Below are 144,179 nucleotides of genomic sequence, written 5' to 3'. Positions count from 1 at the left end.
TTTTTATTATGCAGGATATTAAAGGAAAGATATTTTTCTGTCACTGATTTTTTTTAAACAATGCATTTCCTTGAACAATGCAACTTCAACCTGTCACAGGCAATATTTATATCTGGTTAATATATTACTTAAGTAGATAAATAGTCTGTTAAGTGTTGTTTGAAAACCACCATAGTTTTAGTCTTCTAAATTGCATTGGGAAGGGATGACTGATATGCAACTGTCCCATTTTATTATTTCTTTATTTTTGGTTCACAGCAACTGACGCCACTGTAAAGTCATATAAACCTGGTAGTGAAACTGATACTAAAATAGTGATGGTTATATCTGAGGGAGCCTTTTGACTGGGAAACAAAGAAGGTGTATATTATAACAGTAAATACTATATTTACAATGTGAAGTTAAATGGATAATCCATAGTATATACTAAGGGCAAGTGCTCCAGGAGCATCCAGGAGTTAAACGAGGCAGTCTTCCCAGCGACAGCGAGTGGGAGAAGTACAGGCGTGGAAAAGTACAGAGCAGTTTCGAAGCAGAAAGGAGAAATTGCATCTTGAATTGCTTTAATCAGAAAACAGAGGACATTGGGGAAACACAGCAGCAGCTCAAAGTCAAACAGTCGCGTGTGTTTTTCTGATAACAAACAAGCTGAAACTCGGAGCAGCTGATTCAAATTCAGCGCCGTTTTGAGACACGGGCGAGGGGAGGAGCCAACAGCACAGCAGAAGAACGCAGTTAAACGAGGCAGTCTTCCCAGCGACAGCGAGTGGGAGAAGTACAGGCGTGGAAAAGTACAGAGCAGTTTCAAAACAGTTTGAAAGCAGGTTGACAGCTGCAGAAGAAACTAAACTAAAAAAAAAAAAAAAAACCTCAACATGGTCTTCAAGCCAGTAATCTGTGACACCTGCTTGATGTGGGAAATCCGAGAAAACCCAGCGGAGCTAAACCAAGTGTGCGTAAAGTGCAGCACGATCCAGGATTTGCATAAACTAGTAAGTATGCTAGAAATGGAGCTGGAAGAAGTGAGACAGCAACAGGATCTTGAGGAACTGGCACACCCACAATTCATGGAAGTCTGCATCACCCCTAACAGACTGAAAGCCACCAGGGAGATAGAAGGTCAGAACAGCTGGGTTCAGGTAGGCAGAAGCAGGGAAAAAAAGAAACTTCGTCAAACACAACCACCAGAAATCAAAACAACCAACAGATTTGAGTCACTTCAGAATTTTGATGAGCAGAACCAACAACAAGAGAATGAAAGGAACAACATCCAGGACCCTATTGACAGTGGTGACCAGACAGCAAAAAGAAGGGAGGTCATGATTGTTGGGGACTCCATATTGAGAAACACAGCAAGTTCAATTCGCAGTTTGGACCCCCTTACTACAACAGTGTGCTGCCTTCCGGGAGCCTCGGTCAAGCACATCACTGAGAACGTGGACAGGCTCCTAGAACGAACAGGAGACGACCCGGTAGTAGTCGTCCACATCGGTACAAACAACATTGGAAGAGACAGACCAAAATCCCTGCAAAACAAATTCAGAGAGCTAGGAAGGAAATTAAAAGAGAAAACCAAAACTGTGGTATTTTCTGGTATACTACCCGCACCTTGCAAAGGACCATATGGACAGCTGGAAATAATTAATCAAAACGAATGGCTGAAGACGTGGTGCACACGGGAAGGCTTCACCTATCTTGATCATTGGACCACATTCTACAACAAGGACTATCTGTATAGACGGGATGGACTGCATTTAAATAACAAGGGAACTAGTCTACTCGGAGAAAAGATCCTCGAGCAGGTTCGGAAGCATTTAAACTAGAAAGGAAGGGGGGAGAAATCAACAAAAAAACAGAAGGGAGACCGCATCAAAACAAGAACAACAACTCAGGTAAGACAACCATTAAATGTATTTATCTAAATGCTAGAAGTATCAGAAACAAAATTCTAGAACTTGAAGCTACTGCACTAACAGGTAACTATGATGTGATAGGTGTTACAGAAACGTGGTTATCTGAGAGTGATGGGGACGAATATAATATTTGTGGGTATACACTGTATAGGAAAGACAGGCAGGACAGAAGAGGAGGAGGGGTAGCGCTATACATAAGAAACAGTCTTGAAGCCCAGGTGTTAAACCTGGACAAAGAAAATAAAACCGAATCAATATGGGTCAGAATAACAGACAAAAATTCAAAAGGCATAATAATAGGAGCATGCTATAGACCGCCAGATTCAGACGGTGAGCAAAATAATCTGTTATACAATGACATTAGAAATGTGTGTAGCAAAGGAGAAGCCATACTAATGGGGGATTTCAACTTCCCCCAAATAAAATGGGAAAACCCGGTGGGTAGCGCGAAGGATGAAATAGAAATGGTGGAAATGACAAATGACTGCTTCCTAACACAATTTGTGAAGGCACCCACTAGAGGGGAGGCATGCCTTGATTTAGTCTTTTCAAATAACGAAGATAGAATAACTAAAACAGAGGTCAGAGAACCACTGGCAAACTCAGACCACAACATGGTCTCATTTGAAGTGTTTTTTAAATCCCCAAAAGTAAAGACTAAAGCTAAGGTTTACAATTTTAGAAAAGCAAACTATGAAGGTATGAAACAGAGACTAACAGAAGTAGATTGGAGTAAAATAGAGAAAACACCCACAGAAGAAGGATGGTTGTTCTTCAAAAATGTAGTACTAGAGGCGCAAAACAATTATATCCCTAAAGTAGACAAATCTAAATGTAAAACTAAATTGCCAAAATGGTTTAATAGATCAATTAAAAAAAAATATTCAGCGAAAAAAGGCACTTTACAGAGCATTAAAAAAGGACCAAAAAGAAAGTACGCAGAAAGAGTACACAGAACTGCAAACGCAAGTCAAAAAGGAAGTTAGAAAGGCCAAGAGAGAAATAGAAATGAACATTGCTAAGGGAGCTAAAACCAATTCCAAAATGTTTTTCCAATATTACAACAGCAAGAGAACATTCAAAGAGGAGATTAAATGTTTAAGAGATACAAATGGCAAAATCGTAGAGGAAGAAAAAAAAATAGCAAATATGTTAAATGATTACTTTTCACAAGTGTTTACAAAGGAAGATACTGACAACATGCCCCACATGTCATCCAGTTCCTATCCAGTTTTAAATAACTTTAGCATAACAGAGGCAGAAGTGTTAAAGGGACTAGGAGCTCTTAAAATAAACAAATCCCCTGGGCCGGATGAGATCCTCCCAGTAGTACTCAAAGAAATGAAAGAAGTAATTTACAAACCGCTAACCAAGATCATGCAGCAGTCTCTTGACACAGGGGTGGTACCGACAGACTGGAAAATTGCAAACGTAATACCGATCCACAAAAAGGGAAACAAAACTGAACCAGGTAACTACAGACCAGTAAGCCTGACTTCTATTATATGCAAACTTATGGAAACTATAATAAGATCCAAAATGGAAAATTACCTATATGGTAACAGGGTACTGGGAGATAGTCAACATGGTTTTAGGAAAGGGAGATCGTGCCTAACTAACTTGCTTGATTTTTTTGAGGATGCAACATCGATAATGGATAATTGCAAAGCATATGACATGGTTTATTTAGATTTCCAGAAAGCTTTTGACAAAGTCCCGCACAAAAGATTAATTCTCAAACTGAACGCAGTTGGGATTCAAGGAAACACATGTACATGGATTAGGGAGTGGTTAACATGTAGAAAACAGAAAGTACTGATTAGAGGAAAAACCTCAGAATGGAGTGTGGTAACCAGCGGTGTACCACAGGGATCAGTATTAGGTCCTCTGCTATTCCTAATCTACATTAATGATTTAGATTCTGGTATAGTAAGCAAACTTGTTAAATTTGCAGACGACACAAAAGTAGGAGGAGTGGCAAACACTGTTGCAGCAGCAAAGGTCATTCAAAATGATCTAGACAAGATTCAGAACTGGGCAGACACATGGCAAATGACATTTAATAGAGAAAAGTGTAAGGTACTGCACGCAGGAAATAAAAATGTACATTATAAATATCATATGGGAGATATTGAAATTGGAGAAGGAATCTATGAAAAAGACCTAGGAGTTTTTGTTGACTCAGAAATGTCTTCATCTAGACAATGTGGGGAAGCTATAAAAAAGGCTAACAAGATGCTCGGATACATTGTGAAAAGTGTTGAATTTAAATCAAGGGAAGTAATGTTAAAACTGTACAATGCACTAGTAAGACCTCATCTTGAATATTGTGTTCAGTTCTGGTCACCTCGCTATAAAAAAGATATTGCTGCTCTAGAAAGAGTGCAAAGAAGAGCGACCAGAATTATTCCGGGCTTAAAAGGCATGTCATATGCAGACAGGCTAAAAAAATTGAATCTGTTCAGTCTTGAACAAAGAAGACTACGTGGCGACCTAATTCAAGCATTCAAAATTCTAAAAGGTATTGACAGTGTCGACCCAAGGGACTTTTTCAGCCTGAAAAAAGAAACAAGGACCAGGGGTCACAAATGGAGTTTAGAAAAAGGGGCATTCAGAACAGAAAATAGGAGACACTTTTTTACACAGAGAATTGTGAGGGTCTGGAATCAACTGCCCAGTAATGTTGTTGAAGCTGACACCCTGGGATCCTTCAAGAAGCTGCTTGATGAGATTTTGGGATCAATAAGCTACTAACAACCAAACGAGCAAGATGGGCCGAATGGCCTCCTCTCGTTTGTAAACTTTCTTATGTTCTTATGTTCTTATCTACTCATAATCATAACCATAAATCGCAATTTTAACCAAAACCTTTAACTTATTCCTAACCCTTAAATCTCTGTCAGATTGCAACGCTGCTATTCAGTTTAACAATTTAAATATTATTTTCCATAAAACAGATAATGTTTGGAGTTTAGATATGATTCTGTGAAAACCAGTTATTTAAGAAAGCAATAAATGATATTGTCTGTCATTCATATCCTTTACTGTGCTCCAAGTAGCATAAAGTTGAGAAGGTCAGAAGTGATTATATCAACTGACCCACTGTCTAGTTATTCTGCTCAACACACTGGCAATGATACTGACTGGTATAAGAGCTTGAAAAAAAAGCCTTCTGAAAAGTAAATGCCACCAAGTTTAAAACAGTAACAACCAGATAATATTTTTTGGTTCACTGGATGCAGACCTTAAGACAGAGGAAGGGCCAGTCTCTATCACAATTATTGTAAAAGATATAAATGACAATCAGCCAGGCTTCAGTCAAACCCTGTATGATGGAGCTGTGAGACAGCACTCAAGACCTGGTATGTATTCTTTAATGTTTCATTTATTTATTCAAGGTTTGTTATATTCCTGTTTATTTTCAGAGTTGACAGGGCCTATACATGTTTGTTTTGTAATGTTTATTAATAAGTAAGCTTTGAATTGTCATTTTAATAGTTTTTTTTGTTCCAGTTCCTTTTCATTTATGGCGTTTGTAGAGTAGGTTGGTCTGATAGATCACATTGGCACTTGGAGTTCTCTACAAGCTCAAAGTAAGCTGAAAGCTAAGTTTACAGAATACTTGCAATCATCCAAAAGAAATTACAGTGTAAAAAAGCAACAGAAGAAAATGAAATCTGAAGCTGCTTAACATCTTTAACGTTTTAATTAAACATTAGAAGACAGATATTCAGTTGCAAACAGTTAATACACTGAACAGGATTTTAAAACAGTCCTGTACAATAGTTTTTGCTTCAGTGCAAGTTATTAGGATTTGTAATACGCTTAAGAATAATGGTTTATGCAAAGTAAATGTTTTGATCTCCATATAGCCTATATGCCATATTCTTCTTCAACATGTGACCTTGTGAATTTAAAGAGCTTCTTTTTTGACTGCAGGCAGACCTTTTATGAGAGTTTACACCACAGACAAGGATAACCCAAGCACTCTGATCGCAAAGCTGAACTACAGCATTTCAAACCAAATCCCTGACATATATAAGGTTCCACTTTTTCAAATTGATAGCAAAACTGGAGAAATCTCTACCACCCCCACTGGTATGTTACAGCCAAAATCTCTTCTTCGAAAAAACCTCTCAAAGTTTTTGCCAACCCTGGCAAATAATGATTATAGCAGGATAATAGTAGTCATGATTGATTTTATAATAATTGTGTGTCCCATTTGACATGAGCATGGGTACAACGCTTGAATCCTTGTATGTGTGTGTGAGATTATAACCTGTGTTTTAACCTACATAATTTCAGTATACAGCATGTGTGGAGTCTAACATCAAAGTTTTCTGTCATTCAGTTGATGTCCAGTCACGTCTTTCATATCCAGTATTTATGATTCTGAAAAAAAGGCATGAAACAATCGACCATTATATAGGCCTGTCACAAAGACGGCCGGAGTGGGTGGCATCAGACCAGAGCCAGGAAATAAACAAGAGAGAGGTGGGGTTTGGTGGAACTGAGCGAATGGTCTCGCTCAGCATTTAATGAATGAACAGACAGACAGAAAATAAACGGTTGTAACAACAAAAACAGGACACGGCACATTTGCCAAAATAAACAGACAAACAAAACGGACTAAACAAAACACTGTGAGCAGATATTTAACTACGACTACTACTAATATTATTATTATTATTATTATTATTATTATTATTATTATTATTATTATTACCTCTGTCTCCAATCCCATTCTCCACTCACCGAACACACAACCCCGAGTATGTGAAAACAGCTGTACCGAGACTCGACTGCTAATCAATCATTCAATTGGAGTCGCGGTACAACTGCACGTGAATTAATAAAATGCAATTCCCCATGCTCACATATTACATTTTACTTTCACATGCAGTGCTGTGCAATCCTCGTGCCTCAATACAAATATACATTTTAAACACTTGTGATACACAGACCTGTTTATATCCCATGTACTAATGACTATACACCAACATTAACACACAACATACAACACAAAATACACACAGGGGCGGGCACTTTGCCACATCAGGCCATGTGTGTGTATATATATATATATATATATATATATATATATATATATATATATATATATATATATATATATATATATATATATATATATACATACAGTGGCTTGCGAAAGTATTGACCCCCCTTGGCATTTTTCCTATTTTGTTGCCTGGTACTACCTGGAATTAAAATGGATTTTTATTTGGATTTCATGTAATGGACATAAACAAAATAGTCCAAATTGGTGAAGTGAAATGAAAAAAATAACTTGTTTCAAAAAATTCTAAAAAATAAATAATGGAAAAGTGGTGCGTGCATATGTATTCACCCCTTTTGCTATTAAGCCTCTAAATAAGATCTGGTGCAACCAATTACCTTCAGAAGTCACATAATTAGTTAAATAAAGTCCACCTGTGTGCAATCTAAGTCTCACATGATCTGTCACATGATCTCAGTATATATACACCTGTTCTGAAAGGCCCCAGAGTCTGCAACACCACTAAGCAAGCGGCACCATGAAGACCAAGGAGCTCTCCAAACAGGTCAGGGACAAAGTTGTGGAGAAGTACAGAACAGGGTTGGGTTATAAAAAAATATCTGAAACTTTGAACATCCCACGGAGCACCATTAAAGCCATTATTAAAAAATGGAAAGAATATGGCACCACAACAAACCTGGCAAGAGAGGGCCGCCCACCAAAACTCATGGACCAGGCAAGGAGGGCATTAATCAGAGAGGCAACAAAGAGACCAAAGATCCACAGTGGAGATTGGAGTATCTGTCCATAAGTCCATTTTAAGCCGTACACTCCACAGAGCTGGGCTTTATGGAAGAGTGGCCAGAAAAAAGCCATTGCTTAAAGAAAAAAATAAGCAAACACGTTTGGTGTTTGCCAAAAGGCATGTGGGTGACTCCCCAAACATATGGAAGAAGGTACTCTGTTCAGATGAGACTAAAATTGAGCTTTTTGGCCATCAAGGAAAACGCTATGTCTGGCGCAAAGCCAACACCTCTGATCACCCCGAGAACACCATCCCCACAGTGAAGCATGGTGGTGGCAGCATCATGCTGTGGGGATGTTTTTCATCGGCAGGGACTGGGAAACTGGTCAGAATTGAAGGAATGATGGATGGCGCTAAATACAGGGAAATTCTTGAGGGAAACCTGTTTCAGTCTTCCAGAGATTTGAGACTGGGACGGATGTTCACCTTCCAGCAGGACAATGACCCTAAGCATACTGCTAAAGCAACACTCGAGTGGTTTAAGGGGAAACATTTAAATGTCTTGGAATGGCCTAGTCAAAGCCCAGACCTCAATCCAATTGAGAATCTGTGATATGACTTAAAGATTGCTGTACACCAGCGGAACCCATCCAACTTGAAGGAGCTGGAGCAGTTTTGCCCTGAAGAATGGGCAAAAATCCCAGTGGCTAGATGTGCCAAGCTTATAGCTACATACCCCAAGAGACTTGCAGCTGTAATTGCTGCAAAAGGTGGCTCTACAAAGTATTGACTTTGGGGGGATGAATACTTATGCACGCTCAAGTTTTCTGTTTTTTTGTCTTATTTCTTGTTTGTTTCACAAAAAAAAATATTTTGCATCTTCAGACTAGTAGGCATGTTGTGTAAATCAAATGATACAACCCCCCAAAATAGCCATTTTAACTCCAGGTTGTAAGGCAACAAAATAGGAAAAATGCCAAGGGGGGTCAATACTTTCGCAAGCCACTGTGTGTATATATATCCATATGTACTGTACATGTGATTTAAGAGTAGTTGTGGATGAAAAAGTATTCAGCTTTCATTTAAGTGATTAGTGATTCCATTCTTATTGGGTAATTTTGTTTTTGTTTGCTGTGTACAGGAGCTGAAAATTTGGACTTCAGTAGGAACACACAGGGAAAAATGACTGTGAAAGAGAATCTGTGGAAACCTCCTAATACAATGATAACAATATGTAACACAAATTTTGTTCCTGGGTAGTAAGTGTTATTTCCTAATTGCTTATGCCTCAAAAGTATAGAAAATGGCTATTATTCCCCACAAACTTTGCTTTTGTGACCAGGACAGGTACATTTTAAAATATCACTATTTCCAGTGAGAAAACGGGCAAATGTGTGTCTTTTCGTTCACATAAAGTCAGAAAAAAACAACATATGAATCCACATTAACATGTATTTATACTAAAGTAATACAAAAATGACTACAAAAGATTTAGAAGTGAGTAGTTTTTCGAGATTTACGATTATACTGTAAATTTACAGTATAATCGTAAATCTCGAAAAACTACTCCTAAATCTTTTGAAATCATTCAAATCACACAGGTAAATATTAACAGAAGATAATTCAAAAGGTTGCACTGCTGAAATCCTTTGCCACCGCCACCTTTGCACGAGAGAATCCCGATTAAACTGAAACTGGCTGAAAATGTAATATTATTAAAACCATTCTATCTTCATTAACAAAAGACACTGCTTTCTGCTGTCAGCTTTTTTTGGCTACATCTTGAGTCAGAAGTTGTAATTGTAGGCTTTATTATACTGTAAGATTTAAATGGCAATAGTATTTGGTAGGTAGATTGCTGAAACCCACTACTTTTTTGTTTCTAAATAAGTCCAATGGAATGAACCTGGAGCTGTGCACGTACTTGAACAGAAGGAGAGGTATCCAAAGTTTCCCTTTTCAATTGATGAAGATGGGAAGAGATTTATGTGACTGAACCTCTGGACAGGGAAGAGAGGGAAACGGTAATTATTACATTTAAAGGATACATAATGACCTTTTTATTTTATTGTGTGTTACATGCTCCCATACGTTGCTACAACTGTTTACGTAAGGTGTGGGTATTGTTTTCATTTATTTTATTTTTTCTACATTTTGACCACTTTTTTAAAACTTTTAAATTGCATTCCCTGCCTCAAGTTGGCTTCACATGTACCTGCATGGACCTGTCAGAAATACATTTCCCATCATTCTCCTGCTCACTGGTAAATCCATCTCAGTATGAACTCAATCCCATAGCAGAAGACACACCAGTGGGAACCACATTATTAACAATTGGGGCTATCGATGAGGATGAGCCAAAAACTGGCAGCTCCAACATCTTGTACCATGTTGTAGGAGGAGATCCAGAAGGAACATTTGTTATCAATACAGACGAAGAAACAAACCAAGGACGTGATGATTAAAAAGGTAAGAAATTCTTATTCAGATCCATCTGCTTGTGACGCCTGTCACACAAAAGTAAATATTAATTAAGTGGTCCTTTTAAGAGCATTGGATTGGCCTGGGGGTCAAAGGTGGATTGTTACAGAATTGGTGGCCTGTACGGGGAACAATTCAAATATATTTCAATGCATTCATTTGATGTCTTCTCCTGCACACAAGTGTTATTTTCTGATTTAAAATGGATGATTGTGAATCTGTAGATAATTGGGATCAGGCGGCTGAGTTTGATGATCGCCATGTGACCCACAGAGCAGTGGGAGAGCTGACTTTCAGACTCAGTAGACTTTATGTTAGTGGTTCAGGGTTCACTACAAGAACTCCTTCACAGGAAGATATTGCGCCCCAGAAACCAGATATGGAAGATAAATTAATTCAGTTGACTGACAGGTTAGAGGAGCTTGAGTCTGACTGTTATGCTGCCCAACAAAGTACTGTAAATAGGGAAGAGGCTGTCAGACAGTATATTAATCAGCAGGTTGAGAGGCTTCAAAATTTGATTCAGACCTCTGTAGAAACATTGGAAAAGAGGTTGTAAACTGTATTGAGAGGCGCGATTTAGCTTGGAAGGAGGAATTAAAAAAACTCACTCTGCAAACGAGCACACCTCTAGTCAGAGCTGCTCCCAGTCATCGCACCTGGGATCTGTCCATACCTGATTTTACTTTGGAAGGACCAGTTGCTGCTACTACAGCAATGGGGGCCACTAACACCCCTGTACCTACACCAAGAATGAGGACATTGTCTGCAAATCTGCCTGTCCGTATTTCTTCCCTGAGTTCGGAGAGGGAAAGGCAATGGGATTGCAGTTAGTTATGTTGAGCTGTGTGATGAGTTTCTGGCCCTGCGGCCTATGACTAACTCTGATATTATAGCTACTTTATCTTCAGTGTTGAAGGGACCTGCAAAGAGCTGGTGGATAGCAGAACGAAGAAATATTTGTACATGGCCTCATTTTGAAACGTCTTTTCTCAAGGCTTTCCTTTCCACAGACTTCATCACGGTAATAGAAGACAGAGTGCGGGACAGAGTGGAGACCACAGGAGAGAGCATCCGTGACTTTGCGTATGACTTTCGTGTACTGTGTATGAAGTGGAGATCTGACATGACTGCAGGATTCTGAACAGCAGTAATCCGAAGCTCGCTGCCTGTCTGTGTCAGTGAAGACCGTGGAGGAGCTGGTGCGTGTGGGGTCAATGGTGGAAAAGGACTGGGCTAGTCAGAAGCAATACTGGGCAAAGAAAATGCCCAATCTCCAAACCCTAATGGCAAGAGTGAGCGGCGAGCAACCAGAGGAGGAGTCCGGAAAGGTAAATGTGCACCACCATGCTTTGAGACCCAGACGGCAACATAACTTCTCAGATATCACCTTACCTGTTGTTCCAGTTTCAGTGAGGGATGTATAGATGACAGCATTGCTTGACACTGGCTGTACATACACGCTGTTGAAAAACAAGTTTTGGCAGAAAATTAAAAGACCTGGAGAAAGTCTGACCCTATGTGAAGAACAAACCTTTGTAATGGCATATGGTCAGTCTCAACGTGCACTGGGAAAAAAAACACCTCATATTTTAATTTGTATGGTGAATTCTGGAGTTTTTGCACATATTTTATGGATGATCCACATTTGGTGTTTCCATTGGTCGTAGGATTAGATTTCTTAGCCAAAACCCAAACCCAGATTGACATGGTTGGCATGAGATATGGTGTCAAACGCTACCAGTTTTATCCCTTCCTGCCTAGAGAAGAGTGGGAAACGTCCTGGCAGACGGTTGAAGAAACTGAAGTTGGGGGTAGTAATGTGTATATGGCTATCCAGCGCCCTTCCAGTACTGTGTTTTCCACCACCATGGATAAAAAATATAAGCCAACTGTTTCAGCTGTTCCATTTTACCTGTTCAGGTTGATGTTCCCAATTATCTGGACAGTCTTATGAAGAGCTGGCCTGCAGTGTGTACATCTCAGTTGGGAGTAATCATGGTAACTTGACACGTGGTCCACACCACAGATGAGGTCCCAGTGTGCACATTAATGACATGCTGGAAGACAATGTGATTGAACCATCTACATCTCCTTGGTCTGCTCCAGTGGTGTTCATTGATAAGCGGGACGGTTCTTACCGTTTCTGTGTTGATTACACTATGTAACACAATTTTTGTTCCTGGGTAGTAAGTGTTATTTCCTAATTGCTTAGGCCTCAGAAGTATAGAAAATGGCTATTATTCCCCACAAACTTTTGTGACCAAGACAGTGATATTTTGAAATTTACCTATTTACAATGAGAAAACGGGCGAATTTGTGTCTTTTCGTTCACAAAAAGTCAGAAAAAACAACATATGAATCCAAATTAACATGTATTTATATTAAAGTAATACAAAAATGACTACAAAAGATTTAGAAGTGAGTAGTTTTTCGAGATTTACGATTATACTCTAAATCACTTTCACGAATCAGCCCCCAGATGTAGTCTCCCATCATGTTCTCGTTATACTGTCCTTGGTAGCTGTGTTCAAAGTCCAGTATATCCTGGTGGAAGCGCTCACCTTGCTCCTCCAAGTACGCTCCCATGTTCTCCTTGAATTTATCAAGATGAGCATCAAGGATATGGACTTTGAGGGACATCCTACAGCCCATTGTGCCATAGTTCTTCACCAGAGTCTCAACCAGCTCCACATAGTTTTCGGCCTTGTGATTACCCAGGAGGCCCCGAACCACTACGACAAAGCTGTTCCAAGCCGCTTTCTCCTTACTAGTGAGCTTCTTGGGGAATTCATTGCACTCCAGGATCTTCTTTATCTGTGGTCCGACGAAGACACCGGCTTTGACCTTTGCCTCAGACAGCTTAGGGAAGAAGTCTTAAAGGTACTTGAAGGCTGCCGACTCCTTATCTAGAGCTCTGACAAATTGTTTCAATTGTTAGGGTTAGGGTTAGGGTTAGGGTTAGGGTTAGGGTCTGATGTTCAGTGGTGGCATCAGCACTTTCCGGGGGTCCACCAGTGGCTCCCACTTGACGTTGTTTTTCCCCCACAGAGAACTTGGTCCGCTATGGCTAGTCCCACCTGTGGTAGTGCGCCTTGGTGCCCCTGCTGTCCCAAAGGCAAAGATAGCAGGGAAACTTGGTAAAACCGCATTGGAGACCCATCAGGAATGACACCATTTTGAAGTCTCCTATGACCTCCCAGCCGTACTCATCATACTTCAAGGCGTCCAGCAAGGTCTTGATGCTGTTGTAATCCTCTTCGAGGTGCACCGAGTGAGCCAGGGGAAGAGACGGGTACTTGTTACCATTATGGAGCAGCACGGCTTTGAGGCTCCTGGATGAGCTGTCAATGAAGAGGCGCCACTCATTCTGGTTACAGGTGATTCCGATTGCCTCGAACAGACTGATCACATTATGGCAGAAGCAGAGCCCATCTTGACGGGTGAAGAAGCTGGAAAAAGGCTTCCTCTGATCTGCAACTTGCACACTTTCATCCAGCAAGTTCCACTGCTTGAGCCTAGATGTCAAAAGCTCGGCATTGAACTTGGTGAGACCAAGATCTCTAATCAAGTCGTTGAGGTCTTTTTGGTTGGGGTAGTATGGGTTTCTCTCGTCAGCTCCACCTCTGAAATTGTCATCTGGATCTACAACGTCTTCCTCGCTCTCTGACTTGCTGCTGTCTTTTAAAGATGGCTGCTCTCTCTCTGGAGGAGTGGGTACGGGGAGCTCATGGCAGTGTGGCACCGGGGCGATGGATGAAGGAAGGTCCGGATACGTGATAGCAGGTGCATTCTTGCCAGTCCGATGTTTGGAAGGGTCCACCATGCAGAAGTAGCAGTTGCTTGAGTGGTCAGTGGGTTCCCGCCAAATTCTTGGGATAGCGAACTTCATGGCTCTCTTTTCCCCTCTGTACCATCCTACAAAAATACATTTATTTCACCCATGACTAATGTGTAAGAGATTCTCGCAACATTTTTCATATATGATATATTTTTTCAATAACATTGAAAATTGTAAAACATTTTAAACTTAAAACTTTTTGCAGTGCTCGCAGGTGAAATGTGCCTTGTAGGCCTCACACATCTTAGCAGATGCTTCCACGGAGTACTTTTTCGCTCTTGTCTTGATAAATTGGCCGCAGACATAGCAAAATGCGTCTGCCGGATGCTTGCAGCCTCTTGATGCCATCTCAGAAAAATGCAGATATGTATCCACTTAGAGCTGGAACTAAACTGAACTGGTGGGCTTAAGGCCCTTGTATTTATACTACTATTTATATTACTGGAAAGTTCTAGAAAGTTCTAGAAGTTACTCCAAGTTTACTCAGCACTGAATCTATCTGGAATGTTCTGGAAAATAGGTAAATTTCAAAATATCACTGTCCTGGTCACAAAAGCAAAGTTTGTGGAGAATAATAGCTATTTTCTATACTTTTGAGGCATAAGCAATTAGGAAATAACACTTACTACCCAGGAACCAAAAAAAAAAAAAAAATTGTGTTACCGGCGAATCAGTGCCAAGACACACTTTGCTGCATATCCCATCCCCAACGTCCACAATATCTTGGAGTCTCTATGTGGTGCCAAAGCGTTCAGTTCCCTGGATTTGCGGCCCAGTTACTGGCAGGTGACTATGGATGAGACAAGCCAACAAAAAAACTGCCTTTACCACCTCTTATGGACAGTATCAATTTAAGGTTATGCCTTTTGGATTAAAAAATGCAGCTGCAACTTTCCAGAGACTTATGGAGCGGGTGTTGGGAGGCTTGAGAGGAACTTGCTGCGTTGTTTACATTGATGACATCATTGTTTATTCCACCGACCAAAGCATAGCATTTAAAACATCTAAACCGGACTCCATCAGGCTAACCTCACCCTCAATCTTGATAAATGTCACTTTTTCAAGAACTCGAACTTTTTTGGGACATGTGGTGTCTGAAGCGGGTGTGTCTGCCAATCCAGAGAAGCTGTCTGCCATACAGCAGTATCCACAGCCAAACAACCTCAAGGAGGTACAACGGTTTCTGGGGCTCGCTGGGTGGTACCACAAGTTGATTCCCAGGTTTGCTGACATCGCTGCTCTACTCAACAATCTGAAGAAGAAAGATGTGAAGTGGGAGTGGACCCCGGAATGCCAGACCAGTTTTGAACACCTGAAAACTGCTCTTCAGTCTCCTCCAGTCCTGGCTCATCCAGATGTCAACCAACCTTTCTGTGTCTACACTGATGCCAGCAAGATGGGGTTTGGGCTGTCCTAGCCCAGAGAGATGGTGAAGGGGAGCATGTGATAGCCTTTGCCTCCCGGATCCTCAATAAGGCTGAGAAGAACTACTTTACATCGGAGAAGGAGTGCTTGGCGGTTGTCTTCTCTGTGGAGAAGTGGTGCCATTACCTGGAGGGAGTGCCATTTGAAGTGGTCACTGACCACACATGCGCTGTCCTGGGCCTTTAACAATCTCAAAATGTCCTCTTGGATATCCAACAGTTTAACTTCAAGGTGCTCTTTTGCAAGGGAAGTTTGAACGTGGTTCCTGATGCTCTCTTGCGCGCCATCTCAGAGTGATGGCTCTGTTGCTGTGTATGCTGGCAAGACTCCAGTTTATAGCTTCGATCTCCCAACATCACTCAACAAAATAGCTGTCGCTCAGTCCAGAGATCCTGCTTTAGCTGAGATTGTTGCTAAATTGGATAACCCACGTCAAACAAAATCTGATCGCATCACCTTTGAGATGAGACAGGATCTTGTCTATCGAAAAGATCCTGTCGCAAAAGGAGGCTACCGGTTCCAGTTAGTAGTCCAAGCATCACTCTAGTCATCTTTTCGAATACTTCCATGATAATCCTCTAGGAGGTCATCTCGGACGTCTAAAGACACTCCTTCACATTTTGGAAGTGGCTTGGTGGTCTTCTGTCCGTATGGATACCTGGAAGCATGTTAAAGAGTGTATTACCTGTCAGCAATACAAACCCACCAATGTAAAACCTACAGTCTGCTCCAGTCTACCAGAGCTGAAGCTCCTGGTGAGATGCTTGGGGTGGATTTGATGGACCCATTCCCAAGAAGTAAACAAGGGAACCAGTACTTACTTGTTATAGTAGACTACTATTCCAAGTGGATAGAGATGTTTCACATGTGTGACAGTAAGACACCGAAGATTGTTCGTTTTCTCACTCGTGATCTTCACAAGGTTGGGAACGCCTAGGTTCTTGGGCTTTGATTGTGGTCCACAGTTCACCAGCCATCTCATAACTGAGGTCTGTAAATCCTGCGGTGTTGTAAGAAAACTTACCACAAGTTACCATCCTCACACAAATCTGACTGAGAGGATTAATCGCGCGGTAAAGACAATGGTGGCATCCTTTGTAGAAGAAAAACATCAACACTGGGACCAGTGGATACCAGAGTTCTGTTTCGCCATTAACAGCGCTCGCCAGGAGACTACTGGTTTCTCTCCCGCTGAGTTAGCCCTAGGTCGCTCACGCAAAGGTTCTCTTGACCGGTTGATTGGTCTTGCCCTTTTGCCTTCCACCTCTCAGTACAGTTTACTAGAAAGCCAGCAAGGTATTGCTGAGAAAGTAAGTAAGAGTCAGGAAGGCCCAGAATAGGCAAGCCAAGTATTACAATCGTAATAGGAGAGATGTACAGTATTTCAAAGGGGATTTAGTGTGGACCCAGACGCATTTTATATCAGATACTTCTGAAATTTTTTTGACAAAACTGGCTCCCAAATCATCAGATCCAGCTGTAATTGTGAGAAAATTGGGGCCTGTTAATTATGAAGTACAATGGGCTGACCAATCACAAAAAAAGATGTGACTAATGTGGTCAACTTAAAAAAAAAATACTGTGGTTTGAAACCCAGTACCTCCGTTTACCTGTTGAGAATATTTCCTGTTTTGTGGATTTTTGCTGCTGCACGTTACCTGGTTTTCCTTTCTTTCGTGTTTTACCGGATCGCCTACAGACAAGCACGTAAGCCGGTGAGATCAAGCTGATTTATTATTATTTTGTGGATTACAAATATGTTTGCTTATTTTTTGTACCTTACCAAATCGTTTATTTTCTGCTGTTGGACTATTTTTTGATGAGCAGGGTACGAGACTGTTATATTCGGGACATTGTTTGAAACGCTTCAGCCTTATTGATTTCATATGTGAGTTGCTGTATGTAGCTTGGCTAAAGTATTTTAGCAAATATTGTTTTTTTCTTTTTTTTTGTTCTTACCTGTGCCACAAACTTAGTGGTCTGTTTCCAACCCTCTCCTATTGCTCACTGGTCTATTAGCTTCCTGGGTTACTGGTGCTTCTTAGGTGCTTATTGAGTATTCCATTTGTAGCTAATGCTTGTGTGTGGAACAGAAATTAAATTGTTTGCAACCAACGAACCTAGCAATGCTGTTATTGCTGTCAAACTGCCTTTCTGCCATCTACTTTTTACAATATTATTTAAAGGCTCCTTGGTAGTAACCTTTTCTTATTCTGGGAATACCGGGTTGGCCTGCTGTTCAAAGGTTGATTGTTACATGCTGAATCTTGTGATTGGGAGGGAACTACAGTAGACCATGGGACAGGGAAACGTATGCATGCTCCTTGAGTCACTGATGTGGCCACATGTTTAGAGAGGCTAACATGTGTTTTAAAAGTAAAGGCTGCCACACACCAGACGTGCTGCGTCAAGGTAATATGTGAAACGATGCAACAGAATTAATAGAACCTACACTTTTGAGAGGAACCTTTCACATCCCAAGTGACACCAGAAAGACACTGGAATGATAGGATTGAATCCTAATTTTTGCAAATATGTTGAACCACAGATAGAGTCCATCCAAGCACGTATGCTACCAGGATATAATAAAATCCATAAAAACTTTATTTTAAAATTACCTCGAACTATAATTTAAAGGCCAATAAAATTACAAGTTTTTTTTTTTTTTTTTTTTTAATCTCTGCGTCTATACACAACAAACCTGAGTGGTCGGTTTAACACAATTAATGTAATAAATAAAATACATTTGTTAAATATAACACAACCAAAACTAAAGTACAGTATTTATGATTTCCTAATTTACAAGTTAAGCACAACAAAAATAGACAAATAATAAATCATTCATACAGTTTTATAATAATACCAACATCAACCACAATAATACCAACCGTCATTTATCTACACATCCTACCCCACAACTTCCAAGTGAAAAAATATTCTAGAAATTTGTAGAAAATTAATTAAAAAATAAAAACTGAAATAACTTGGTTGGATAAGTGTCTACTCCCCTTGTAATAGCAATCCTAAATTTGCCTTCAAAATCACACGCCAAGTTAAGTGGCCTCCACCTGTGTTAAATTGTAGTGATTCACATGATTTCAGGATAAATTCAGCAGTTCCTGTAGATTCCTCTGCTGGGCAGTGCATTTCAAAGCAAAGACTCAACCGTGAGCACCAAGATGCTTTCAAAAGAACTCCGGGACAAAGTTGTTGAAAGGCACAGATCAGGACTTCAATATCCCTTGGAGCACAGTCAAGATAATTAAGAAGTGGAAGGTGTATGGCACCGCCAAGACCCTGCCTAGATCACACCATGCCTCCAAACTGGATGGAGACTGATCAGAAGAGGCTACCAAGAGGCCAATTGCAACTTTGCAAGAGTTACAGGCTTTTATGGCCAAGACTGGTCACAGTGTGCATGTGAGAATTAGTTGTGGAGAATTTAACAATAAATGCTTTTATTTATTTTATTTTATTTTTATTTTTTTAAAGAAACATCAAATAGTGCAAAACTAGAACTGCCAAAAGCCCAGGTTGATTTTGCTATATTGGTTTTACTATTTTATACAAAATGCTTCATGTATGCAATGTTTGGAGGGTTTATTTTCAAACACTACACACACAATGAATACCATCAATTACTGGAGTCACCTAATTTAACATTATACATAAACAGCTAGTTTGGAGGTCACTGGCACTGGCCTGAGTTAGTCCTATTTCATCCTAATCCTATGCACATTTCTATTCAAGAAACCATGTACAGTATACATTGGTAGATTTGCATCACCAGTCGACTTCAAATAATACAAATCTGTTGCTCTTGTAAGTGTCACGTACACACCGATACTGTACTTTGTTATAATGCCAGGACGGCTTTTATATTCTAAGACAGGGTTCTCCTCCCCCCCCCCCCCCCCCCCCCCCCCCAGCAATTTTTTTTACTTGGAGCCACCCTAAGTAACTTTGTCTTTTCTCTTGCGCCACAATCCGATTTTATTGTATGTACTGAACAAGGGTGCAATGTGGAGGGAACAGAACTGTCACTGATTCTTACGCACATAATCACCAGTGATTGGGCCTCTACTTTGTTATGCACAGTTTTCCAGACTAAATAAGTACCTGTACCAAGAACAGCTGTTGTATACTATTCTGAATAAGAGTCTGTGCTTCTTCGCTGGGTTCATTCTAGGGAATCTGGTTCTGGTAATGGACGTATTTTTCCATATACAGTATGCTGTAACTAAAATATGAGGAGGGGAAAGAATCAAGTTAGAGCAGTTGCAAAATGCTTGTGTAGTCTCAACACACAGCTGATGAAGTGATGCTAGCTAAGCTATTGCGTCTGTTACCCACAACCTTTGAAACAATTCTTTTTTTTTTTTAATGATTTTTATTTAAGTGAAAAATAGTTAATACAATAAGTGTAATACATTTTTGTTTTTCCATTTTACCCCCCTCCAAACCTTCCTCATATTACCTTCTATATGCACAGTCTTAGTATTTCATAAAAACAAAACCAGGCGAGCATTTGCCTGTCAAAAATGAAATTAAGAGTGTGTCACCCAGTCATCCCAGGGACAGCCCACACTTCCTAATCAGAGGGCAGTACTAGTAGTACAGAAGGTTGTCACCTAAGATTAAAATATATCACATGATCCCCTCATTTTAAAACAATATGCCCAAACAAAAACTAGAGGGGGGTTAGGAGTACCTCCAGCCACGCAAGATCCTCCAGCAAACCAGAAGCGTAGCAAATGCCACCATATCTGCCTGTCCACCTTGTAAAGGTTAGTTCTCAGATGGAACAACAAAAATTGCCAGTAGTGGACATGGGTCCAAATGGGGTCTGCAGTACCTGAGAGAGAGCTTTGAACATGAAACCAGAAAACAGCAAGCTTAGGGCAAGACCACAACACAAGTCAGTAAGTTTTTATAATTATCTTTATAATCCTTTGTCCACAAGTTGTTTTGGATTCGAACTGACTACCCGGACCTACCCAATGAGTGTACAGGAACCACACAAACGGGTAAGTAAAATAATGATTTCTTTATTACAGGAACTTTAGACAATCGAATACAACTTATTTTATAAGAATTTGCAAACTTCCCCCTTTCAACCACCTTGAACATTATCTCCATACAAAACCTATTCTAAATGCACCTAAAACGGTGCACAAAGTAAAACCACTAAAATCTTCCATAAAATATTTTAACAGGCTACTTGTAATACCAATAGCCCCTTGAAGTCACAAGTATTCCACTCCACACAATATATTATCACAACACAGTCCTGAACAGCAGTTTGGTGAAATGATAGTTCCAGTATATTCACCAGGGTCTCAAAAGACGTAGAAAACTTTTGTAGGTCATGTACTTAATCCAAGTCACCAAACACTGTCCTGGGAGAAAAAAAACAACAAGGAAAGGTAAAGGTGGACAGTGACCAATCCAAGAACCTCCTAATCCGTTGGTTTGTCCTGGTGTAAAAGCTGCTACACAGCAGACGCGATGCGTGAAAATGGATAGAACCTAAACTTTTGATAAGTATCTTTCACATCCCACGCAACATTTTGACGAATATGTACCAGTCTTGATCATAGTTTTGTCAATAGCAATTTTGAACAGTTGTATAGATCTAGCATTGCCTCTGTGCTGCTTCTGGGGTGTATGGTCATGTTGCGGAAAATGTCTTGTCGGCAATTTTAAAAAATCGCATTGTATCTGTTTGGAGATTTTAAGGCTTGTATTGAGCTCTCTACAGGCTCGATGCCCCCCCTCTCCTGTACCATAACGCAATGAAAGAACAAATAGCACTTGATCTCCACAATCCTTGGTCCCTGGTCATTCACCACGTACACCCTGATCTCGACCCTCAGTACTCTGGTTGGGTCTTCCGACCCGGACACTGGTACTTAAGTAGGGTGGGACTTTGCACCTCAGGTGTGTACAGGGAGCTGGCCGTCCTTCCCTTGGCTGAGGCCTGTTTGATCTTAGGATTGGTCAAGGAGGGGGACACCTTGAAATAAAGCAGTATAACACCTTGTCATAAACCATTAAAACATTTCTGCCAAGTCTATTTCTGAAGCATTTGTCAAATGCCACATGGTCCTCCGTGTAATAATGTTAACAGTCCTCTTTTAATCCAAAAAGTCCTCTGTTGGTTTCACAGGAAGATATGGAGTGTACACAAGACTGAGCTCTCCCGCCAATCGCCTGTAGCTACTACTCCCAGTTCACTGTTCCACCTAGACTTTATCTGTGACAGGGTTTGGCTATTCGGAGACAAAAGTTGGTTATAAATCTGTGAAACATCCTCTTTTCTCAGGTAGGAGTTCATGTTTGGTGTCCAATGCAGGATTGAGTGGGATGGTTGGGAATGAGGGGAACTGGGCATCCATGTAATTGTGAATTTGTAGGTATCAAAAGAAATGGGAATATGGCAAAGCGAATTTAGCAGACACAGTCAAAACTAGCATAAGTGTCATTGTCATATAAATCTTTAAAACATTTTAACACCTTCCTGTACCAAAATAAAAAGGCTGAATCAAGCACAGATGAACGAAATAAATGGTTAGCAGAAATGGGTCTGTGGCGGAGAGTCCCACCCCTTTGTGTTTATTAGTGTTTTATGTTGTCTGTGGTGTGTTAATGTTGGTGTTTATGTAGATATACACAGGATATAAATGTGGGTTATGAGCACGAGTGTTATAAATTGTAATTTGTATTTAGGCATGAGGATTGCACAGCATTCACGTGCATGTAGATAACATGGGGAGAGAGAGAGAGAGAGAGACGTCAGAGATGGAGAGAGAGAGAGAGAGAGAGAGAGAGAGAGAGAGAGAGAGAGAGAGAGAGAGAGAGAGAGAGAGAGAGGAGAGAGAGAGAGAGAGAGAGAGAGAGAGAGAGAGAGAGAGAGAGAGAGAGAGAGAGAGAGAGAGAGAGAGAGAGAGAGAGAGAGAGAGAGAGAGAGAGAGAGAGAGAGAGAGAGGCTGCCTCTCTCGTTATTTAAAACCCAACAATTGCTACAGTGTGCTGGAACCTCCCACGGAGCGAGTGAGAGCACGCGAGAGAGGGGGGAGAGAGGAGAGGAGAGTCTGTTTGCACTGTACGCCTCTGTCCCTGTCTTGTCACGCACTCTTGCAACTCTCTTTGGTGTACCTTCACCTATTATTCCCTTTGCTAAACACTGCCAGCTTCCCTTTTTGCCTCAGTTGCCTCATTAAATCTTTGACACGGGGAATCCTCACTTCATTCTAGCCTCGTGGGTGTACCTAGCTTATCCAAAAAAACAGCATCTTTTCACTCACAAAGGGTGTCGGAGACCAAACAATGGGAGAGAGAGAGAGAGAGAGAGAGAGAGAGAGAGAGTTTATTTAAAAACAATTGCTACAGTGTGCTGGAAGTGCCAGCACGGTACTTGTTTAGTGTTCGGCCACGACTGTTTTGTCTGTCTTTGTTTGCCCAACGCGCCTCTTTGTTTGTTTTTTTGTTTGGTTTTAAATCTTTTATTTTCTATTATTATTATTTAATAAAACACTGAGCGTCCCTGTGCCTCAGTTTCACCCGCTACTTCCTGAGTCTGTGTTTCTGGTCTGACATCACCACTGCAAGCCATCCTGTTCACAGGGTCCCAATACAGAAGGGGCTTTGAGTTTAAAGTGAGTGTGGAACTGAGACCAAACCAGTGAGATTTTAATACTACAGTATGTGAGAAGACTATATACAGTTCTGACCCTCCTAAACTCAAGTAGTCAAACATTTTCTGCCAATGCCTGATAAAGGAAATGTTGAGCAATTACTACTCTCCAAAGCAGTCCTGTCTTAGGTTTTTTTTTTTAAAAATGTATTCAAATGAGTTGAAACCATGAGGGGTTGTCTTTACCTCAGCCACAAACCCTTTGTTATATTTGTATAGAGTTATTTGTAATAAAAGAAGGACAACAGAATGTGTGGAACATTTTTTCTGAACAACCACTAATACTGTTGATTTAATGACACACGTTCTTTTTATATGTGGAACTTTATTGTATTTGCGTATGTGTTCCTGCGTTAATAACCAATACTTAAAAATTAGATTTCACGATTGATAGATACAAAGATACCTATTACATAAAGAATACAACATAACCAAATTCTTAAGATTCGTTGAGCTATTTTAGCATACTATAGCATTTGTGCGGAATCTTGGGGAATCACGATTCTAACAAAGCCTTGTAATTTACGTCCTTGTGGAAAAATGTTGTAACCTGACCTTTCAGTTGTTTTCTTTAAGTACATTTCTACTATAAGCACTATTTAAAAAGCAATAAACATGCTTGTAGTTTATGGATGAGGTTAACTACAGAGGTAATGACTCTTGAAAGAGTAAAGCATAAGGGTTGATTATAATAACTAATCATTATCTCCTACAACATAGTAAATCAGACATTTTTGGAAAGATATTTACATACATGAAATACAGTGTCACAGCCAGGTGGGAGGTAGTGCACCGAATAATAAATGGTCATCTAATCAGTGTCACAAAATAAAATGTGTTTTTTCAAAAAGGTTGTTAGGGGAATGTTTTCCACGTTATAGATATAGCTAGAAAACTAGCACAAACATTGTTGGATGAATGAAGGTTGTATCATTGGATCTCTCTCTCTCGTTCCTAATTATTAAGGACTCATTAAATTCATTAAAGTATTCATTAAAGTATATAAATCATTTGATGTCATCCTCTGAAAATATTAAATTGATTTGCTGTAATAAACAGTAGATTTTACTTTTAAACAAAGGACTGTAATCTCCCCATAGAAGGAAATCTTTTGATTTATGAATCTTAATTAGCATGGAACAACCATCTTGAATTGAAGTAGAAACACACATGCGACACAAATGACAGGCTTGTTGTTTAATTAAGTCATCGGGCATGCACTGCAGTTCAGGGGCGCTGCGTGCGCCTACTGGTCCAAAGCAGGCTCAGATCTGTGTGTCAATGGGTGGCTAGGATGATCGGCACTGAGCCAGTTCATGTTGAAGTTGTAAGTGTAAACGCACTAAGAGTGTCTCTGAATTTGTAGTCTTAAAGTAATTTGATTACTTATCTGTCTGTATTGTTAAAATAAAACTGTATGACCTGCATACATTTGTTCCAAAAGATTAATCCACATATTGCAAACATAGTATAAAAGGAGGGCAATTAATAATAACACTAACTCAAATGCATTTCCATATGTTAAACATTTTAATATTTGATCTTTTTTCTCTGTAGAATCGCCTGAGGGTACTTGAGGGTACAGTGCCTGTGTCTATTAACTTGGTTGCTGTTAATCACAATCCACCCCAATGCTGACCTACCCAGAAACACACTCCCACTTCCCAGTGTGGGAGTCCAAGGCCGTGCTAATGAAGGCTATGGATAAAGATTTAGATCCACATGGACCACCATTTCAATTCTCACTAAAAGGAGATGATAAAATGGTAATGGTAATATATATTCCCTTACCTACCCATGTAAAAGTTTAGCAGAGTGCATGCATGGTAATGTAGCAGTTTCCATGCATATACCAGATTTGACCCTAGTACCATATTTTGCTTGCCTTTGTTCTTTTCCATGCTTGAACTACTGTATGCTGTTATAATGGTATAGACTGAATTTAACCAAAGGTGGTGTATTTGATTGCTCTGTGTAAAGGGCATAATATTTAACATATTGATAAACTGCTATTTTTATGTCCGTTTATTGTAGTGAACAATTGTTTAATAAAACCACCTTATATAATACAGTGAATTAAAGCCATGAAAAAAAAAAGTTTTTTACAAAATACTTTATATTGATAATGCAGTAATACTAACAAGATCAATTAACAACAGCATGTGTATTATTTATTCTATTGAAAATGAGGCACATCAGTTTTAAGAAGATATGGTATGATATCAAAATAAATGTAAGGGATAAGGGAAATTTGGAAAACGCACATTTCACTATTTCGGGTAAATATGTTAAAATTATATGTTTAAATTATTATTTAAGCACCTGCACCCTTCAGATAGTTTTTTCAAAAGCAGCCTTGCAAATTGGCCCAGTGACATTATGTGACAGGGTGCAGCCTGTCTTTGTGTGTTTTTGTGGTGTTTAGAGTGGATGTGAGTCTGCTGTGTGGATCTGAGTGAATGAGTTTGTGTGAGGAATGTGTGAAAGGTGCCCAATTAGCTGCAGCACCTGTATAAAAGGGAGTGTTTGGGAGAGTGTGAAGACCTGTGTGAGTGAGTAAGTGGTTTATTGGTGTGTATTTTGTGTTTAGAACTTTTTTTAATAGTGTTTTGTGGTGTTCTTTTTATTTGGCCATCGTGTATTTTGTTGAAATTAAAGTTCTTTATTTTCCCTGCACTTCCTGACTCTGAGTCTCCTTACACCGCCCAGCCTGTCACACGATACCATTGAGCAGGCAAATTAAGCACATCACACACAAGGAAAGTTTCCAGAAACATAATTAAAGAAACATTTACATCCCAGCAATCATCCCCAAGCAATCACCAGCTATAAAGTGAACAGTGGGGCCTTCTCCAAAAAACAGAAGTGCGGGTATATTCTTTTTATTTCTTTTTTAAATTCCATAGTAATCAGATAATATAGGTATATATTATAAATTATATATATATATGTATATAGATATGTTGTATGTCATACATATTTAAATTTAATATTTATTTCTGTGGTTGATTTATGTATTACCTTTTGTTTCTATTGCAGTTCTTTTTTTGTAAGAGTAAAATTGTTACATTGAATTACAAACCAAACGTGGTAGGCCAACACTGGGGACGACTGTTGGTGTTGTACTTGGAACCCTCTTAATCACTGGCAAGTTTTATATTTTTATTTTTATTTTTTTAAAGAGATCCCTTCACTTTGAATGCTTTTCTGAAGTGTTAACTCATACTGTATTTGTAGTCAAACACGTGAAGAAAATGTTTTATATTACATTATGCACCTTAAAATATTAATTAAAAAAAGAATAAGCACCCAGAAATGTTCTTAGAAAACAAACCATTATTACTGGACAGTTTGAAATGAAAACATTTCAACCCATTTGTTCTTTATACAAATAGTAGCATATTATAGAAAGCTTGGATTTTATAACTAAGGAAATAAGAGGAAATCTGTCATTGAACTAATTTATATTTCTGTTTGTAGGTGTTGTCTCTTATGTTTTACCAGTTGAAAAAGAACGAGGAGTCAAAGGTTGTGGCAAGGACCTTTGCAAACAATGCACCATATGCTAAACCAATGAGCCAAAGATGCTCCATAAGAAGTTGCAAAACCTGATACCATATGATTCATACTTAAGATGTAATTGCACTATTTGTTATGAAAAATTACAAACTCTTTCTGCAAATTTTTGAATCCTTAACTTACTGCTTGTTACTAAAAAAGGTTTTCACATCAACAATTGTATTGTCCTTTGCCACAAGGCTTTAAGATTTTGTTGCCTGTTTTGAGAAAACCCAGCAAAACTAAATGGAAGGGATTCCATAGTACTTGTTGACATAAAGATAGTTTTAAAGTCTCACTTTTTGATCAATTATTAGTGTACCATTTAATGCACTGAGTAAATAGGGTTCTTTTTCCAAATCTCATAGTGGCAGGGGCTCTGAAGCAACACATTTTGTCTGTTTTACATTGCTGTCACTGATTTAGCTGGTGGTCATTCCTGGTTTGGGCTACAGGTCACAGGGATCCATTAGGGATTAAGCAAATTATCAGTTCAATTAAGGGAATAATTATGTAATTGAGAATTCGGTTGACATGAAAACCAGCAGACACAGGGGGTCCCCCAGGATCAAGTTTGAGAAGCCCCGGTCTAGTTAATACAGTCACCTTTTTGTGTTATTGATCTCAGATGACTGCTGTATTAGCACTAACACTATTATCCAGTAAGAAGTCTGAATTGTCTGTGACCGAGGAGTTTAAGTGTGCCAAAGTCCGACAGGAAATGACATTAGTAGATTCACGAGACAAATGCGTAAGGGAGGCAGCACCTGTGTTGATAGCTGGAAGTAAATGGGCAGCAAAGAAAGCTGTGGAAAGGCTGTCCTTCGAATCAGTGATATTATGAGGCAAGTTCTACATGGAAGTGGGGGTTCCTGGTTTCAGTTCAGCTTCTCCTACATGGCACAAGGCAACCCATGCTCAACGGAGGAAGCTGGTAGTCATCGAAGTGCAAAAGCAGGAGGAGAGGATCAGGTGGGTAAAGGCCGTTTCCCAGGCCAAGCAGGGAGAATGGATGGGATGGGAGAGTGTGGAACAACGCAAGATCAGCTGGCAAGACTTATGGACAATGGAAGAGCAGGATCAGTTTCTTCATCAGATCAACATGTGTTCTCCCATCATCACAGAACCTAAACCTCTGGGTGGGTGCGGATCTCTCATGTCCTTTGTATTAATCGCCTGCAACATTAAGGCACATTTTGACAGGATGTAAGGTGGGTCTTAGCCAAGGATGGTTTACTTGGCGCCAAGACCAGGTCATGCAATATTTGGCTTTAGCATTGGAACACAAGGGTAACCTGACCAATAAGTTGTCACCAATCCCATCAAAGCATTACACACAAAAAACAATATTCCTCCATCCAGGAGAGCAACCACCAAGAAAAGGTGTTAAAACCAGCCTCTCCCAGGACAACTGGAAGCTGCTAGAGACTGGAAGGTGCTGGCAGATGTTGGTCAATGGCTTATTTTTCCCCCTGAGATTGCCACCACTAACCTTCAACCAGACATTGTCTTGTGGTCTGGATCAGCACGCCTTGTTCATCTGGTAGAGTTAACAGTGCCATGGGAGGATGCTGTGGATGAGGTGTATGAGAGGAAGAAACTTCGGTATTCTCAACTAGCTGCTGAAGCGGAACAGCGAGGATGGAGAGTCTGGGTTTACCCAGCGGATGTGGGTTGTCGAGGATTTGTGGCGCATTCTACAACCCGGTTTCTCAGATGTTGGGTTCAGTGGCCAAGAGTTGCGTCGCACAGTGAAGAACTTATCTGAAGCAGCAGAAAGGAGCAGTGACTGGCTGTGGTTGAGACGGAAAGATTCTAGATGGGGATCTCAAACACAATAGAAAGAAAGCATCGCTGATGTACAGGTAAGTAAGCTGGGCTGAGCTGAGTGGGGGGTGGAGGCGGATGATACTGGGACGCCAGAATAACTGTTGAGCCCTCGAGGTGCCGTGGGCTAGTCGACAAAACACTGAGGACAGAAGGTGCCCACTTGAAGACCCTAGAGTTGTACCCTACTTAGCTCAATCCAGACGGTTGTCATGTTGATGCGCTGGGGAAACCGCACTGTGGTTGATCCCCGGAGCCAGCATTGCAGCCATTGTGTGTGCTGATGCGCTAGGGAGGCTAAATAAGCTGATCCCTGGAGCCAGCTTTACACTTCAGCCATCAACACCAGGTAGAAGGATATCTACATTATCAGATGGAAAGAAACACAAATGGATGGAGATACAGATGGATCACATTAGTTTACTGTAAAGCTACATCTTAGTTGGTGCTTATCTTGGCGAGAGCTGCGTTCAAATCAGCAAGAAATTTTAACATCTACTTTCATGTAATGGATATCATGTGACATGCCCCTTGTCTCTTTAGATCCGGGGTTTTCATGGAAAAAAAAAAAAAGTCTCACCATTTTCTCATGCTATTTTGGCCGCACCTTTTGAGTATTTTGAGTTCAGTCAGGAAAACTCGTGACAGAAACAATATTTATTAAAGCTCAGACAACAAATACTAAGTTATGTAATAGGCATCTTGGCTGTCCTTTAGTTACTTTTATTTTCACGTAATGTTTTTATATGTATTAAATTAGGATTTACATTATAGTTTTTACTTATATAAACATTTGCTTGATTATTATTGGTTTAAGTTTTTCCTTATTTGATTGCACTTGCTGATGCCCATTTGCAGCGTAAAGGAATATCCGCTAGCACTTCCCACCTTTCACTTCCAGAGCTCTACAACTAACCCTAACCCAACCCCAACCCTAACCTTAACCTTAAGCAACCCCAGCCCTAAAACCTAACCCTAACTGAATACCTAACCATTAAAAATCATCTGATGCCCTCAGGACACCTTCTAGTGGATATTCCTTTGTGCTGTTGCCCCCAGTTTCCTTTCTTTCTTGACATCTTGGTTTTGTGTTTTCTCCCCTCTTCCGAGTGCATTGATTGGCCAGCAAGAATTACTTCGGTCTCCGGCCCTAGTTGTCATGGCGAATCAAAGTAACCTGCCCCTCCAATGGTCTGCCCTTCCTAATTTCGCTACAACATTTACATGTCCTGTGGTTGCTGTAAAGTGCAGTAGAAGGGGGACCCCTTGAGCCTTGGTAAACAGTCAAATCAGGCGAGAGCACAGCACAGCAAAGCACAGCCCAGCAAGCAAGTGATTTAATAATGTGAAACTTTGGTCTTAGAATCATAGTTACTACCGAGTAGAATAAGAGACCCGTTGGAAGGTGCTCAGAACTCTGGTGTTTGGTGCGGTGAGTTTGTCGACTGACACATTTTGGACGTTGTGTAAATTATATTTTGTATTTGCCAATGGCTTTTGGGCTAATCTGCTTGTACTGGGTCGAGAGTTTACCTCCATTATTGTTTTAGTGCATTGTATTTTGTGATTGGGTTGTGTGCGACGGTTGCTGACAGACCGATTAGCCATAAGGGTGTCGACCAATGGTGAAGCAGGTTTTAGTGACGTGGCTCGTCATGTGACTTGTCATATAAGATGGCGTAAATTTGCATACATAGTAAATTACCAGGATCTAGTTGTGGTCAGTCTAATTCAGTCTTAGCAGTGTACGACATCCAGTTGGGAAAATTTCAATTGTGACGTCAAACCAAAACTGAACACAACTGATCGCGGAATCTGTGCAAACTCCGATGAGAGGAGTCGAGGCGGCTTGAGTCAGGCTGTGTGCGGCGGCCTTTACTTGTTGTATTCTGTTAAATTAATTGTTTATCCTCCCCGTATATGCAGGTGCTGTAGTTGAGGGGTAATTAGTATTGATTTCACGTGTGTGTGTGTGTTGTATTTGTATATTTATTTGGTTATTTGCACAGAAGGTATTTTAAGTTTTCACTGCTGTTTTGAAATTGTTTCTATATTTATGTTCTTTCTATTTAATTATTGTGTGTTTGTCTTTTGATTAATTTAGGGCTGCTCTTTTGGGATTTGATATAACTATAAATTGACTGCAATTTAAGATTCAGGCAAGATCTAGCAATAGCCTGGTGATAACCAGTTGTATGAATGTACTCTCATATCTTTTTTATCCCTGTGTGTGTGTGTGTGTGTGTGTGTAAAATAAACTTGCTGAATGTGATACTTCCCTTGTTTCTCTTCATCTCTGCCTACCACTGTCTCACTCCTGAATTAAAGAACCTTGTTTTTAATTGAAGTTAGTTTTTATTGGTGGTGTAGTGCGCCTCTCCTCGATTAGCAAGCAGGGTGTTACAGCTCAGCCCGCTTACCACTTTTTGGCGGGTGAATCTCAATTTTGTTTTAAATAACTATTTCTGGGAGCACAATTCCCTCAGTGGCATAGTCAGCTATAACAATACATATGCTCTTTATGTGGTACTACCCTTATGATTAAGAGGTTTTTGAAAAGGATAGAAGCCCTGCACATGAAAAGGGAGCAGGGCAAATCCATGCCATAAAATGTGGTGTTTTGTTTTTGTATTGTTTATTTATTTTAGAACCGGGTACTCCTCCCTCCGCTAGTGTTTAGAGCGTATTATTTAGTATCTGTTTTGTTTCGTTTTTTGTATTTATATCCACATTAAAAACCTTGTGTAGAAGGTGGCCACCTGGATAAAAGCCTGCAGCTCTCTAAGCTCAGAGTGAGTTGTTCAGAAGAGAGAACGTGAACGAGAGCAAGCAGAATGAGTAAAACATTGGATCAGTAAAAGCAATCTGCCCAGCCCGACCTTTTGTTTCAGTGTGCGGGATTTTCATTTTGTTACAAATTTTTATTTATGTTATTTAAAAATAAAGCAGCGCACGCACCATTGCATTGTACCTGCAGTGTCTGAATTCTTCCTGCTCCTGGCCTGACATCACCAAAAAGCTACCCTGTCACAGGGTGTTATATATATTATAATTACATCTTTGGCCTCGCCCTTTGGGGTACCCCTGCCCATAATTTAGTTGGCTGATAGAGGAGAGGCTGACTGTAGGGAAGTCGTAGGCAGGGGGCAGGAATAAGATAGCTACCCTCCTCCTTCGATAAAGCCAAAAAACAGATGGAGGCTGGGGAGAAGGAGGTGAACTCTTACGTGTAACAGGGACTAATGGATTAAGGGAAGATATAAAGCCCTTTCTAGCTGATCATTGGATGTGTTTACCGAATGACAAATAAGATACTCTACCCATTTGACTGACGAATGTTTGATGTTGTTTAAAAGTCTGTCTGAACTATCGCTTTACTCAATTTTAATTTTTTTTTTTTTGGGGGGGGGGGGGGGGGATTTCTTTTTCCAAATGCAAATTACCTAATTAATATTAAAATACAGGAATATTTCAATGTTTCTGTCAGAGTTCCAATTTGGCTTTGTGTGACTATTAATATTGTGTAGCTTTCTTAAACTGTGTTTGCAATAAATCTTTAAGTTGTGTTGAAGAACCCCAAGTGCACCTTGTCTCTTTTGGCCACCAAAAAAAACAAAAAACAACTTTACGAGTTTGTATGTAGGAGTGTCACAAAGACGGCTGCAGTGGGTGACGTCAGTCCAGAAACAGGAAATAAACGACAGAGAGAGGTGGAGTTTGGTGGAGCTGAGCGAATGGTTTCACTCAGCATTTAATAAATAAACAGAACAGAAAATAAAAAGGTTGTAACAAACAAAAAAACACAGGACACAGCACTGGTAGCCAAAATAAACAGACAAACAAAATGGACTAACACTAAACAAAACAAAGGTGAGCTTCAATTTTAATTATCACTTTTAATATTACCTTTATCTCCAATCCCGCTCTCCACTCACCGAACACACAACCCCGACTGAGTGAAAACATGCAGCTTTTATGCAGTTGTACTGAGACATGATTGCTAATCAATCATTCAATTGGAGTCGTGGTACAACTGCATGTGAATTAATAAAGTGCAATTCCCCGTGCTCACATATTATTACTTTTTACTTGCACTTGAAGCGCTGTTTTTACATTTTGCGTTACAGTTGCACCCATTTTCTGAGAACAAAAGCAGGATCAATTTACTCCTTATCATGAAGACTTTCATGGGGTAAAATAGCTTTCTCTTGTGAGTTAGTCTTCAGGAGCTATGAACTGTTGTAAGACATTGCCTACTGTATTTGAAAAGGGCATATGTGTGCATATTTTTTCTTCATGATTAAATCAAGATAATTAAGTCGCAAATACTGAAACAATGTTCAAATTATTAATTTTGCATTTGCTTTTCTAAATCTGGTGAAATTTTCCAGACAGCAAGAGAATACAATTGGATGTAAGAAACAATATATTTACTTAAGCATCTTTACTGATTTGTTATGAAAATGCTTATATGGCGCCTGACCGCTCTGTTTTCGGTGCCTGGACACTAATGAAGCAATCTTTTACAAGTCAAATTAGTCTTTCTGCACCTTGCAACAAATATGTTTTACAAGTTCAGAGTACAGAGGAGGTTTATCTGTAGTTAAGTTTATTTTAGAGTACAATTAGCAACAAGATGTTTTGTTTTACTGTGGTAATTTATTGCTCTCCGGTAAAGGAAGAGAATCAAGATGGATGTGCCATGGTGCTGGCGTGTGTATCGGTGAGATTGGGATAAATCCTTTACAGTAGATCTGAAGTTAGCAGAGAGGGCTGATATTTTTGGTTTTCAACATTTTTATTGCTAGCTAACTATGTTGGGTCATTGGAACCTGCTAGATAAAGACTTTAACTCTGCACTGCAGTACTTCACACTGTTTAATAAGAAGGCTGGACTGGAATTCAGATGAGTGCTATTTGAACAAAAATAGAATCGTACTTTGAACACGTGCTGGAGTGGCACCACTAAGGGACAAATCTACATTTTTTTCATGGCCATATTTTGTTTTATATCAAAGTCTTTGTATTGAGATTTTTGTTTGAACTTCAAAGGTACATATTTGCATAACACACAACTCACACAAGTCTGAATTTAAATTGTTTAACTTGTTATTTCTGTTTGCATCTTTTGAAACAAACAGAACACCACTACTATATATCTGATATACGGTCTAACTTCACTATAACAAACCAAGCAGCAAAAAACTTTTCTTTCAATGGAACGTAGCCCTATTAGAACGATCACTTTTATAAACTCTACCCAGATAAAACGATCTTGGTAGTGACTGACATTGAACTTTCTACAGTGTGAATGTGTTATTCTCTCAGTGAAAATAAAGACCTTGGTAAGCTAATTCAAAAGATGAGGCTGACTCATTGATAACCTATTGTAGTGCGAATCATGTGTGATGTATGCAACCGTTGCCATCTTCACACAGACTACAACCATGGCAACAGGCATGAGGAGGTAACAAGATTGAAACAGTGTGCATCGAGAAAATCACAAAAATTATGAAACAATCTATGCTGGATATGTTTTTCCAAAAGTAAAGGCACATAATTACTGTAATCGGCATATAAGTGTACTTTTATTGATTTCTTTACTGTTTTCTTTTAAATATACAGTTTAAATTGTTCATCAGTGTTACACTTTCGTTTTTATCTTTCAATTTTTTAAAAATTTTACATATTAAAATAAGGATCAAGTTGGTAATAGTTTTTAATTGAAAAATCAAGGGAAAAAAAATCTCAGTATACACACTTTACATGATGCATAGAAGTTCTGGTTTCTGATTAAGTTTAATGTCCCTGGTATGTATGTTGAAGCAGAATCTGTGCAAGTCGAAGCCACATCCCAAGTTAGCTTGTAATTTGCAAACGTTTGGGCAAGTGCTGTGCTAACGGAAATAGGACCTACAGAAGGTATTGTAGCGATCTCGGTTCCCGCAGGCAGGCGCCTCACACAGGGCGAACCAGGGCCCTCTCGCACTAAAGCATAGCGTCGATACCACTGTAGAAAAGAGCCGGCTCCTTTGCAAGGAGCGTATATCGGGCTTATGTCTTTGTATGTGATTATGTCACCTACCAGCCCTGCTGCTGCCTTCCCCTGTGTATGTTACAGTATGAACATGACACCAGCACAAAACAAGCCATGTTTATTCGCCTTGAAATCATAAAAAGAAAAGAATTGACAGAACTGGCAGTGCAAGCCATCGGGAGATGCGTCAAAAATCATACTGGACATTGCCATCAATGTGTTCCACACGTTTACCAACTAAAGCATCACCATTTTTTGTGAAATATTTACGATAAAGATTGCCGGCGTTAGGCAGTGTTTTAGTTGATGGACAGTACTGTCACACAAAATCACCAACACATACCTCTCTGCAATAAACAGTGGCTGTCCAGCAAAGCACAGTGCTCTGACAAACTCATTACACCGTGTAACAAATATTATTATTTTTTTTGTTCCTGGGTAGTAAGTGTTATTTCCTAATTGCTTATGCCTCAAAAGTATAGAACATGGCTGTTATTCCCCACAAACTTTGCTTTTGTGACTAGGACAGTGATATTTCAAAATATCACTATTTCCAATGGGAAAACGGGCAAATGTGTATCTTTTCGTTCACATAAAGTCAGAAAAAAACAACATCTGAATCCAAATTAACATGTATTTATACTAAAGTAATACAAAAATGACTACAAAAGATTTAGAAGTGAGTAGTTTTTCGAGACTTACGATTATACTGTAAATCACTTTCACGAATCAACCCCCAAATGTAGTCTCCCATCATGTTCTCGTTATACTGTCCTTGGTAGCGACGTTCAAAGTCCAGTATATCCTGGTGGAAGCGCTCGCCTTGCTCCTCCGAGTACGCTCCCATGTTCTCTTTGAATTTATCAAGATGAGCATCAAGGATATGGACTTTGAGGGACATCCTACAGCCCATTGTGCCGTAGTTCTTCACCAGAGTCTCAACCAGCTCCACGTAGTTTTCGGCCTTGTGATTGCCCAGGAAGCCCCGAACCATTGCGACTAAGCTATTCCAAGCCGCTTTCTCTTTACTAGTGAGCTTCTTGGGGAATTCATTGCACTCCAGGATCTTCTTTATCTATGGTCTGACGAAGACACCGGCTTTGAACTTTGCCTCAGACAGCTTAGGGAAGAAGTCTTGAAGGTACTTGAAGGCTGCCGACTCCTTATCTAGAGCTCTGACAAATTGTTTCATAAGGCCCAATTTGATGTGCAGTGGTGGCATCAGCACTTTCCGGGGGTCCACCAGTGGCTCTCACTTGACGTTGTTCCTCCCCACAGAGAACTCGGTCCGCTGTGGCCAGTCCCGCCTGTGGTAGTGCGCCTTGGTGTCCCTGCTGTCCCAAAGGCAAAGATAGCAAGGAAACTTGGTAAAACCGCCTTGGAGACCCATCAGGAATGCTACCATTGCAGCCTCTTGATGCCATCTCAGAAAAATGCAGATATGTATCCACTTAGGCAGCTGGAACTAAACTGAACTGGTGGGCTTAAGGCCCCTGTATTTATACTACTATTTATATTACTGGAAAGTTGTAGAAAGTTCTAGAAGTTACTTCAAGTTTACTCAGCACTGAATCTATCTGAAATGTTCTGGAAAATAGGCAAATTTCAAAATATCACTGTCCTGGTCACAAAAGCAAAGTTTGTGGGGAATAATAGCCATTTTCTATACTTTTGAGGCATAAGCAATTAGGAAATAACACTTACTACCCAGGAACCAAAAAAAAAAAAAAATTATTACACGGTGTTATCTCAAAACTGTTTGGAATACACATTGCTGTTCCTTGTCTGAACGATTTATTTATTTAACCCAGCTGGTTATGCTACATTCCCGCTAGCCACTCACCATGTTGCCACAAGCGAAAAGTTTTCCTTTGTCGTTCAACTATTTTTCCCCGAAGTTCGTCACGGTGGCGAAGGCTTTGAAAAATATACTTGTGTAAGACTGCCAGCACATTCAATGTGTGCTGGTAGATGAGTCAATACAGACTGTTTTGTCAAATGAAAGCTCTTTGCTTAATCATGCAACATATGCATGCCACAAATGGGAGTACAGAGGCTGTAATAGAAACAATCAGCGGATGGCGCTGCTTGTAAAAAAAAATGCAGCAGTCACCCATGCACACAACTAAAATATGACCGTGATACTAGTCACAGGGAGGTGAAGCAGTCATGGTTTCAAACATACCCTCTGGTCCCGAAACTTTTTCACAGACTACAAGCCAGAAACACGCAGCTTCAAGGTCATAGTTTTTTTTTGTTTTGTGTTTTTTTTTTCCCCCGTTGTTTGCTATCTCTTTAAAATGGTTGAAATATTTTGGAAATAGTCAAAGTGGATTCGAAGGAGGAATAATTGAATAAAATAATAAAAACATTTATTATTTTAAAAATAAGGATTCGTCTCACTATGATTTAGAGTTTTAATGTCAAAATCGGTGCAGTATTTTACTGTCAGTAGTCAGGTGAAACAACACAGAAAAAAAAAAAAAAACACAGTAGTATTTAAACACAGTAGTGGCTGTACAATCCTACTAACATTATTAATCACATTAGTACAATCTTGCATAACTAGAGCTGTGGTTGGTCAGGGAGGCATTAATATAGCGTTCCAGGGTAAGAAGGGAGATAGACGACCAGAGCAAGATCTCATTCAGGTTTTATTGAAAAGGTCAGCACACCGCAACACAGCCTACAGCAGCGTGCAAGCTGCCCTTTATACCCCAAAACCCTGCGAAAACATGTAACATTTAGACATAACAAGACACATTATTGGACAACATTCACAACCTGTCACAAATCAGAACCAGGAACCAACACAGAATAAGCAGAGAGGTGGAGTTTGGTGAAGCTGAGCGATTGCTTTCGCTCAGCATTTAATAAACAGAGCAGAAAATAAAAGGTTGCAAGACAAACAAAACACAGGACATGGCACTTTTGCCAAAATAAAGAGACAAACAAAACGACCTGCGCAGACAAACACGGTGAGCTGATATTATTATTTACTATCACTATTATTACCTTTGTCGCCAATCCCGTTCTCCACTCACCGAACACACAACCCACAATGCTTTTATGCAGCTGTACCGAGACTCGATTGCTAATCAATCATTCAATTGGAGTCTCGTTACAGCTGCACGTGAATGAATAAGTGCAATTCCCCGTGCTTAAAAATTAGTACATTTTACCTGCACGTGAAGTGCTGTGCAATCCTCGTGCCTAAATACAAATATACATTTTAAACACTTGTGCGCATACCCCATATTACTTCCCGTGTACCAATGACTATACACCAACATTAACACACAACACGTAACATACAACACCGAAATACACAGGGGTGGGGCAACATTGCCACATATACCCCCCACCTTTGTGCGTAGCACACATGGCCTCAATGGCCACCTCTCCCCTTAAAATCCCAAAAGTCTCGCTCAAAGTCCCAGGCCAAGAACAGGGACTTTAAGGGGTTCATGGGCGGCAATATTGTCAGTAGCCAGGCTGCTACTGGCCATGCTGTCAGCAGACGTGCTGACAGGGGGAATGAATCTCTTCTCCCGCTCTACCACTGGCAGCGGAAATGCAACCAATGGTGCAGCTGTCAGCAGACGTGCTGACAGGTCCCAGACTGACTCCCTAAGCCGGGGCAATTCTAGCAGCTGAAAAACTGAATGGGTTGGTGATCTCCAGTCCTCCCCCAAGATCTCTGGCAGCGAAACTTCTGCGGGGGGGAGGTGGTCTCCTGACCTCTCCTCCTTTCTTCTTAGCCAGCACCTCCCTCTGGGGGGACTCCAGCCCCCAGAACTCCTGCAGCAAAGTTACTTGAAAGTCTTAGAGGGAACAGTTATGGTATAACCATAAAGATCTGCAACAGTGTATCAGGAGTGCACCAGGATCTAGTCTCATCTGTCAACAGGGGGGAATGTGCTAATGAAGTTCAGTGAAGTTCAATCTCGTCTCCGTGTCGTATACATTTGATGCACCAAACTAAAGAACATGCTGTCACAACCAACCAGAGTATTGAGAGCTGAAACAAGTATTTTAAGCAAACCAATTTGTTACAAAGGAATAAATCAACAATATTTCCAGGATTATTTTTATTTTTTGGCCATTATGCAAACTGAAAACACAGCGTAGCGTTCTGATTACAGTGACATTTTTCAAGGTAACAACATAACGGCCCGTTACGCTCAATTGCGCTGGTGAGAACACTGATGGTTGCACTAAACCGAAAGGACCTGTATAGAGAAAAGTACCATGAGTGTTTTGTTTCTTTATTCTGTCTTGTCTTCAGTATAACTGTTGTTTGTTATTAGATAACGGTTTGTTATTAGATGACGGCTAACACGATCCAGAGCTGTCACTTAAGGCCAGCACTAAAACTGGACAACACTGCACTATTGTACATAGATAACTTGTACTTCACCAGTGAGTAGTGCAGCACTCACTTTGGACTTGTGACCGTGTTTGTGTTTTGTGTGTATGTACTGGATTATTGTTATTTACAGGACTGCATCCCATAATTATCGACTGCACATTATGCATCTCTGTGTATTGCCAGCTCTCCTTTTGTTTACTGATTGGTCATCAGACCGTTTGGATTTACTAAATAAAATAGAAACCATTTCACCCGTACTTTGTTGTCTGTCTTTCTTTGGTGGATTACTGCACCTGTGCACTAATTACCAATTTCATGACCCTTGGCACTCCTGTAATATGTGTGCAGTTAGCCACAGAAATCTCTCTTTCTGTCATTGGAGCTATTGCAATTATTACATGACAAAGGCCGAAAGGTGAATGCAAAGAAACCACAATTAATGCATCCGAATGTCACCTTTTTGGATGTAAAATTTGGTGGTGACAGTCAGAGGCTTGATCAACACAAACTGGATATTTGTCTGTGTGAACAGGATGGCTTTGCAGGGGTGACTTCAGACCAGAAACACATTCCACAACAAGGACTGGCAGATGAAAACTGAGACACTATGGCGGTCAGTATATTTTTTAATAAACAAACAAACAAAACACACAACACTGAAAATAAAGGGCACGTTGGCCAAACAAACAGAGAGACAAAACAGAAAACGAACGTGGACGAACCCAATAAACAAGTACCGTGCTGGTTTTCAGCCAGCACGCTGTGGCAATTGCTATATTATTTTAAATTGACTCTTCTCTCTCTCACCCATTCTCCACTTCCAAACACACAACCCTGAGTGAGTAAAAACATGCTACTTTTATGCAGCTGTACCGAGACTCGATTGCTAATCAATCATTCAGTTGGAGTCTCGGTACAACTGCATGTGAATTAATGTACATACAACATAAAACACTAATAAACATAAAGACTTGGGACACTCCACCACATCCACCACCCCCCCCCCCCCCCCCCCCCCCTTGTGCGCAGCACACCTGGCCTCAATGGCCACCTCTCCCCTCAGTCCCAAAGTCCCAGTTTATATTCCTGGCCCAGGAAAAGGGGCAGCAACGGGCCAAAGGTGGCGGCCACTATGGGTGGTCCTCCTCCCACCCCAACAACTGTAGCAGCCAGGCCGACTGTACACAGGCTGGCTCCTCCGGCCAAGGCAATCCTGGCCACCACCTGACTATCTGTGGGGGTGGTCTCCTGACCTTCTCCCCCTTCTCTGTAGCCGGCAGCTCCCCTTGTGGGGCTCTGGCCACCAAATTCCCTGCAGCAAAATTGCTGCGGGGGGAGGTGGTCTCCTGACCAATCCTCCCTTCTTCATAGCTGGCAGCTCCCCTTGCTCACCATTTTAGTTATTGTTGGACTAGGCCCTACATCCTGTTATTTTACACACATCTCCCTCCTCCTAAGTTCTTTATTTAAGACTGTTGATCCTTTCGCAATGTTAGGCTCACTCAATGGACCTTGGCATTGCAGGATGGGAACATCACAGTCAATCACCCTCCATGCTCACCGGCAGCCTTCTATATTAAGGAGAACTACACACATACCCCCTCCCCGACCCTAATCTATCTCCTTTCCCTCCTTGCCAATTCATAACACGTCCAAAAAGTTTAAAAACACAATCTTACCAAATGGCAATTTGCCAACCCGTGCTCTCAGCTTAATCACATAATCATGTAACCCCTGTGTTGTTTGATCTGCACGTCATTTTATACACCTGGACCAATTAAGAATGAGCACTGCAGTTAGTATGGAAACCCAAAGCCATGTCGGGCGATTTAAAGGGGCAGTATAAAAATATCAACACTTTAAAAAACAAACTTAAGCCACATCTTAAAGTCAGTAAAATAAATTGATTATAAAAATCAAAAATTACACACCAAAAAGAAACATTACTTAACAGATTACATTTCACACCCATACACCCTTCCTTTACATACATCCTCCTCTTTATATATTGATGTGAAACCTCCATGGGCTATATTCAGAAATATTCCGGATTTTTCTTTTTCCTGTTCTCCCCATCCCTGGTGAGTTAACTGCAGTAGCCTGGTGCATGGAGAATCCACCCTCTTCGTCTTCGTCTCTTTATTATCCTTAATGGTTCACTGGGGGTCTGCACCACCTTGACGGAGCAGTTCACTGTCTGGATCTGAAACTCATCTTTCAATGGCAAACCTCTTCAATACTCTTCCCTATTACAGCACATTCTTTTTCTTATTGAATCTTTTTTTTTTGTCCTAGCTATATCGTAGCACAGGTTAAAACAAGCATTCACACCCCTCATAACAACACTGCGGTCATACTTCCTAAACAAGATGTCCAAGACGGGGAGCCATGGGCACCCACCATCAATTTTTATGTCTCAGTGGTCTAGAAAAACTTTGAGTCTGTGCTATTACTTCCGACAGACGTAGTAGCATCATTATCTATAAATTAATACAATTAAACTTGTCAGTCCACTAGTATCATGACCAATGTGATATCACTTTATGTTACACTATAACTCTTTATTCAATGTTTTTATTTAAAGATCATGACAACAGCTATGACATAAAGAGCACATTTCTTTTTTGTAGGTGTTAATATAATTGTTTGTGTTTTTTACGAAATGGGCCCATTGAGTTTAGCTAAACCAAATGCTTTGCTGGTCACTGTACGGTGGCCCACCAGATCATTTCTGTTTTCAAATCATTTCTGGTTATGTTTCTTGTTTGTTCTGCATTTGTATGCATTTTTTCCTAATTTGTATGTGTTTCTAATTGGAATAATATATATATATATATATATATATATATATATTAAATAATTGTGATATATATCTATATATAATAAATATATTTTCGAAGTACATCACAAAAAATTCTGTTTTTTACAGTAATTTGTATGTGTTGTTTTTTTTTACAGTAATTTGTATGTTTTCTTTAAAGTAATTTGTATGTGTTTTTTACAGTAATTTGTACGTGGTTTTTTTTACAGTAATTTGTTTGTGGTTTTTCTGGTTTGCATGTGTTTTTTTTCTGGTTTTTATGTGATATACACTTCACAACAGCTACACAACAAAAATCTAACAGCCTTGGTCCAGATTTTTTGACTAACAAACTGCCCTGTCTTACACATCCACACTCAGTTCCATGGTTGTTCTCTTATCCCTCCATGGGCTACCCTATAAAAACAATCATACATAGCAAGAGTTTTTCTATTTTACATTTTAGTAATTGTTCATAGAAAATGCATTGTTTATACAAGGCTTTCTTTTATCTGATAACAGCAGGAAGCAAAGGGAATTGAAGCAATCAGCTTGAGGGTGCAGTTTAGTAGTAAAGTAAACAAAATTCAGCTCATATCTGCGAATGTATTTTATTTTGTTTCATTAAAAGAGGCAGGAGGTTAAAAATAGACAAATTTTGGATTTCTGTTAGATGGGGTTGTTCAGTTTTTCCAGTACAGTGGAAAATGAATAATCATTCAAAGATGAATTATGAGACATGCTTGTTTTTCCATTGCAAAAGATGAAATGGAACATTGTATTTGTTACATGTTTTACTACGTTTTCAAGTTCATTGTACATACTGGACAGAATCAAAAGTAGTAGTACTGAAGCTTTGGATAACACAGTATAATTGTTGTACATTTTAAGTCCTTGGCTTCACATTAATTTAACCCACAATAAAAATTGAGCACCACTGTAGTTATGATCTTTAACAAAAAATGCACATTTTCTTTGCCGTAATATAAACTTTCTATTTTATATGACCTACTTTGTGATGAGCAAAAAGAAAAGTTTGTTAAACTACCCATAACACATAATGTATGTTACACATAGGGTTAAACAATAATGTATCACAAAGTCTGCTAAACAAAATCCAGCTTTGGAATACTGAAGAAAAGTTTTTTTTTCCTTGAGTCAAACAGGGTTTCCATGGAAACTAATTAAAGTGTTGTATGTAAACAGTAACATTCATCCCATAGGCCTCTGTTGGTTTGTTCTTCATTGCAGTCCCTCATTCATAATCTACTGGAGGCAGAACTATGAGGTAAATCAAAGGTTGAACATTTGTATTAAAAAAGATAGGACAGGATGCAACTTTTAAAGAATTTGTCAAAAACCACACAGCAGGCAGCAACCCCGAGGTAAGAATATAAACGGTTACAAACGAGAGGAGGCCATTCGGCCCATCTCGCTCGATGGGTTGTTAGTAGCATAATGATTCCCAGGGTGTCAGCTTCAATTACATTACTGGGGAGTTGGTTCCAGAATTCCACAATTCTTGTTGGAAAAAAGTACCTCCTATTTTCTGTTCTGAATGCCCCTATATCTAATCTCCATTTGTGATCCCTGGTCCTTGTTTCTTTTTTCATGTCAATAAAGTTCCCTGGGTGGACATTGTCAAGAAGTAGCGCATGTTATACTTCAACGTATATTTTTACACCTAATAGAAGTTACAACTGATCTTGTTACCCAAAAGAAAGACTGAGAGCTTGTCGATCAGTGTCTGCAGAAGTCAAAGGGTTACCATTTGGACCAGGTATTATAATCTTAGATATTACATCAGTAAATCTGCACATTTGTCCGACAGTCTGCATGTTTCAGTTATTGTGATGCCACTATTTTATTATTTTATTTATTATATTTAGAATAATACCCTTTCTAGGATCCTCCATTTAAAGATTTATTATGTTTTGCTTAACGTGACAGCTAGGTGGATTGAGTCCAAAATATACTGTAATTTTTTCCATTGTTTTTATAAAATAAGTCTGAGACTAGATCTTTCATGACTAATTTCCAATTCAGAATACTAAATGACCGAATACAACATTTTCAATTGTTTATCATCCCTTACTTTAATTGTCTTCTATCTAAGCCTTTACTTGAAGTGACCTCAGTGCCACGGTGTGGGCCATTAAATGTTATTGGATTCAAATTGTAAAACGAGCCCCTTTACAATGTATAAGTGGCAACATTTTTACTTTCCTATTGTACTGAGTGCTCCACTGATGTTGTGGCGGGAACCCAGTTTTCCTTTGCATATGTTTTATAGTCGGTGTGAATGGGTTGTCAAATTAAAGAATGTGGCAATTAATAAAAATATTCCTTGAGATTTAGAACATAATATTCACATACCTTTGAAAAGTGAATTTGGAAGTACTAAAAACTAGTTGCTGTATAAAAGACTTATCGAAATCCCAAGGGCGATTGTTTACGGCTGAATATATCTTTCCTACAATCTTTCTATACCAGCTGTGTCTGGTGTTTGTAAGCTCTCCAAACACTACTCTAGTGTTCTGCTATTTTATATCCTGAGGGCCAGGTGATTTTGTTTAAAGCTTCAGTATCAGCTCACCAGTATCCAGGCAACAGATTCCAAAACACTGGGTCCACACAAGCTATCCAGATGTAGGAAGAATGATTGCTGTGAAATGTGCTTTCTTTCGTCAGCCTCCCATTGTTTATAATAGCTTTACAGCTGTTGCACTGGGAGAGTGTGGCCATAGTGTGACCATGTTAAGGCTTATTTGTCTGAATAGCAATCCTCTTTGCTGGGGTGAGAATGAATGTGAATTATATCTTAATGCTCCCTCTAGTATGAATACTATATAGTTTAATGCTCTAGATGTTAGTCTTTCTTGAAGTGTATGTGTTGCCTTTTGATGCCTTCCATATTGATAATAAATTATGGCTGCACCTTTGATTGTGATGTCATGAAATATCAGAGGCTGCATGAGGGTGGGCTTGGTCTGGCTGTTCAATAGGCAAAGACCAGATAGTGCAGGAAGTGGTGGCTAAAGGGACTGAGAGCTACCACAATAATCCTAGTAAATGTAATCCCATAATGGATTACCATCGGTTCCTAAATCTCACATTTTCCTATGAACACAGATTGTTTTGAAATGTTTTATTTGGTATTTTTAATGGAAAAAAATTAAAAACCAGCACTTGCAGTCACATGAAGAACTATAATTGCAAAAAATGTCCATCTATCCTGGCAAGCATAGTTGAAATAAAAAATGTTCAAATCAGTCGTGAAAGTATACACAGTACATGGAGATGAAATGATTCCCCGATACCTCCTTCATTAAAATACACATAGAGATCACTAAAAATAATTCACAATCCATTGACTTCTGAGCCATAATAGCATGCTGACTTCTATGAAGATATGCAGCTGAGACTACTCATGCCCACACAGTGATGTGAGCAACAGCAGCACGGAGGACTCCTCAACAATGGCAATAACCTATGTGTCTCTTCACATCTATATCACACCTGTATCTGCATTTCTGAATCCTGACCAGTAGTTGTTGGACTGTAGCTATTAACTCCTACACACTAGTATTACAGACATCAAGCATTGGATGTCACAGAATTTCCCAATGTTGAATTCAGATAAAACAGGGTATGCTAGTGGGCTCACAAAACCAACTAAAAGAAAATGTGGGATTACATGAGCTCGACCCTTGCAGTCTCTAATGAAAACAATAAAGTTTGGGGGTCCTGATCTCTCATTTGAGACTCATATTAGGGAAGTTACTAAAGTATATTTTTACCATTTGAGAAATATAGCCAAACTTAGAACAATTATTTCTGTATGATGGCGAGAGACTAATGAATGCCTTTATTTAATTTAGAATTGTTTATTATAATTTACTTTATCCTGTTGACCCAAAACGTGTAGTATCCTGTTTGCAGCTTGTTCAGAATACCGCTGCTAGAATTCTGACTAAAACCAGGAAAAGTGAACAAATTACCCCTGTTTTGGCCTCTTTACACTGACTCCCTGTGCAGTATAGAATTTAAGATTTTGCTGTTAACTTACAAGGCCCTGAATGTATTAACACCTAGTTATTTGCAGGAGTTACTGACCCTGTATCTTCTAAATCCCACTCTGAGATCATAGGATTCGGGGCTGATCGTTATTTCTAGGGTCAACAAAAGTAACACGGGAGGGAGGGCTTTTTCTTGTAGAGCTCCTAAATTATGCAATGTTCTGCCTTTGTTTGTCAGGGAAGCTGGGACCGTTACAGTTTTCAAGTCAAGACTAAAAATGCACTGTTATAAAATGGCTTTCTTATCTTAACAGGTTTTAATGTAACTTTAAAATTGTTGCTTTTGCATATACTGTTATTTAAATGGTCTGACTGTGGCAGGTGTATGTGTGACATGCTACACGAATGTATGTATATTTGTTGTTTTTTTTCTGCTATGTACTGTACAGTGCTTTGTGATACTATTTATAAAAAGTGCTATATAAATGTAATAAATAAATACATAAAATAAATAAATGTGTTATTGCACTTGCAGGCAGATACAGTGGTGCAAAATGCTGGCTTTAAAATCTAAATTTATTTTCAATAGACAATGATTCATGAGAAAACCACACAGGATTTAAATGCCCAATGGTTTGCCCACCCCATCTGGTGTTTTGGCTCTTATTGACAATGTATGTATTTATTGAACTTTAAACAAGTAGTGCTATAAATCAGAAATAGATGGCACCTGTAATTTCAATTAAAAAAATGTTTGCTCTCCAGAATAAACTGCCTTTCACAATGCTTAAACAGTTAATCCTCACCCACAGACAGAGCTAGGGTTAGTGTTTTAAACTAAGATTAATGGGGCTCCACTGTAAACATTTGCAATTTACCCTGTTGTTGAGACAAGGTAATACAAATTGTCCACTTATGTGTGTCTTGTGACATTTGAATTGCTATCTAGCACCACTAATCAAAGCCTCTGTGTATTTCCAAGTGCTTTCTACATTCACAGAGTAGACTGGAACTGCAAATGGTGATGGAAAGGTGTCACTCTGTTTTATAGAAATTATTAACTTTTACATTACTATAAACAATGCAGTTTATGTTAATTAGGTTTATTGGGTGTCGTGTGCACTGAATAAATTATATACTGTAGGATGGTACCAGGCTGTGGAAATAAATGGCCTCTCGGTTACTATAAAATATTTTTCTGTAAATGTATTGCTAGAAACCTGACACAGTACTGTAGTCCTAAGGTTACAAAAGTACATTGAAAAAACTCTGTCCCACTTCAGGGCTCTGGGGCTATTGCTACAGCTGTTGCTCCTTGATTGAGTGACTATTTGTCAATTGGGCATCATTTAATTTGTCAATTAATCAATCGCCCCCATTTGATAGTAGCAGAATGATTTCTTTCAGATACTCCTGACATAGTCTCAGTACTGGGAACCTTTAAATACTGTAGAACAGCAGGGAGGGGGTTAAAGGCTCCCTGCAAAAACATGTGCAAATGCGCGGTTATTTAATTGTATTATTGGTTTGTTAATTACTGTCAGCTGGCGATATTGTAAATTACAGCCAGCTGCAGTTTAAAAAGGCAGCGGTCACACTGCTCATGACAGCTGAGTAGAAGGAAGCAGGAGGTGTACTCTACTACTAAGCCGTCACGGAAAGATACTGCGTGTTCCTTTTGTTCAGTATAAAGAAAACGGTGTGTCTTGTTTTCAGCCGGTAAACAGCTTAGCTGTCCAACTTATTTAGAGTAGGTTCCTGCTCGTGTTAAGTTAGTGCTCGTAAGAACTAGGTGTTTGTTTTCATTTTAGTTTTGTTTTTGTTATTAAAAATAGCACATCTGCCCAGTAACCATTTAATCTTGTCTGGGTCTGTATTTTAAAGGGCTATATGAACCCGAGCTGCAAGGCTTGTCAACAATTAGTGAATTACAAAGTGAATTAGTGCTAGTGGTGCAAATACAGCTTTTATTTGTGACAAAGGTGCAGTGTTGTCTGGTTTCGAGCTGGCCCCTGGCGACAGCTCCGGAACTGTGTTAACTGTCTGGTAACGTGCAAGACAAGACGAGACAATTACAAACAAACAAAAACACAACATTCACTGTTTTCAATAACAACACACTTTTACTGTCCTTCTGGCTTTAACTCACTACAAACCAGTGCGAAGGAACAGATTACCATTCTCCGTCCCCGTTATATGCTGTCACGCTTGACCCCTTGGTAAACGAATGCAGCTGCCTTTACAATCTGCAGCTGCTCCATTGTTTCCCTTCCAGGTCAATATGCTCTTGCAACAGTCTCGCCTTTTTCCAGGCTGACCAACTTCCTGACCCGGGGAACGAAATGTCAAGCCAGCCCGTCAAAAAAATCTGTCCTCGCTTAGTACCCTCACAGGTCGTGAGGGAGATTTACAACCAAGGTTCATTGTATTTCTGTCACAGGCACGTAGAAAGGGTTTTGCAGTACCCTGATAATGCTTAAACTAGCAAGCACTGTGCCATCGTTGATAGCCCCGCTGAGCTGGAGCCCACTAGTAATGGTTTGCATATAAATAAAAACTTGCAGAAATAAGTTGATATTTGGCTAACTGGCAGTAGTATATCATTCTTTACACAGAGGCATTTATACAATCATGATAAAGCAAGCACTATGCAAAACATTATGCTATTTTATTACATAGATAATAAAATCAGTTGTCACAATTTATGGCGATCCAGTTTACACAATGGATGTTCCATGGAACTGTCAGCAAGGGATGCTCAAGAGTCAAAAATGTTATTACTGTGGGGGACTGGTCACCATGCATCAGAGTGTTGGTGTACACACCTGGTATGTAGGCAGTATGGCAATAAGGGACTGTGATGGAAATATAATGAGTTCTGGTTAGAAATCTCTCTCCCGACCTGTGAGGGCACGAAGTAGTGAAAGGGAAAGTCTTTCGACGGGCTGGCCTGACAATTCATTTCCAGGGTCGGGAAGTCGGTCAGCCTGGAAGGCGGCGAGACTCCGTTGTAGGAACGTATTGACCTGGAAGGCAAACGAGGTAGCAGCTGCAAGTAATAAAGGCAGCTGCAATCCATTGCCAAGGGGTCATGCGTGATAGCATAAAGGGGCTGGAGAATCATTCATCTTTTCCTTCGTTTGGTTTAAAGATACAAGGAACTGGAAGGACCGGGAGATTCCCCTAGTAAAGACAGATAAATAAAAGAAAGAGTTTTGTTTGTTTTGTCTGTTTAGTAACTGTCTGTGTTTTTTGTGATCACTAGATGGCTAAACACGAATCCGGAGCTGCTGCCAAGGGCCAGCACAAAACCGGATCAACACTGCACTACAGTCACGCTTAATATTGTTATCACCATTTGTTCACCACTATAGCAGGTATTATATTGTACTGCACCACAAGCACTGAGAACACTCACTTTGGACTTTGTGATCATGTGTGTGTCTAATTGTGTGTGTTATTACTGTGCTTTATGGGACTGCAACCCTTTTTCACCACTGGCTGGTCATCAGACCATTGGATTATAAAAATAAAACAACCCATTTCACCCGTACTTTGTCTGTTTGTTCTTTGGATTGCTGCAACAGCACCGCACCTGCTACTAATTACCACTTTGCCACAGGGACACATTGAGCATGTTTGTAAAAAGAAGGAAGAAGCAAATAAAACAGGCAAACAAGAAAATAAGAAAACATCAGTTTGGCGCAGCAACAAAATAAATCTACATTCTGTACAGCAGGACCAGGATGAACAGAGTGACACCCAGTCTGAAGAGGAGATACCACTGCGTATCTTGCACATGGCAGGTGCATCAGATGGTTATTAGGTAACCCCATTGCTGGAGGAACAGACAATGCAAATGGAAGTGGATACTGGAGCAGCAGCATGACTGGTGTCAGACACTGTGTACAGGGAGAAACTTAATCATCTTGACCTACAGTCAACGGAAACTGTGCTGAAAACATATAAGGGAGAACCTGTACCAGTGAGGGGCACCACTGATGTTAGGGTAGAGCTTAGTGGACAGACTGCTAAATTGAGACTGCTTGCAGTAAAGGGCAATTATCCTGCTTTACTAGGTCAGTTGTGGCTTGAGAAGATCTGACTAAATTGTCAAGAGGTGCATATGATGAGAAAAGGAAAATTGGAGCTGGCCCCTGTATTGGAGAAACATGTTTCTGCTTTTGAAGGTGAATTGGAAATCATGAAAGGAATTTAAAGTTACTATTAATCCTGTCTTGTGTGCATAACAAAACCCACTTCCCCTTTTAATGACCTTTTTGCTGGTCTCACTGGAGGACAAAAGTTCAGCAAGATCGATCTGTGTTAGGCATGCTTACAGATGTATGTTGATGAGAAGTCACGGGTACTGCTGACTATTGTGACACACAAAGGACTCTATCACTATTGCTGTTTAATAACAGCCATGGACTAGATCTTGAATGGGCTACCAGGAATCCAGTGCTAATTGGATGATATCCTGGTAACCTCAGAAATCTAGATGCCACTTTACAAAGGCTGGATATGTGTGGCTTATGAGTCCGCAAAGCCCTCTGTCAAATACCTTGGGCATGTGATTGACTCCTTTGGTCTCCATAAGACTCCATCAAAGGTTAACCCTTTGTGGTCCATATAATTCTGCACCTGTCAGGCTCGTCAGATCCAATTGATTTTCAAACGTGCTGTTTGTTTTACACGCACTGTTTAAAAGTAATTTTATTCACAGTAAAACAGGTTTAAAATGCACTGCATATTAAGATGACACTCAGTACAGCATCTCCAGTCCTGCCCCACCACATGTTCACTGTATTTATCACATACCTCTCTTCTTAGTATGACTAGGGACTTGTGAATGATGCCTTTTTGATGATGTCAGACAGGTTCTGACATTGCAAAATTCCCATTCTGGTCCAATGTCAGACCTGCTCCGACATAGGACTCTAAAGGGTTAAGCTTATAATAGAGGCTCCGGCTCCTCAGAACGTGAGCCAATTAGAGTCTTTCCTGGGGCTACTTAATTACTATGGGCAATTTATTCCTCAGCTAGCTATAATTCTGAAACCTTTACATGTCCTGTCAGAACAAAACCTGGAAGTGGACACAAGATTGTGATATAGCGTTTAGCAAGGTTAAAGAATCACTACTAAATTCAGAGGTTTTAACAAATTTTGATCCTGTGTTACTTCTGCAATTGGCTTGTGATGCATCTCATTTTGGAGTTAAAGCAGTTATGTCTCTAATTATGTCTTCAAGAGAAGAGAAGCCAATTGCTTTTGAATCCCAGACATTAAGCAAGGCAGAAAGTAACCATGCCCAAATTTAACGTGAAGTACTGGGAATCATCTTTGGTTTTTGCAAATTTCACCAGTACTTGTTTGGAAGAACATTTATACTTCTGACATTTCATTGTCCTCTCATTTAAATTTTTGGACCACACACTAGCATCCCATCATTGGCTGCAAGTAGGATACAACGTTGGGCTTTGCTGTTATCTGCTCACACACATGATATCAAGTATCGGAGATCCACACTACATGGCAACACTGATGGTCTTTCCAGACTACCATTACCAGCCAGCCAGACATTCATCAGAGGAAAATTGACTATTTTGGACAACTAGAGAATGCACCTATAATTTCTACCCAATTAAGGAAGTGTACACAAGCGGATCCAGTCCTGTCCCAAGTTATGGACCTGGTGATACATGTGAAGTCTCCAGGGCTCTCCAGGGTCTCACCAGACTTAATGCCTTATGTCGCAAGGATGGAGCTATCAGTTCAGTCTAGATGTGGGGAATGAGAGTTATCATTCCGCCACCATTGTGACAACAAGTGTTCATATGAAGGACATTGCATGAAGTTTCTTTTGGTGGCCTGGCCTGGTCAATGCTACTGAGGAGAAAGCAAGGGTTTGCACCTCATGTCAGAGGGTGAGGAACATGCCTCAACTGGCTCCCCTGCATCCCTGGGATTGGCCTTAAAATCCTTGGCAGCGCATTTTGCAGGACCCTTTAAAGGAAACATGCTATTGATAGTTGTGGATGCTCATTCCAAATGGCCAGAAATCTCTGTGATGATATCTGCCATGACTGAGAATACTTTTCAGAAGTTATGAGAAATGTTCAGTAGTCTTGTTCTTCCAGAGCAACTAGTGAGTGATAAAATGCCTCAGTTTGTCTTTCATGAGTTTGGAACTTTTCTGCAAGTAAATGGCATACACCATATCAAGTCATCTCCTTACCATCCATCCAGCAACTGATTGGCAGAGAGATTTGTTCTGACAATGAAACAAGCTTTAAGATCAGCACAGGGACATTTGTCCATTCAAAAACACCTGAATAACTTCTTGTTGTCCTACAGGAATACACCTCATGCTACCGCCAAAGTGTCTCTAGCACTACTACCAATGGGACGCAAGCTGCATATGTGTTTTGATCTACTGAAACCACCCAAAGCAAAACAAGTTGTGCAATGTCACAACAAGCACAAGTAAACAGACGAGAACTACGGGGAAAGGTTAGAACTTTTCATACTGGACAGTTCAGTACTAGCTTGAAACTATGCTACTGGAGCTAAATACATCCCAGCTAGAGTAATTGCACAGACAGGACCTATTTCAAAACTGCAAACAATCTCACCTGGCAGAGACATGCTGATCAAGCAGCAGTACCTTAGGACACACCTCTTGTTCAAGGTTCTATGCTGCCTGGTTCTGCCACGGAAATGAGCTGCGCCTAAATCCAGAGAAAATTGTTCTTGTTTGTACAACGAATGGAAAAACCTGGTAATGATTTAAGCAAATTATCAAAACTACTCATAAATCAAAATAAATTGTACTCCTTTCTCGTGGACATTTTCCAGAGTTAGCTAGATATTCATTTGTCATCTTAGCAAACTTGTGTTTATTTTGGAGCCAACTGAGTATACAGGATTGCAGAATTACTGGAATAAGATACTAACTTTGTACACTAAGTTCTGCTGGTTAATTCACATAACTGTATAATCCAAAGTTGTTTTTACTTAGCTGTTGACTACAATGTACATAGCGGGCTACTGCTAGTAAATAACTTTGTAAACACTGGACATAAACTCCTATTACTCCCCACTGTCTTTGTGGATACAACATAAATATTCTATTTATACAACATACAATACAGAAAGAAAATGGGATGTAAGATTCTACTGATAACCAACAAAAAATTTGACTATTGTGCTCAGTGATGTAAGAACCAATTGGGTAAATAAGGAATAAAAAACCGTGCCCCAAACCTAACACTAAAAAAAAACCTTGCCCCAGACCTAATCCTCCATTAAGGTTATCTGATCACACTTTTTTTGAGTTTGTGTGTATATTTGTAGGAATGACATCAGTGACCAATACCATAAGGTTAAAGGTTATCAATTACAGGCAATAGAAACATAGCTGTTTACGGATGTCATATGTAACCTAAACCAAAGATTCCAGTTTCCAAGCTCTGCTGATGCATGATAATGATTTAACTCTTTAAATGACAACTAATATCAGGCCACCCTTCACTCAGGTGCTTGAGCGGATATGGAAAACAGGATCAATAATATAATTGATTCAACCTTTGTAACACCCCTGCTCAAAGTGAATTAAACTTTGTGCACCATTGTAGAGAAAAAAGGAAGTTGTCAAATGTTTTTTGATTCATAAACAATTTATATACAAGAAAGGTACACCTCCAATACAATCATATAAGCACAAGCTATAAACTAACTTTGGACAAGGCCTCAGTACAGCTCAGTGCATATGTTTGTATCAGAAAGCATGGATATCCATGGAGTCATTTCGAAACAGATGAAAAGACTAACAAAACTTTACAATGCTGGGTATTTATACCTTTGTAAATAATTGTTGACTCCACTACCATTTGTCTTACTTCTGTCCAATGACAGGGGTTTCCACTCTCTCACTGCACATTCCCTCTGTGGGGGAAAAGGGGGGGGGGGGGGGGGGGGGGGGGGGGGGGGGGGGATACCACTAGCAGTGCACATCCATCTTGTCTATCAGTTCCCCTCCCCCATCTCTGCTAATATTCTGCCTTTTGGCATTTAGCTCAGACAGCTATTGACAGAGTCATGTTAGGCTGTGCAAAACTGCACGTAGCTGGTTTTGCCAATGGGAAATGAAAGAACTTGAAACTTACACAATACTATATAGAAACTAAAAGCATATTAAAGCAGTTGAATTAGTAAGCACATTAAAACCACTATAAAAACACATTCACACATAATTTAAACACATAATAATGACTAAAACAACTTAAGTATAAAGACACTACACATAATGTAAAACTTATAATTAATAACTTAATACCTCATGCAGAAAGCCATCACTACACTATTTATAACATTACTGTATAAAGACGATTAAATGGGAGAACTAGTGATACAAATGATAAATAGGAAATCCACCCTGAAATTGCTATAAAAATAATAGTTAATCTTTGGTTTAGGTTACATAATGTTACATTTCTAAAATGTTTCAAATAAAAATTACATTTTTTTTTTTTACCCTCCAACTCCACATTAAAATATCCTGTGGTTAAACATACAATACCTTTTTTTAATTACAGTACCTGTACTTGTAACATATTGTCATCTTGTCTCATGGTGATTGAAGTTTGTTCTTTGGTCCTGAAGATTCTGCTGGAGAGATATGGCCTCAAGGACAATCTAGTTTAATCACTGATGAAAATGGGGATTTTGTGTGTAGTAAGTTCTATATAGAGCTGCCAACTGCAACAGAAATGTTTGTTTTGTAAATCATCCACCAAAAAGACCTTACAAAACAGTAGTATAGCTGCTTCTAGAATGTGGAAAAGCAAGCACCCATTGAATATGGGTCTAGCACCCACAACTGTTTAACATAAGGAATCCTGGACTGCTAAAATGCAATAATGTTTCTATCGATATCTGAATGGTCAGTCTCTCACATCCCCAGAGATAAGCTCTAAAATGTTAACTGGGTTAAAACTATCTGGCCAAGCTTACTGACTTAAAATTCTGTGGTTTACTTTGCAATGACCAGGTTAATCTTACTGATCCCTCACTCAGCTCTGTCCTTCAGCTCAGTATAGTAACAAAAGTATATTAAGTGTAATTAAGTGTGTTAATGTCTATCACCTGCTTTCAACTTCTGGTAACGCCCTAAATCCTTTAGAAGTGATGATTAGTTTTGGTTACTTAATTTCATATATAGTAATAGGTTTAGCTTTTACATAGATTTTACAGTTTTTACTCCATGTTATAAAGATATTGTCAGGAGCTAACTGTTTTGTATTTTGTTGTAAACTGCACGATATTTTGTACTACAGTAGGGCATCAGTCACTGTACAAAACACTGTACACTATGAGCCATCCAACTGTGTTAACAGTAAAAAGTGGACTATTGTTGCACTGTCTTCACAGAAAAGCATGTGTGCCACTTCTAAGCATATCAATGTGATAATAATTTACTGTTTTAAAAGTTTCAGAAACACAAAACGAACAAAGTATTTTGAATGATAATATAACAACATTCCTTTACTGTTTATTTGCTCAAAGACAACATATATTGGTTTCCAAAGTGAATAGTCTTTCTGCCAACTAAAACATTTAATGAACAGATAGATTATTTGTATAGAGAAGGCAAAGGCGAAAAAAATGAAAATAAATTACCTTTTAAAATCTTGTACCACACTGAACCAAAACATGGCACTGCTCACAGTGGGAGTCGAATGTATTGCTGATGTGGGGTTATTTTACAAGTTTAAATAACATTTACCACATTTTCTAAGGAGCACTTTGCTAGAAAGTTTCTTTAAGACACTATGAATTTTTAAGGTGTTAGATAAACAAATTTGGTTCTGAGTTTTTTTTTTTTACTAGTTCTGGTAATGTATTTATTGTGCCCTGTATGAAATGTTTTCTCAGTACTGAAAAGTGGATAATCATAAGTAAAAGAAATATTAGGATTACAGTTTACACAAGATTTGTTTTTTTCAGTGGTTCTCCAGTTAGACTAAGATGGTCATGGACTGTGTTTATTAAAGCAGATCTTGACCTCAGTTTACCTCCTTCATCCCATAAACTTAGTTCTCCTCTTTAACCCAAACGCCCCCATGTATGATGACATGGGCTCCTTACATATGAACACTTGATATAATTTCCTCTATCGGGAAAGCCTGGTAAATCACAGAGAAGTATGGTAAAGTATTATACTTATCTGGGTAAAAGAAGAAAGGCTCCTCAGTAACACAATAGCAAGGGGACTATCTGCAGGGTTAACATGAATTTTAACACATTTAATATATTGTAGGATAAATATTGTTTAATAGTGGAATGTGTAAATTATACAGATTTAGAAAAACAAAAAAGAGAGAAAATATGCTAAATGTTTTCAATCCCAGCATTGAAGAGCACACATTTGCTGCAATCAGAAAAATCCTTGGTTTTAAAGTTGCTTGTCTCCATCTGGTGGCTATATGTTTGTTTTAATACAGTTTACAGGGAAATATATTTAATATATGTGACCAGTTAGTCAGGGGCTAAAATTCCAGAAATACATGCACTACCCTGTGGGTGCCCATGGTAGGAGGGGCCAATCATTAGGTTGTTATTTTGGCATTATGTTCCATACTGGCAGTCCTAGTCCTTTGTATCAACTCAAATAAAGCCTGAGGAAAAAAACAAACATTTAGAATGTTCTGCTTTTAACACAGTAGGTTTCCCTGCCTATTTACTGTGGCTTGCGAAAGTATTGACCCCCCCTTGGCATTTTTCCTATTTTGTTGCCTTACAACCTGGAATTAAAATTGATTTTTATTTGGATCTCATGTAATGGACATACACAAAATAGTCCAAATTGGTGAAGTGAAATGAAAAAAATAACTTGTTTCAAAAAATTCAAAAAAATAAATAATGGAAAAGTGGTGCGTGCATATGTATTCACCCCCTTTGCTATTAAGCCTCTAAATAAGATCTGGTGCAACCAATTACCTTCAGAAATCACATAATTAGTTAAATAAAGTCCACCTGTGTGCAATCTAAGTGTCACATGATCTCTGTATATATACACCTGTTCTGAAAGGCCCCAGAGTCTGCAACACCACTAAGCAAGGGGCACCAGCAAGCAAGCGGCACCATGAAGACCAAGGAGCTCTCCAAACAGGTCAGGGACAAAGTTGTGGAGAAGTACAGATCAGGGTTGGGTTATAAAAAAATATCTGAAACTTTGAACATCCTATGGAGCACCATTAAAGCCATTATTAAAAAATGGAAAGAATATCACACCACAACAAACCTGACAAGAGAGAGCCGCCCACCAAAACTCACGGACCAGGCAAGGAGCGCATTAATCAGAGAGGCAACAAAGAGACCAAAGATAACCCTGAAGGAGCTGCAAAGCTCCACAACGGAGATTGGAGTATCTGTCCATAAAACCACTTTAAGCCGTACACTCCACAGAGCTGGGCTTTACGGAAGAGTGGCCAGAAAAAAGCCATTGCTTAAAAAAAAAAATAAGCAAACACGTTTGGTGTTCGCCAAAAGGCATGTGGGAGACTCCCCAAACATATGGAAGAAGGTACTCTGGTCAGATGAGACTAAAATTGAGCTTTTTGGCCATCAAGGAAAACGCTATGTCTGGCGCAAACCCAACACCTCTGATCACCCCGAGAACACCATCCCATGCTGTGGGGATGTTTTTCTTTGGCAGGGACTGTGAAACTGGTCAGAATTGAAGAAATGATGAATGGCACTAAATACAGGGAAATTCTTGAGGGAAACCTGTTTCACTCTTCCAGAGATTTGAGACTGGGACGGAGGTTCACCTTCCAGCAGGACAATGACCCTAACCATACTGCTAAAGCAACACTCGAGTGGTTTAAGGGGAAACATTTAAATGTCTTGGAATGGCCTAGTCAAAGCCCACACCTCAATCCAATTGAGAATATGTGGTATGACTTAAAGATTGCTGTACATCAGCGGAACCCATCCAACTTGAAGGAGCTGCAGCAGTGTTGCCTTGAGGAATGGGCAAAAATCCCAGTGGCTAGATGTGCCAAGCTTATAAATACATATCCCAAGAGACTTGCAGCTGTAATTGCTGCAAAAGGTGGCTCTACAAAGTATTGACTTTGGGGGGGGTGAATACTTATGCACGCTCAAGTTTTCTGTTTTTCTGTCTTATTTCTTGTTTGTTTCACAATAAAAAATATTTTGCATCTTCAACGTGGTAGGCATGTTGTGTAAATCAAATGATACTAACCCCCCAAAAATCCATTTTAATTCCAGGTTGTAAGGCAACAAAATAGGAAAAATGCCAAGGGGGGTCAATACTTTCGCAAGCCACTGTATATAGGGCTACAACTTTGTTTTCTTAAAGATAGTATATTTATGGACAGTAGAAAACTATGAACACAAAATAGCATATGACGAGATAGACAGTGGTTAAAATGAACATCTGGGAATAGTTTGAATAACTGTTGATGTTTTGTTTCGAGAATTATATGGAAAGAGGAGTACAATAAAACTATTTGATTTTCATTACATGCGATTAGATGTTAAAACTTCATGTTGATTTCAACTCGGCTCTCACCAAGATAAGCACCAACTAAGATGTAGCTTTACAGTAAACTAATATGATCCATCTGCATCTCCATCCATTTGAGTTTCCTTCCATCTGATGATTAAGTGTAATGCTGGCTCCAGGAATCAGCTTATTTTGCCTCCCCAGTTTATCAGCACACACAACGGCTGCGATGCTGGCTCCGGGGATCAACCAGTGTGGTCTCCCCAGCGCATCAGCATGACAAATGTCTGGATTGAACTATGTAAGGTTGTGGCAAAGTGCCCCACCCCTGGGCTATTTATTTGTGTTGTATGTTACGTGTAGTGTGTTAATGTTGGTATATAGTCACTGGTTTACATGGGATATAAATGGTCTGTGTAACACGAGTTGTTTAAAATGTATATTTGTATTTAGGCATGAGGATTGCACAGCACTTCACGTTTAGGTAAAATGTAATAATATGCGAGTATGGGGAATTGCAGTTCATGTGCAGTTGTACCGAGACTCCAATTGAATGATTGATTAGAAAATCGAGTCTCGGTACAGCTGCATAAAAGCAGCATGTTTTCAGTTACTCGGGGTTGTATGTTCGGTGAGTGGAGAACAGGTGTGGAGAGAAGAAAGCAAAAGCATGAAGTAAAGTAGATCATAATTTCATTCACCGTGTTTGTCTGTTCGTCTGCCGTTTGCTAGCGTGTTTCATTTACTGTTTTGTCGTTTTGTTTGTCTGTTTTGTTTGGCATCAAGTGCTGTATGCTGTTTTGTTTAAATCTTTTATTTTGTTTATGAAATGCTGAGCACAGCTCAGCTTCACCAAACATCCACGTCTCTGTCTGTCCTGTGTCATTGTTCCGGGTTTGATGTCACCCACTACAGCCGTCTTTGTCAAAAGGGTACATCTCTGGGGTCTTCAAGTGGGCACCTTCCATCCTCAGTGTTTCGTCGACTAGCCCACAACACTTCAAGAGGGCTCGATGGTGATTCTGGAGCCCTGGCATCACCCACCTTAACTCAACCCAGCTTACCTACTGGTACATCAGCGTTTCTTTCTTTCTATTGTGCTTGAGATCCCCAACCAGAATGTTTGCCTCAATTACAGCCAGTTTCTGCTCCTTCAGATAAGTTCTTCACTGTGCGACGCAACTCTTGGCCACTGAGTCTCTAAAAAACCGGGTTGTAGAGCGTGCCATAAATCCTCAACAACCCACCTCCACTGGGTAAACCCTGACTCTCCATCCTCGCTGTTCCATTCAGCGGCTAGTACAGAAGTTTCTTCCTCTCATATGCCTGATCTACAGCAACTGTACCAAGTGAATAAGGCGTGCTGATCCAGACCACAAGACAATATCTGTTCGAAGGTTAGTGGTGGCAATCTCAAGTGGAAAAATAAGCAGACAAACATCTGCCAGCATTTTCCAATCTCTAGTAGCTTCCAGTTGTCCTGGGTGTGGCTTGGTTTTAACACTTTTTCTAGGCATATGCTCTCCTGGGTGGAGGAATGTTGTCTTTTGTGTATAATGTTTTGATGGAACTAGTGGCAGCTTATTGGTTCTGTTGCGCTTGTCTTCCAATGCTAAGGCCAAACATTGCAGCACCTGGCCATGGTGCCAAGTAAACCGTCCTTGGCTAAGACCCACCTTACATCCTGTCAAAATGTGCCTTAATGTTGCAGATGATGAACACAAAGGACATGAGGGATCCTCTACTATCCAAAGGTTTAGGTGCTGTGGTGATGGGTGAACATCATGTGTTGACCTGATGAGGAAACTGACCCTGCTCTGTTCCATTGTCCATAGGTCTTGCCAGCTGATCTTGCATTATTCCAACTATCCCTCTATTCCATTCTCCATGCTTGGCCTGGGAAACGGCCTTTACACACTTTATCCTCTCCTGCTGCTTGTGCACCCCGTTGACTACCAGCTTCCTCTTTTGAGCTGGGGTTGCCTTGTGCCATGTAGGAGGAGCTGAACTGAGATCAAGACCTCCTGTTCCATGCTGAACTTGCCCCATGATATCACCGATTCGAAAGGCATCCTTTGCATCATCCACAGCTTTCTTTGCCGCCCATTGTCTTCCAGTTTTCAACACAGGTGCTGCTTCCCTTACGCATTTGTCGCATGACTCTATTAATGTAATTTCCAATCGGACCTAGGCGCACTTAAACTCCTTGGTTAGGGTGGAGACTGGTAGCTGCAGTATTCCTTTGCCATAACGTTCCACTCTGCTGAGGCAGCATGGAACTCCCAACCATTTCCTGACGTATGAACTGATTAAAGCTTCCTGCTTATCTACTGTTGTCATAGAAACCTTGTACTCAGTCAGTGGCCACTGCAGCCTCGGCAGTAGACCAAACTGAAAGCACCAGTTTCAGTTTGCCCCGTAAAGCGCTGCTGTCTATGCTCTTCAACCCTTCCACTGCTTGTTGTCTAACTTCTCCCAACAAACTGTGTCCTTTAGATCCCTGTGGTACCATTTCCCAAGACTTTTCACAAGCTTCTCAGACACTGCTGGTATTGCCTCACCATTAATGTAGAACCTTTTATCTATTACTTTACCTTTAATTATAGAGATGCTCCTTCATTTAGTGGGCTTGAATTGCATTCGTCCCCATTCAATGTTATTGGTTAATTTGCCCAATAACCGATTAGTGCAGGCTACTGTTGTGATCATGGTTGTCATGTCATCCATGAATGCTCGAATTGGTGGTGAACTGAATCCGAATCCTATATCCGCCCAGCCGCACATCCATTTTAATACATCCCTCCAATATGTGCAGTTCTTCTTTTTTTCCTGTTGTATTTAATAACAAGAACAAGAATTACTGGAGGTGCTTGCACACAACATGCCACACAGCTGCTGAATGTAAACATACGACCCCCCTTATGCAACAGCACATTCACAACACATTTTTTATGGAGTAAAGTTATGCAGTAAACCTGTAATATAGTAACGGCAAACTGTTGTAGACTTTTGTGCTTTGTTGCTTGTCTGTCAATCGTGTTCTAGAGATCATACAGAGATAAAAAAAAAAAAAAAAAAGTAAATAAACCGGTGCACAGAAATATATATATATTTTGTAACTTTACAACCATCAGATGCGCAAGACGTTGTTGAACAATATGCTTTAGTAAATAAAATGTTATGTTATTGTAATGTGCCAATACAAGGGAGTCCAAAAATAAAATGCAATTAGGATCAGTAATGAGCAATTAACGCAATGTGTCACGTATGTTTTATATAACAATTAAGCAAAACAGACTCAGTCAAGATATGAAGGTAAAAACAAGTGACATTGTTTTGTAATGAACAGCTTTGTTCTGAGTTAATTAGAAACAGAATCAGCTCAAAATAAGTTTAAAGTGATCAAAAATAAAACCCCAAAAACCTCAAGCCCTAGTTTTATGATTCAGCGATTTACCTTCATAATGTGACCTTTGCCAACTTTCTGAGACAATAACTCCACCCAGCTGACACTCAAAACAGTTTTGGAATTATTACTTAAAGGAACTGGCCCCGTTGTGTAATGGATTAGGTACGTGTTAAATATGAATTAAATATAATTTTAAAGCAGTGATAAAAGGTTATTAATGAACTAGAATCTACCATTCTTCTAAATGCATTGATCTGGTATTTTAGTCCAGTTTGGTATTCCACAATATTACACTAAAATATAATATTTGTGTTGACTGAACTACCTTCTTTTATAATTTAGCAAACAACATGCAAATTTACCTGTAGGGTGAAAAACCATCAGTTTGGTCCCCAGTTGCTTTTGCTTAAACGACTTCTATCTCCTCCATCTGACCCTTGGTGTCCAGAGGCATTTGTCTGCAGCCAAGACATTTCTTTGACAGGGCTGGGTTAATCCTGATACCCCAGAGCAGTACCTGGTTACATTGCCTTGGAGAGAACAACAGCCAGGTTGCACAACTCCACTGCTAAGACAGTTTCGGCCTGTCAGTCGCTGCCACTGCTATTAGGAATATATTCTCCCCCTTGTGTGTGCCAGACAAATCCACAATTTCCTGGCTTAATTAAAAGGTGTATAAAGATAGATTAATAGATAAATAAATAAATAAATAAATAAATACAAGTTTACTTTAAAAATGTTACTAACCTGCTACTAGGATAGTTATTGCTGGTTTTACCACACAGACCACAGCCTACATTTTTGATGAGACGATCATCCTCACTTCAAAAATATGTAAAATACTTTAACAATGTGATCCATTTCCTACCAATGCCAAGACAAAAGGTGTTCATTTTACCACTAAAAATGGGTTGCACAAATTTTCACTGCAAAAACATTCAGTTTTCTAAAAATGATCTATACTAATACTAAAAGGAAACAATATGGGTTTTAAAGTCTTGGTTACAACCCCTTTAACCAAATCAGATATAATACAGTTGAGACACATGTAAGTGTATTTGTTATATGGCTAACCAGCTCAACAGATGGGCTTCATTACTTGTTCCCTTGAGAATGAGCACTAGCTTTATTTGTTTTTCATGATACTATCAAGATTTGATATAAAATTAGACTTATTGTGAGTCTGTATGCATAGTGATAAAAACAACAAAAACAGTGACAATAAATAGTAAACTTTATTTGCTCCAACTGTATATAAAACAGGTATCAATTCAGACAACACAGCTTGTATAAGGCAGCCACAGGTACTATTTCTCCCCAAAGAGATAACCCCATTGCTGTACAGTGAACAAAGCAAGAATGTGAAAGTAAGATTTAATCAAAGTACATAATTGAGTAAATCGGATTAATGAGAAACTTTGATTCTTTATACAATGATTGGACAAAATAAAACCGAAATGTAAGTAAAACAAGAACGTCTCCTTGTTTTAAGTGTATGCTGGGACATAATGATGGATACCTGTGCAGCCACACCTCAAAGCAGCAGATGTAGAAAAAAAAAAAACCCACCAGAAAGCACAACCCTGATCATGGTGAATCCAGACAGAAAACCTTTGCAATGCAATGTGATAAACAGGTGTGCTGCAGTGGACCAAATCTCAGAAACCTCCAGCAATTGACAAGAAACCAGTTTCCACTTGAGCAACACATTGTCAGGTACAAAAGCCAGTCAGTGTAGGATCTTCTTATAAATGGCATTTATTTTAATTTACAGAACAGAAAGGCTTAAAAATTGACAGATTTATACTGTTGTGTATTGTGGAAAATAAGAGTGTTAAAATAGGAACAGGAATCAAGCCACCAAACTAACAAAACTAAAATACAGTTTTGACTACACTGACATGGTGTGGGAGTCTACTTCATAAAACAGACCTCCTGAATGCTGTTCCACTAATAACACCACATGATGACCAGTCCACACATTGAAAGCCTAATTTAAATATGCAATTGTACAACAACAAACATTTTAAGGATAAACACTGTTTACAGTGACTGTTTAATTTTTTTTGTTCAAGTTTTCTGATTTTGCTTTTGTGATTACGTCATTACTGATTGTCCTGTTTTAAGCCCTTACTCCTGTAAACTAATTAAAAAGTGCATGCTTGTATTACTTCTGCTGTGGTTCTCTACTCTTTGTTGGGTGTCGGGGTGTGAAGATCTTTCTTATTTTTGTCATGGAAAAGACAAATCTCATGTGTTTTACATTAGCTGGAATTGCAATTCTCGTTCACATTTTAGTTGTCTAAATTACTAAATTGTGCATTACAGGGGACAGAATTGTGCAGGTGGAGAAAAAAAAAAAAAAAGATAACCAAATCAATAGTTTAAGATTAAAGAGCTTTATGGAAACTGGTGACGATAAGACACAATTTACGTATCTGGTAACGTACATCTGAGCGCTGACTGTACTTGCTTCTGCTATTGCACTGGTACTACTGCAACAGCTGTCCCAGGAAAAATTACCCAAAACAATGAGCATTTTGGACATTGACCCATTACTGAGTTTCAACAGCAGCCACTCCATTCAGCTGTGTTAGGACCAGGCAGTGAATGTGTGTTGTAAATCCAGACACATTCACGCTAGTTGTGCAAAAAAATCTGAACAATCAGATCTCTAGGTTCACTCCCCTCCTCCTGGCTTGCTCTGTGCACTAATGACATGAGAATTAAACTGCACTACGATAATGGTGATGTCGTCCCTATACATTCGAGCAAGCTCCTCAGGCAGGCTCAGCATTTTGCAAAGTCGTTCGTGGTCCACCACTCCAAACTCATTTTTGCCCACTGCATGCCTGATCAGATGGGTTGCAGCGTTCTGATCCTCAAAGACAGAAGAAATTCTTGCTTTTCGCTCCATTAGCAAGCCCTGCATTTGACCTAGGGTCACCTTGTACCCTCCTACAGATATGGGTTGCTGGAGGTGGACACCTGTTAGATATTCTCCAAGAACTGTCACCACTTCTTGCCTGTGCATGGTCTCCCACAGTCCATCAGTGCCCAGCACAAGGAATTTGTCCTGGGGTCTTAAGCTATGGTGAATGACTTCTGGCTTGGCTGTGAGATAAGGGGGAGTATGGTAGTCTGGTGGGGTAAACTTTGTGTGCTCATTTTCATTCAACTGATCAGGCCCAGATTCCAGCACCATCTTCTGAAGCTCGATGCTCCACTTGAACTTCACATCTCCGAATGCCCTGAATGGCATTAGCAGGCCTAGCAACCTATCCTGTTTGACAACAGTCTTTTCCTCATTCTTTGGATGCTGGGATCTAATGCGTTTGATTTCATCTTCATTCTGTGCATTGTGATCATTCGATAAGGTAACTGCAGTCCAAGATCCGTCTTCCTCCTGCACCCCAAGCACCGCTCTGCTATCTCCAGTGTTTGCAACTTGTATATCTGCACCGTTTATATGGGCAATGCAGGCAGTGGCTCCAGAGAATGCTACTCGAAGCATCAAGTAGTTAAGGAAATAGTTGGGATTTCCGACTTGAGCTTCCAGGGAAATATCGTTATCGAGCCTCTTGAAGGCATTAATGAAAGCCTCTTGAGTATCTTGGTGCACTTCAGTATTCAGGTCAATGAGCTCCTGCCAGTAAGTTCTCAGACTGTTGAAGTACAACTTGGAAGCTTGCTTACTGAAATAATCATTGGGGTGCTTGTGCCACTGCAGGATGGGCAATAAGGCACGTCCATTTTCCACTGCATTTTCTACCTCCAGCAATGTCTTGTGTGGCAGCAAAGAGACTGCAATGTAATAGAAAAGCCTTTCGCTCACTGCCTGGGCACAGGCACATCCGGCATGTCCATCGAACACCCCAAACAGCATTCCTCTTGTCTGCAGGCAGGTGGCAACACTCCTCCTGTCTTCTATGGGCACATTGGCTGGCAGCTGGCTGCTATCAAAGCCCAGAACTGAGCTCACATTCTTCCCATCAAACTCTGGGACTTTAAAGCAGTATTCATTTGCTTTTAAGATGCTGTTGACTTGAGGGGGAGTCAGATTGTAGTACTGCTGGGAAGCAGTTCTGTAGCTCTGCTTCTTGATATACCATGGAGGGTTTTCCTTTATTGAGCTGCCTGACCCCAATGTCGTGGAGCTAGCTGTTTTCAGCAGTGCATGTAATGTTTTTGGGGAGTGCAGTGGCAAAGACCAACATAGATTCCGATTGTGGCTCTGGAAGGTGGAGGTGCCTAACTTTCTGATTTCACCATTGCGAATAGCTGTAGTAAATATATGGGAGGTCACAGGCATGGCTGTTTTAAAGAAATCTTCTCAATGTTCTACAATGAAAATAAAAAAAACAAAAAAAAAAAAAACAGTATAAACAGGGTATACCAATGTTTGTTTGTACAGACATTCAAAAGTTAAAACTTAACTCAAATATATGAACATAATTTTGATATTTTACTTAACATCATGTAATGGAAGAGGCTACAAAATGATATCACAATTGTCTACCACAAGCCATAATAGTAGTGCAGTATTTCATGTTAGATTTCTAAATCACATTTTCCATCATGTTTTTGTAAGTTGGCTACATGGAACACTACAAAACGGTACGCAATTCAATATATTAACGTAACATTACTCCGCAGGTTTCATTAGAGGTTCATCATGTTTCATCCCTCTCCTACTGTCAGCACATCCCTACTCTGGCACAATCCTGTCGCTTTTTCCTCAGCAACATATGCAGAATTTGCCCCTTCCTGAACAACTACTCCACACAGCTCCTAGTTCAGGCATTGGTACTGTCCCACCTTGACTACTGCAACTCCCTCCTGGCCAGCCTCCCTGCTTCTACAATCCATCTGCTCCAGCTCATCCAAAATTCTGCTGCTCGCCTTCTCTTTTCCCTTCCTCATTTCTTCCATGTTACTCTGCTACTCCACTCCCTCCACTGGCATCCAATTCAAAACTCTTGTTCTCGCCTATCGCTGTCTTCATCTTTCTGCTCCCTCCTATCTCCAGATACTAGCAGATCAGCTGTACCACCCCTTGCTCCCCCACTTCCAGAGTCCGCTCCTTCTGCTCAGTCCCTGACTACCTTCTGGTGCCTCCTCAAGACACACCTGTTCAGACAGCATCTGTAAACCTTACAACTCTTGACTACATTGATCTATATGGCACCCAGTTGTATCAGTACCTTCATCATCTTGTGCTTGCACTTAACAGCCACACTTTGCTGTATTCTACTACTGCTCTCAATTATATTCTCTGTATCTTGTACTTGATTTTATTTCCAAAAGGTAACCGTATTCACATTTTTTGTAATTGCTCTTATTTCAAGTCGTTCTTATCCATTTATTGTACTTTCTACTTGCTCTTAATGGAATTTACTCTTATAAGTAAATATTTTTACCACACGTTTAAAAGCTCTTTAGTTGAAATGGCTTTGAAACGTAATTATTAATATTCTCTTATTTGAGTTTGCTCTTACTACTGACTTTATTGTATTTTATAACTGCTCTTATCTGTAATGTGATATTTTGAAAGAACTGTAAGTCGCCCTGGATAAAGGCGTCTGTTAAGAAATAAACAAATAATAACAATAACAACAATAATAATAACAATAATAATGTGCGACATACACTAAAAAATAAATATTCCAGCAGGAAATTAGTGCAACAGTTGTAAGAAAACATATATATTTTTTAATTACTGTGACGGAGTACCTTGAACATGTATGTGTGCAATCCCTCAGCTTGGACAACACTTATTTTATTACTGGAGTTTAATGATACCACTGCTTCTAACTGAATTTATTACTGTGTTTTCTTTTTTTTTTTTTTTGAATTTGGGTGTTTGTGCACAGGCTTTAAGTAAAACAAAAGTTAAGAGCTTTATAAGTGAGTGCACATGGTCATAGTAAAACAAAGCACACATGCAGCCTTCTACAGCATGTTCCATAGGAGGCCAGCTCTGCATCTATATTTCTACTTTTTTTTTGTTAGTTGGGTGAAGGTACATCAACAGTAAATGTTTTCATTGTTTTGCAGCATTCTCCTGTTGCTGAATAAACAAATAATGATACTAGCCGGATGTTTTTACCACTATGATTGTTACTGGCACCGAGGCAGCTGATTTCACTGCTGCCAGTAATTACACAAAACACAGTTTTAATAAATTACATATTTCTCTAAACTTCAGGTAAATAAAATATAAATTAGGCTATATTTCTTTTTTGGTCCTGATGTTAAACTACTGGCACTGGTCTTTTTGGGGGTTCTCAGCTGAAGTATTTGTACTGCTAATAATAAACCCCAAACAGGCTGCTGCCCTCACTGGCCAATCAGAAAATAAGAATAACAATTTGTTATTACACTAGGTCTTTTTCAGCAGCGACATAAATGATGCCACCAAAAACACATGAAAATAAATTTAAACAAAAAACAGAAACTTTAGGTGCCGCTTACTCAAAAAATTAAAATAAAAAAATAAACAGGAAACCAAAAAATATTTAATTTTCTATTAAAAAAAAAAAAAAAAAAAAAAAAAAAAAAAAAGCCTTTCAAAGAAATATAGGATTTTAAAAGCATAATCTGCTTTGTGCATCAGGCAGCAGCAGAGATGTTTTGGTTCTGCTGGCACGCAACTCAAAAAAACCCCCAAAAAAAACAAACAAACAAAAAAACCAACTTATTCTAAATACTGTACTGCCCTAAACACAGGTGCAGTGTTATAAAGTGGTTCATCGCCACAATGTCTTATGCATGCCAAAACTTGAACCGTGTAATGTTAGAAAGTGGTACACTGTGAGATTTTGGTAGAGGTGCAATCAATTGTGATGTGATGTGTTTTCCTATTGTCAAACTGAGGAACATTTACCATCTATTTTATATTATATATACAGTGCCTTGCAGAAGTATTCAGACCCCTGACCAATTCTCTCATATTACTGAATTACAAATGGTACAATCAAATTTCGTTCCGTTTGATATTTTATTTTAAAACACTTAAACTCAAAATCAATTATTGTAAGGTGACATTGGTTTTATGTTGGGAAATATTTTTAAGAAAAATAAAAAAAACTGAAAAATCTTGCTTGCATAAGTATTCAACCCCTGTGCTGTGGAAGCTCCCAGTTTGCACCGATAAAAGAAATTGCCCTAATGAGGACACGATTACCTTACCATTGGCCTCCACCTGTGAACCATTCAAGTTGCTGTCACATTTTCTGGATAAAAACCCCACTATTGTAGGATCATTGGTAAGGCTGTGAATTTGAAGGAAAATGAAGACCAAAGAGCATTCTACAGAAGTTAGAGATAAAGTAATACAAATGCATAGATTAGGGAAAGGGTACAAAATAATATCCAAGTGTTTGGATATCCCAGTGAGCACAGTTGGATCAATAATCAGGAAGTGGAAGATGCATCACACCACCCAGGCACTGCCAAGAAAAGACCGTCCCTCAAAACTCAGCGCTCAAACAAGAAGGAGACTTGTGAGAGAAGCCATAGAGAGGCCAACAATCACTTTGAAGGAGCTACAGAGTTCAATGGCTGGGAGTGGAGTAATGGTGCACCAGTCAACCATATCAAGAGCTCTGCATAACACTGGCCTGTATGGGAGGGTGGCAAGAAAAAAGCCGTTACTCAAAAAGTACCATCTGAAAGCACGGCTGGAGTTTGCCAGAAAGCATGAGTGACCCAGCTGTGATGTGGGAAAAGGTTTTGTGGTCAGATGAGACCTAGATAGAGCTTTTTGGCCAAAACTGAAAACGCTATGTGTGGTGCAAACCTAACACTGCCCATGCCTCAAGACACACCATCCCTACAATGAAGTATGGTGGTGGCAGCATCATGCTGTGGGGAAGCTTCTCATCAGCAGGGACTGGGCATCTTGTTACAATTGAAGGAAGAATGGATGGAGCAAAATACAGGAAAATACTGCAAGAGAATCTGCTTCAGTCCGCTAAAAAACTGAAGCTTGGGAGGAAATTCACCTTTCAGCAGGACAATTATCCCAAGCACAAGGCCAAAGCAACATTGGAGTGGCTCAAGAACAAAAAGGTGAATGTCCTACAGTGGCCCAGTCAAAGTCCTGATCTCAATACCATTGAAAATCTGTGGCACTATTTGAAAATTGCGGTCCACAAGCGTCGTCCAACCAACCTGAACAACCTGGAGCAAATCTGCCAAGAAGAATGGTCCAAAATCACTCCGACACTGTGTGCAAAGCTGGTACATACTTATCCCAAAAGACTTAAAGCTGTTATTGCAGCGTAAGATGGCTCTACCAAATATTAATGTGTGGGGGTTGAAGCAAGATATTTCAGTTTTTTTTTTCTTAAAAATATTTCCCAACATAAAACCAATGTCACCTTACAATAATTGATTTTGAGTTTAAGTGTTTTAAAATAAAATATCAAACAGAACGAAATTTCAATATACCATTTGTAATTCAGTAATATAAGAGAATTGGTCAGGGGTCTGAATACTTTTGCAAGGCACTGTATATATATATATATATATATATATATATATATATATATATATATATATATATATATATTAAGATATATATATATATATAGATATTATTTTGGGTGATTGATTATGATATTTTTTGCAAACTTAAACTGGAAACAGACAATCATTTTCTCTAAAAAAAAAAAACAATTCACGACAAACAAGACAAAATGAGAAGCCCATCACAAAGTTGCATAAGTAAAAAAAATGTGCAAGACCCAATGTATTGCATATGATAAATATTACATTACACCGGTACTGATCACATTAATAATTAAGGCTAATACCAAACTGCAGTCCACTTTTAAAGGACAAGATTGTAATAAATCGAGTTTTCCAACAGCTTACACTACTATCATATCATCCTGATATATCTATCTATATATATCTATATATATATATATATATATATATATATATATATATATATATTGTAGCATGCAGGGGGGAAGGCAGCAGCAGGGCTGGTAGGTAACGTAATCACATACAGAGACATATGCCTGATATACCCTCCTTGCAAAGGAGTCAGCTCTTTTGTACAGCCGCATCGGTGCTATGCTTCAGTGCGAAAGGTCCTGGGTTTGCGCCTGCCCTCCGCCTGTGTCTGGATTGTCTCACCCTGTGGTTGGAAATATGACTCCTGTTGCATAGCACTTTCATCCATTCCTAGCAACCATTACACGTATTGAACTAAGGTTATCAGTAAGAAATAGTTAGTCAATTAATGATTATTACAAATCCATTACAAATACTAACATTATCAAAAATGCCAGCTGTTATAATAATAATAATAATAATAATAATAATAATAATAATAATAATAGGCATTGTTTAGGTGGTCTACAAGCTATTCACCCGACATACAAATAAGCAAATCAGTAAAGTTATAAATACCTTTCGATTGTTGTTGCGTGTTTAAACATTACCTTTTTGACAGAGACGAGCACACCCATCCATACTGACAATATTCATTTGTAAAAAAACACAATTAATTTCAAAAGCAATACTACAATATACCTGAAACAATTCTAAAACAAGCCAAAACACGTTCTAGGACATTCAGAGCCAATGCAGCAACAATACTTAAATAAATGATGTTTACAAACCTGGTGAACCGCCTTTTGAATATCACAGATCGTATGGAATAAATTCAAACCGCTGTAGTGGTTTCGTTCTTTTGCTTTTATTTGCAATGTGACAATTAGCTTATCGGTAAAAGTTGCACCCAAACATGACTCTTCAACCACCCAATCCTAACTACGCGTACTCCTCCCAGCTCCTACTGGTTCTCCCAACCGGTACAGTGGGCGTGGCCTGTCGTCACTACAGTTATCTATGGCCTGGCAGGTTTGTCACGTGCCAAGCTCCGTTTTGCATTTTTGTTAGATGTATTGGAAGTAAAATATATTTCTGTAAAGTTTAGGAAAAGGGAGATTCCAAACAGTGGAAACACGCCAATAACACGCGGCCTTAGAATATGGATAATGTTCGTTTGGTTTAACCAGTTTAATATACACTTGAAGAACTAAAGCCTGGTAAAAAGTTGTGTTTGTGCGTACAAGGTATCTGTTGTTATCTTGTTTCTGTAGTAACTTAGTAGAGCTTTTAGTTACATGCTTTGTTGTTTCTTATGAAACACCAGGCGTTTCTAAAGTGTTGTCTATAGCAGCACCTGCCAAGAGAGCACATTAGCACTGTATTAGATCAGGTGCTGTGACAGTTTCCCCCATGGTTATACCACGGTTTATTTCACTTGGCCACGCTTTTACTATAGGAAATTTAAGGGTGTGCGTTACCTATTGCAGGTTTTTTACTTTTATCCCTGAACGCTGTAATAAAGATAGCAACCTAATCTTCAAGATCATCTTGCTTGAATTAGGGTTGATTGGACTCACTCTTAGTAGATTGGGATTTGCACTGACAACCCAGCATTGGGCTGGCACTTGTTCTCAGGTTTCCCTACCAAAGAACAGACATTGTTTGTTTATAACAAACGCATAACAACCTTTGACCCACACAACCATTCAGAAACATATCCTCTAAACTAAGCCTAAAATCTGGTCTTCAAATAATAAGCCTCAATTCTGGCCAATTAACACAAAGTGTTGCCACTACATACTATGTATCCAAATTTGCTTGTCTTAATTTTTGGATTTACAGTAGCCCCTTAAAGGACTTGACGAATGTTCTATAGCTGATTTTACCTGTTGACCTGGACTAGATTTTTTACACACAATAGAATTCTGTTGGCTGAATAGTTTTTGCCAGAATTGTTATTCATCAAACCAAAGTATTAACCTAAGTGTCTGTCTAGTTGTCAAATCCAAGATCAACATTGCATTCTTTAATGCATGCACATTTATGTTTAGGCGTGGGCAAAAACATATAACTACACTTTTATGTATAGCCTGCTTTACTAAATGGCCAGTGTTGTAGTCTTCTCTATATTTTGTTATATGTTTAGATAGCTGCATTCTTGTGCAGTATAATGTAAAACCCTCTTTTCAGATTAACATAATATGCATTTATCATTTAAATATCATTGTATTGCATATAAATAGAATTTAATGAATCAGGTAACAAATGATTGAGCTAAGTGACTTGCGATAGAGTGGAGTTGCTGCACCGCTAAAGCTGACTTTGTTTCCTTGTCACTAGGAACCCTTAACCTAATGTAGTCACTTCTCTTTATAAAACCATTTCATGTCGAGAATGTTCCTAGCGGCTTTGACCTTGAGACAGCATTCACTATTAGCCAGACAATATGTGCTGCCCTATAATGTTTTAATGAAGCATGAGCAACTACAACACAACTTTCAACTAATATTATACCAAATTGATATTGAAAATTCAGGTATTTATTTTCAAAACAGATTTCTTTGCGTAATCCCTTGAACTGCATGTAGGTAGTGTATGGCTGCTATGTAATGTATTTTAACCAGTAATATATTTCAGTGTTACTTGTATTGAAAAGCATGAAAGTTGTCATTGAATATAAGAAAACACAAAGTTAAATTAAAAACATCTTCCAATGACTTCAAATTTCAAATTTGCAAATTAAAACAATTATTTCAGCATGTTACAATATAAACTGTGCTAATTTAACTGCAACTTTTTTGGTAAAAAAAAAAAAAAAAAAAAAAACTTTTCCCATTTGAAGTAGTGGGCATTCTCATGACTTTGATCCTCCCTCACACAGTGACAGGGGAATTTTGAACTGATTAACTCTCCAGTCCATGATTAATGTCATATTGAATTAATATAATGGCTGATTGCTTCCAATACAGACTAAGAGATTTAGTAGGGTCAGTTCTGCTGCTAAAATAATAGTCAACGCTACAATAAAAACCATCTATTGTATAAAGAAGGCATGCCAGTTTATACTGATAATGATCTGTTTCTCAATAGCCTGGTGCAATGCACATACAATTCAGTAGCATCATGGTCCAGCTACTGTCTGTTGTTCTGCACATAGCTTAGCATGAATAATGATCCAGTCTAAACTGTATTAACAATACAGTATGCAAATAGATGGGTAAATTATTGCATCTTACTATTTTAAGTGCAAGATTTGAAGAGTGAAGGTCATGATTTTTCAGTCATTTCAAATGATTTTAACCATTCACACAGTTTATTAATACAAAGTCAAACCTACATCCTTATAAGTGAATATGTTGTCTGTGTAAGACAATGACTGTAGATACCAAAATCTGTTTCATAGTGCTGTCCATTCTATACAAAATAACTATTTTATCTAAATTTAATAAAGATTCAGAACCATGTTTTGGTTATCTATGAAGCCTATATGTACACAGATCTGGTACTTGAGCAATAAACAAGGAGCTACAACAATTACAAATGAACAACTCTCAAAGCAATAACATAAGACATGCTGTATGTATTTTCAATTCAGTAATGAATAAAACTTTAAAACTATTTTAAACATGGAGAAAAATGTTTTAAATGGGTTTATTGAATCAGCGTAAGGAGTACTCTTAAAAAAAAAAAAGTGCCAATTATTTTAAAATCCTATTGTTAGTCAGAAGCCATTACATAGTATGTTTCTGTATTGCACAGTGCGACTAATTTGACTGTTTTATTTATTAAAAATAAAGGCTGTACAGGAAAGGTTGTGCATCTTTTTGTGTGTTTATTGGATGTAACTTGAAATTGGTTGCACTTTGTAAGGCAAAATGTGCTGCAAATAATCATTATTATAGGAGTTCAACCATAAAGATAAAATACCCAGACATGCTATAACAGCACATTTACATGAATGCAACATCACAAATACTGACACTGTACTATACAAACATTGGGGTCTACAAGTAAAAAGTAATTTTAATAGTTCACTGAATTATCTTTTTTTTTTTTTTTTTTTTTTTTTTTTTTTAATGTTCAGTCTTCGGTATACAGTGCATAGTAAACAGGCCATTGGTTCTTACTGTGAAAAACAGAGTATGTGCAGCTGCTTGGAGTGTCTTAATAGCCTGATGTATTGCAAGAAATATCTGCGAAAGTTACATCACCCATTCACTGTGATCTAAAATTAGTTACCCTCCTAAACCTGAGGCAAATTTGACTCAATCAGCATGCGATTATATACAACAGACAGATTCCTTCAGTACATTTTGCAATTGCAGAGGAAATATAAATCAGTATGTTGCAAAATAAATAATAAAACATGTCTTTTAAAGATCTTCCAAAAACAACTAATGAATTATAGAAACTTACAAAACATACAATAGAAAATGCACATGCAAATATTTTAAACAGCAAAATACACGCTCTAAGAAAAAACTAAAAAACACTTTTTAAAATAAACTTTATCCAATCTGTATTAAAAAATATTAGGCAACAGAAAAAAGTTGCTGGAATAAAAATGTGACAATCTGTAAACAGACAAATGTTACAAACACAATAGGATTGATTTGATTAGCCTATACCAGGGGTCTCCAACCCTGGTCCTGGAAAGCCTCTATCCATCTCCTGTGCTATAAATAATCTCTAAAAACAATTTAAAAAGAGCACTTATCCCACTGGAGTATCAAATGAAATCCTTAGTATCTTATAGGTTTCACCTTAGAATTGTGTTTGTGCTGTATATCACTTAGCAGGCATGACAGTGTTGATCTGGATTTAAAGAACAGTAACAATTTTATCTTGAAGAGCTTCTTTTGTATAATAACTATATTAGGAATCTTTCATCAACCAGAGTTTTTGAAGCCAAGTTTTTCCGTCCAGTTGCATTACGAATCAACTGAAAGACCTGTTGTGGAAAAAAAAAAAGGTCAAGTAAATACAAATAATAAAAGTGCCTTACACCTCAGGCAAGAAAATAAATACAGTTAACATGGTATAACTGAACAATACCTGGTCCCTTGTGCCTTGCAAAACAGTGTTTTTTTTTTATTAATTTCTTAAAAAAATAAATGCTGATTGATTCTTAATGTCTGCAAGGGTAGCTATAGTCTCTAGTGTTCTCAAATTAATTGATGCCACTTAGCATTCAGCTGAAATCTGTCCTGAAATGACCTTGAGTTCTGACAGCTGGAGGTATTTCAAATTAGCAGTGAAACCGTTTGCAGCCTTAAATCTTGTGTTCTATCAGTTTTGTGCCACAAATGCTGGAGTGACCAAATATGCTTCCTGAGACACTTCCATACTTAACAGTACGAAAAGGTAAAACGTAATGCACACACAGGTTATATAAAGTTATAGCTATATACAGCACACTTACTTTTTGTTGTACATAGGTTAGCACAGCAGCCAAGACAAAATCTTGAGTGCCAATATCCACAATACAGAAAAACAATGTGTCAAAAATAAGGAGAGTGGCTTCATTTCCATAGTAGAGAACATCACTAAACGAATGGGAATCATCTGTGGACAAGAAAGAAAAGTTGTATCAATTTACACTTCACTAAAAAGAATTGTCTGGAATACTGAATATTTAACCAATTATGACATGCCAACAAAGATGCAATATTTTTTAAAATTTTACAAATAGATATGCTACAATTTGTTTTACTTTTACCATTGTAAAATAAGCTTTTCTCCATTGGCTCAATAAATTCCATTCCAAGAACTCTTTCCATTAACAACTTGTCTTTAACAATGTAGTCCATTTCCCGATGTGCCTGTGAACAATTAATTATTTTGATTAAGAAAAGTACATTATTTTAACATCACTATTTTCTCTTTGCCTTTGCTTCAAATATGGAATATTCTGTTGAAAGGGTTTTTTTTTTTTTTTTTTTTAATACTTGCATGGTCAATAAATGAGCCCAGGAACTTGTTCATAGTGTGATAGGCCTTGGTGCTCTGTTCAAATGGATTTGCAGATGAATCCAACAAACGAGAAGGACCTGTTATCTAAAAAGAATATATAAAATGACTAAGAAAAAGTATTCTAATTAAGATGAAGTATACATAAAAATAACAAACCACAATTCATACCAACCCTAGATAAAGGCTCACGGATTCTATCATACTGCAGTCTCATTTTATTTGTTATGGAAACCTGAAATGTCTGAATATCAGTGTTTGGTAGCAGACCTCTCTGACCACAAAGGTTTTCCTAGAAGAAGAAGAAAGGACATTACTTAAGTTACAAACTAGTTAATGTACTCTAACAGAGAGAGAAACTTGAATCTTAACCTTAATTGAAATTAGATAAATAATGTTGGCTGCATTTTTTGAGCCCTCCTACCGCCTCTCTTTTCAGGTTGAGGTTCATCTCTTCCATATTGGTGTCTGCATGACCATGCACCGAGCGTCCATGAATATAATAACCAAAACATCTGTTTGAGAAAAGCAGCAGTGAAATCTATATCAAAACAAAATGGTGTCATAAGGTTTTCAATGAAGACAGCACTCTCAAATAAGAAGACAGAACAGTGTACAAGTGCAAGAGTGCAGGGTATAATAATACTCACGTTGCTCATAGAACACAGGTCCACAAATTGTCTAATTTTATCTTCTACAAATCTTTCATAGAACACTGTGAAGAAAATCACCTGGAAAAAAAAAAAGTAAAGTAAAATGATGCCCAGCTTTGTTGTGCTATAAAGTAAGCCTATCTTAGATGCTATTCACAAGAGTGTTAAATTATTCCTCTCTCTGAAGGACATACACTATACTGAGAAACAGACTATGGAATATCATGGCACACATTAATTAAGCTTATATAGGTAGAATTAACATTAACAATTCCCTTTAGATGGAGCTGAAAACAGGTAGGCTTAAGGAACCTACAATTGATAGTAGTATGTCAGACATTTTGAAAGCATAACAATAAAATAAATCTACTATAAAAAGGGAATGATTTAAGCTTGAAATCTGCCTGTTTAAAATATTTAGTTTATACTTGAAGGTGCCAGCAGGTGGCAGCTTAACTTTCTTAACCATCCAGTTCAGGTCATGTGCAGAAGACCAAAACAAATCAGTTAGGCTTTCCACTACAAGCAAAACAATGACAAAAATGCACCTTAAACTGACAAATATGACATCTGTCAAATAATATCTGAAAAATACTTACCTGTAAAAATCCAATCACTAGCCACATGGATGTTGCTACACCATATCTCAGAATGAGATTCCATGGAGCCTGGTAGCTTTGTGGATCTCTTCTGAGATCAGAAGAAGGATCCATAAGCGCCAAATTTGAGAAGCCAACCACCTGTAGTAAACAATGTCAGTACACCTTTAATATATCAGTACACATCACTATTAACAACAGTAACTCCATATCAATACAGATGGCAGAAGTTATTTCAGCAATTGGAGCGTCAAAAAGTGGCCTTTTAAAGCAGTACATGAGAATTTTTACAGTAGACTTACCTCAAGAAAGAAAAGGACAGCAAAGATTTGAAAAACTGGACTGATTTTCCGTATGGTCTGAAGTTCATTCCATTCATTTGCAACAAAATAGGTCCTCCAGATGCTCACTGGGGCGGGTGCAGATTTGATATCGCCGTTACCTTTGAGAACAATAAATGAGTCTGCTGTGACTTTCACTGGGTTTTTAGGAAAACTATTCTACATGTATGTTCTGTGGATGAGTGTTATTGTAGCTATTTCATTAAATTTACAATTTGGAAAATAATAACGTTTGAAAATTATAGAGTAACTGTCTGAAGCTACAAGTGATATGAACTATTCACTAAACTATTCTGAAGCTACAAGTGATATGTAGCTTCAAATAACTTTTTCATATTCGGTTGTCCCGACAATATTTTCTAACCGGATCTCATTTTGCATTCATTAAATTCACACTGCTACAAATTCTTGCTAAGCAGATGCAGAGCTTGATATAATTTTTAGAATTTATGAGGATAGCTGTAAACAACCTATTGAATGGCTCATTTGGGAATACTCATTTGTGGAATGACTACAGTTCTCTATGAACGTTCATGTTGTATCCTATATTTATTTATATTTTTAGCACAGATAATTATACAAAATGTATATATTTTTGGGATATTAAAAGCCTACCTTCAGCAGTCTTGAGAACTTTCCCTCTAGGTCTCTCCCAATCAATAAAGAAGATGTCTATAGACAATTGGCTTATTATTTTGTGCAGAAACTGAACTGCCTGAAAGAAAATAAGATTTAATTGTTACCATTAACATTAAGAAATAGGCAATTTTACAGTTGTTTTATATTAAAACAAAAGGTTAATGCAGAATATGACATACCTTTAGTGTAAATGCACATCCAACATAAGTAACAAATCTCTTTTCTTGCACATTTAAAGGTAAAAGTACTGTAACAAACAGTTGTGCCTGAACAAAAGACAAAACAATATAAAAACAAGTAAAATATTAAATACTACGTATTTTGTATACATATATGACAGTGCTAAATAAAAAAAAAAAAAAGCATTAAAAAAAAAAAAATACTATTGCCGACCATAGACAGGAGCTCCGAGAGGGCGGCATACAACTGGCCGAGCACTGCTGGAGGGGGGGGGGGGGGGAAGCTTAGGTCAGCAGGATGTCCTCTGCTTACAACACATCAGCAACCCCTGTAGTCTGGCCGGTCGCCTGCAAGCTGCCCAGACCTGCTTTGTCCTCCGACACTGTAGCTCTGAGGTGGCTGCACGGTGAGTCTGCAGTGTGAAAAAAAAGCAGTCGGCTGACGGCACACGCTTCGAAGGACAGCATGTGCTCGTCTTTGCCGCTCCTGAGTCAGCGTGGGGGTGGTAGCGTTGAGCTGAGCCTAAAAATAATTGGATATGCCAAAGTGGGAGAATAATAGAATAGGCGATTACTTAAAAAAAAAAAAAAAAAAAAAAAAAAAAAAAAACAACTTGCCTCAATAGTCTGGCCAGTATTGCAATAAAAGAAAGATTATGAAATAAAATAGTTAGAAGGCTGAATAAAAGTTCCCATTTTATAATATGACACATGGAATGACTCCCATGCATTCTCCTTATAAATAGAACTTACTTTGAAAAAAATAAGCCAATAGAGTCCCGTTCCAACAGTTACAACAAAGAAAACATTCGCTAAGTCTCCAGCGTAGAAAAGCAAAAACTTCACAACAGTCTGGGAAAACAAGAAATATATTCCAATAGAAATCTTTAGATCATCATTTAATTCGGTGGTCCTTACACGATTAATAGTGGCCACACTGAAAATATTGACATATCCACTTCAAATTTTAATTTTTTTATTTATTTCTATAATACAATCAAAGCATTTCTCATTTTAAAATTACAGCAGTCCCTGGAGCCAAAAATCAGTTTTTTTTGCTACATTTTATCTTTTCTTTTTTTATTCCTCTGATAACAGGTCAAATTTAATAGGTTAATCACATGCTGCACAATTCCCAGCTAAATCTAACAAAAGTACAACAAATGCTGTTATATTGTAAAATTATATACCGAGCATCAAAATAAACTTTATTATTATAACATTTATTTTTTTTAAAAAAAAGGTATATAATTAATGGACATTGAAATGTTTTTGGTTTCTTTTTAATCACTCGATCATTCATCCCTGACCATGACACGTTTGAATGACTATGACTGAAGCATATGTAGTTAATCACTTAATTGGTGAGACAGTTGATTGGACACTGGATATGGAGTGATTTCAGCTGTTGATTGAACAAAAGCAATAAAGAAAATCACAGAAAAAAAACAATATGCCACATCTGTCAAGAGAGCAGCGATTTCATGCAATCGGCATTTTGGAGGCTGGACTAGGGCAGTGTACTGTGGCTCGCCGTCTTGGGTGCTCACAGCCAGCAATCGGCATTTTGGTGGCTGGACTAGGGCAGTGTACTGTGGCTCGCCGTCTTGGGTGCTCACAGCCAGCAATTTCAAACCTGGCAAGACGGTATAATCAGACACACACTGTCAATGACAGGCCACGAACTGGGAGACCATGAGTAAAAACACCTGACCAAGATCGACGGATCACTTTGCAACATCTTTGTGATGTCAATAAAAAGTCATTGCACCTGGTCTAAAACAGAGTTTGTCATTTTTCGATCACATCTAGTGAATTTTATCCAAACATAAGTGATAAGTTTCTTTTGATGCTCAAATATAAGGAATACATTTCTTTTGATGCTCAGTAATATGTACAGTGCCTATAGGAAGTATTCACCCCCCTTGGACGTTTTCAGTTTGTTGTGTACAACATGAAATCTTCATGCATTTAAATAGGATTTTTTTTATTTTGATTTACACAGCCTACAACACTTTCAATGTGTGAAATAATGTGTGTCAATTAAAAATAAAAACTTAAGTATAAATAAGTATTCACCCCATTTGCTGTGACACTCCTAAATAAGCTCAGGTGCAACTAATTGCCTTTAGAATTCACATAAGTTAAATAAAGTCCATCTGTGTGCAATAAAAGAGGTTCACATGATTTCAGATTAAAAAAACACTTGTCTCTGTAAGGTCCCACAGTTGGGTAGTGCATTTAAAGCAAAGATACTCCATAAAGACCAAGAAGTTTTCAAAACAACTCCGGGATAAAGTTGTGGAAAGGCAGAGATCAGGGGAAGGGTATAAAAAGATTTCAAAAGCATTGACTATCCACGGGAGTACAGTCAAGTTAACCATTAAGAAGTGGAAGGTATATGGCACCACCCAGAATCTGTTTAGAGCAGGCCATCCTCCCAACCTGTGCAGCTGGGTAAGAAGGGCATTGGTCAGAGAAGCCACCAAGAGGCCAATGACAACTCTGAAAGATCTACAGTGTTCCAAGGCTGAGATGGGATAAACTGTCCATATGTCAACAATAGCTGAGGTACTCCACAAATCTGGTCTGTATGGAAGAGTGGCAAGAAGGAAGCCATTTCTGAAAACAGCCCTTGGAATTTGCAAAAGGCATGTGAGAGACTCTGAAAAGATGTGGCAAAAGATTCTGTGGTCTGATGAAACAGAAATTGAACTATCTGGCCTAAATGCAAAGCGTTATGTCTGGCGCAAACCCAGCACAGCACATCACCCAGGTAACGCCATCCCTACTGAGAAGCATGGTGGTGACAGCATCATGCCATGGGGATGCTTTTCATCAGCAGGGACAGGGAAGCTTGTCAGGGTAGAGGGCAAAATGGATGGAGCTAAATATAGGCAAATCCTTGAGGAAAACCTGCTTCAGTCTGCAAAAGACCTAAGACTGGGACGGAAATTCACCTTTCAGCAGGACAATGACCAAAGCAACACTGGAGTGGCTTAAAAACAAGAAAAGTGAATGTGCTAGAGTGGCCCAGTCAAAGCTCAGACTGAATCCAATTGAGAATCTGTGGCAAGACTTGAAGATTGCTGTCCACCAACGATCCCCATTCAACTTGACAGAGCTTGAACAATTTTACTAAGAATGAGCGAATATTGCATGATGCAGATGTGCAAACCTGGTAGACTTACCCCAAAAGACTCACAGCTGTACTTGCTGCCAAAGGTGGTTCTACCAAGTATTGACTCAGGGGGGTGAATACATATCTAATCAAGACATTTCATTATTTATTTATTTTTTCTTCATTAACTTGTTTCACAATAAAAATTCTCTTGCCTCTTCAAACTGTTGAGTAGGTTGTGTAAATCAAAGGAAAAAAAAATCCTGTTTAAATACACCAAGATTTCAGGTTGTAACACAACAGTGAAAACGTCCAAGGGGGGTGAATACTTACTATAGGCACTGTAAAACTGTAATAGTCCAGAATAGGTTGTGAAGGCTTCATTAACTGAATTAACTATAAGCAGAAGATGACAAACAGTAGTTAAGAGTTATACATTTTTTATTGTGTATCTTTCAGGCAGACAACTTAAACTATTCAAAAAATAAATGTGGAAGTTTAAGTTTATTACTCTCGTAACATAAAATAGGATCACAACAAAACAAAACAAAACATTGATCACTATACGTACCGTTTACCATGCAAGTTGGACCAGTGCTTTGAAAGGGTCAAGCATTTGAGTGACAAATAGTACCTGCATCTGTAACGCTGTGATACGTATTTCTAATATTTATCAACTATGTAATTTATAGCCTATTATAAGAAGCAATTTATAATAGACTGCGTATGTAGAAAATTCATAGTATCAGGAAATTAGTTTATTCCGAGTTGTCTTAATGAGAAATAACTTTATTTGTACTGTTTCCTATTTGTATAAATTAGTTTTGAATTCTATTTTTTTTTTTTTTTTTTTTTTTTACACAGCTCAAACGTTAGTCAGTCAACATACTTTTGTATAAACTGTATTGTTTCTGCATAAATTATTGTATAAATGTAATCATAATACACACCTGGAGATCAATTAATGGTGATCCAACTTGCCTTTTCCAACTGGCAGTCTTTAACAGGGAGTACAAAGCTGCCATGCCACCAAGGACCCCCAGAGCAATCTATACCGTGCAGATATTGATGAACAGTTGTAATCAACAACAATATATATGTGCAATACAGCTCAGCTCCTAACTGCTGGTTTAAATGGTACATTATATATAATGTTTTGCCTAACCATATTTTCCAGGTTCTACTAGGGCAAGAACACAGTAGTAAAAATCAACTTGAGAAGTACACCCTTTACATTTTGTTACAAATAGTATGTTTTTTCCTTCATGTCTACAATAAAACTTATGTTATGAATTCTAATCAAACTTACATCAGTCTGGATCTGAGCTTCACTCTGGTTCATTTCATAGTCAACTGAGAATGAAACCTATATTAAAGAGAAAAAAAAAAAAACAAATACCATGGAACTACTTTAGGAGTATAAGAACAGATAGACAGACAGACAGACAGAGTTATGTTATGGCATGTTACATTTATATAACACTACGTGATGTAGGAAATGACATTCTGCACAAAGTATTCATTATGTATTTGATTATAAGTTTCTTTACTCCTGTGTTAAAGTTTTATTTTCATATTCTGATACAGCTTAAAGCACATGTGACTAGTTAAGGATACATTTGCAGTCTCTTTTATCTTGGTGTCTGGGCAGACGGCCAAAGTTTAATCAAGTCTAATCAAGATGTGTACAGGAATGGAGACACAATGTGAAAATAGAACGCCACAAAGGACTAGTTTGAAATAGTTTCCAACAGATCAGTTTAAGTCTGTAAAACGCTTAAATGTGACGCACTATAGAAATGTTATAGATTTGGGTGAGTTTCCCCCCTTACCAGGAGGTGTGTTGAAGGTGTGTGATAACAGGGTGGATCCATACTGATTGGAAGAGTATAAGAAATGGGGTGGAAATGCTAATATATTCATAGTATTTAATGTAATGTTTTTGTTTGAATCGTCAGTCAATTTTTTGACTTGACTCCATGGACGTCGATGCTTGCCTTTATCTAGCGTTTATATGATTATATTAACATTATTTTATTTTCTGATTAAAAAAAAAAAATAATAATTTGTTGAATTTATTTCCCTACAGTAAAAAAAAAAATTGTTGCAAAGGTGAAGTAAGCAAAACAGTGTGTATGTCTATGTTACTGGCCTGTGTTTCCTGGCAGACAATTTCCTGTATTGTTTATATTGGATGTACTAGCCTGTAAGTCTTAAAGCATCATGCTTACCAAAAAAATGAAGGTTGAATCAAAAACTGCTCGTCTTATGTGTCTCCAGTCAAAACTTATTGTATCCCAATGTTTCCCACTAAAATAATGTTTCTGTGAAACTCATCCTTTAAAATAAAATACTTATTACAGAAATAAAAAAAAAAGAATTGCACTTTTAGCATTATCCCACCTTTCCCAGATATAGCAAGTTGAGATTCTTATCTTTGTAGATAACTTACTGAAACTGACTGAGTGTCGGGATCTGATACAAGAATGTCAGTGTAAGAAACAGTCATCAGAGGTGTCTTGATGGCTCCTTTTCGAGTATTAGGCTCAAGCTGGATACTGAAAAATACACATTAATTGTATTTCACATTTAAATGCCTGCTTTGCTATTTTTTTTGGTTATGAAAATGTGTTTTAAAGATTCTAAGAAATAAAACATTGTGTCTCATTATATAAATAATATTTTAGCAAATATCCACAATATGATTAATTCTTTTGAAGGATGGTTTACAGTAATGCAAACTACAAAAAGTTACAAATACAATGTATAAGCAATACCGTATATGGAAAAGAAATACATTGTGGCTGTGACATTTGGAATACTTTTGAAAATTAGATATTCCAAGATATTAATATGAATGTTAAATCTTGAATGATCATAAAGAAACATCCCAGCGAACCTATTTTCATACAGAATGTATATTTCCCACCTGATGGTTATTTTTGTTGCAACACGTATTACTTTTGGCTGGTTAGCCAATGTGTTTTCACGTCCACTTAAAGTATCCACTAAGAAAATACGACGGGTCAAATACCAATTGTTCAAGTTGTCACCTGTGTAAAGTATTAAAAATAAATAAAATACCACTATTCACAAAGAACAGTACCATAGTTTTATGGAACATATGTATGTCAAATATTTATTAGAAGTATATTTTCAGTTCTAGAGCTAGACTAAAGAAATCTGAAGATATGAAAAGACTTGAGAATGATTTGAAAGGACTGCAGAACTGCAGATTAGATAATATATTCATAGCAGAATTCAGGGGGAATAACTTGCACAGAACATCCATAGACAAAAGTGCATTTCATATACAAATCAACACATCCATCTATAAAAACAATTTTTCAATCCACATGCTTCCAACAACAGTGTCTATCATATGGGAGGATTGCTGGACAATCAGAAGCTGCATGAAGTCACCCCCTCAGATATGAATGGTGCAATATTAAGACTCACATAGCAGAATGCCAATCTCCCAGTGTAAAATGTTAAAAATAAATTGTTTAAAAGTCAAAAACCATTATTCTTGACACCTTGGCTCATGTATTCCAGGAAATAGCTTGTATACTTAAATGCCAAATAGTTTTAAGACTCAATTGGACAAAATAAACAGAAATGCAAATGCTGCTAAGTACCACTTGATCTTGAAAATGGACTTAATACATACCTTGGTTTACAAACTGCCCATTATATTGAAGGTTCAAGTTTCGAACAGGCACAGCCCAAAGACTCTTTTGCCCACTTCCAGAACTAAAATCCATGTAAATATCATAAAATATTGGCTCTGGAAAATCAGTTAAAATCTTTGAGAGTGGAATTTGGCACTGTTGAGGGGAAAATACACATGCAATTTGAGGAAAAATATTTCGATTGACAACTGGTAACCAAGATAAAATGTAAATCTACCGTTGGGGAGCACTAACACCTGTTCGTCACCTTGGGTAAATGTGTCTGCCAAGTAAATAAATAACAATAACAATAATTTGATCATAAGTTATAGGGTGGTTTTGCTAAAAGAGCTAGATTTTTCTAGGTGTATTTTTTGCGAACAACAAAGAATCCCTCTGTGGCACTGACATAGTGCAAATGTCACATATGATGTGATAACTACTAGGGATGTAAGGATCTGGAAATGTGTCATTGTCTGCCTAGCCCAAGGTCTTTCTTATATCAATGGCCTAATTATTAAACAATGTGGTCACAATGTAAAAATGTAATTATACTTATCTAACCAGGACGAAAAAAAATACTCACACTTTGTCGGTATGTGGTTCCAAATCTATAGGCGGCATTCAACCGGATAACTGTGTCTGGACAAAGCTGAAATAACAGAAGTGAAATGAATATAACCATCTGATATAAAGTATAATCCTGACATATAAGTAGTAACACATTTCTGTAATGTAAATATCACTGATATCAGTGTAAACTGCATTATTGTACAGAGACAAAATGTATTCAGAATAGCCCAACATACGTTTCTTGCTTAAAGTGAAATTCTGCTCTTTTCCAATATTTTCAGGTTGGAGGCTTAGTGGAAGAGGTTGGATTGAAACTTAGGATCTCCTGGATCTTAGTCCTTTGCTCTATATATATATATATTATAGAAAGAATACTTAACCCCTACCTGCCACCCAATATTTCCAACACACACACACCTTACCCCGGTAGGTCTTTCACCCTGCCACAAATACCTACATATAGCTAAAGTTCTACATTCATTATGCTGCAGCTATACAACACAATGACTATACATTTGTGGACAGCTGGTGTTTTATATTTACAATGGAACTTTTTGCATAAAACATGTTAGTTTATATTATTATATTACTGACCTGCAAAGTGCCTCCTTTGACATTCTGCCACTTCAGGAAGTTCCCTTTCACATTGTACACAGCAGCAGTAAACTGAATATTTGTATTCTGAAATTTAAAAAAAGCAATGGGTAGAAATGATTATAAAATAGAGAAGTATTTTGTTTAAAGTACCAAAGCTTGAGTTCAAAGCCTGGATTACATTGCAGTTTCACCATATAAAAGAGCCCAACATGCAGAGGTAGAAAATTCCCCAAATCTTACATGCCCAGTCGGGCATGTAGCTCTAAATTTTACATGCTCAACACGATATTTTACACGCCCAAGTGTGAAACTGAAAAATACTTTTCCCACACAGATAGAGGTGTTCTGGACTGCATGTCCTGCTGTGTGTCATTGTCAACAGTGTGTCTAGTGCCAAGTCTCAAACACCAAATGTTCCACTACTGCATCCTCTCAGTTGCCATTTTTTTTTTTAATCAAATAAGCATACATCCAGTGCTTAATTTGTGCCAGGCCTCGCCAGGACATAGCTCCGGAACCTCTGAACATGCAGAGTCATATTCCTAGTTCTAGTTAAAAATCTCATAAAATGCTTTCTTTTAAAATTCTCAACATAGTTATTTAATTCTGCAAGTTTTTGCGTGTGCGCTAAAGAGAGATGGTCCGCTGCCACGTTTGTAGCCTACTTTAAATTACTTTACGATTTCAGCTTGAGTGCCTTAAAGTAATATGACACTGGCTGCAACGCTATTGTCGTTTTTTATACACAAATAAGCTTACTTGATTTGAAAAACATCATGAACGATACAAGCAACTTCTTACACTACTTGGTTTGATTAAATGAGTAGTACACAACAAAATAAGAAAGCTGAACATTCATTTAAAAAAAGAACAAAGACAACTTTAATGAAAAAATATATTGTAGCATACTTCAATAGGAACATTAGCCTGCTATATTACATTAAACCAAAACAAAAAAAAAAATAACGATCTGGTTCTCTCCTGCCTTTTTCAATTAATATAATTTAATTAATAGAGAATAAAAACATATTAAGATAACAACTACCTAGCCAAAGTTTAATTAATAGTTTTTGTAAAATACCAGCGGATTCTGTTGCACACACATTGCTGATAATAGTGCAGACTGTGGGTCAAACCAATGTTTGTGTTGGGGTATGTAGTTTTTTTTTTTTTTTAAATCAATGTTGTCCTTCTGGAGTCCTCTGAATGTCTTTTAATTTGTTTGTTTTTTTAAACCATTTAAATGCAAAACCATCACAAAAAAAAAAAAAACATGTATACAGGCTTTATTTATTTATTATTTGTCCTGCGGTTGCCTTTAATTAATTTTTCTGCATTTACTATTACTTTGTATGTGATGTAGAATACATGAGTGTAAACATCTAACACTAGTACGTACAATAACACTATGTAACACAATTTTTGTTCCTGGGTAGTAAGTGTTATTTCCTAATTGCTTATGCCTCAAAAGTATAGAAAATGGCTATTATTTCCCACAAACTTTGCTTTTATGACCAGGACAGTGATATTTTGAAATATCACTATTTCCTATTTCTTTAGTATAAATACGTTTATTTGGATTCATATGTTGCTTTTTTCTGACTTTATGTGAACGAAAACACACACATTTGCCAGTTTTCCCATTGGAAATAGTGATATTTTGAAATATCACTGTCCTGGTCACAAAAGCAAAGTCTGTGGGGAATAATAGCCATTTTCTGTATTTTTGAGGCATAAGCAATTAGGAAATAACACTTACTACCCAGGAACCAAAAAAAAAAAAAAAATTCTTACACGGTGTAATCTTTCAAATAAACGTGCTATGATTTTGAATGTGAGGTTCTTAAGGATGGTATTATTGCCATTGCTTGCGCCCGCAACCTTTCTTTACAAACTTTTCAGCCAAAATAGTTTAACAATGGTATACTCAATGACACAAAATAACATTTTAAAATAAACTTTAAAGAATGCTCAAAATTTGCTGAATCTCTGATTAAACGCTTTTTGTTATTTCCCCCCAGTTTCGACAATCTGTTGTCACTCCGACAGCAGAATAGCTTAACCAATAGCAGCTCAAAACACTCAGGAATCACATTTTCTGCTGTTCGCGCAGGTGCACAGGGACAATAATAGAACACATGACATGCTGGCTGGAAGTGATGTAGGCAAAAAAAAAAGCAAGTGATGTGGGAGCAAATACTGAAGTGTAAATCTGTAATAAACTAATCGCTTGCTTTTGTTTTAGGGCATTGGAAAATTGTAGTTGCCCGACTCGGGCATGTAAGCCATTTTTTTTATATGCCCCACCAAAATTTGTATATGCCCCGGGCATGCCGGGCAATATAATTTTCGAACACTGAAATGTATGTTCAAACAACATGGAAAACACAGGAAGAAGCTACACAGTGCCCCCTAGAGATGTTAATATGTTGTCCTTTTGATAAAGATCTTACAAGTTCAGCAAATGTCATTAAATATGAGAGCTTACAATCAAGATACAGTGCTGTAAAAACAGTCATTGGTTGAATCAGAGCACACACACAGTAAAGAAAATGTGTTACCTGAGCTGCACCCTTAAAACTGAAGCTGGCTGGAAATGACTCTGTGAAAAGAACTCGGGATGCTAATCCAGTCTGATCTCCATAGTACAACCACGGAAGATTTGCCCTCCTGAATAAAATGTGTAAAAAATAAATAAATAAATAAATAAAATAAATAAATAAATTTAAAAAAAGCTAAAAAGTGTAATGTGATGTACTCCACATGGTAAATATATGTTTGTCTGTTTTTTTGTTTGTTATTGTGGCTATATATTTTATATTTACAGGGCCATGTTTAACAACTTGCTACTGTACCACTACTTTGTGAAATATCGGCAGTTGTAAAATTTAAAATAAAAAAAAGTTTACAAAAAACTTAGCAGTTTGCCAAAATATGTACTGGATTAATTTTCACAAAGGAATTAAATTAGATTACAACTTGTAAATCAAGCAGTTGTTCTGAATAAAGGGCAAGGCTTACCAAAAGGATATCATCTGAACAGAACCTAGCGCTGCAGTGCTTCTATATATTGTATTAAACAGTCCACAGGCATCATTATTCACAGAGCTTAAGGAATTCAGATTCATTACACACATATTTCCAAGAGCTTGGCAAGCAGTCAGGTTAGAATAAATCTGCAAAAACAAAAAAACAAATAAAATATATAAAAGCTTTCATATATAAGCTTATACAATATATATGGGCAGCTGGCTCTTTGAGCTAATATATATATATATATATATATATATATATATATATATATATATATAGACACACACACACACACACACACACAGTACCAGTCAAAAGTTTGAGTACACTTGCTGGAAACTAGGTTTTTTTCATAATTGACAATGTTTTACGTTGTATACGTATATTGCCTTAATAACAGCCTCACAAATCACCTGACATGTCTTCCCTGCTCTTCTGCAGCAATTCCCAGAGATGTAGGGCACTTGTGGGTAGCTTTGCTTTGACTCTTCTGTCCAGTTCGTCCCATACAAGTTCTATGGGATTGAGGTCTGGAGACTGGGCAGGCCAGGTCATTAGATTGAGTTGTCCTTCACTTTCCTTCCTCCCCAGATAGTTCTTGCACAACTTTGAGGTGTGTTTCTGGTCATTATCTTGCCCAACTAGATGTAATCCTGATGGAATGGCATGCCTCTGAAGTATGCTATGATAGCCATGCTGGTTGAGCTTGCCATGGACTTGGTAAAGACCACCAACTCTGTCACCAGGAAAGCAACCCCAGACCATGACACTGCCTCCTCCATGCTTGACAGTGGGAACCACACATGCAGAACTCATGTGGCGGTTGGACCCAAAAAATATTTCAAATTTTGACTCATCGGTCCATAAGACCGACTTCCACTCTTCAAACATCCAGTTTCTGTGTTTTTTGGCCCAGGCAAGTCTCTTCCTCTTATTCTGCACTCTTAATGGTTTCTTTGCAGCAATTCTTCCAGTTAGGCCAGCTTCACACAATCTCCTCTGAACAGTTGATGTTGAAACATCTGTACTTCTAGCCGCATTTAGCTGAGCGTGTATTTCAGGGGCAGTTAATTGCCGGTTTCGCAGACTAATGACTCGAATGAACTTCTTCTCTGATTCTGAGGTCACCCTTGGCCTGCCTGACCTTGTTCAGTCCTCGTGAGTGCCAGTTTCTTCAAATCGTTTGATGGTCTTGGCCACAGCAGTTACAGACACTTCTTGAGTTCTTGTGATTTGTCTTAAAGATTGACCTTCATTTCTTAAAGTAATTACAGACCGTCTTTTTTCTTTGCTTAACTGAGCGTATTTTTACATTTTCTGCTCCCTTACATTCAGGAATGACAAACTTGTGCCTATGCTACCTATATTTATAGTAATCATAGACCCTCACCTGTTGACAATAATTGGTGACAAAAGGTTAATTAGGTAACATGCTAGTTAACTCAGAGAACATCTAACAAAGACACTTTTATACTTAGGCCAGTGTTCTAACACTGTGTTATACACATTTCAGACTTTTAACTGACTTGGGCTTCAGTCTGAAATCCCCTTGCTTTGGGTGACCATTTCATTGAAAGATTTACATTTTCATTTAAAAATTAAAATTTTGAATGCAATTCACTTATGATTATTAGCTTATATAAGTAGATGTATCATATAATGAAATATGAAGTGTTTATAGACTAGTTTATACAGTTAAAAGCATAGATAATCATGAAAAACCTGGTTTCAAGCAGGTATACTCAAACTTTTGACTGGTACTGTGTGTGTGTGTGTGTGTGTGTGTGTGTGTGTGTGTGTATATATATATATATATATATATATATATATATATATATATATATATATATACACACACACACACACACACAAAAGTATATGATGTTGTAATGCATCCTTACCAGACATGCTGCAGCTACAGCTTGCATATTTTTGGCAAACCACACCGACTGTACAGATATCGCCTGTGTGGAAGAAAAAAAAAAAGTTTTACATGGTTATGTATGCTCAGTAATCGAAAGTGTTACTGCTTGAGTAAGACAGAATTTCTGCAATAAGCCCAGTATACAAAAACGAGGTGCATTAGGGATGCAGTGAGTTTGTTAAATATATTCCAATGCGGATATACAATAAACTCACTTTTAAATTGGTTGCCTGATTTATCCTGGGTAATATAAGTCCTTAAGTTATATGGTGCGATAAGTACTAATTTAGGGTTGTTTTACTAATGTAGTGCCAACAGTTTCATTTATGAAAGAGGTATCTTTACATTTTAAACTGTTCCTCCAGACATTGGTGGCTCTTAATTCAGTTTATAGGCTAAAATTATTAAAACAAACATGAAGTAAAGCTAAAAATGAAAGATGCTGAATAAACATGCAGTTAAGCTTTACTGTATAAGTAGAATATCCCTACCGTTTACATTCATTGGGATAACAGTACAGTACGGGGTTACAAGTTAAGAGTTTTAATAAACAAACATCACAAAGGCTCCCACCCAAAGTTTGATGCTGAATGATTGATTCAGTTGAAGACAGACTACATGTAAAAGTCTAAAGAACTTGTACAGAATATCTAAAACGGGACAACTTGATTATATCTGGAGACAACCACCTGGCAAGATTAAAAACCTTACTGTCCCATATTTAGTGCCCTGTAGCTATTATTTGAATATAGTTATGTTATTCTGATGGGCACTTAAATATTTACTTACCAATTGTGCATAGTTGATAACTGAAACAACTGTTGTTGGCAAATTATTTTGAGGGAAACATAAACCTCCTGCCTGTAAATGATTGGGAAAAAAATAGATAGATAGATAACAGCCATTAAGGAGGAAATATGCACTCTTAAACAATATTAGAAAAACAATTCAGTACCATTACCCAATTACCTTCCAGCTCTAGTGGGCTTCTATCAGACAGTAGATGCCCGATGGAACTTTTCTTAGTGGAAGGCTACCCGATGAATCATTACAAGTTCAAGGTATATATATATATTTCTTTAAAGAAAATAATGAGATAAATCATTCTCTAATAGCGATAGTGCCTGTTGATGAAGGCTCTACCTTGTGGTACCTGATCTTGACTTTCATTAGCGCCTAGCTATAGTTGTGGCCAACTACCACATGGTAGTCTTCATCTACAGGCATTATCGCTAAAATAATAATACTAATGTTTATATAAAATTAAGTAAGCACTAGTTATTAATTCTGATTGCATTTTTTTAAAATGAAAGTTAAAAGTGCCATCGTTATTAGATTAGGAATTACCAGTAAACATTTTCATTTTATATTAATTTTTATTTGAAACATATCCATTCTGATGCCATTTTTAGATATTTACATACCGAGCATCAAAAGAAACGTATCACTATTATAACACATTTTTTTAAGAAAAAAATAAGGTATATAAATGTTGGACATTGACAAAATGTTTTTGGTTTCTTTTTAATCTCTTGATCATTCATCCTTGACCATGACAGGCTTGAGTGACTATGGCTGAAGCATATGCATTTAATCACCTAATTAGTGAGATAGTTGATTGGACACCGGATATGGAGTGATTTAAGCTGCTGAATTGCAAGCTTGAATAAAATCAATAAAGTAAATCGCAGAAACAAACCAATGTGTCACATCTGTCAAGAGAACAGTACCTTTGTGCAATCGGCATGCTGGAGGCTGGACTAGGGCAGCTTACTGTGGCTAGCCATCTTGGGTACACCCAGCCAGCAATTTCAAACCTGGCGAAATGGTATAACCAGACACACTCTGTCAATGACAGGCCACGAACTGGGAGACCAAGAGTTACAACACCTGCCCAAGATCAACAGGCCATTTTGCACCTGCTCTAAAAGAGTTTTGTCATTTTTAAAATCTAATGATTTTATCCAAATATAAGTGATACGTTTCTTTTGATGCTCAGTGTGTGTGTGTGTGTGTGTGTGTGTGTGTGTGTGTATATATATATATATATATATATATATATATATATATATATATATATATATATATATATATATATATATATATATATATGTATGTATGTATGTATGTATGTATGTATGTATGTATATATATATATATATTCCCTTGAACTGTAACAGTTTTCAAGTCTTATGTTACAGACATCTGGAGTGTTTCAGATCTTTACCGACAAAATTAATTAAATGCAAAGTGTCCCAGTAAACAAAAAAAGTTAAACTACTTACAGGCATATTTGTCTGGCCACACTCACAAGAGTTGGTTGTGTTAATATATGTTTCTTGACACCTGACACACCTGTTAAAGAGCAAGAAGAAAAAAAATGAAATACTAGGAAGCATGTAATGAGTTTATTACAAAATGTTCTGAATCACATATCATAGATGATAGAATAATGAATCACCTGTCTCCAAAAAGATTAGGGACTGCGAAGGACGGCTCTGTACCATTGCAGGTCTCACAAATTCCTTCATCCAATAACAATCCATTTCTGCTCCGTTCCACTGAGATGAGAAACACATAATTAAATAAAACACAAAAGTGTGCTAGCATCCATTTTTATACATATTGAATATTATCACAAGTAGTGATGCTCCTGACAATCTTTTGGTTGTGCCATTTTGTAGCATATTAAAGTGAATACAAAAATCTAAAATAAATAGATGACCTCATACAGATTCAAACCAAGAAATCCAAATTTCAGCATAGTCAATTAACGTGCTGCACCATAGCTTCTTCAATAACATAAATATCATACCTAGTATACTTCCTGGAGGGCACTGGCATTTTCCTTCAGCATTTAAACCTCTTGGACATCTGATGCAGTCAAAACCATCCTGAGTGACTCCCTTTAAAATACAATTCCATTCTATTAGTTTTAATAATACAAATAATAATAATACATGCTGTCTTTATTCCAAAAATAAGTTGAATGTTTTTTGATTCTTAAAAGAATGTGGAAAAAATTAAACAAACGCAATAACATTATTAATACACACATACCGGTTTACTGTCAGCTGGGCATTTCTGACATGTTATAGCTCCTCCATTACTGGATACCACTCTGTGACTAACTTGGCAAACACATGAAGTACCTACAAAAGATAAACACTTGCTAAATACTGTTTAACAAGTACAGTATGCCTGTTACATACACAACCCCACACAGCAATAGTTTACAAAATTGACGCTATCAGTTACATTGAAACTGTATAGTGGTTCACTAAATGTAATTAATTCCCATCAAGGGAGTCAAGCACAAACATTTCAACCTTTGCGTTTGTATACACTACACGTGTAAGTATATCTGTATACTTTCTGTATGCTTTTCTAAACGCTTTTGCGTTTCTAGAACCGTCTAGTGTAGTGTTGTTAATCCAATTCTGAAAAGCATACATAGTAAGTATATGCACTGTTACGGTTAAAACGTAATATTCTATGGCTCTTATGCTCCGTCTTGCGACTTCTACTTTTCATATAGCACAGAGGGAAATTAAATTGCCATCAAGATTTATTTTCGTGTGTGTTTAGTAAAATGAATTAACCCTTTCTTACCAGAAACACTTCTCACTTGGTTTATTCCGCACTGAACGCAAGAAAGGCTAGAAATATCAAAGTATTTTTCACTTCCGCAGTGTGAGGGCTGTTGAAAAGGTATGGCAAATTGTTGACAAGAGGAAAGTCTAGTTTTCAACAACACAAGAAACAAGACTAATATGCAAACAAACACAATGAGCTTTCCCGTCGCCATGGCAGGCAGCAGCAGTCGCCTTCCAGTATCCCACAATCCTCCCACGCTACCCAAGGAGCGAGTCGTATATCTGTGGGAGGAGAAGTGGCGTATATGCGTCTATGGTGGTGCTCGTTGTGATGTAAAATATTCTTTATGGTGATTTAGAATACAGATTAAATCTTTATGGGGAAAATATTTAGCTTATTAATGAAATGTCATCTGGACATTTACCACATTAAAACAAAAGTGTGCTACCTTTGGAAAGGTTCCGAGAAAGCAGTCGATTCCAATACTGAGAAAGGAAACCTTGTTAATTGATTTGAAGAATTGGTACCTTTAGAATGATGTACAAAACCCTGGTAATACAATTGTTTAAACTCGATGGCACGTTTCTTTTTTCTTTGTTTGTGTGTTTGTTTTTTTGGTTGTTGTTGTTATTTAGCGTAAAGTTCTAAAAAAAATAATAAAATAAATCCACCCCATTTTACCTTCAAAAAGCCTGACAGAAGCCATGCTGTGACTTTGTCTTTGCGGTTATTAAAACTAAGCACTTGTACATAGACACAGTAACGTTAGGTTATTACCATAACCGTGGTTCCCTGAAAAAGAATGACAACCATTACCGAATGGGAAGAGTCCTCTCAGACCGTCAATCACTGAGCATATATTAAAAAGCTGCCCTATCAGTGCCCTGCTGTGAGGAGGAAGTCCGTACCACCTCCTGCTGATCGTCGTCCTCACAGTAGCATATTGCCATTTTCTTTTGAAATCGGAGGTCAGCTGAGGACACAACCTCCAAGGGTAATGGTTGTCATTCTTTTTCAGGGAACCAGGGTTATGATTAACGTTCCCTTTCAATAGAATGACAACCATTACTGAATGGGAAACTACCAAAGATGTCATGGGTCCAGATTACTGACGGTACAGCCTCACGACGATAGCCTCAGAGCCCACATGACGCCTAAGGGCATGCCGCCTACAACACCCTAGAGCCAAGAGAGGGCCTTGCTCGGTTTGCAACATCAAGGCAGTAAAAACGTGTAAATGTCTGACTACCTGTCCATGTAGCAGCCCAAGGGACACAGAGTTTTATCATGGCACACTGATATTGTCCTCAGATATACCTTTAGAGTGGACACGGATTTTCCCGCATTAAACAGGTGTTATAAGAAGGTTAATATTGTCTCAATGGGGCAGGTCACCGGATCGTGACCTTCGGCAATGCACCAGTTTTGGAAAACTTGCCATTTATATGTATACTGGGTTCTAGTGCTCTGTGCACAAGCAGACTGTAGCAGACTGTAGTGTCTCTACCACTGCATCTGGCAAACTTCGTCTGGATAGATGGCTCCGTTCAACAGCCAGACCCAGAGTTGGAGCTGGGCTGGGTTCAGGTGACATAATAACCCCTCCACTTGGCTCAGGAGATCCTTGTGCAGCATGAGCTGCCACAGTTGACCCAACAACACGTTGGAGAGGACAGCAAACTAGGGGCGACTCGGCCATCTGGGTGCAACTAGCAAAACCTGTGCTCTCTCCACCCTGATCCTCTCTAGTGTCAGGGGTAATAGCGGTAGCGGAGGGAACGTATACATCAGCCCCTGCGGCCAGGGGTGAGCTAGCGCGTCTACTCCTAGGGGGCCCCTGTCTCTCTCCATAGAGAACCATAGGGAACAATGAGTGGACTCTGCTGTGGCAAAGAGGTCGACTTGTTCAGTACGAAACCTCTCCCAAATCTATTTCACCACCTGAGGGTGCAGTCTCCATTCCGAGCAATCTGGAGCGCTTCTGGACAGGAGGTCTGTTGCCTTGTTGTCCAGACTGGGGAGGTGAACTGCCCTTATGGAATGCACGTTCCTGTGCATCCAGGACAGGAGTCTGTTTGCTGTGTGGTGAAGGCCAGCCTTGGTGGTTTATGTAGGCTACCAGTGTAGTTTTGTCCGTCCGGACCAGCACATGTTTGTGTACTAACTGCTGGCAAAAATGAGATAAGGCCAGGTTTACTGCTTGCAGCTCTTGGGCATTTATGTGCGCTTGCTGCCAATGTCCCTCCCATTGATCTCTTATTTCTCTCACATACCAGACCGCTCCCCAGCCCAGGCTGGAGGCGTCTGTAGTAACAATTTCCCTTTTGTGAGTGGAGCCGAGGGGAGCTCCAAGGCACCACTCCAGTGTCTTCCGGCATTGTCTGGACACTCACACCAGCTGGTGCCGATTGCAGACTGGGTGCACCTTGAATGTATTTACCCAGGCTTGAAGCGGGCGCATTCTCAGAAGCCCTAAGGGAAGGATTCTCGAGGCAGCTGCCATCAGCCCCAACAACCTTTGATATATTCTGACCTGTAGGGAGAGTGTGGCTTCCAACGACCGAATCCTGTCTTCCGACAGTGAGGCAAGCATGCTGTGGCAAAGTGCCCGCCCCTGTGTATATTTTGTGTTATGTGTTGTGTTTTAATGTTGGTGTATAGTCATCGGTACACGGGATATAAACAGGTCTGTGTAACACGAGTGTTTAAAATGTATATTTGTATTTAGGCACAAGGATTGCACAGCACTTCATGTGCAAGTAAAAAGTAATAATATGTGAGCACGGGGAATTGCACTTTATTAGTTCACATTCAGTTGTACCGTGACTCCAATTGAATGATTGATTAGCAGTCAGGTCTTGGTACAGCTGCATAAAAGCAGCATGTTTTCACATACTTGGGGTTGTGTGTTTGGTGAGTGGAGAACGAATTTGGAAACAGAGATAATTGTAAAAGTAATAAGTAGTTAAATATCTGCTCACCGTGTTTGTCTGTATAGTCCGTTTTGTTTGTCTTTTTGTTTTGGCAACGAGTGCCGTGTCCTGTGTTTGGGACAGATCGGGACATGGAAGTAGGCGTCTTGCAGGTTGATCGATGTGAACCAGTCGCCAGGCTGGACAGACTGGAGGATCAGTTGTGCTGTCAACATGGTGAACTTCCTTTGTTTGAGGAACATGTTGAGGACCCTAAGGTCCAGGATAGGTCTGAAACCGCCATCCCTCTTGGGCACCAGGAAGTACCTGGAGTAGAAGCCGCCGAGGGCATCGCTTGGGTTTATGAAGCACACAGTGTTCTTCTGTTGAAGACTGGCGATCTCCTGTTGAAGGAGTATCACGCTGGTTGGTTTGACGGTGGTAAGGAGCACACCCTTGAAGGGTGGCGGACCTAAGCGGAATCAATAGCACCCAGGAGTCCTGGGTGCAGCCTTGCCATGGGTCGTGTCCTTTGGTCAGTCCGGTTGTGAGGGGGTGGCAACCAGGGCCCCTAAGGGGCAGACGCCCTTGGGCTTGGAAGGGGGCGGGTCTTTCTTAGGCCCCGGCCTCGGTCTCCACCCGGAGAACCAGTTACCCTTGGCCGTCGGTGGTCCCTTGCCGCTGGCTCTTCCTCTGCCTGCTTGTTTGTTCTGGGATGGAGGGCGACATTCAGGCCCAGTTGCCCCTGCAGGCTGTGAAGGCTACCTTTGGCGCTGACAGTAAGCAGGAAGGTGTGAAAATTTGGAGCCGACCTCCGTGGTCTTGTGGGACCTCTCAAGGCTCACGTTAAAGGTCGCCCCAAACATCTGCCCCGGTGTAATGGGGGCATCCAATAACACCACCTTCTCGGTCTCCACGACCTTGGCTTGTGTCAGCCATAAATGCCGACAAGCGGCCACCAGCACTTGATACACAACCCAACTCCCCCATCAGGTCAGTCATCGCATGAAGCTCCCCTGTGTCCACTTCTGTTGCCCTTTCCTGCAGCCTCTCCGCTAGCTGGGTCTGGTAGAGCACCAGTATCGCCATTGCGTTCACTGCTCGCACTAACAGTGCTGCCGACGCATATGTTTTTTTGAGCATGGCATCTGTTCTGCAAGGCTTGGACAGGCAGATCGGGTCTTTGTCCCCAATGGTGAAGGTGGATCCCTGCACCAGGACTGTGACCATGTCTCCAATGGTGGGGAATGTGCCTAGGCCCGCTTCTTGGGCTCCTGCAGTGTGAAGCAGGGACTCTGCTGTTCTGGAGGCTGAAGAACCGGATGCTGGATTGATTCAGGAAGAGCGCACCAACTCCTGAAAATCCTGGCACAAGGGGAGGGCATGCTGTGGGTACTCTTTCTGTTTCAGGAAGTGGTTACCCTTTCCCTCCTGTTCTGCCGGCCAGGGAACGTCCGTGGCTGCAGCTGCACGCTGCGTAAGGGTCTGGAACTCTTCCCTCTGCAATACATGTGGCAGGGCTCCTGAAAACACTGCTCAGCCGAGCTTAGGCGTCTTCGAGGCGACTCAGAAGGAGAGAGCCTGCGCCTGCGTGGGGAAGGACAGCAGTACCTGCGCGGTGACCGCCTGCCTCCCCTGAGAGGCGTCTATGGCGCTACCACAGATCTCATTCTCCCCTGGCCTGAGGAGAGAGACTCCACTGGGGAGAGGGCTGCCAGTGCTTTGTCCGCATGACCTGCCAGTGCTTTGGCCACATGATCTGGCCCCGGACGAGTGTTCGTCCTTCCTGGGAAGCTTCGCCGCGCCCTGGTTGCACTGGAGGAAACTGACATGGCGTGGGGCGTCGGTACCGAGCAACACGTCAGTGCGGAGCTTGTCAAAAATAGTGCGGTCGGAGCCAGACTGTCAATCAGTGCCGAGTGTATCGGTGTCAGCGCTGAGGAAGCGCAGTCAGTACCAACTCAATCGGTGCAGAGCAGTCGGTGCCGCGTCTTTCAAAGTCGAGGTCGGTGCCGAGGGACAGCGCAGTCGGTGCCGAGTCAATCTGCGCCGAGGTCGGTGCCAAGCTGTAGTTGGCGCCGAAGATGTTCTCACCGGTGCCTAGTCAATCGGAGCCGGGGTCAGCGCTCGAAGGGTGTTCCAAGCTGGTGCCGAATAATTGGCATCGGGGGCAGCGACGAGGGCAAACGGGGTCGCGCTAGGAGAGCCCGAGGCTTGGGAGGGGCGCATAGGCCCAAGCTGGAAGATCGCTGAGGCCGAGTAAATCGGCGTAGAGGACGACACCGCAAGCCCGCAGGGTAACCCTACAGCACCACAATAGCTCAAATCATGGCAATAACCACAGTGGAAAAGAGAGTAATTGCTGCTTGCCAATCTCCAAGAGGGGTCAAAACCAGCTCTAATCAGTAAACTGACACAAGACTAAGGCAAGAGCACTCTCAACAACAACTTACCTTGTATCTTCAAACATCTGTGGGTTAAAACCAACAAATCAGCCAAATTCGGACAAGAAAAGCATGAGGCAATCAGTGACCTGACTAGTGACGTGAGAGAGAAAATGGCGATGTTCTACTGTGGGACGACCTTCTTCAGCAGGAAGTGGGAGGGATTTCCTCCTCACAGCAGGGCCTGATAGGGCAGCTTTTTTTTAATTTATGCTCAGTGATTGACGGTCAGAGAGGGCTCTTCTCATTCGGTAATGGTTGTCATTCCATTGAAAGGGAACTCCGCCTTCAAAAACAAAAAACAAAAAAGAAAAGGCACAAACATAACGCCATTTTAAGACGTGAGCAGCGCTGAGAAGGTGGATTTGGATTTGATTGGTGGACCCCATTACATCTTGCTGATCGCATCCGAGAACAATTTTTTTTTTTATATATTTTTGGTATTTTGGTGCAAGTACGTAACGTGTAATTTTAATTGACTTTCCGCGGTGTATTGAAACATTTGAAATTAATTAACCTGCGTGGGGCACAGGACGACAGGCCGTATTTTGACACATACAGGATACGTGAGTGGTGTTGGGCCAAATTAATTCGCCACACAGCGGTTACTCTCTTACTCGGTCGCAGTTTTGGCAGCTGGTTTGTTTGAGTTTATTGTGTTGTTTAAATCTTCTAAACAGTTTAGTGGATTAAACTACTGTACTCCGTTTGTGGAATTTTTCAATTTTTTGGGTGATGAATTTCCTGTAACTTAATATTGCAATTATTCAAGATGTCTCTTTTTTTAATGCAGATATGTTTTGGTGTTGTGCAGTGACGCAGCTTCCCGAAAACAAACCCGATTCATATGGAATTGGTGAAATAAAACCATTGTTCTCGTCGGGATTTTGGTCCAATAATCGGCGCTTTGGAAGAATTCAAACGTTTATACATGACGTTTTAATAAAATGTGGTGTTTTGGTGACTAGTTGCACGTGTGCGTCAGTTCAGTTTTGCCAAAGTATTGTAAGTTTTATAAAAGTGTAAACGCTGATAAATTTGCCCCAAACACCTACGTTCGTGTATTGCCAATTTACATTTCTCGTATCTTTTTTTTAAATTTACTGTGTATATGAAGTAATGTACTTGAAAATAAGTACAGTATAGCAAATACTTATGTAACCTATCAACTTGTAGATAGTTAATTACGTCTACAGTTCAAATCACACATTGTATTGTACTGTAAGTTTTATATATTATGCCTAAATACATGTAACCAGTGCATTTCTGTCCAGTGTGATAAGAAAAACATCCAATGCCCTTTTCATTTAAATTAAATATAATGTGGTCTCTCCAGAAAGTTTAGATTTTTTAATTTTTTTTTTTTTTTTTTTTTTTAAGTGAACACTTCTTAATAAAGGCCCTGGAAACTAAACAAAGTCCTGCTGCAAACTTTGTACTTTGTAAAACGTTTTTTTTTTTTTTCAGCAACAGTCAGTGTGTTAGTACAGATTTACTGAGTATCTGCTAGTTAGGTGTGTTGCATTACCGTGAGTAGTAGATTCTATTTATTTGTCGTGACCAGGTAATTTTCATTGTGTCGATGTGAGAGTTGTACCACCGATTTGCCAGTAGACCCAGCATAAACAAAACCAGTGGTGCGTTTCACTGAACGACCCGCAAGCCATCGGGGCAACGAACGTATTTACTACGTGTAAGATTAAAGTGACCAATGAGAACCGGTATTTATTAACGCTTAAAAAACGCACTGTGTATTACACGTTTCAAGTATTCGGTACACGTACTCATTTGGAGTACAGAAATGCCACTGTGTTGTACACCTCCAAAGTATAACGCGAAAGTAAACAAGGGTATGCAGAATGTTAGAAAGTGAACAAGCAGAAGAACGACTCTGCATTTAAAAAACTGAATTGTATCTACCACTGTTAATAATAAAAACAATTACCTCCACTAAGACTACATCCAATGTAAGACGCGGTGCTGTTTTACAAGACCCGCGATTATTGGAAGTTTTATGGTAACAGAAAAAAAAGCATACTACAGGGAAAATAATGACACACAAACACTGTACAAACACTGTACAAACAGAAATTGGAAAGGCAAGTTTAAAAATTGGCTTTTTAAAAATATTCAAAGGCTCAGATTCCCTGATCACTTTTGGAAGAGCGTGGAAAATGTGAGGCGACTTTTCATTGGATCATTTAGTACACGTACTATTTTCTTTAAATTCATTGGCTCTTATTTCATTTCTAAAGAACTGATTGGCCCGAATTTGTACGTGTAGTAAAAATAGTACATGTAGTTAACAAAGTAGAATGTGTAGTATATCTCAGTAATACACGTAGTGTAATTTATTTAAAACATGTACTAACAGCACACGTTTTTGACCCAGATGGCCTTCCATACATAATTTTAAAACCCAACGTGTAGCGTAAAAAGCCAGTGAGGGAATATTATTGTTTAGGGGGACGTAATGAGCCCTACAACAGCCAGTCAAGGCCTTTTTTTTTACTTTGTATGTAGATAAGGCCATGAACTCGTCTCATGCATAAAATAAGCTTAATTTACAAATTAATTAATGATATTGCAACCTCAATAATGTATTTTTTTTTTTAATCGCTCGTTAGTGTAAATTAAATTTATCCGGGAAGGGGAGAAGACATCCTAGGTGGAGAAAGAAATGTACTGTAACAACATTTTCATACTGTTTTAGATTTTCATTTTCAAATGGCAGTGCTGAACAATTGTAACTTTTGTAAATGACTAAATTATCTATTCCATATTTTAAAGTAATCCTGATTAGAAAAATTAATATGCTTGGAATATTCTTACATAAAAGGAGTCATGAAACTTAAAAAAAAAAACCCACAAAAAAAAAAAACCTTGTGATCTTCTCGTTAAATTAAGTCTAAAACAAGATTTAAACTCCAGGGATATCGCTACATTAGGTTACTATTTAAAGCAACAGAGTTTGGATGTGAGCAATCTCATTTAGAATGTGCATAATATAACAAACATACGTTTCAACTGAAAAAAATAATATAGTACTCTACATACTACTATACTAGTAACTCGTACTACAGCTGGTAACGCAACCAAAATGAGTATTATTAATACATTGCTGGCAACGTATAGAGTTATTATAAAATAAGATGTCGTACAAGAAAGAATATTTACCTGAACTTTGTTTTATTTAGTACAGGTGGTAACTACAATTAACAAACAGGGCAGATCTAGAATACAGAGTCATGGCGTGTAGTTTGCACTGACCGTTAATTAGACTCAACAGAAGACCTGAAGCGCAGGCAGGGATGCGCCCTTAAATTCGGTGGCTCCAACCACCAGCCGAATCAGGGTCCAGTTGCGAATACTCGTGCTGGCAACGCGTTCAGCCTCCACTCCAAACAAACTCAGGTTCCCATCACACTGGGCAAGTCAATCTCTGGAATCATGAAATCAGGAACATTTATACCAGGTGCTCAGCTTCTCCAAAATCAATCAATTGACACACATGGGAGCTGCGCACAGGAGAGCATTCACGTAATTAGTGCCAAACTAACAGAAAATGTGCCAAAGCAAATGTGCTTAAGTGATCAAAAAAAAAAAAAATTCAATAAAAAGTGAATGTAATAGAATAATTAATTCAAATGTGTAAAGTAATGTGAGCAACCCCACTACATTTACTAATTAAATTTCATACAAGAATATATTGTGTTATTAAAAATAACTGATATAAATAAAACACCTTGCTAGACAACGTAATGTAAACATTTTTGTTGTTTAAAAAAAAAAAAAAAAACTCTTAACCTGCCTGCCTACCTTGTTTGAAATGAGAATTATAAATACGAAATGTTAAGATGCAAGTACATACAAGTACATTAGCTGTTTTCTGCTTATATATAAAGTCAATCTTACTCTGAGCAGGTCAGTGTTTTGAGCATTTATTATGCAGCTCTATAAGGGCAGTTGGGATTGGCTGTGACTGAAATTCCACAACGCATTGTATGGGCAGGTTTACAAAGTACCACGTGGTTTAAAAACTATACACTGATTAGCCATGTGCTAACATGTTGAATCCAAGCGTTATAGTCCTCTTGGCATAAAATGTAAAATTGGTTACACGTTAGTTAGAAGTACTACGCGTTGCATTTTAAAGTATGTATTGTGAAACAATCACGTGATGAGAATGCTACCCTTTCATTGGCAACACTTTGCCAATATTCCTTATGTGTTGTGTCAGTACGTTTATGGCCCCGATGGCTGGCCATCAAGAGCGCTACGTTAGCTACCATTCTGAGGAGGTTACTTGATGGCCATTTCAAAATGGTGGAGGTACAAAACTAGTCCATCTTGTGTGGTGTAATTTCCCCCCATATAAAAAAAGAAAAAGAAAGTTTTATTTCAATTAACTGCTTTTAAACAAAGTGAATCTGCAGTATCGCCTGCAACATTTGAAACGCTCAGCTTGTTATTGTTTGTTCAGTCAGCCTTGTAACACTGTTTGCTCCCTTGAGAAATGGGTTATATAACTTTGCGACCCCGTCGACCGAGACTCGCTGAGCTAATTATATATATATATATATAATATATATATATATATATATATATATATATATTATATATACAAATACGTTATAATATTGGCTTCACAGTGTAGGCTACACCGAAAACTAACCCCCTTTTTTTCGTGGAAGCAAGGGGATGTTAGAATAAGATAACTTTACTAAAATTAGCTACTTTTGCAGTGTTACATTTTTGTCTAACCAAGAGCACATTATAAACAATTTATATATGTACCATGACTTAAATCATATTTGAGAGAAAAAACAAACAGTAGTACAGTACTTCAATTGTAAGACTTTGCAGAGGAACAGAAGATGCTGGAGCTGATGGAAATGCATAAGGTTGCGAAACAAAGAAACTAACTGCTAGTCATTCACAGATGTATGCAAAGAATTGTTGAAGAAATCATTTCTTTGGACGTTACTGTTTTTGCTGTATAAAAGTGTTACTGGGTTGAATAATTGTTGAAAAAATAAATTGTTCTATTTTTGAACAGTTTTTTTTTTAAATTGTATTTTGCTGTACAACAAAACTGGCATATAGTAGAAGCATTGTAATTGCAAGTGTAAACTTAACTGTAGCCACCTGTGAATAAATCATACAGTATGTAACAATCACAGTACTGAGGAACAGTGCTCTCAAAGTAGTTTTCAATCCGTACAGGACTCTTGCATGTCTTTTGAATTCACTGCTGCTAAAGCCATGGTGTTGGCTCTTGATGCACAATCTTCCATAAATTCATCCAAAAACACAGCTAGTGCTGATTTTTCCGCCATCTGGAAAGTTCTCTCTCGTAACACACTGTTCAATAAGAGCTAACTCATCTTGTGTAGCGCCATGGCAGAGCTTTGTGCCCAGGGGTGGGTTCAATAGGCAGAGCGTTGTGTGGCGTTCTCTGTTGAATGACCTGCACGTCGAGAGCACTACCTAACAGTAAGCTCAAAGCTGCCTTGCTGGAGGTTCAAAATGGCTGACCTGCATTATCAGTGCCGTGGCTGCAAATTGATTTTTTAAAATATGGATTTGTATGACCAACTCATGTGTGATAAATAATATTTTTGTTGTCATTTTAACTTGTTTTTTTTAAAGTGACCATTGAGTTAGAAAAGAAAGCATGCACCATTTATAAGTTGACACATATCTGACTCGTGCATCAAAGTGTCAGTAACCATAACAAAAATACAGTAGTTGTAATTGCATTACAAAAAAAAAAAAAAAAAACACTGCAAAACTTGATTAAAGCAATTGTTTTAATACACAGCGATATCTTGCCTGCTATCGTGAAACTGCTCGCTCCTAACTGAAAACTGCTAATTGCTTGCACATGTTACGGGGCGCCACGAGAGAGCGTTCTGCTATTGAACGAGAGGGGAGGTTTTTTGTTAAATCATTCTGATACTAAATTGGATTAAATGCAATAAATTTTGTGTAAACTTAAAGTTTTGTCAGGGTAAAATACTTTAATCTGAGGCACATTTAACTGATTCAGTGCAAGTACTTGCTTTGTGACTTATTGTCCCCCTTTTTAAATATAAAATGATTTCAAGTTGAGGCACTCAGTAGGATTGATTAGCGGTATAGAATGATGTTGACTGAAATGTGTTGGGTTTTGTGCAGAAAGTGATTTTTGGTGTGCTTGGATGAACATGGTTGAGGGTGAAACCTGGGTGATTTTATTTTTTTTATTTTTTTTTCTTCCCATGGAAGGGGAAGTTGAAATTACTGAGCTGAACTCGGGAAGAAATCATGAGGACGACTGGATTTTTTTTGGCGAATTGGAATGATTGCACTAAAAGGTGCTGTGCATTTTTTAAATCGGACTTGGGAAATTGAACTGTGAGACAGTTGTGTGTTTTTTTTTTGGTGTTTTTTTTTTTTTTTTGGATTCAGTAGGCTGTTTCTAACATCGGCCCATCATGAAATGCAGTGTAATTCCAACTCAAACATGTGAATATTGGCTGTAGAAAAACAGGCCAGTGACATGTTTTTTTTTTTGCATTGCACAGCTTATTTGATGCAGGTTGTGGATTTGCAATGTGTAGGCCTTAATTGCTATTATGTACAAATGTGCATAATGGGTGTGAATAACTTTGGTTTGTAATACTGTCTGGTTCCTTTTCCAAGGTTATGTTTCAAGCTCTTGCTGTATATTGGTTAAAATTCCAAGTGACTTGCCTATAGACATTTTATTTATTTTTTTGTTCATTTGCCTTGAGGTGAGCTGTTTGCGTTAACTGTTGCACTTGGCGTGTGATAATTGAATCTGAGAGATGGTTTTTGGTACGGATTTTGTATGAACTTTTTCATGAGTGTTTGGTATGCGTTCAATGATATACAGGCCTATAGAGTCATAGAACATTTCAACAAATTCAGATGGTCTGTCTTAACACTTCTGCTGTCAGCAATTAATAGTTTTGTCAGCAGCTAGTGCACTAGGCTGTTTGGGACAATCCTATGTGATAACCAGTTCTAAAAAAAGGTTGCAAGGTTTGTTCTTTTGATATGCAAATGTAACGACAGACACCTGTTTTTTAAATTTCCACTTGCGTCTGAAGGAAGTATACAACATTTTACAAACATTTATGGAAATATTAAGAAATTAAAACGTTTAAAATTAAAAAAGTGTAACAGTTTTGTTTACAACTGTAGCTAAGCTGTATAATAGTCCTACAAATATGTGTTTATTTCCGTAGGCTATAGGCTAATTTGGATTTAATTTGTTTTAATGTAAATCTCATCTGGTTATGTACATCAAGTTTGATTTTAAGGGATTTTTTATGATTGTCCCACGGACAAGTGCAAGGCAGCTCACTGGTTGTCCGCAAACAAACATATACAGTCAGCTCTGGATAACCGCATGGGCTCGGGACTGGTGTGAGGTCATGCACATAACCGGGGTATACACATAACAGGAATGAGGGAATACAATGACAATAGGTCTATACGTACGTGTATAGGTATGTATATATGACTCGTTTTGATCACATTCATAACTTTTATTTTTCGCTTATTATAAGTAACTTTTAAAATACTGCACAAATTCAGAAAAATAAAACAACTTGAAATACGTTATACACTCAGTACAAACAGCAATTGTTTGGCAACAAACATGAAAAGTTAAGTAATGTACAGTCTGTAACAGCAAGCATAAACTAAATTCCTGTAATACAGTACAATAAAACATAAGTTAAACCGGTGTGTACAGTACCTCACTAGATCTTGTGACTACAACGTAGCAAAAAAATATTTGATGGAAGTATGCACAGTATGTGGCCGATTTTCTGTTAACTGTTTAAAAAAAAAAAAAAAAAAAAAAAAAGCTTTCAAAGACTGACAACCATTTGCCTCTGTGGGCTCGTAGTGTGCTGAGGCTTGAGTTTTACAGATTCGCTTTGCCATTTTCTGTTTCTTTCATGTCTGCTTTTCTTTTTTGGAAACATTCAACATTGTTTGCATTATTCAGTTATCCAGATTGAAATACAATGTACAATGGACTTCATGCAATTAAGCGAATTATTTAATTAGCTGGTATGCATTTAACCGTATTATACAATCCATAGAAAGTGATGCACTAAAGAAAACGGGACCAGCTGCAGGCTATGGAATTAAGAGACGTATGCAAATAAGTGGAGTTATAGGCCTGTACATACATACATACACATTACATCACACACATTATACATATAAACTGGATTAATAATATGCAAATGTACAGTAGTATACTTTCAGTTTTAACTAGGGATGCACCGAATTAGATTTTTCGGGCCATTTCCTATTTACTGATATTCCATCTCCATAAATGGCAGATAGCAATACCAATTTATTTTCCTTTAATCTGAACACAAATTTTACTTATTGTAAGTATTTTGGTAATTATACATTCTGCCAGAAGTGAATTTAGCAGAACCCTGGAAAATCAATAGCATGTGACATTTTTACTAAAATTATTGTATATACATTCACTGATGGGTGGATTTACTAAATTGTGTTTATAGATTTATTATTTACTACTGGTACCTTATGCAATAACAAAGGTCCAAGAAACACAGATGATGAACTGTATGAAAACATGCCTAAACGTTTTCAACAACAAATGTTATAAATAAGATTGACTTCTTCTATTGAGCTGATACACCCATGACAGTGTGCTCTGACTACTGCTGAGCTTGTTTGATTGATGACAATTTGTGTAGAGCGTGGATTGCAGCTGAAAACTCTGACCCCCCCCCCCCCCATGTTGAACTTTAAAGTATTATTGTATAAGATTGGAGACAGCCTATTGAAGGGTGGATAATAGTAATAGATGATTAATGACCGTGAAACACATATTACAGATTTATGGTATTTTATTAATAATCGGCTTCGATTTGATGATTGGTGTATCTCTAGTTTAATTGTAGGTTTGCACTGCACATCGTTCACTAGGTAAGACACTTGAGGTATGTTGCTGTATATTGTAGAAGAGGCTTTCACTGGTTCACAGCTTCTCTGTGATCTTTAGTTACTGTACCACTGCATAGATGTCGGCACACACTAATACAGGAAGCATCCGCATTCTTGCAGAATATTTGACTTTTTCATTTTATAAGATGTTTTTAAATATTTATTTATTAAGCACTTGTCCAACGGACCACCGAGTATATTGGAAGCACTTGTGCTTCAAAATTTTTGATTGCCCAGGCAAACAGACAAGCCTTAAAATTGAACCCTGACATCTCGTCACTGCCCAGCTGTTCTTAGAAACATTAAGAAGTTTGCATGCTGTTGTAGTATGCAGCTACCTTTCACAGAGCTGAATACTCAGAGATTATTGATGATGCAATATAAAAATATATACCTAGGTGTCACATCGGTGAGGGAACTTGATATAATAATTCTATCATTTTTGTGTGCCTTTTTATCTACAGGTGCTGATATTGTGCTCAGCATGGCTGTGGTCATCCGTTTACAGGGCCTTCAAATCACTGCAGGGTCTGAGGATATACGCAGTTTCTTCACCGGACTGACAATACCCGATGGTGGGGTACATATAATTGGTGGGGAGCTTGAAGAAGCTTTCATTATTTTTGCCACTGATGAAGATGCAAGGCGTGCTATGACACGATCAGGAGGATGCATTAAAGGCTCTCCAGTACGTCTATTGCTCAGCAGCAAGTCTGACATGCAAAATACTCTTGAGGCAAGCCGAAGAAAACCTGGATGTGCTAATGGGGAGATTACAGACGAAAGACCAGGTTTCAAAAGGCCTAAAACAAGGAACCTGCCTACGACCTTTGCAAAGGATCTCGTTGCAGAAATTAGAAGAATGAAACCTTCAAAATTGACTTCTGGCTTGCAGGGTTCTGGATATGTGAATATTGACCCTGATGATAGTCTTTTAGCCAGTAAGTTGAGTTGTGATGGCTATTATTTGTATTTGCGTGGCATGCCATTTTCTGCCACAGAAGATGATGTTACTATGTTTTTCAAAGGATTGGAAGTAGAGGAAATCATCTTGCTGAAAAACAGACGAGGTCAACCTAGCGGAAATGGCCTGGTTAAGTTTGCAACTCAGCAGGATGCACTTGGGGGACTTGAACGCGACCGTGCATATATCGGAACTAGATTTGTTGAAGTGAATGCCACTACAGAAAAGGAATGGATTGCTGCAGGAGGTTACATAAGGCCAAGTGAAGAGGTTCTCTACGATCACCCCAGAGAGATGTCACCAGTGTACGTGAAACGCTATTCTAAGGAACGTTTAAGGTCAAGGTCACCAATAAGAGAACAGCCCGATTGTTTTGCACCTAGTGTGGAGGAGCATTACGTCCTGCTGGAAAACCTATCTCATTCTAATGACAAGAGGGATATAAAAAAGTTCTTCCAACATGCAGTCTTGGATGATGATCAGATTTTGTGGTTTCATGACAAGTATGGAGGCAAGACCAGAGAGGCTTTTGTTTTATTTAAGAAGTTAAGAGACTATTGCAATGCATTAGACCGCAAAAAGGGTAAGCTTGGGGACCGCACAATATATGTATCTCCCATTTCAAAGAAGAAAATGGTGGAAATGATTTCTGCTGAGAAGCAGAAGCTAGACATGTACGATGAAAGATCTGTTCAATTGCAGGAAAAAAACCAGCAGATAAAAAAGCAGCATTCATCAAGTGAAGACTATCCATCCCCAAGAACATGCATCTATGTACGAAACCTTCCATTTGATGTCCAAAAGGAGGAGTTGAGGATTTTCTTTGCTGGATTTTGGCTAGCTGAGGATTGCATTCACTTGCTTTATGATGAAAAAGGTGTTGGGCTTGGGGAGGCTTTGGTGAAGTTCAAATCTGAGAATTGGGCAATAAACGCAGAGCGTTTGAATAGGAGACAGTTTCTAGGGCACGAGGTGTTGCTGAGGCGTATTACAAGGGAACAAATGCAAGAATTTGGTGTTGCGGACGATTTGGTAAAGGAAGATCAGAGAGAGAATAGTCCTCCAAAGTACATTGGAAGTAATGAGGAGTCCTTTTTCCAACATGGAGGAGAAGTTTCAGCACCTGCATTAAGTGTTCCCTCGGACACAATTCCACCTCCCATGCAGGACTTCACATTTGGCCCTAACACTGGTAACAGTGGATTGTATCAAGCTGTGGATAATACTGGTGGTTTTTGGGATGGAGGGCAAGGAACTAATCTTAATGCAAATGGATCAAGTGGCTTTGGAGAGTGCGGTGGTCCCACTTGTGTCAAACTGATGAACTTGCCTTTCCAAATAAATCTGAACGAAATCTATGACTTCTGTTATGGCTACCGTGTAATTCCAGGCTCTATATCATTGCAGTTCAACAAGAAGGGTTTTCCAAAAGGTACTGCAACAGTTGTCTTTGAGACAAATGAGGAAGCACAATCTGCTGTGAAGGAATTGAATAGCAGACCAATTGGTACTCGAAAAATCCGTTTGGATTTCCTTTAGACTAATGCGGGGTTGAGGGACTATAGGATCAGTTCAAATAAAATATTTACGTATGTGCAATTGCTAATATGTGACTGAGCCACTTTGGATTGTGAGTTTAAAAAAAATACAAAAAATACAAAAATAAAACGTGTAGGGCATTACTTTGGTTTAATCAGTTAATCTGTAATTGAAATGGCTGTTTATCATCTGAATTTTGTGATTTAACGCAAAGTTGACATTTATGGATAAAGTGGAGTTTGTATCCTACCTCCTATTTCTTTTATTTTTGAGTTTTAAACCTGTACAGCTGTGAATAAATGTGAACTACTTTTCAATTCCCTCTGCAACGTCGGTATTCCTGCCTACCAGATGCTATACTCAGAACCTGACATTTTCCTAATTTTTGTTTGTTATCATCATTTGTTTATATATATATATATATATATATATATATATATATATATATATATATATATATATAATAGATATATTATGTGTACATATATGTATGTTTATGTGTGTGTATATGTATGTTTTTTGGATATTTAAGTCATCCTAGGTCTGTATTTAAAATAAATACAATTACAATGGGCAATTGACATTTTCTAAAACATTTAAATACTCAAGATATAGCCTAGAACTGTCAAAAGTACTACAACACCTTATTGCCTTATTCTACCATAGTTGAAATACCCCCATTGAAATGTACTTACAATGTTGTAGAGGGGCAGTTTCCTAGCACCCATTACTAATACTATTAATCACACATGTCAGACCTGTCTCTCCTCTTCCATACTACTCTTCACATAAATACCAGTTATATACATGGCTGTCAAGCTCAGTATTTCAGGTATAGAGCAATTTTCTTTCTACAAAATGTATTGGCACCCCATGCTTATTATACCATACTTCAAGGTAACAGATTAAGGACAAGCATTTAGTTAATTTTAACCCCTTTTTAATAAAAGCAAAATCTACAATTTCAACTAATTTAATAATAATTTATAAAAAAAGTATTGGTACCCCTGCTTGAGTATTTAGTGTATCCTTTTGCTTTTATTACAACTTTCAAATATGATCATTCTTAACCCGTATGTTACAACTTGGTGAAATCTGGGCCTGTTCTGTTTTGTATATTTTTTTAAGCTCAGGCAGATTGGATACACAATGCTTGGCTACAGCATTTATCTTGAACTGAGATCTGGTGATTGTGAATGCTATTCCAGAACTTTGATCTTTGTTTTCTGCAAGAATTCCAGAGTCCATATGCTTTGGGTCGTTGTAATGCTGGAAGGTAAACTGTCTGCCACTCAGCATACAAGCAGATGCCGTAGAATGTTTTGAGACACGGCTAGATACATTCGATCTTCATTCACATAAATGTATCCAGTTAACTAACACTCCCATGTTTAACTGTAGGTACAATGTTTTCTTCGTTGAAGGCTTTCCCTTTTTTCTCTCCAAACATATTGTGATCTGTTTTTGGGGAAAAGCTATATTTTAGTATCATTGGTCCAGAGAATATAAACTTGTGATTTATGTTATTTTACTCATGAAAGTGAATACCTGAAGGTGTAACCAGTGGCCCATGATGCCTTGAAAATAGTTCCACTTGACATGATGGTGGAAATATTCAAAAAGAAAATACAAGAGACAGGTAAGATCTGCAGGTACAGATAAATGAGGGAGTGACTTCATATCCCACAATTTCAGATAAATAAAATAGCTTTGTGTAGCATAAACATCTAATATATCAGTATTTAAACAAAACAAAAACTTACAAAAATTATTATTTTTTTTTAATTTGTTACATTTGTATTTTCTCTGACTAAAGTGGGAGCTTGCAGATTATATTCATAACTCCCTCCTCTTATGTAGTGGTAGGAACATAACTGCATATTATCAGTAGCAACACTTGTACCCCTTTGGGGCACTGTGTGTTACTCCAATAAATTTGCTATGAGAGTCTAACCCGAAGTTATTGTATATAAAACTGTGAAATATTTAAATGTATGTATGTGGAGGTAGGCCACAGTGACCTTTTTTACTGGAAGCTCAATTTATTTTTCTCCCATGGTGTGGGATGTCACTGACTATTTTGTAATCCAATTTTAAAATAAGCAGTGCTAATGTGACCATAATAAAACAGCATCATTCTACACAGTCTACAAGTAAAAAACATGTTTTATTGTGTATCTTCAAAAAATGACTGAATGAAGACACATACTACAGAAGCTGTTTTACCTGTCATATGATATGGTTTCATGAATTAACTTATTTTATTGCCACATTCTTTTTCCAGGTGTATCAAATTCTATGTAGGCCCACATGCATTTTTGTGTCTCTTACTATTTATCACATCTCTGGTTATTTTTAGAATTTTGGTGACTTAATTGTAACAGGAGAGGTACAGGTTGTTCCTGAGGACTAGATGCAGCTCTGAGTTATTACAGGAAAACCTGTCTGATCTGCCTTTACTTTGGACCAGAAAATTGTACCAGATCATACAGTGGCAGGATTACAGAGGTACTGTGAGATCAAATAGTGTACCTAAATATAAAGGTATAAAGACTATATGAATGCTCAAAAAAATATTTAAAAAAAAAAAAATTAAAAAAAAAAAGTAATATAAGGCACACAGAAGTACACCCAGAAAAGAAAGGCTCTGGCTTGTGGAGGGTGCCATATTAATTAAAATGAAGAAATGGTCAGGACCCAAAAATGTCAAATTTTACAGAATGCCAGTTTGTAAAGGGTCTGGATTAGCCAGGTTTTACTGTAGTAACTAATCTGCATGCGTAGCTTCAAATATACTGCCTATACAAACTTACAGAAAGAAGCTAGCAATTTTGACCTTGTTGTTTACGTTCAATTATAAACACCCAACCAACAAAAACATTTAAAATATTTGTATTGGTTTGAAACAATAAAAAAAAAAAAAGTCATTGAAAAGCATTTGCAGCATAATATGCCAAACTGAATAATAGATGAGGAAAATCATTATGAAATGTTAAATTAGGTTTTTTTTTGACGTATTAGCCATTTGGCATACAGCAAAGATGAGCAAGACAAGAAGACTTAATTTTCATCCTCTGTGACATCTTCTAGTTCATCATCATCATCATCCTCTTCTTCTTCTTCACCCCCCTCCTCTTCCTCCTCCTTTTTGCGCAGAGTGTTTGGGGTCCTCTGCTGCAGAACAACCAAATATTAAACAGAGGATTACAATAAATACCGGTAGGCAACAGTACTGAAACAGCGCCTTAATTTTAAAGAATGTACAAACAATTAATTTTTTTCAGTCCCTTACCCTCTTCCTGCAAAGAGTACACATTTATTTTTTTTATTTTACAAATTAAACCAGATTGAAATCCTGGAAAATACAATATTAAAGCATTTAGATTTTTTGTGATTTAAGTTGCTTTTCTGTATTGTAAAAGACATAATATATATATATATATATATATATATATATATATATATATATATATATATATATATATATATATATATATATATATATATATATATATATATATATATATAAAAAACTAGTTTAATTTTAACTTTGCAATATTGGTTAGCTGGGGAAGAGAAATGTGTTGCCAAGATCTCAACATTTCAAATAGATGGTTTGCAGGTGAAACACTAATAGAAAGGGCGGTTCCCGACTGGCACATCCAGTAAAAGCACTCTGCGTGGAGTGCAGCATGTGCCTTATAACCTGCAGATCATAAGTTCGAGCATACAGATAAGAATTGGGCACACAAAATTGGGGAGAAAATTTGGGTAAAAAATTGGCAATGACTCAATTTAAAAAAATAAAATAAAAAGAAATTACTGCAAAATGCCTAATCAACACAAGTAAATAGAAATAAAGGCATACATTTCAAAATATTCAGTTCACAAGAAATGTACATCATAGAATTAAAGTTTCCTGTGTTAAAATGATGTATCTCCCATGTAAGAAAAATGTTTTAAGTGTATTGTTATTCTATGTAGTAACAGAGATAAGTGGATCAATAATTCAACCATAGGAGAAAACACAAGCAAGATTAACAGAGGATGGCTGTATTTCTATCCACCACTGTTAGGACTATTAAAATAGACCCCACTGTCCACACACATGCACTGACAGCTTACTTTTTTTGTACTCAACCTCAAAAGATTACTGTTGTTTAACACAATGCAAAAAAATGACAACCCTAAAATCACATTCAACCCATTCAGACACAATCAGCGAATACAGAATGTTCCTAGATTGAAAGTGATTATACAAGGGGCAGTGATACTGCTTTACAGCATACTTCTAAATAATATCTTACCTGTAAGGTCCCTGACATATTCTTTGTTGAACCAGTTCTGTCGAGTGATGATTTGGAATTAGCACGAACTATTTGTAAGCGAGACTGGTAGTCTGGTGGACGAAGTGTACTCCTGAAAACCTGCCAAAACAGTATGAAGTGCTATACTCTTCCAATTTAGAACTTCTAGACTTCTAAAGTTGAAAAACACTGTGTTAGGCACAGAACTATGTTATTTACAGTGTTCCTTTAATGAGCAATGGTAAATATGCTCTGCCAAAAATGCATTTTGGACTCATCTAGTTTCACATACCTCAATTAGCACTATTCTTGAACTGTTCACACAGAGAGTTAAGTATTTTTAAGACTGATCCCTTCCCTACATATTGTAGAACCCAATGAACAATGGTTAATTCAACTATAATTCTGTTCTTAAAGAAACTAACTTCCTGGAAGTACTGTATTCTCTAAATGCATCGGTAAAAGTAAGAACGCTACTGTAAATACCTCACTGTAATGCATTTTTAATGCACAACAAACTACAGTTCTATATAAAGACAACAAAAACAACAAAATTCACAAGTCTACAAAAGTTTAAATAAACCAGGAATTAATGGGGAAAAAACAAGCAATAGGATTCACCAGACCACTTGGTCTTATGATGTACTGCATTAGTTAGCCAGCTCACCCATATTAAAAGCCATGAGAGGAATAGAAGCGATGCATGCAGATTAGTTACAAAGAAGCTTGAATAGCTCAAATATGGTAGTCCTCACTTTTCTATTCGCTCCAGCAGGTGGTAAATGTGTGTTGTACTGCACAAGTCACCGGAAAGACAATGGTTGATGTTTTTTTGTGTTCAATTTCAATGACAGGAAGGTTCTTAATCCTTTCACTATGACTTCCAGAAACCTTTGCAAGTCTTTAACAATAATCAATATCTGCTATTCCATGGATCCAAAGTCTCTGCTTTCCTTCATTTTACCTCTTGAAAAAGGAATACTGGAAGCGCAGCGCTGAAATGTGTGCAGAGCAATTGGAAACCTACAATGAAAATCCACCACATACAGTATTTTTGTATTTTCATGACGCAGCTAGTTTATGCCACAAATGTTCAGATCTGTTATGAAAAATATATCAATAAGAACATAATGTAGCTCCCCTAAGTCACTTGAAGGTACTGTACGGTAATCTATTACTTTTTACAAGGCAGTACAGAGTAGGCGGTATGGAGCCCGTCCCTTCCAGTAGGTTAGCTGGATGTAGAAAAGTCCATTAGTCACACACCATTTTGTAAACTCCTTCTGAAGTTCTTCTATTAATAAAGGGGTTCTCAACATTTTTTGAATTATGCCCCACCTTAGCAATTTTTGCATAAAAATTATTTTGGCAAGAAACTGTCAATTTATTATAAAACACCCTGATTCATTTGAGTTTATTTTGAGAGGCATTTGTTGCATGTGAAGGCATGTACTAATTTTTTTTTTCCTCAGCACTGTGTGTGTGCGTGTGTGTGGATAGATAAATATTTTCAGCTTCTATGGCTCATGAAGTAGACCTCAAGTATCTTGCCAAATCAGCCCAATTACCAATTCTATGTACCAATATCAATGCCCAAATGCCCCTCTTCTCATAAAGCATGCAGCCCTTTTTATGTGGTAAGCAGCACACCAATTACTGATTCAATCATGCACTGACAACACTTACCTCAAGATCTTCCTCCTCATCCACATTCTGTATATTCTGGAATGCTGTTGTGTAAACCTCTAAAGCCTTTGCATGGAATGTCATTTCCACAGTTACAAATTCACCAAAGATTTTCTGCAATTAAGAATGCAGCATATAACGAACCTTGACTTATTCACTAATCCATGCATAGATGCTTTTCAATACAATATTGCTAATCAATGCATAGATGTTTTTCAACGTAAACAAGCCTTAATGTTAAACAATTAAACATGTAAACAATTGCTTACTGTTTAAACTGTAAAACACAATTTCACTGAAACATGAGACTTTCTTTAGCATTTATAATCACCTTTATAAACCTTTACAGCCTTAATAATAATCCTTTTACTTAAAGTTAGTTCCATGTTGGGTATATTTTATTGTTATTTATTTATTTATTTTAATAATGTTTGGTGGATATTTATAAGCCCATGATCTGATACTGCCTGAAGAAAAAACTGCTTTATTTTTTCTCCAGGACATAAATCCTAGTGAAGTAAATACCTATGATGGATATTGTTTATAGAACCTCAATGTTTTCATTTTAAAACCTATAATGATCAGACAGACCACACAAGTAACAGTAAAAAATACAGTTCAGCAATAACATACAGAACATACTAAATAGATGGTTGAATGAAAATAAAAGCACATGAGATAGAGTCTAAATAAGATTTTGTGTATTCCATCACGAGTAGGATTAAGACTGATATCACAGACAGCAGTGGGTTTAAAACTCATCAGAAAGCAAATTCACACACAGTGATTTTTTAAATAGCCAGTGTACCTTGATATCTCTAATTTTTTGTTTCTCAAATTCATCAATGGTTTCTTCCAGCTGCCGGGTTGTGCGAGTGGCATCCATTGTGGCTCTCTGAAGTTCACTCTCTGCCTACCTCACAACAATAAACACAAATAATTCTGCAAATTATATTTGATATGCTTGCTGCTAAAACTGTTCCAAATAAGATGCAAATTCCAGTGGCCATTATGGAATTATTAATCAATTGTGTTTTTCATAGTGAATACATATTTTAATAGGAAATATATTTGGATACAATAAAAAGAAAAGTCTTTAAACACTACTGAAAACTTGTTATGAATCCTGTGCTTGAAATTAGTCACCCCAACAGCTATAAATATTATCCTAACAACATACCAATCTAGTTGTCATTATTGACAAATTTATTCAGGAACTTTCAAAAAGTCATATATAATTTAAAATATAAGCAAAAAATATAATAATAATAATAATAATAATAATAATAATAATAATAATAATAATAATAATAATACAACCATTCATTTCAGTCTTCAAAAACTTCAGATACCAACCTGAGACTGCATGCTACCGTTAGGGAAAAAAAAAAAAAAAAAGATTTTTTTAATTATGACTACTTAAAATCTACTCACAAATATCAACATACTCAAAGCAAATCAGAAAAGACAAAAATATCTTAACATTTGTAGCATTAATTTCCATTAAAAAATAATACAACGGTGCTTACTATCTCACACACCCACCCCTCAAAAAAAAAAAAACATTTCCATTAAAAACTCTTACATACAAGTGATCAAAGGTCAACATGATGAACTCCTTTATATTTGTGTAAGTCACACAGCTGTGACACACATGGTATGCCACTGCCAATGTATACAGATCAAAAAGGATACAATTATCTGTCGGTCTGATGGGTTTCTTTGCCTCATTCTATCCAGCTGCTGCATTTGCTTAGCTTCACGGTTCCTAGCACTTAAAGTTGCTTTCAGATCCTCCTGTGAAAATTATTTTTAACACCAGCTTCATTGGAGTAAATTACAACTTTAAATGATCATGTCTATCACGTAATTTCAATTAACCTTCTCCAATCCTGTCCACAAGTAAGAGTTACAATTAATAAAGTTAACTTACATAAAAAGCAAACCTAACATAACTATTAGAACACTAACATGTAAGGTAAAGGCAGAGTTAAACTTACCCTTTTTAGCTTTACAACTGTCCCATAAGATTTTAATGGTTCTACCACTTTAACTTCCAGCCTTTCTACCTGTGAATCAAATACATACATATGAAAACTACAGGACACTTTTTGTACTGTTTTCATATTTTAAGTAGGCCAAATAGGTATATTTGGGGTACACAGACTTGGTTTGTTTAAAATATTGGTTTTACATTAATGAAACCCTGTTAAAAACCCAAACAAAATAACATTTTATTGTCAAGACCGTTCAAAATATAAAGCAAAACAAAATAATTGCATGTACATATACTTTAAAATTGTATTTCATACCTCTGCTTGTCGATAATCCTGGACTTTGGCAAGCTGATCAGCAAAGTTTTTCAAACCGTTTTTCAAGTGTGGTGTTTCTGTGTCTGCATAAATGTTCACTTCTCTCACAAGAAGATCAGCCTTGTCCCGTAATCTTGCAGTCTTCCGCACATAGGCAGCAAACAGCTGGCACAGTTCTCCAAAGTGCTTTTCAACATTTGTAACAGTATCCTGGATCTGTCTTGTCTGACTGTCCCTACAGAGCAGAAAGGGTTTTGTGTTTTTTTTTTTTTTTTTTTTTTTGTCAAATGTAAAATTCTAGAAATGATCCTAAAACATTGCATTCACAAATGCAATTTTAAATATTCAAATGATAAAAAAAAAAAAATTCTATACAAACGTACAAGCAACAAGGTAGTGAAAATGGGTATGTGGGTAGAGAATCGCACTCTTGAAGGTACACATACTTGTAGTGGTACTGACTAAACGCCAACTTAATTAACATTTCATAAGTTAAGCCTTTTGCTAATGGGCCTAGATAAAACTAAAATGCAGTATTTACCAGGGTTATCTTAGTTGTGATTTACTTAATATTTTTTGCACAGCTATTGGATTTAGTTATTTATTTACACATTGTGACACAACACAATGCAAAAAAGCAATAAGCTGATATTCAAGCTCTATAATTTAACTATTGATGCATTTTTAACAAAGAAGTGAGTTGCAAAAAAACATTTCTAATACAAACAGGTCTACTATTGCTAAAGTTTCGAATTATAATATAGCCTACAGTGAAGAAAGATTTAAGTTCACTAAAAAGTCAAGTGTACCAATTTTGTTTTAACCATGTGTTCTATTATTATAGTAATAAAAGTCCCAATACATAATAGTTCCAGCCATTCCAGGTTTGTATTATCTATTACCTTATGTAGATACATGGGGTATTTGTAGCAATCTCTGCCTACTTCCCTTTTGTTTGTTTGTTTGTGTGTTTGTGTTTGTGTGTGTGTTTCAAGATAAGCGAGCAAGCAGCAATAGGTGTATCCTAGCACAGATGCAGTAAGTACAAATCTGTGTGGACTCATCGGGTAAATAACAACACAACGCTTTCAGGAGCTGGGTGTCATGAATGGCCCAAAACTGTGGCAGATGCCGTTTTGTGGCTTGTTGACTAAGGCACATCTTAAGCTGTTTCTAATCATTTGCTATCAAAGGTGACAACCTAGTCCTTGTCGATTTGTGTATATATATATATATATATATATATATATATATATAATATATATATATATATATAACGTATGTCATTACAAAATGCTGAACATAATACCACCACCAACAAAGCTAATTAACTGATAATATTCAATATTTACACATTATTGTATTACATGTTTTACTATTATTAATTAGCAGGCGCTTTTATCCAAAGCGACTTGCATAAATTAAACAAAATGTAAAAGTATATGTTACAGGCAATACAAATGCAAAAAACACATTTATAGTTTATACAAAATAAATATAAATAGAGGAAAACACAAAAAGATATAGGAATTTACAAATAAAGTTACCAGATAATGATTTCAGTGCATTTTGTAGTCAAGGCTGTAAGTCAATGGTCTACTAAAGTCACGTAAAACATAGTTCCGACATTCGGATTCTCGGTCTCGATGTGAAAAGCATTAGCTAAATAAAAAAACAAGCAAAATATATATATATATATATATATATATATATATATATATATATATATATATATATATATATATATATATAGACACACACACACACACACACACACACACACACACACAAACAAACAAAAAATGACAATGGATTACATAAACCCATTACATTACGTCAAATTAGTTAAACTCAAATGTGAACGTGTTATTGTTTTCGTTTTGTATTTTACGTAGCCAACTGACAATATTTTCTAAATTAATTAATTAACAAAAGTAGAGTTTTGGGAAGTAATAAAAACATGTAATCGAAATAATGTAAATCCCTTCATGAAGGAATACCTAACTGCAGCTGATTTCCCAGAGTGAAGTAAAGAGGCCATTGCAGCAGCCTCGATGTTTCCTCGAATATTATGCAGTCACATTCCAGGAAAAGTGGAACACTCCAGCGCCACATGAAAAACAAAAAACAAAAAACAATTAATTACCTGGCTCGGGCATCAGGGGTGCTATTCATGGCTCCTCTTGTTTTGAGAATGTATGTAAGATCGTTACATTACAAGAGATCGTGTTACATACGATTTCAACCTATACTATTTTTCTCTGTCAACTTCCTCTCCTCTAAAAAAGAAATCAAGCCCTGAGGAACGCCGTTTCCATGGAGTTCTTGTCGTCATCAGTAGATTTGAGCGCACGTTTGCCTCCTGCTGGTCTGCAGATGTGTGATGCCAGTAACTATTTCATTTCCTGCATTCTAGTAGTACTGTATGTATTCGCACTTACTGTAAACGTCACTACTAAATATTGTTTTTGCACTGTAACCCTGTATTGCCGTGTAACACCTGTGTAAGTCGCTTTGGATAAAGGCGTCAGCCAAATAAACTAATAATAATAATAATAATAATAATAATAATAATAATAATAATAATAACGTGTAGCGTTGTGTGCAAATGAAGACAGGGATTGCAATTCTCAAATTCAATGTATTATTTACAGGTACTTTATTTATTTAGTCACTGTCAGCCGTGACTCACGCCTCCAAAATAACAAACCTGGCTGGTTACTGATGCCTACTGGATTTAACACTGTCTTTGGCTCCTCTCTCTCAAGCACCAAACCCTTCAGCCGTATTTACTGTTGTCAGCCCAGCTCCCTTATTTGACTCTTTAAGACTCTGGAGTGTTTGCCTGCCCTGTGCTGCTGAACACTCTCCCCAAGTCCAAACAGCAAACAAGTCATTTGAGTTAGTGCAGACTGCTGGGTCGTTCCACAGCTCCCCCCTCAGAGTCCCTTGTCCCGAGGGGACAAACAAAGTCCAAAAAATGACCCGGGAGTCTGCGCTGGCGTTGTGGCCTTGGCAGACTGTCAGCCCTGGGAGAATTGGAATCTTCAGATAGAGCAGAAACATGGTTGAAAGAGGGAGCAAGTGGGGAAAGGGGGAGACAGGAACTGCTGGGCCAGGTTATACCGGGTCCTGTCCTCTGTAGGGGGCCTGCCAGTCTCGGTGGAGGGCCACCTGTTGCCCTCTGGGAGCTAGTTGAACCAGGTAGACCACCTCCCCGATCCTCTCCAGGACCAGGTATGGCCCAAGCCAGTGGCTGTTGAGTTTGGGAGCGGCCCCTCTTCCACTGGAGGCTGTAGACCCACACAAGCTCCCCATCTTCAAAATGTGTCCATCGTGCCCAGGAGTTATAGTTTCGCTTCTGCTGGGAGCCTGAAGCTATCAGTTGGTCACTGGTAAAAGCGTGAGCCATCTCCAGGCGGTCCTGTAGCCTCCTGGCAAACTCTGGACCTGGGGGCTTGACTGGGATGTTTAGCGGCCAGCCAAACATCAATGCAGTTGGAGTCAGGAGCTCATGTCCCAACATTAGCAATGCAGGAGTGCAGGTTGAATCTTGTACTGCTGTCTGGTAGGCCAGTCCCAGTCGCACTGATGACTGGCAGTGTTGATTGTGAGTCGGGCTGCGAGAGTAAGGTCGAACCACTTCACGAGACGTTCACTCTGGGAGTGGAGGGGAGTGGTGCGTGTCTTGTGGATTTTCAACTGCTTGCACATCTCTGTACACACCTGGGACCCTGGTCGCTGTTATGGTCCTGCGGGACCCCAAACTAGCTGAACACCACCCCCCCCCCCTCACTCCTCTGTCCAAGCGAAGTGTTCCTCCTTCCACAGGAACTAATGTAGCAGAGTGCCGATGATGGCCTGTAATAAGAGACTAAGCACAGGAACCCTCTCTGGCCAGAGGGAGTGGGCTATTCCCGGACTGCAGTCACCTTATCGGGTTCTGTGCTGATCCCCTACTCTGCCTTGGTGGCCCAGAAAAGTGATTTCTCACTTCATGAACCAGCACTTCTTGGGTGAAGCCTCAACCCAGCTGCAGCCACGCATTCCAGCACTCTACCGAGTGCAACCTGCCAGACTAGAACGATGTTCAGTGCACCAGGTCGACCAGGACTTTCTCCATCAATCGCTCAAAGGTGGCAGGAGAGTTGCAGAGCCCAAATGGCATTACCTGGAACTGGCAGAGCCTCCAGCCGGTGGAAAATGCGTTTTTTGGCTGTGCGTCGGGTGACAGGTCAGGAGGCGTGACCAACGCCTCCAAAATAATAAACCTGGCTGGTTATTCCTCTCTTTTAAGACCTACTGGATTTAGCACTGTCTTTTGCTCTCTCTCTCAAGCACCAAACCCCTCTGCCGTTTTTCATTTTTACTGTTGCCAGCACAAGCTCCCTTATTTGAATTTGAAGCAGCAACTAGAACATGTAGTATATTTTCAGGCATTGCCATTGCTGAAAACTGAATTTATTAACAAACAAATCTGGAATCATTCTGGTCTGCCTTCGTGCCCTCCATGTTTGGAGTTACACATGCGAAGCGGCTTATTCCTCAATGAATGCAATATTAAAAATAGATGCACAAAACAGGCTGACACAAGAATCTTTGGAGGACTGCCAATGTATAGCTGTCACCTCTATCACACCTGGTGTTCTAAAGCTGATTGCAGAATGGAAGTGCCATTTCTCAATGAATTTGTTATAACGCAATGAAGCATTAAAAACATGTATTTTACTTTTGAATTGTATTTTATGTTATTTTGTGTTCCTGTCTGTCATATGAGGATTCCAGTACCATAGCGAGGCATAAATGTATCATCAAAATCAGCAAGTACTGTACATTGGAATTGATAACACAAAACACTTAATTTTCTGCTTACTCACAAGAAATATATGAAGGTCATACAGTGAATTGACAGCCCCCTTGCGATAATATTAAAATTAAGTTCCACTCTCGCTCAGCCCTTGATACAGCCCTGCCAGGAGGCATCCGCGGGCCGGATGACACTAATCCAAAGGCCGTATTTGGCCCGTGGGCTGCCATTTGCTCACCACTGCTAGTGTACAGTAACAATTGTTTCAAAGACCCCGATTAGCACTACTCTTGGGACTGTTCAACATTACCTCTTTAGGTAAATGCATGTTTAAAACAAACATTTAACTTGGTAGAATTGTTTGAAAAACATTTCTTTTCTTAGTGTCTTCAGTTTTTTAGTATGCCAAATCATTTCTACAAAGGACCTTTTAGTATTACTACTATATATCCAATCATTTAGTGATTTATAGTTAAGTACTGGATTTCTTAGGCAATGCTGCCACCCTGCGGCATAACCGTTAAATTACATTGTGAGCACACATGACATTAGGCTATATAAAATGACATATGACAGAAATATTCATGCATAGTTGGTATGTAAATATGTATATAACTGTATTATATATATATACATGTATTGATATTAAAGATGTATAATAATTTCTATATGTATACATGACTTTTAAAAACAAAATCTAATAAACTTATTTATATTGTTTCAAGGTTTAAACAAATAACCAGAGCGACCGTTTCTGCATCTGTACAAAATTAGCATAATTTGTTCTCAGCAAAATGAACAAATTACCAATCTAGGTTTAAAAATATGGCTGGGATTAAGTGTTAATTATGGCATTATGATTATTATAGCTGCTTTAAAAATGGTCAAAGAAGACACTGTAATAAAGATAACAGTTTCTATTAGCTTTTAGAGAATGTTATTTTTCTAAGCTTAATGTTTATAAAGTTTTGTGGTCTAACAAAACTAAAATGGAACTTTCCGGCCTAGAAAGACAACGCATCACCCAAAGAACACCACCCCTACTGTGAAGCATGGTGGCGGCAGCATCATGTTATAGGAATGTTTCTCATTGACAGGGACTGGGACACTTGTCAGGATAGAAGAGAAAATAAATGGAGCAAAGTACAGAGAAGTCCTTGAAGAAAACCTACTGCCCTCTACAAAAAAGCTGAAACCGGGATGGAAGTTCACTATTCAGCATGACAACGACCCAAAGCACACAGCCAAAGCTACACTGGAGTGGCTAAGGAAAAAAAAAGTAAATGTCCTTGAGTGGCCCATTCAGAGCCCCAACCTAAATCCAATCGAAAATTTGTGGCATGACTTGAAGTTTGTTCTCCAAGGAACTTGACAGAGCTTGAACAGTTTGTAAAGAAGAATGGTCAAATATTGTCAAATCTAGGTGTGCAAAGTTGGTAGAGAGCTATCCCAACACACTCACAGCTGTTATTCCTGCCAAAGGTGCTTCCACCAAGTATTAACTTATGATCTTTCGGTTTTGTATTTTTAACATATAATTTGTTTCTCAATAAAAACTTATTTCCCCTTAACAATGTGGAGTATGGTGTGTAAAGTGGAAAAGCAAAAGTCATTTAAATGCATGAAACTCTGAAGCACTGACACAACAAAATGTGAAAAAGTTCAAGGGGGTGTAGACTTTCTATAGGCACTGTAATTTGTTTTTCACAGGTATATCTTCCAAGGCAACAGAAACCCCAGAGTTTCATCAAAAAGCGTTTCCCAAAATATAGCCTTCAATAGCTTAGCCAACAATTTGCCAGTAAAGTAACAGAAATAACGTATTCCAGTGTTGAGTATTTACAGTCTAACAAACAAATTCAACAAATTCAAAACATATGTGATACTACACTTGTTTAAAGAAACCTCTGTTTAATATCAGTGCTTTCAGACAGTGTTTTGCTTTCTTTAACCTAAAGTCACAACAGATACCATGTTCCAAAATGAAAATATTTTATATGATAATATTTTTCTTTAACACATATTTTATTTCAAAACTGTACATTTGACGTATACGTAGCTAATGGAAGTGCAAAATGGGTAAGATTTATGGAATGGTTTTGTTAGCTACAAATACTTTTCTCTGTATACAGCTAGCACTGCTGAAACAGTAAGCTTCACATCTACACAGATTTATAAACACTGCCTGGCTATTTTATTAGAACCTCTCCTAACCCCACATTAGTACCTAATAAAATGGCCAGGCAGTGCATGGTAATGTAAAATATACACTTCCCTGTCACCAGAGATACTCACTCCTCACTAGGGATGATAGAAAGATGTTTGTTTGGGTGTGTTTGCTCCTGCTGGAATGCTAATACAAAGGGTTGTGTGTTTAAAGCCATTAAAGGTAATTTACTGTTAAACTCTCTTAAGTTCCAAAGGCATGAATGTCACCAGCTGTCGTATGTGCTTCTGTGTAACTTGATTTGAATCCCAAAACCTTAATTATCATGCTTAATCTTCCATGGAATGGAGGTACAGAGAATTTGTTTCTCTAAACCTAAGCAATTGTATTCAGCAGTGCAGAATGGATTGAAGGCATTTATTTACTGTAGGAATATCTAATCAGTCTTAAATAAGGTGAATGTTCTGCAAATCAAAATGCAATGTTACCCATAAGAGCCTAGAAAGGACTGTAATGGTTTATAACATGTTTACGGCTGCAACAAAGGGCACATTTTGACCTTCGAAGGTTCGGAACACATTACAGAAGGAAGGTTCGAACCTTTGATGATACTCAATTTATTAGTAACGTCACCATAGCTACCTGTTTATATTTGATTGAAAATCCTATTATTTGAGAGGTAATCAATATAAATGGAATAAAACATTAATATGTAGTTTAAAAATACATTATTGTGATGGTTTAACCATCTGGAGTTAGTGAACACACCCATTTATTTAACTTCGATTTTAATGTGTATTTTTAAAATGTATCTTGTGTATACAATGTATGAAATACTGACGGGTAAATATATTATTACATGTCTGGTAAATGTTTATTCACTTGGGGGAAGAGGTCAGAGGTCATGTCGGTAAATAAAAGGAAGATTGCCGCTGGATGTAGGGGGATGTGGACCTTGAGTTCATATGTAGAAGCTGTAGCATGTTTGTGCTTTTGTTGTTTTTAAATATTGCAATCTACAATTACCTTGAACTGTGTTCGCTTTTAGCACGCTTGCAAACTGTCTGTGTTTTTGGATACTGCACTACGCACTTTGTTTTTGGATTTGTTTACAATATCACCGCACTAGAATATCCAGAGGTATGAACTGTTTTTAAAAAGCCTTGCTGTCTATGTGCTGCTCTTTTTATGCAACGTTTCTAAAGTAAAGACTCTGACTGAATTACTACTGCTCTGCACACAACACTGCCATAGGAAGTGACTTGAAACCTGATTCTTTTTGTGATAGTCTGCGGGACAACTCAGTTTGGCGCCATGACAATCATATAGAACAGTAATCATGTTTTTATAATTTAAATAAAAATATAAATACACATTGTTTATTTACACTGAATTGAGCCTGCTTGCGATCTACACAGTAAGCTTGCATTGCACCACCACCAAGCCCACTGCTTTGGATACTATAGCCTGCTTTATACATGGCCAGGGTTGCTGGATTTCTGCAGTTTATAGCCCAAAGTCACTTCAAAAATAGCCCAAAAATAGCCCATTTATTTGTTTGAACTGAAAGTAAGCTTATTATTAACACGCAGGCCTATGCATAAAAAAAACTAAACAAAAACAATCAAAAGCTTTCGTAAGAAAAGATACCTGGTATAAATTTAACAAAAACTACAAGCCCCTATACTGCTCATCCACACGTCACTATCAATAAATTTGTACAGAAGCTCTGAAGGGACAAATCAACATCACTCTGGAATTACAGAGTGATCCCTTTATTGAAATATTGTACTGTATCCCAAACAATATTGCAAACACGAAAACAGTTCAATCTTTTAAAGTTATACCACTAATCTAATTACATTATCAACCAGTGACTCCTTAATATTTCCCGCGGCTGTGTTTTTGAAGTAGCCCAATTCCGTGGGAAAACCATGGACCTGGCAACACTGTTCATGGCAGCAGGTGATATTTAATGTGTGATTTATAGCATTCACACATTGTCAAACAGGTTCTGTTAACAGGAAAAATAAAAAAATTATATAGTTCGTGAACCAGGGGCGGCGCCACGCCTGGGCCCACCCATTTTGCTCATGGGCCCACCCTGTTATGGAACGATTGACAATTAATCTTACTTGGCTGTTTGCGGGCATGCTGACTATTGCATAGGTTCTTATCTTAAACACTGCCTTCCAGCGACATATACATATATATATATATATATATATATATATATATATATATATATATATATATATATATATATATATATATTTTAGAGGGAGTTGTTCTTGGCTCACTCTGATAAGGCCAAGTCTTAGGCAGTAATTGTGAGTGCTGCGCTTATTCTTTTAAATAATTTATATAAAATATGCAATGCAAATATTTTTGAATAGCATGTTTACACAGATAACCATGAATAAACTAAAATAAAAGAGGATAGAGACCGTCTTGCTTTGTCTCAATTTGGTAAATTTGTCAACACTAAAAAGATTGCTCATCTGCAGTACAACTATCCAGAGAATGTGGATTCGTAACTAAATCTACTCCCTTGTCTGATCAAATTAAAAACATTTTGCCAGTACCTGTAACTGAAACAGACACAGTTTATGTCCCAACCAGTTAACTTATAAGTGCTATTTCTGACAGTATAGAGTGTCCTCAGTACGCATATTAGTAATTACGTCATTCCGTTTACATCATGGCCTGTCCGTGAAAATTTGGGGCACAGCCAGGAATGAAATCCTGCCACCGCCACTGTCGTGAACCTGTCTGACAAACCTTTGGAAGTTTAAAACAACCTTCAAATCCCTAGCTAGCGAACTAACCTTTGAACCTTCGGACACAGCCCTAAATACGTTCATACATTTTAAAACAAATGGTGATTGAAAGTACCACCACTGCAACCCCCGCTCTGACTCGCGAAAGATGAAGACGAGCACACGCATTCTCTTAAACGAGTGTCGTCAGCAGTCTGCTGCTTTTCACTCTGCAGGCCCCCCATACAGCGTCGGTGGAACACGCAGCTCTGGGCCGCTTGCAGGCAGACCTGCAGGCACCCGGACAGTCTACAGGGGTCGCTGGTGCACAATGAACCGAGGACACCCTGGCCAACCTAAGCCCTCCCCACTCTGGGCGGCGCTCGGCCAATTGTGTGCCGTCCCCTGGGAAGTCCCGTCCACGGCTGGCAGTGGAATAACCTGGACCTGAACCAGCGATCTGAATTAATTTTTTTATAGACTATTTGATGCTAGGGATAACAAGACATTATATAGTTCTACATAGATCTCAATATATAATCAGCAATTTTTTTCTGTTTAACCAATCCATTGCACTGAACTCCCAGCTTTTAAATCGAGGAAATACATTTTATTTAGTGGTTTTGACATGTAGATGGTAATCTAACACAACATAAGTTCCCTGCAGTTTAAACAGCAATGGGTCATTTTAGCTCAACTGGAAGGTAGGTTGCTCAGTTCCTCCCATTAGTGACATCAACTTTTGTAAACATATTTATTGGATTGGCATTTTAGTATATTAACTGGTATATTAGTAGATTTTGGCAATTGTTGTACTGTGATTATTAAAATCAGGGGTGGGAGGGTAATATTATTATTATTATGGTACTATGAATTTTAGCTGTTTTCTTTTCATTGTTATAATTATGTATTTGTTTAGTAGGAATAATTGCATTATGTTTGAGGAGATAACTTAAAGTTATTTAAACTGTCACTTACAAATTGCTCCCTATTGTGAATGTAACTATTTGTATTGTTATCTTTTTTTAGTTTTTGTGTTTGTTTATTTTCTTCCTTTCTATACACTTGCCCAGGGGCTGTCAATGAAAATGAGCTCATAGCTAAATCTGTGTACAGTACATCTTATGACATGTCATAAATGTTAAAAACTGTACATTGTCCCTGTTAAATCACTCCCTAAATAAAATAAATACATGTTGGCACAAGTTACACAGCTCCTATTTGACTTTACACCCTACCCTGGGCCTCTTTTCTCCATTACAACGGTTTGTGTATCATCAACCACAAAAGATGTAAACACCTCCTCAGAATTTGGTCCACTTGAGATGGAAAGGCTCTGCTATGTTCTGACCTTTTCTGTAACAACAGTATTTTGAAGGAGGACTAACATTATTACATGCATTGGTTTTCTTTTAACATCTTCATTACTGCTTTACCATAATGTGTATATACTGTATAACTAATTTCAACAAAATAATAGATTCACAAGTTTTCCAGACAGAGGCAGAACCGTGATGTTTCTTCTGAGTTCCAATTCCTGTTGTCCAGCTCTTAGAAATCCTTTCAGTGTGACCCTTCCCCCTTCATAATATTTGTATTCCTTGTCACATGTTTAAATTAAGTTTTTTTTTTTTTTTTAACTGTCATGCATGCATAGGCAGACAACAACCACTGGGCTGCCCTCTAGCAACAAAGACAACCATAGCATACCACTTCAATTACTATGAGCTTTTAGACTCCTGTAAAAAAAAAAAAGAAAGTATTCTAAAAAGCATCAGTGAGCCAGGGACTACTAGAATAAAGACAAAGTGCTTGTGACTTAGTAACAGAATAGGGGTTTACCCTTGACTACTCAGAGAACCGCCCTTGCTGAGGTGAGGCTGAACCGATCAACCTCCAAGGCCAGGAAGCAAGGGACTTCGCCAAAGGGGAAACTAAGGAAATATAGGAGGACGAGCCAAGGTCTCTCTGGGTTATTTATTGAGTCGTCTAATCGAGACAGGTCAGGCTCGGCTGATGCTCCAAGGCCACATGGAGAGCCTCTTGATCTACTCAGGGAGAACAAAAGCACTGAAAAAGAGAATAAGAAATAAACACAAAGATGGCCAGGGGCTGGCCTTCCCACATAGTTGTAAGGAAACCTCTGGTGATCTTGGTGGAGAGATCGCCCCCACTTCAGGCATGCTAGCAATATTTTGTTTAGTGGACTAATATCGAAGAGTGAATGTAAGATTCCACCGCTGAGGAAGGACTGGTTGATTTTAATGTTGGCTGTGGATGTTGCTGCACCTATACGGAATGAATGGGACAATGTGATTGGGGAGGAAGAACAGCTTTAGAATGAGCTGAAGACAGAAGATTGCAAATGCAAATTTAGTTGAAAACCAGTTCGCTGAATAGAGGAATGGGTAGATGGAAAGGTTGAGCTGAGGGAGCCAGGTGTCTGCATTGTGTGATCTGTAAACTGAAAGAGTGTCAGCAGTGTTATTAGTGATACCTGGAAGGTGTTGGACTCTCAAAATAAAATTGTTGATAACTGAAATCCAGACTAGCTGACGAAAAAGTTGCATAGTTAGAGGGGAAGAGGAACGTCCTTTATTAATAACATGAACAGTAGATTGATTATCACAAAAGATTAAGAGATTATCGAAAAAGATTTTTTTCTGCCAAAGATTTTTGATATCTGGAGGCCAGACATCGAGAAGCCAACAAGAGAGACCTGAGTTCTAGGAGTGCTTCAGCTGGAGGGGCAGATGGGATGTGAATGAACATCGCCACAGAAACTGCACAGATGTAAAAAATACAGAACGAGGAATTGAAATTATTGCACAGCTGTCTCCAGCCGGAATATCTGATGAGTCTTCCATGACAATCTTTGCTTGTTGAAAAAGCAGGCAGAGCTGAAGAATGAATAGGAGAAACTGCAGACGCACAAAATAAAAAAAATTGAGTGTGGTGGACTTTGTGGGAGGAGTGAAGGTGACCCGGAAGTTACAATCCAAATGACCCCGGTACCATCAATGGTATCAGGGTCAGCGTTTTATTTCACTATAACAGAATAAACAGTCCCCTATTGCACAAAATTAAACACAAACTCTGCAAGAGTTAGCTCGGAGACCACTGAAGAATCTACTAAAGAGATCATGATCAGGCAATCAGTCCAATCTAACCGAGATGCTGCTTTGGCTGAAAAAGCTTTATGATACTGTGGCAAAGTGGTTGGCAAGGGTAACAGGTGTAGCGGTGATGCGATGCAGGAGTGATGAACAGACAACAGTGATTCAGTGAACAAGTGTTTATTTGTGCTGTTTCCAGGTCTGGCGACAGTCAAATAATAAATCCCCGGCCGTACACAACAATGTGTAAAGCGCGGGGATGGCGAACACAGTACAGTCTCACACACAAACAAAGGCACGGTCACCAGTCCTGGGTGATATTCAAACGTGCAGGTGCTCTGTGCAGTGGTGCTCTGGATAGTGCTTTATGTGGCGATAGCACCGGAGGTGTGCGCTAACTGTCTAGTGGTGCGAAAAAGACAGACAATTATAAACAAACAAAGACAACACACAACACGCAATACACTCTGAGAGCTCCTCTCTCAGTCCTTCTCTCCTCACGTTACCCAAACGAAGGAAAAGATCAGTGTTACCCTGGCCCCTATATGTAATCCCGCATGATATCTAGGTAAACGGTTGCAGCTGCCTTATTACTTGCAGCTGCCTCTCGTCTACATTTCAAATCAATACAGTCTTACAACAGAGTCGTGCTTCTTTCCAGGCTGACCCACTTCCCTGACCCAGAAACAAACTGTCAGGCCAGCCCTTCCAGACACTTCTCCTCTCGTTCTTTAGCGCCCTCACAGGTCGGGAGGAAGATTCATCACCAGAACTCATGTTTCCGTCACATATCCCACTGCTCAGAGTGGAGCCGAAGGAACAGTCGGCTAAATCTACCTTCCCCATTACTCCCCCCTCCCGGGAAAAATAATCCGCTTTTTGGTGGTCTTTCCCCGCACGGTGTACCATGTGGTACATGAAGGGCTGCAATGCCAGATACCACCGAGTTATCCGGGCATTGCTGTCCTTCATTGTGCTTAACCACTTGAGTGGGGCGTGGTCTGTGACCAGATCAAATGAGTGTCCCAGCAGGTAGTATCGTAAAGAGTGAGTAGCCCATTTAATGGCCAAACACTCTTTTTCGACTACGGAGTAGTTACGTTCCCGAGGTAACATTTTTTTACTTAGGTACAATATCGGGTGCTCTACTCCAGCTACTTTTTGGGACAAGACTGCACCCAAACCTACATCCGATGCGTTGGTGTAGAGGATGAATCTCTTGGTGAGATCTGGAGTAATAAAAGTGGGGGCCTGGCAAAAGTGTACGCTTAATAGTATCAAACGCCCCCTGACACTCAGCTGACCATTTAATTAAATTTGGAGCACTCTTTTTGGTGAGGTCGACTAACAGGTTAACCACTGTGGCGTACTCGGGGATGAAGCGGCGGTAATAACCGGCTAAGCCCAGTAGTGACCTCACCTGAGTCTTGGTTTTGGGGATCGCTGCATCAACCAAAGCCTGGATTTTGGTGACTACAGGTCTCACCCTTCCATTCCCCATTAAAAATCCCAAATATTGAGTCTCTGTTTTGGCAAACGCACATTTTCTCAAGTTAGCTGTGAGCCGGGCTGCCCTTAGAGACTGAAGAACGGCTGCAACCCTAGCCAAATGCTCTCGCCAGGTGGAGCTGTATATCACCACGTCATCAATATACGCTGCTGCATATTCATGATGTGGACGTAAAACCTGGTCCATCAGTCTCATAAGAACATAAGAAAGTTTACAAACGAGAGGAGGCCATTCGGCCCATCTTGCTCGTTTGGTTGTTAGTAGCTTATTGATCCCAAAATCTCATCAAGCAGCTTCTTGAAGGATCCCAGGGTGTCAGCTTCAACAACATTACTGGGGAGTTGATTCCAGACCCTCACAATTCTCTGTGTAAAAAAGTGGCTCCTATTTTCTGTTCTGAATGCCCCTTTTTCTAAACTCCATCTGTGACCCCTGGTCCTTGTTTCTTTTTTCAGGCTGAAAAAGTCCCTTGGGTCGACACTGTCAATACCTTTTAGAATTTTGAATGCTTGAATTAGGTCGCCACGTAGTCTTCTTTGTTCAAGACTGAATAGATTCAATTCTTTTAGCCTGTCTGCATATGACATGCCTTTTAAGCCCGGAATAATTCTGGTCGCTCTTCTTTGCACTCTTTCTAGAGCAGCAATATCTTTTTTATAGCGAGGTGACCAGAACTGAACACAATATTCAAGATGAGGTCTTACTAGTGCATTGTACAGTTTTAACATTACTTCCCTTGATTTAAATTCAACACTTTTCACAATGTATCCAAGCATCTTGTTGGCCTTTTTTATAGCTTCCCCACATTCATCTAGATGAAGACATTTCTGAGTCAACAAAAACTCCTAGGTCTTTTTCATAGATTCCTTCTCCAATTTCAATATCTCCCATATGATATTTATAATGTACATTTTTATTTCCTGCGTGCAGTACCTTACACTTTTCTCTATTAAATGTCATTTGCCATGTGTCTGCCCAGTTCTGAATCTTGTCTAGATCATTTTGAATGACCTTTGCTGCTGCAACAGTGTTTGCCACTCCTCCTACTTTTGTGTCATCTGCAAATTTAACAAGTTTGCTTACTATACCAGAATCTAAATCATTAATGTAGATTAGGAATAGCAGAGGACCTAATACTGATCCCTGTGGTACACCGCTGGTTACCACACTCCATTCTGAGGTTTTTCCTCTAATCAGTACTTTCTGTTTTCTACATGTTAACCACTCCCTAATCCATGTACATGTGTTTCCTTGAATCCCAACTGCGTTCAGTTTGAGAATTAATCTTTTGTGCGGGACTTTGTCAAAAGCTTTCTGGAAATCTAAATAAACCATGTCATATGCTTTGCAATTATCCATTATCGATGTTGCATCCTCAAAAAAATCAAGCAAGTTAGTTAGACACGATCTCCCTTTCCTAAAACCATGTTGACTGTCTCCCAGTACCCTGTTACCATATAGGTAATTTTCCATTTTGGCTCTTATTATAGTTTCCATAAGTTTGCATATAATAGAAGTCAGGCTTACTGGTCTGTAGTTACCTGGTTCAGTTTTGTTTCCCTTTTTGTGGATCGGTATTACGTTTGCAATTTTCCAGTCTGTCGGTACCACCCCTGTGTTAAGAGACTGCTGCATGATCTTGGTTAGCGGTTTGTAAATATACTTCTTTCATTTCTTTGAGTACTACTGGGAGGATCTCATCCGGCCCAGGGGATTTGTTTATTTTAAGAGCTCCTAGTCCCTTTAACACTTCTGCCTCAGTTATGCTAAAGTTATTTAAAACTGGATAGGAACTGGATGACATGTGGGGCATGTTGTCAGTATCTTCGTCCATCAGTCTCTGAAAGGCAGTGGGCACACCATGTAGCCCAAACGGCATGGTTTTAAAGTGGAACAGCCCTTCTGGTGTTGAAAATGCGGTTTTCTCTCTGGAGCTGCGGGTTAAAGGGATTTGCCAGTATCCTTTCGTCAGGTCCAGAGTGTAAATAAACCTCGCTTTTCCCAGTCTGTCTAAAAGTTCGTCGACCCGAGGCATGGGATATGCATCGAACTTAGCAATAGCGTTCACCTTTCTGAAATCCACACAGAAGCGGTTGGTGCCGTCTTTCTTAGCCACTATAACGATCGGACTGCACCACTCGCTCCTGGAAGGTTCAATCACCCCAAGCTCGAGCATATCCCATACCTCTTTGCGAACGCCACTTTGTCGACTTTCCGGGATCCGGTACGGTCTCTCTCGCACTGTGACACCTGGTGGAGAGATAATGTCATATTCAACTAAGTTTGTTCTGCCGGGCACATCAGAAAAAACATTGCTGAACTCCTCAATAAGCTTACGTAGCTCTCTTTGCTGATCCGGAACCAATTGTTCCCCCATTGAAATCGCTCTTGTGCTCGGGGTCTCTGGACAGGGACCTAAATCATCCTCCATATTGCCTGGGGCTATAAATAAGACCTCCCTTGCCTGCCAGGGCTTTAACAAATTAACATGGTAAATTTCACGTTCATTCCGGCGATTGGGCTGTCTAATTTCATAATTTACTTTCCCTATAGCCCGAATCACGTCATACGCCCCCTGCGTAATGCTGCTGTTGTCGGTGCTGAGCCGATCTGAGGTTGTCTTGGGCCAAACGACCGACCAAATCCAGGCGATCTCGTAGTAGGAGCACATACTTCACTACATTTTTAGATGAGCCTTTGTGCTCCTCCCACCCCTCTCTCAGCAGGTCGAGAATGCCGCGAGGCTGCCGGCCGTACAGGAGCTCAAAGGGGGAGAACCCCGTTGAACTCTGCGGCACTTCTCTCACTGCAAAAAGGAGGTAGGGAAGAAGCGATGCCCAATGTTTCTGCTCCTGTGTTACGAATCGCCTCAGCATCGACTTTAAGGTCTGATTAAAACGTTCAACCAAACCGTCCGATTGTGGATGATAAACGGACGTCCTGATGGGACGTATTTTTAATATTTTGTACACCTGCTGTAACGTATTGGACAAAAAATTTGTACCGTGATCAGTTAAAATCTCCTTGGGAATCCCTACTCTAGCCATAATCTGCGCTAACTCGGTGGCTATTGCAGCTGCACTAGTGGACCTCAATGGAACTGCCTCCGGGTATCGCGTTGCATAATCCACCACTACTAATATATGCGTATACCCGGAGTCAGAAGGTAGCAAAGGGCCCATTATGTCCATTGCAATGCGCTCAAAAGGAGTGGAAATAATGGGCAGTGGGACCAAAGGGGCGGGGCGCACTCGACCCGGCGCTACTCGCTGGCAGTCTGGGCATGTGGCTACATATCTCGACACATCAATATGAAGACCGAGCCAATAGAATCGAGCCAATAGCCGTTCCCTCGTTGTCTCGGCTCCGAGGTGCCCCGCAAAAGGGATATCATGCGCCAGCCTCATGACCTCGGTCCGACAAGACGGGGGAACCAATAATTGTGTTACAGGCTGTCCTGTGCCCGCGGCTAGGTTTACCCTATACAGTAATTGCCCCTTGATACTGAAATGTGGATATACTAGTGCCCCAGCGACATCAACATCCTTACCGTCAATGGACCGGACCTGCCCCCAAGCGTGCACTAGTGATGGGTCGTTATGTTGGCCCCACACTATGTCCGCGCTTGTGTACCACGGGTCCGGAACATTGAGAGGGGCTGGAATAACCTCTGATCTAGTCGGTCCAGTAACCTCGCCCTCTCGGTCGCACTGCGTTCCCACTCCCTTCGACTGGCGTTTGTTACCATTACAGCACTCTCCCACCAGACCCCAGCCATGTCTCAAAGACGCTCCCTCCCATTTCGCGGTCCGTCTCTCCTTATTTGTCTTTCTAGGACGGAAAAGAGGGGAAAACATTTCAGCATGAAAAGGAAACACATCACCAATTCGTTCTCTTTTCTTTTTCTGCCACGTTTACGTGTGTGGCTGAGACTGCCATTATTTGCATTAATTGTTTGAAGTTTGGCCAGTCTTGGCCCAGAATAACTGGGTGCGGCAACCTTTCTGCCACCCCGACTACAAGGTGACGTTTTATCGGTCCTACCGATAAATATACTTTTAATGTGGGGTATGCCGCCGTGTCTCCATGGATACAGGAGATGGCCACCTGACCTTGTGGCCGCCACGACACACCGCCCAAGAGAGCTGTCCTAATCAAGGTTTGCTCACACCCTGTGTCCACTAACGCGTGGGTTTTCACATTTCCTAAAACAACGTCAATCAGACAGGGCCCCTCCCGACCATTTTCCCCGTGCTTACCCGTTTCAGGTGCCCAATTGCACGCTGCCACGTCACACTCCATGGCAGCGGGGCAGGACCTGGCACGGTGTCCCGGCTGGTTGCATCTGAAACAGAGAGGGGGGACAGAGGGGGCATAGGTTAAATATCTGTCCCGCTGCTGGTAGGGCAACGCGGCAGGGGCAACACCTCTACCCCAGCTGGGGGCCAACCTCGGTCTCCATGGGGGGGGGGGGAGGCAAGGAGGCCCAACGGGGTCGGCGGTCTGGGAGGTCTGGGTGCCGGGAACGAGGGTGGTGGTGGTGGTGTTGGAGGAGAGGGAGGGAGAGGTTGGTGACTGTGAAGGGCAGGGTCTGACAATATCCCGACCCGGGCCGACGTCAGGGAGTCCTCAAAGTTTTCGGACAGTTCGACAGCCTCCTCCAGGGTGTCGGGGTTGTGGCGCCGGATCCACGCCTGCGTTTCGGCGCTGACCACATGGCAGAATTGTTCTACCACAATGGCTTCCCCCATCTGCTGTGTGGTCTTTTTGTTGGGGGTCAGCCAATGGACCATGTGGTCGCACAACCGCTCTGCGACCACCCTGGGGCATGTCTCCGGGGCTCTTGGGAATTCCTGGAACCGCGTCTGATGAGTCTCCGCTGTAATGTTGAGGCGGCGGAGAATAGCCTGCTTGACAAGGTCATAATCGGTGGCGTACTGGTCGCTCAGGGCTTGGTAAGCTGCCTGAGCCTCCTCAATCAGGCAGGGTCCCACCTGGCTCGCCCAGGTGGCCAGTCGCTCAAACGCCACATAGAATGCCTCTGGGTCATCCTCCGCCGTCATTTTCATCGCCCTAGCCTTCGGGGGCGACATGATGTTACGGTAGGGGTTGTTACTGCCGCCATGGCCAGCCCTACCCGTTCAATGAGCATCGTGTAGCGCTCCTCCCTCCTTCTCTCCTCTGCATCTCGTCTGCTCTCCAGCTCCTGCAGCAGCCCCACCAGTGCGTTGCAATCCATAATCCCACTCTGACACCACATGCGGAAAAGTGGTTGGTAAGGGGAACAGGTGTAGCGGTGATGCGATGCAGGAGTGATGAACAGACAACAGTGATTCAGTGAACAAGTGTTTATTTGTGCTGTTTCCAGGTCTGGCGACCATCAAATAATAAATCCCCAGCCGTACACAACAATGTGTAAAGCGCGGGGATGGCGAACACAGTACAGTCTCACACACAAGCAAAGGCACGGTCACCAGTCCTGGGTGATATTCAAACGTGCAGGTGCTCTGTGCAGTGATGCTCCGGATAGTGCTTTACTTGGCGACAGCTCCGGAGGTGTGCGTTAACTGTCTAGTGGTGCGAAAAAGACAGACAATTATAAACAAACAAAGACAACACACAACACGCAATACACTCTGAGAGCTCCTCTCTCAGTCCTTCTCTCCTCACGTTACCCAAACGAAGGAAAAGATCAGCGTTATCCTGGCCCCTATATGTAATCCCGCATGATATCTAGGTAAACGATTGCAGCTGCCTTATTATTTGCAGCTGCCTCTCGTTTACCTTTCAAATCAATACAGTCTTACAACAGAGTCGCGCTTCTTTCCAGGCTGACCCACTTCCCTGACCCAGAAACAAACTGTCAGGCCAGCCCTTCCAGATACTTCTCCTCTCGTTCTTTAGCGCCCTCACAGGTCGGGAGGAAGATACTCACAGATACTCATAAAAAATGGTGCTACCATATCTTCAGTTCTTGTCGTCGGTGAGCATAAACCTCACAAGGACAGCTAAAAAAAACCAGACAATACAAGCATAAATTCTCCAAGAATACATTTTTTACACAGCCGAGGATCCTGAGATTTTAGATTAACAGACAGATCTACTGTGATCTGAGGTTGCAATAAGAATAGAGATCAAATTAACATCTTTACCGTTAGTAATATTGCATCTCATTTGAGGAGAGAAAGCATGGCGATAAACAAATGAAGCAGAGGAGGTTCCTAACCCAGAGGCTAGAGTGAAGATTGGCAGCTCGGGAACAGGTGTGGGTGTGGCTGGAGCAGCAGGAGAGACGGGTGCTGGTGCTACTGGTGAGGAAGTAATGGCTATTGTTTCCAAGCAAGTGATCCTGTAGAAATTGTGATGGAAAGAGAATGAATGAGTTGCTTGATATTGTTAAAAATGTGATAATGCAAAATGGAGGATGGATTAGATGAAATTGAAAACTGAGAGGTTGTGGTAGCTGAATTGGACGCTTGCAATATAGCATGGGTGCCGCATGACAGGCTCGGCCAATATGGAATTGCACTATGGAACAAATAGGACGGCCTGTGTCGTGCGGCAAGGGGAAATGTAATTTATAGCCGAACTACGCCACTGAAGGTATTGCGCCTTCAGAAATTAGTTTGTACCAAAAGACACTCAGGTTCTTTATGTCAGAGTTACCCCAACCAGCAGAACTCTCATTCAACAGGGTCAAGACACAGGAACAGGCTACAGATATTTATTTCGTTAGAATAAAACCACAAAAGCGATAAAAACATGTCGACATTAAGCAATATTTGTATACGTATGCAAAAAGTGTTCAAAAAAAGCAGTTCGTCAAGTTGTCTTAAGGAAGACAGTTTAAAAAAATAGTTCCACAGGAGCAAAAATGCTTCGCCACTAGGGGGCAATCCGAACCAACAGCAGGAGGGCAGGCGCAGAGCAGCAGGCAGTACTGTAACACAAAATGAGAGGAGAGGGGCAGTGACTGCTTAACTGCAGCGAAAGTCGAATCCTAAATAAAGAAAAAGCAAAATAAGTAAAAAAAAAAACTAATAAAAGGAAAAAACCCAAGGAAAGAAAACCACTTAGCTAACAAGGGGGAAATCGAGATGATCCCCCTCTATCTCCCATGCAAAGCGCATATCTCCTCTCGCCGCTGCAGTCTCGTTCCTCTGTTCCACCTCTGCAACGGCACGAGCAATGGTCTAGCAGGCTTCCTTCAGTAGCAACTCTGTCCGTGAAGTAAAATCCTTTATACCGCCCGGAGCTCCTCACTGGAACCACAAACAACCGGTTTGGTTCAGCTGTCTTGATCACCCCTTTCGCCGTCTGGTTCGCTGTCCCATGCTCTATTACCATTTGCTTTTTTCTCTTCCTGCTCCTGTTCCTCTGAAACAGCCAAGCCTTTATGTCCTGAAACAGAGGCAATTGACAGTCCTGCAGGTGCTTCAGCTCGCCGTAATGAGGGAATTAAATTGCTCTCTGCAAGGGCTCCATAGCCCACGTTTGCACGAGAATATTTGTTACAGGTAGATAGGGCACAAAATAATAAAAAAGAAACATGTTGGTGCATAACTCATATTACATGCAAAAACTATACACAATTAAAATACACAGTGCATAAATAAAAAAATCTAAGTGATAATACCACAACAACAACAATATAATAATAATAATAATAATAATAATAATAATATAATAATAATAATAATAATAATAATAATAATAATACAAATTCACTCATTATAACCCCTGTACTCTACCATTTAACACCTGCTTCAATGGGCAATCATTTTTTGAAAAGAGCTTTCACAAGTTTGTCAAAAAACATTGTAAAATGGAGGAGAAGCAGGATGGGTGGACTTCTTTGAAAGTTTTTCTGGTGGATTATCTGTTGAAGGAAGACAGCCAGAAAGAGAAAAAAAAAAATTCATCTGAGGCAGATAAAAAACGAAAGCTGCCTTGAGTGAGTAGTCATTTTTTTAACCGATTGAAAACAAGGTTTGTTTTAAGATTTGGTCTGCAAGTTTGTGCGGTAACTGCAAACTGAAAAGCAAGACGAGAATTAGGAAGCTGGCTACGGTTTAAATAGAGTGACTAATTAAAGGTTGACTGACAGATATTTTAGCAGGATGACACAGGAGCAGACCTGGCTCCTGCTCCCCCGACATACACCAAGGTTCTATTTAGTAATAGGAAGACTTTGTTGATGTATCCTGCTGATGTTTTTCTGAAGTTAAGTTCACTGTGCATTTAAATATGCAGATAAATCAAAGCAAAAGCTTCAGCACTTTTGTCTTGGGCGCCTTTAAATTGTATATTTTTTATAAAAGGTAAAAAAAAAAAGATTCTGAATTATTTTCAGCACAATTTTCACTGTGCCTATTATTAAGTGCAACTTTTTATTTATAATGCATTTTCCTCATTTTGAAGCAATCGCTGTCTGAAGGTTCAACAATGCAGCCCTCTCCTCCATGCTGTAAAAAGACTGTGAATGTTAATGAAGAAGTTATTACACTGCCTCGACATGTCTTAAACCAGGGTTAGTGTGTATTTTCTGTTCTTTGGAATTGATTAAAACAATCATGCATAGTGAACAAATCCATTAAAGTGAGTGACAGGCACTACCTATTTTTCTAAGGCAGTGAATCTGAAGTAAACGATGATTTACAGAGAGGTTGTCTAGAGGCAGTATTCAGTTCTTGGGAGGTGGAGGGCTGCTCCACTGTGTAAACTGTAATGAATAAATCCAGGATTATTCCACACTAAAAAATTTCCAAATAAAAATAAGGTGTCAGTTGTCATGTACACCTATACAAATACTTTACCAAAGAAATGAACACTTTGATTCAGAGTGACACTGAGTAATACGGTGGTTTCTAAACACTGTTTATAATTTAAAATGTCCAGTAAGGAACTACTTTAACTGTGCCTGTCTATAAGTTTTTTTGTTGCTAGTTTTGTTCTGTTACTTGTTTTTGTTTTTAAAAATTGCCCATTGCACTTGCTTCAGAATTGTCCTTTTGTGTTAAAAGTCTAACACATCACTGGAATTTAACAGACTGTAACATATTTTTCACATTAGTTAGTAGATATTTGGTAGTGGACCAATGGTCGTCTTCATTCATGGGTTGGTTTAAACCACTGAAGTCTGATGTTTTTAAAATGTAAAATAAGAGGACTGTGTAGTAGGCTTCACACTATTGTATTTTGTATTGCTTCATTCAAAAACAGGGCT

The 144,179-nt window shown here is 38.9% G+C and overlaps 4 protein-coding genes and 1 long non-coding RNA gene across 11 annotated transcripts; 1 reads left to right on the top strand and 4 right to left on the bottom strand.

Moving 5' to 3' along the window:
• Positions 1 to 38,016: 38,016 nt before the first annotated feature.
• LOC121313209 lies at positions 38,017 to 54,752 on the bottom strand. The gene is made up of 3 exons (XR_005949950.1): positions 54,334 to 54,752; positions 52,369 to 52,464; positions 38,017 to 38,341 (listed from the first exon to the last, which is right to left on the bottom strand). It is a non-coding gene; the product is annotated as an uncharacterized LOC121313209 (long non-coding RNA).
• An 8,178-nt stretch (positions 54,753 to 62,930) lies between these two features.
• On the bottom strand, positions 62,931 to 71,447 carry LOC121313208 (pyruvate dehydrogenase [acetyl-transferring]-phosphatase 1, mitochondrial-like). Its single transcript, XM_041245524.1, has 2 exons — positions 71,316 to 71,447; positions 62,931 to 66,018 (listed from the first exon to the last, which is right to left on the bottom strand). Exon 2 carries the CDS (start codon positions 65,987 to 65,989, stop codon positions 64,358 to 64,360), a length of 1,632 nt encoding a protein of 543 aa, XP_041101458.1. The 5' UTR covers positions 65,990 to 66,018; positions 71,316 to 71,447; the 3' UTR covers positions 62,931 to 64,357.
• Positions 71,448 to 73,917: 2,470 nt separating this feature from the next.
• Positions 73,918 to 95,654, bottom strand: LOC121313206 (meckelin-like). 3 transcript variants are annotated; one of them, XM_041245522.1, is made up of 28 exons: positions 95,440 to 95,654; positions 94,888 to 94,979; positions 94,643 to 94,733; positions 94,289 to 94,388; positions 94,113 to 94,182; positions 92,617 to 92,688; positions 91,805 to 91,867; positions 89,892 to 90,046; positions 89,432 to 89,540; positions 86,868 to 86,954; positions 86,287 to 86,352; positions 85,700 to 85,856; positions 84,959 to 85,082; positions 84,482 to 84,587; positions 83,339 to 83,395; positions 82,980 to 83,078; positions 79,662 to 79,760; positions 78,909 to 78,995; positions 78,706 to 78,805; positions 78,052 to 78,191; positions 77,750 to 77,890; positions 77,148 to 77,228; positions 76,922 to 77,038; positions 76,673 to 76,789; positions 76,480 to 76,584; positions 76,247 to 76,349; positions 75,950 to 76,092; positions 73,919 to 75,478 (listed from the first exon to the last, which is right to left on the bottom strand). In XM_041245522.1, the coding sequence occupies exons 1-28, from the start codon at positions 95,633 to 95,635 to the stop codon at positions 75,398 to 75,400; spliced, it is 2,958 nt and encodes a 985-aa protein (XP_041101456.1). In that variant the 5' UTR covers positions 95,636 to 95,654; the 3' UTR covers positions 73,919 to 75,397. The 3 variants fall into 3 exon arrangements, 2 of the variants coding, with proteins under 2 accessions (XP_041101457.1, XP_041101456.1); XM_041245523.1 differs by lacking the exon at positions 79,662 to 79,760 and having other exon boundaries at positions 73,918 to 75,478; XR_005949949.1 differs by lacking the exons at positions 73,919 to 75,478; positions 75,950 to 76,092; positions 76,247 to 76,349 and having other exon boundaries at positions 76,493 to 76,584; positions 76,922 to 77,012.
• A 5,441-nt stretch (positions 95,655 to 101,095) lies between these two features.
• Positions 101,096 to 112,606, top strand: LOC121313204 (RNA-binding protein 12B-like). Of its 2 annotated transcripts, none has more exons than XM_041245516.1 (2): positions 101,096 to 101,234; positions 110,251 to 112,606. In XM_041245516.1, exon 2 carries the CDS (start codon positions 110,271 to 110,273, stop codon positions 112,287 to 112,289), a length of 2,019 nt encoding a protein of 672 aa, XP_041101450.1. In that variant the 5' UTR covers positions 101,096 to 101,234; positions 110,251 to 110,270; the 3' UTR covers positions 112,290 to 112,606. The 2 variants fall into 2 exon arrangements, with proteins under 2 accessions (XP_041101450.1, XP_041101451.1); XM_041245517.1 differs by having other exon boundaries at positions 101,101 to 101,139.
• Positions 112,607 to 114,437: 1,831 nt separating this feature from the next.
• Positions 114,438 to 122,914, bottom strand: cibar1 (CBY1 interacting BAR domain containing 1). Of its 4 annotated transcripts, none has more exons than XM_041245520.1 (9): positions 122,741 to 122,914; positions 120,595 to 120,829; positions 120,283 to 120,351; positions 119,978 to 120,079; positions 119,639 to 119,644; positions 119,091 to 119,195; positions 118,283 to 118,396; positions 116,597 to 116,716; positions 114,438 to 115,463 (listed from the first exon to the last, which is right to left on the bottom strand). In XM_041245520.1, exons 1-9 carry the CDS (start codon positions 122,767 to 122,769, stop codon positions 115,350 to 115,352), a joined length of 894 nt encoding a protein of 297 aa, XP_041101454.1. In that variant the 5' UTR covers positions 122,770 to 122,914; the 3' UTR covers positions 114,438 to 115,349. The 4 variants fall into 4 exon arrangements, with proteins under 4 accessions (XP_041101454.1, XP_041101452.1, XP_041101453.1 ...); XM_041245518.1 differs by lacking the exon at positions 122,741 to 122,914 and adding an exon at positions 122,600 to 122,734; XM_041245519.1 differs by lacking the exon at positions 122,741 to 122,914 and adding an exon at positions 122,595 to 122,717.
• Between the last annotated feature and the right edge of the window lie 21,265 nt (positions 122,915 to 144,179).

This window comes from Polyodon spathula, chromosome 3 (genome assembly GCF_017654505.1).
Source record: "Polyodon spathula isolate WHYD16114869_AA chromosome 3, ASM1765450v1, whole genome shotgun sequence".
In the NCBI taxonomy this organism is placed as follows: Eukaryota; Metazoa; Chordata; class Actinopteri; order Acipenseriformes; family Polyodontidae; genus Polyodon; species Polyodon spathula.
The sequence above is the reverse complement of the archived record's forward strand: the minus strand, read 5'-3'. Positions and strand labels throughout refer to the sequence as shown.

What these genes read in the sequence shown, in the direction of transcription:
- LOC121313208 (XM_041245524.1), bottom strand. Translation starts at nt 65,989, where the DNA reads ATGCCTGTGACCTCCCATATATTTACTACAGCTATTCGCAATGGTGAA.
- LOC121313206 (XM_041245522.1), bottom strand. Translation starts at nt 95,635, where the DNA reads ATGGCGACGGGAAAGCTCATTGTGTTTGTTTGCATATTAGTCTTGTTT. An exon ending in GTTCAGATGATATCCTTTTG is followed by an intron (nt 89,541 to 89,891) that starts GTAAGCCTTGCC and finishes CATTTTATTCAG; the next exon opens with GAGGGCAAATCTTCCGTGGT. An exon ending in CCGACACTCAGTCAGTTTCA is followed by an intron (nt 83,396 to 84,481) that starts GTAAGTTATCTA and finishes TCTTTAATATAG; the next exon opens with GTTTCATTCTCAGTTGACTA.
- LOC121313204 (XM_041245516.1), top strand. Translation starts at nt 110,271, where the DNA reads ATGGCTGTGGTCATCCGTTTACAGGGCCTTCAAATCACTGCAGGGTCT.
- cibar1 (XM_041245518.1), bottom strand. Translation starts at nt 122,709, where the DNA reads ATGTGGCGCTGGAGTGTTCCACTTTTCCTGGAATGTGACTGCATAATA. An exon ending in AGGATTATCGACAAGCAGAG is followed by an intron (nt 120,352 to 120,594) that starts GTATGAAATACA and finishes TTTGATTCACAG; the next exon opens with GTAGAAAGGCTGGAAGTTAA. An exon ending in CAGTTGTAAAGCTAAAAAGG is followed by an intron (nt 120,080 to 120,282) that starts GTAAGTTTAACT and finishes TAATTTTCACAG; the next exon opens with GAGGATCTGAAAGCAACTTT.